This window comes from Cnephaeus nilssonii (assembly GCF_951640355.1).
Source record: "Cnephaeus nilssonii genome assembly, chromosome: 11".
Taxonomy (NCBI): domain Eukaryota; kingdom Metazoa; phylum Chordata; class Mammalia; order Chiroptera; family Vespertilionidae; genus Cnephaeus; species Cnephaeus nilssonii.
Window position 1 is genome coordinate 1,156,095 of NC_137082.1, and position 140,131 is coordinate 1,296,225.

General features: G+C 59.1%; 2 protein-coding genes and 1 long non-coding RNA gene across 8 annotated transcripts; 1 reads left to right on the forward strand and 2 right to left on the reverse strand.

Moving 5' to 3' along the window:
• Positions 1-56,612: 56,612 nt before the first annotated feature.
• PCMTD2 (protein-L-isoaspartate (D-aspartate) O-methyltransferase domain containing 2) lies at positions 56,613-74,067 on the reverse strand. Of its 4 annotated transcripts, none has more exons than XM_079784243.1 (6): positions 73,948-74,067; positions 69,684-70,014; positions 67,390-67,492; positions 65,694-65,865; positions 62,045-62,168; positions 56,613-59,500 (listed from the first exon to the last, which is right to left on the reverse strand). In XM_079784243.1, the coding sequence occupies exons 2-6, from the start codon at positions 69,988-69,990 to the stop codon at positions 59,121-59,123; spliced, it is 1,086 nt and encodes a 361-aa protein (XP_079640369.1). In that variant the 5' UTR covers positions 69,991-70,014; positions 73,948-74,067; the 3' UTR covers positions 56,613-59,120. The 4 variants fall into 4 exon arrangements, with proteins under 4 accessions (XP_079640369.1, XP_079640370.1, XP_079640368.1 ...); XM_079784244.1 differs by having other exon boundaries at positions 65,730-65,865; positions 73,125-74,030; XM_079784242.1 differs by lacking the exon at positions 73,948-74,067 and adding an exon at positions 73,125-73,266.
• A 597-nt stretch (positions 74,068-74,664) lies between these two features.
• LOC307107192 lies at positions 74,665-76,588 on the forward strand. The gene is made up of 3 exons (XR_013814198.1): positions 74,665-74,755; positions 75,054-75,155; positions 75,475-76,588. It is a non-coding gene; the product is annotated as an uncharacterized lncRNA (long non-coding RNA).
• A 10,495-nt stretch (positions 76,589-87,083) lies between these two features.
• Positions 87,084-120,442, reverse strand: MYT1 (myelin transcription factor 1; the record flags this gene model as incomplete). 3 transcript variants are annotated; one of them, XM_079784161.1, is made up of 21 exons in its annotated part: positions 87,084-87,224; positions 87,454-87,597; positions 89,979-90,082; positions 90,657-90,748; positions 91,634-91,852; positions 94,932-95,015; positions 95,231-95,293; positions 99,173-99,241; positions 99,339-99,401; positions 100,090-100,244; positions 102,318-102,575; positions 103,615-103,739; positions 105,088-105,302; positions 106,674-106,787; positions 107,054-107,144; positions 107,665-107,799; positions 109,215-110,063; positions 110,851-111,098; positions 111,516-111,578; positions 119,917-119,947; positions 120,388-120,442. In XM_079784161.1, 21 exons carry the CDS (start codon positions 120,440-120,442, stop codon positions 87,084-87,086), a joined length of 3,318 nt encoding a protein of 1,105 aa, XP_079640287.1. The 3 variants fall into 3 exon arrangements, with proteins under 3 accessions (XP_079640287.1, XP_079640288.1, XP_079640289.1); XM_079784162.1 differs by having other exon boundaries at positions 102,318-102,571; positions 103,611-103,739; XM_079784163.1 differs by lacking the exon at positions 106,674-106,787.
• Between the last annotated feature and the right edge of the window lie 19,689 nt (positions 120,443-140,131).

Consider the following 140,131-nt stretch of genomic DNA (forward strand, 5'->3'; position numbering starts at 1 on the left):
ACCCTCAACTCTGGGCCCACTCTGACTGCCGGGGGCCTGGTCTCGAGCTCCCGGACAAGGTTGGCAAAAAGTTGGACTAGTCCAACTGAGTCTCCATGACCTCCTCACGATCTCCTGCTGGGTGGAGCTCTGACAGGCAAGGCCCGGTGTCCGGGCCATTAGAGAAAACTGCCTGCGTCTCCCTCACCACGGCAGGAAAACCCACCAGAAAGTCCTTTTCCCTCCTCTGGTGGTCCCCAGGGTTGTCCGAATAGACTGCCAGCCACGAAGGAATAAAATGACCCCGCGACGCCTAGGATTTCCGGAGGGTAGGGGAGCTTGGTCCCCAGCACTCACTTGCTCTTGTGCCCCCCATGCCCTCAGATAGGCACTTGAGAGACCCAGCAAACCAGCCCTCCTGCAGTTTCTTCCACTCCAACACACCTCGCACTGGCACTCGCACACGCACACGCCCACACGCGCACGCACGCACGCACGCACACAGGGGCAAGGACGGATGTGATGCCCGCAAGTGCTCCCAGCTGTGGCCTCCCTGGGCTGGGCCAGCGCTAGGCTGTCACAGGTTCCCGGAGGCTCCACACTGCCCAGTGACAGCAGGCCTCAGAAGGGAGACTAGAGCCACCGTCTGCGGTGAGGGAAACAGCTTTGGGTGTGAGCTCTTCCAAAGACGCCCCCTGAGACCATCTGGAGACCAGGGGAGGACACCCTGCTCTCTCCGAGGTCTCCAGCCCAGTGAGGAGATAGGGGCCTGGCTCAGGAATGCGGGAGCCCGGTGACCAGAGTTCTAGGTTCTGTATTGTCCTGCGACTGAGGAAGTGACATCACGTGTGCAAGGTTCCGTGACCTGTATGTTTTCCTTTCGGCAGGCTTACCCGGAGACCCCTCAGGGCTTAGGAGTGACACCCCCCACCCCCCCCATACACAGTCCAAGTTTTCCAACTCAGCTCTCCCCCACGGCTTCCCCTTCCGCGCCACCGGGGTCCCGGCGATCAGGAGAGGCGAGTTAGACCTGTGTCTGCCTGATGGGCTGAGTGTCCCGGCAAAGCCACCGTGTCCTCCTGGGCCTTGCCAGGGACCCTCCCGACACACGAGGGATGATGCAAGAAACCATTTTCTAGAGACGTGGGCAGGTGTCTATGACAGGAAACCCGCCACCCCCGTGGGCAGGGGGCCGCGTGCGGGACGAGATGCAACAACTCAGAGGTGGCCAAAGTCCAAGACGGGCTTGGCTGTGGCCCGAACGGCCGGCCGCTTCCAACAGGCCTGGGTTTCAGCACCGTGACGCTGGTCGAGCCACAGCGCTCTGGGCCCCTTGCAGAGGTCTTCACGGGTACGTGCGTGCGAGGGTGAGAGGAAGGAAAGGAAGGTGTGACCGCCCGCGCCAAGTCACATTGCGCGGCCTCCCGGGACACGTCGCATCAGACCTTGGGCTTGCGGTGGGCCTCCGTGGTGGGCGGCCTCCACCTCGCCTGGCCCTGGACCCTGCCTTGGCACATGCACATATTTTGGTCACAACTAAGCCTTGACCAAATGGCTTCTCCACATCCAGAGGCTGCCTTGGGGATGTGAAGGGGAATCCCTAGGGGAGCCCAGTTGGGGAGGGCGCCCCCTTCCGGCTACCCAGCACATCGCACCCCCACCGCCAGCCGCCCTCCCGCATCTCGCCTCTCCCGGAAGCTCAGAAGGCGGGCGGGCTGCGGGCTGCAGGCTGCGGGCTGTTGGCGGGAGGCGGCTGAGGGCTCAGCAGGGAGAGATGTGGTCCCGGCCAGAGGGCGGGCAGAGGGTGGAGGGGGCTGAGCCCCAGGCCAGCCAGGGGGCCCGGGGCTCCGCGGGCCCGGAAGCCCGGCGCGGGCTCTTGAGGCTCGCGGAGGCCCGCTCCCACGTCTACGGCCATACCACCCTGAACGCGCCCGATCTCGTCTGATCTCGGAAGCTAAGCAGGGTCGGGCCTGGTTAGTACTTGGATGGGAGACCGCCTGGGAATACCGGGTGCTGTAGGCTTTTGCTTTTGCTTTGATTCTCAAGATTTTTTTGAGCCCGCCCCAGCCTCCCTTTGGCGGTGCGGGGAGGTGGGGGGGGGAACCTCCCGACCCGCGGGGCTACTCTCCGAACTCACCCCCACCCCCGTACACCCCCGTAGTGCGCCCCCGCCTGCCCGCTTCCGCCGTCCAACGTTAGGAAAAGGGGTCTCGCGCCTTCCACGCAGCTCCCCGGGATCGGGATCGCAGGGGCGAGTGTGTTCCATTGTCCCCCACAGGTGGAAGCCCCCAGCGCACTTCGGGCGGGGGGGTGGGGGGGGCAACAGGCGCCCCACAACAGGGGGAAAGGATCGAACCCCCGCTGCTGAGGCGGGGAGGTAGCTCCCCAAACTGCTAAGGGAACCCCGCGGTCCCCACCAGAGGCCCGGGCCGCCCCTCGCGTTTTGCCATCCCCAGGGGGCTTCGTCGTCCTACCCATTTGCGGTGGACACCCCCTTCCGCACTGCAGGCGATCGCACCCCCAACGGAAGGCGCCCGCCTGTCCCGCATCTTGGGCAAGCTCAGGAGATGGCATTACCTACCTGCCGGGTGCCCTTGGCTTTTCTCATTGTTCTTTAGTGCTTGCCCAAGCTCGCCCCCCCCCGCACCCCTCCCCACAGGCCAATGCAGGGCCCTGAGGCGCACTTGGACGCCCGCCCCGCTCCCCGCCACGCTGCAGCACTCCCCCTCCCCACCCCCAAACACCCGCCCTGGGCCCAGGAGAGAGGCTGGGCCACTCCCCTTGGCGATGTTGGGGGTGGGGGGCACCCCTGGGTCTACTCTGGGATCCGACCCCCGGAGCCTCCCCACACCCACACCCACCCGCGCCCCCGCCCCCAATCAGGGAAAGGTGTCTCCCGCCTCACAGAGGGCACCCCATGGTTGGAGGCGTGTGTGTCTGTTACCCTGACTAAGGGAACAGGCTCCAGCGGGTTTGGCTCAGTGGACAGAGCGCAGGCCTGTGGATGGAAAGCAGGGTCTCGGGTTCGACTGGGATCAAGGCCACTTACCTCCCTTGCAGACTGGATCCCTCCCTGCCCCCTCAGGGCGCCTGCGGGAGGCAACCAATCCAAGTGTCTCCCTCACATCCATGTTTCCCTCTGCCTCTCCGGGCCTCTTCCACTCGCCCGAAGAATCAATGGAAAAATATCCTGGCAGAGGATTAAGATGGACGGATGGATGGATGGATGGATGGATGGATGAGTGAATGAATGAGTGAATGAATGAATGAATGAAGGTGGGACAGCTGAACACTCTAGTGGCTATCTGAGATCTGGCTCCCCTGGGTCATCTTCATCCCGTGGGCACAGCGCCCTCCGTACCCACCCTCAACTCTGGGCCCACTCTGACTGCCGGGGGCCTGGTCTCGAGCTCCCGGACAAGGTTGGCAAAAAGTTGGACTAGTCCAACTGAGTCTCCATGACCTCCTCACGATCTCCTGCTGGGTGGAGCTCTGACAGGCAAGGCCCGGTGTCCGGGCCATTAGAGAAAACTGCCTGCGTCTCCCTCACCACGGCAGGAAAACCCACCAGAAAGTCCTTTTCCCTCCTCTGGTGGTCCCCAGGGTTGTCCGAATAGACTTCCAGCCACGAAGGAATAAAATGACCCCGCGACGCCTAGGATTTCCGGAGGGTAGGGGAGCTTGGTCCCCAGCACTCACTTGCTCTTGTGCCCCCCATGACCTCAGATAGGCACTTGAGAGACCCAGCAAACCAGCCCTCCTGCAGTTTCTTCCACTCCAACACACCTCGCACTGGCACTCGCACACGCACACGCACACGCCCACACGCGCACGCACGCACGCACGCACGCACGCTCGCACACAGGGGCAAGGACGGATGTGATGCCCGCAAGTGCTCCCAGCTGTGGCCTCCCTGGGCTGGGCCAGCGCTAGGCTGTCACAGGTTCCCGGAGGCTCCACACTGCCCAGTGACAGCAGGCCTCAGAAGGGAGACTAGAGCCACCGTCTGCGGTGAGGGAAACAGCTTTGGGTGTGAGCTCTTCCAAAGACGCCCCCTGAGACCATCTGGAGACCAGGGGAGGACACCCTGCTCTCTCCGAGGTCTCCAGCCCAGTGAGGAGATAGGGGTCTGGCTCAGGAATGCGGGAGCCCGGTGACCAGAGTTCTAGGTTCTGTATTGTCCTGCGACTGAGGAAGTGACATCACGTGTGCAAGGTTCCGTGACCTGTATGTTTTCCTTTCGGCAGGCTTACCCGGAGACCCCTCAGGGCTTAGGAGTGACACCCCCCACCCCCCCCATACACAGTCCAAGTTTTCCAACTCAGCTCTCCCCCACGGCTTCCCCTTCCGCGCCACCGGGGTCCCGGCGATCAGGAGAGGCGAGTTAGACCTGTGTCTGCCTGATGGGCTGAGTGTCCCGGCAAAGCCACCGTGTCCTCCTGGGCCTTGCCAGGGACCCTCCCGACACACGAGGGATGATGCAAGAAACCATTTTCTAGAGACGTGGGCAGGTGTCTATGACAGGAAACCCGCCACCCCCGTGGGCAGGGGGACGCGTGCGGGACGAGATGCAACAACTCAGAGGTGGCCAAAGTCCAAGACGGGCTTGGCTGTGGCCCGAACGGCCGGCCGCTTCCAACAGGCCTGGGTTTCAGCACCGTGACGCTGGTCGAGCCACAGCGCTCTGGGCCCCTTGCAGAGGTCTTCACGGGTACGTGCGTGCGAGGGTGAGAGGAAGGAAAGGAAGGTGTGACCGCCCGCGCCAAGTCACATTGCGCGGCCTCCCGGGACACGTCGCATCAGACCTTGGGCTTGCGGTGGGCCTCCGTGGTGGGCGGCCTCCACCTCGCCTGGCCCTGGACCCTGCCTTGGCACATGCACATATTTTGGTCACAACTAAGCCTTGACCAAATGGCTTCTCCACATCCAGAGGCTGCCTTGGGGATGTGAAGGGGAATCCCTAGGGGAGCCCAGTTGGGGAGGGCGCCCCCTTCCGGCTACCCAGCACATCGCACCCCCACCGCCAGCCGCCCTCCCGCATCTCGCCTCTCCCGGAAGCTCAGAAGGCGGGCGGGCTGCGGGCTGCAGGCTGCGGGCTGTTGGCGGGAGGCGGCTGAGGGCTCAGCAGGGAGAGATGTGGTCCCGGCCAGAGGGCGGACAGAGGGTGGAGGGGGCTGAGCCCCAGGCCAGCCAGGGGGCCCGGGGCTCCGCGGGCCCGGAAGCCCGGCGCGGGCTCTTGAGGCTCGCGGAGGCCCGCTCCCACGTCTACGGCCATACCACCCTGAACGCGCCCGATCTCGTCTGATCTCGGAAGCTAAGCAGGGTCGGGCCTGGTTAGTACTTGGATGGGAGACCGCCTGGGAATACCGGGTGCTGTAGGCTTTTGCTTTTGCTTTGATTCTCAAGATTTTTTTGAGCCCGCCCCAGCCTCCCTTTGGCGGTGCGGGGAGGTGGGGGGGGGAACCTCCCGACCCGCGGGGCTACTCTCCGAACTCACCCCCACCCCCGTACACCCCCGTAGTGCGCCCCCGCCTGCCCGCTTCCGCCGTCCAACGTTAGGAAAAGGGGTCTCGCGCCTTCCACGCAGCTCCCCGGGATCGGGATCGCAGGGGCGAGTGTGTTCCATTGTCCCCCACAGGTGGAAGCCCCCAGCGCACTTCGGGCGGGGGGGTGGGGGGGGGCAACAGGCGCCCCACAACAGGGGGAAAGGATCGAACCCCCGCTGCTGAGGCGGGGAGGTAGCTCCCCAAACTGCTAAGGGAACCCCGCGGTCCCCACCAGAGGCCCGGGCCGCCCCTCGCGTTTTGCCATCCCCAGGGGGCTTCGTCGTCCTACCCATTTGCGGTGGACACCCCCTTCCGCACTGCAGGCGATCGCACCCCCAACGGAAGGCGCCCGCCTGTCCCGCATCTTGGGCAAGCTCAGGAGATGGCATTACCTACCTGCCGGGTGCCCTTGGCTTTTCTCATTGTTCTTTAGTGCTTGCCCAAGCTCGCCCCCCCCCGCACCCCTCCCCACGGGCCAATGCAGGGCCCTGAGGCGCACTTGGACGCCCGCCCCGCTCCCCGCCACGCTGCAGCGCTCCCCCTCCCCACCCCCAAACACCCGCCCTGGGCCCAGGAGAGAGGCTGGGCCACTCCCCTTGGCGATGTTGGGGGTGGGGGGCACCCCTGGGTCTACTCTGGGATCCGACCCCCGGAGCCTCCCCACACCCACACCCACCCGCGCCCCCGCCCCCAATCAGGGAAAGGTGTCTCCCGCCTCACAGAGGGCACCCCATGGTTGGAGGCGTGTGTGTCTGTTACCCTGACTAAGGGAACAGGCTCCAGCGGGTTTGGCTCAGTGGACAGAGCGCAGGCCTGTGGATGGAAAGCAGGGTCTCGGGTTCGACTGGGATCAAGGCCACTTACCTCCCTTGCAGACTGGATCCCTCCCTGCCCCCTCAGGGCGCCTGCGGGAGGCAACCAATCCAAGTGTCTCCCTCACATCCATGTTTCCCTCTGCCTCTCCGGGCCTCTTCCACTCGCCCGAAGAATCAATGGAAAAATATCCTGGCAGAGGATTAAGATGGACGGATGGATGGATGGATGGATGGATGGATGAGTGAATGAATGAGTGAATGAATGAATGAATGAAGGTGGGACAGCTGAACACTCTAGTGGCTATCTGAGATCTGGCTCCCCTGGGTCATCTTCATCCCGTGGGCACAGCGCCCTCCGTACCCACCCTCAACTCTGGGCCCACTCTGACTGCCGGGGGCCTGGTCTCGAGCTCCCGGACAAGGTTGGCAAAAAGTTGGACTAGTCCAACTGAGTCTCCATGACCTCCTCACGATCTCTTGCTGGGTGGAGCTCTGACAGGCAAGGCCCGGTGTCCGGGCCATTAGAGAAAACTGCCTGCGTCTCCCTCACCACGGCAGGAAAACCCACCAGAAAGTCCTTTTCCCTCCTCTGGTGGTCCCCAGGGTTGTCCGAATAGACTTCCAGCCACGAAGGAATAAAATGACCCCGCGACGCCTAGGATTTCCGGAGGGTAGGGGAGCTTGGTCCCCAGCACTCACTTGCTCTTGTGCCCCCCATGACCTCAGATAGGCACTTGAGAGACCCAGCAAACCAGCCCTCCTGCAGTTTCTTCCACTCCAACACACCTCGCACTGGCACTCGCACACGCACACGCACACGCCCACACGCGCACGCACGCACGCACGCACGCACGCTCGCACACAGGGGCAAGGACGGATGTGATGCCCGCAAGTGCTCCCAGCTGTGGCCTCCCTGGGCTGGGCCAGCGCTAGGCTGTCACAGGTTCCCGGAGGCTCCACACTGCCCAGTGACAGCAGGCCTCAGAAGGGAGACTAGAGCCACCGTCTGCGGTGAGGGAAACAGCTTTGGGTGTGAGCTCTTCCAAAGACGCCCCCTGAGACCATCTGGAGACCAGGGGAGGACACCCTGCTCTCTCCGAGGTCTCCAGCCCAGTGAGGAGATAGGGGCCTGGCTCAGGAATGCGGGAGCCCGGTGACCAGAGTTCTAGGTTCTGTATTGTCCTGCGACTGAGGAAGTGACATCACGTGTGCAAGGTTCCGTGACCTGTATGTTTTCCTTTCGGCAGGCTTACCCGGAGACCCCTCAGGGCTTAGGAGTGACACCCCCCACCCCCCCCATACACAGTCCAAGTTTTCCAACTCAGCTCTCCCCCACGGCTTCCCCTTCCGCGCCACCGGGGTCCCGGCGATCAGGAGAGGCGAGTTAGACCTGTGTCTGCCTGATGGGCTGAGTGTCCCGGCAAAGCCACCGTGTCCTCCTGGGCCTTGCCAGGGACCCTCCCGACACACGAGGGATGATGCAAGAAACCATTTTCTAGAGACGTGGGCAGGTGTCTATGACAGGAAACCCGCCACCCCCGTGGGCAGGGGGACGCGTGCGGGACGAGATGCAACAACTCAGAGGTGGCCAAAGTCCAAGACGGGCTTGGCTGTGGCCCGAACGGCCGGCCGCTTCCAACAGGCCTGGGTTTCAGCACCGTGACGCTGGTCGAGCCACAGCGCTCTGGGCCCCTTGCAGAGGTCTTCACGGGTACGTGCGTGCGAGGGTGAGAGGAAGGAAAGGAAGGTGTGACCGCCCGCGCCAAGTCACATTGCGCGGCCTCCCGGGACACGTCGCATCAGACCTTGGGCTTGCGGTGGGCCTCCGTGGTGGGCGGCCTCCACCTCGCCTGGCCCTGGACCCTGCCTTGGCACATGCACATATTTTGGTCACAACTAAGCCTTGACCAAATGGCTTCTCCACATCCAGAGGCTGCCTTGGGGATGTGAAGGGGAATCCCTAGGGGAGCCCAGTTGGGGAGGGCGCCCCCTTCCGGCTACCCAGCACATCGCACCCCCACCGCCAGCCGCCCTCCCGCATCTCGCCTCTCCCGGAAGCTCAGAAGGCGGGCGGGCTGCGGGCTGCAGGCTGCGGGCTGTTGGCGGGAGGCGGCTGAGGGCTCAGCAGGGAGAGATGTGGTCCCGGCCAGAGGGCGGGCAGAGGGTGGAGGGGGCTGAGCCCCAGGCCAGCCAGGGGGCCCGGGGCTCCGCGGGCCCGGAAGCCCGGCGCGGGCTCTTGAGGCTCGCGGAGGCCCACTCCCACGTCTACGGCCATACCACCCTGAACGCGCCCGATCTCGTCTGATCTCGGAAGCTAAGCAGGGTCGGGCCTGGTTAGTACTTGGATGGGAGACCGCCTGGGAATACCGGGTGCTGTAGGCTTTTGCTTTTGCTTTGATTCTCAAGATTTTTTTGAGCCCGCCCCAGCCTCCCTTTGGCGGTGCGGGGAGGTGGGGGGGGGAACCTCCCGACCCGCGGGGCTACTCTCCGAACTCACCCCCACCCCCGTACACCCCCGTAGTGCGCCCCCGCCTGCCCGCTTCCGCCGTCCAACGTTAGGAAAAGGGGTCTCGCGCCTTCCACGCAGCTCCCCGGGATCGGGATCGCAGGGGCGAGTGTGTTCCATTGTCCCCCACAGGTGGAAGCCCCCAGCGCACTTCGGGCGGGGGGGTGGGGGGGGCAACAGGCGCCCCACAACACGGGGAAAGGATCGAACCCCCGCTGCTGAGGCGGGGAGGTAGCTCCCCAAACTGCTAAGGGAACCCCGCGGTCCCCACCAGAGGCCCGGGCCGCCCCTCGCGTTTTGCCATCCCCAGGGGGCTTCGTCGTCCTACCCATTTGCGGTGGACACCCCCTTCCGCACTGCAGGCGATCGCACCCCCAACGGAAGGCGCCCGCCTGTCCCGCATCTTGGGCAAGCTCAGGAGATGGCATTACCTACCTGCCGGGTGCCCTTGGCTTTTCTCATTGTTCTTTTGTGCTTGCCCAAGCTCGCCCCCCCCCCCGCACCCCTCCCCACGGGCCAATGCAGGGCCCTGAGGCGCACTTGGACGCCCGCCCCGCTCCCCGCCACGCTGCAGCGCTCCCCCTCCCCACCCCCAAACACCCGCCCTGGGCCCAGGAGAGAGGCTGGGCCACTCCCAACCTCCCCTTGGCGATGTTGGGGGTGGGGGGCACCCCTGGGTCTACTCTGGGATCCGACCCCCGGAGCCTCCCCACACCCACACCCACCCGCGCCCCCGCCCCCAATCAGGGAAAGGTGTCTCCCGCCTCACAGAGGGCACCCCATGGTTGGAGGCGTGTGTGTCTGTTACCCTGACTAAGGGAACAGGCTCCAGCGGGTTTGGCTCAGTGGACAGAGCGCAGGCCTGTGGATGGAAAGCAGGGTCTCGGGTTCGACTGGGATCAAGGCCACTTACCTCCCTTGCAGACTGGATCCCTCCCTGCCCCCTCAGGGCGCCTGCGGGAGGCAACCAATCCAAGTGTCTCCCTCACATCCATGTTTCCCTCTGCCTCTCCGGGCCTCTTCCACTCGCCGAAGAATCAATGGAAAAATATCCTGGCAGAGGATTAAGATGGATGGATGGATGGATGGATGGATGGATGGATGGATGAGTGAATGAATGAGTGAATGAATGAATGAATGAATGAAGGTGGGACAGCTGAACACTCTAGTGGCAATCTGAGATCTGGCTCCCCTGGGTCATCTTCATCCCGTGGGCACAGCGCCCTCCGTACCCACCCTCAACTCTGGGCCCACTCTGACTGCCGGGGGCCTGGTCTCGAGCTCCCGGACAAGGTTGGCAAAAAGTTGGACTAGTCCAACTGAGTCTCCATGACCTCCTCACGATCTCCTGCTGGGTGGAGCTCTGACAGGCAAGGCCCGGTGTCCGGGCCATTAGAGAAAACTGCCTGCGTCTCCCTCACCACGGCAGGAAAACCCACCAGAAAGTCCTTTTCCCTCCTCTGGTGGTCCCCAGGGTTGTCCGAATAGACTGCCAGCCACGAAGGAATAAAATGACCCCGCGACGCCTAGGATTTCCGGAGGGTAGGGGAGCTTGGTCCCCAGCACTCACTTGCTCTTGTGCCCCCCATGCCCTCAGATAGGCACTTGAGAGACCCAGCAAACCAGCCCTCCTGCAGTTTCTTCCACTCCAACACACCTCGCACTGGCACTCGCACACGCACACGCCCACACGCGCACGCACGCACGCACGCACACAGGGGCAAGGACGGATGTGATGCCCGCAAGTGCTCCCAGCTGTGGCCTCCCTGGGCTGGGCCAGCGCTAGGCTGTCACAGGTTCCCGGAGGCTCCACACTGCCCAGTGACAGCAGGCCTCAGAAGGGAGACTAGAGCCACCGTCTGCGGTGAGGGAAACAGCTTTGGGTGTGAGCTCTTCCAAAGACGCCCCCTGAGACCATCTGGAGACCAGGGGAGGACACCCTGCTCTCTCCGAGGTCTCCAGCCCAGTGAGGAGATAGGGGCCTGGCTCAGGAATGCGGGAGCCCGGTGACCAGAGTTCTAGGTTCTGTATTGTCCTGCGACTGAGGAAGTGACATCACGTGTGCAAGGTTCCGTGACCTGTATGTTTTCCTTTCGGCAGGCTTACCCGGAGACCCCTCAGGGCTTAGGAGTGACACCCCCCACCCCCCCCATACACAGTCCAAGTTTTCCAACTCAGCTCTCCCCCACGGCTTCCCCTTCCGCGCCACCGGGGTCCCGGCGATCAGGAGAGGCGAGTTAGACCTGTGTCTGCCTGATGGGCTGAGTGTCCCGGCAAAGCCACCGTGTCCTCCTGGGCCTTGCCAGGGACCCTCCCGACACACGAGGGATGATGCAAGAAACCATTTTCTAGAGACGTGGGCAGGTGTCTATGACAGGAAACCCGCCACCCCCGTGGGCAGGGGGCCGCGTGCGGGACGAGATGCAACAACTCAGAGGTGGCCAAAGTCCAAGACGGGCTTGGCTGTGGCCCGAACGGCCGGCCGCTTCCAACAGGCCTGGGTTTCAGCACCGTGACGCTGGTCGAGCCACAGCGCTCTGGGCCCCTTGCAGAGGTCTTCACGGGTACGTGCGTGCGAGGGTGAGAGGAAGGAAAGGAAGGTGTGACCGCCCGCGCCAAGTCACATTGCGCGGCCTCCCGGGACACGTCGCATCAGACCTTGGGCTTGCGGTGGGCCTCCGTGGTGGGCGGCCTCCACCTCGCCTGGCCCTGGACCCTGCCTTGGCACATGCACATATTTTGGTCACAACTAAGCCTTGACCAAATGGCTTCTCCACATCCAGAGGCTGCCTTGGGGATGTGAAGGGGAATCCCTAGGGGAGCCCAGTTGGGGAGGGCGCCCCCTTCCGGCTACCCAGCACATCGCACCCCCACCGCCAGCCGCCCTCCCGCATCTCGCCTCTCCCGGAAGCTCAGAAGGCGGGCGGGCTGCGGGCTGCAGGCTGCGGGCTGTTGGCGGGAGGCGGCTGAGGGCTCAGCAGGGAGAGATGTGGTCCCGGCCAGAGGGCGGGCAGAGGGTGGAGGGGGCTGAGCCCCAGGCCAGCCAGGGGGCCCGGGGCTCCGCGGGCCCGGAAGCCCGGCGCGGGCTCTTGAGGCTCGCGGAGGCCCGCTCCCACGTCTACGGCCATACCACCCTGAACGCGCCCGATCTCGTCTGATCTCGGAAGCTAAGCAGGGTCGGGCCTGGTTAGTACTTGGATGGGAGACCGCCTGGGAATACCGGGTGCTGTAGGCTTTTGCTTTTGCTTTGATTCTCAAGATTTTTTTGAGCCCGCCCCAGCCTCCCTTTGGCGGTGCGGGGAGGTGGGGGGGGGAACCTCCCGACCCGCGGGGCTACTCTCCGAACTCACCCCCACCCCCGTACACCCCCGTAGTGCGCCCCCGCCTGCCCGCTTCCGCCGTCCAACGTTAGGAAAAGGGGTCTCGCGCCTTCCACGCAGCTCCCCGGGATCGGGATCGCAGGGGCGAGTGTGTTCCATTGTCCCCCACAGGTGGAAGCCCCCAGCGCACTTCGGGCGGGGGGGTGGGGGGGGGCAACAGGCGCCCCACAACAGGGGGAAAGGATCGAACCCCCGCTGCTGAGGCGGGGAGGTAGCTCCCCAAACTGCTAAGGGAACCCCGCGGTCCCCACCAGAGGCCCGGGCCGCCCCTCGCGTTTTGCCATCCCCAGGGGGCTTCGTCGTCCTACCCATTTGCGGTGGACACCCCCTTCCGCACTGCAGGCGATCGCACCCCCAACGGAAGGCGCCCGCCTGTCCCGCATCTTGGGCAAGCTCAGGAGATGGCATTACCTACCTGCCGGGTGCCCTTGGCTTTTCTCATTGTTCTTTAGTGCTTGCCCAAGCTCGCCCCCCCCCGCACCCCTCCCCACGGGCCAATGCAGGGCCCTGAGGCGCACTTGGACGCCCGCCCCGCTCCCCGCCACGCTGCAGCGCTCCCCCTCCCCACCCCCAAACACCCGCCCTGGGCCCAGGAGAGAGGCTGGGCCACTCCCCTTGGCGATGTTGGGGGTGGGGGGCACCCCTGGGTCTACTCTGGGATCCGACCCCCGGAGCCTCCCCACACCCACACCCACCCGCGCCCCCGCCCCCAATCAGGGAAAGGTGTCTCCCGCCTCACAGAGGGCACCCCATGGTTGGAGGCGTGTGTGTCTGTTACCCTGACTAAGGGAACAGGCTCCAGCGGGTTTGGCTCAGTGGACAGAGCGCAGGCCTGTGGATGGAAAGCAGGGTCTCGGGTTCGACTGGGATCAAGGCCACTTACCTCCCTTGCAGACTGGATCCCTCCCTGCCCCCTCAGGGCGCCTGCGGGAGGCAACCAATCCAAGTGTCTCCCTCACATCCATGTTTCCCTCTGCCTCTCCGGGCCTCTTCCACTCGCCCGAAGAATCAATGGAAAAATATCCTGGCAGAGGATTAAGATGGACGGATGGATGGATGGATGGATGGATGGATGAGTGAATGAATGAGTGAATGAATGAATGAATGAAGGTGGGACAGCTGAACACTCTAGTGGCTATCTGAGATCTGGCTCCCCTGGGTCATCTTCATCCCGTGGGCACAGCGCCCTCCGTACCCACCCTCAACTCTGGGCCCACTCTGACTGCCGGGGGCCTGGTCTCGAGCTCCCGGACAAGGTTGGCAAAAAGTTGGACTAGTCCAACTGAGTCTCCATGACCTCCTCACGATCTCTTGCTGGGTGGAGCTCTGACAGGCAAGGCCCGGTGTCCGGGCCATTAGAGAAAACTGCCTGCGTCTCCCTCACCACGGCAGGAAAACCCACCAGAAAGTCCTTTTCCCTCCTCTGGTGGTCCCCAGGGTTGTCCGAATAGACTTCCAGCCACGAAGGAATAAAATGACCCCGCGACGCCTAGGATTTCCGGAGGGTAGGGGAGCTTGGTCCCCAGCACTCACTTGCTCTTGTGCCCCCCATGACCTCAGATAGGCACTTGAGAGACCCAGCAAACCAGCCCTCCTGCAGTTTCTTCCACTCCAACACACCTCGCACTGGCACTCGCACACGCACACGCACACGCCCACACGCGCACGCACGCACGCACGCACGCACGCTCGCACACAGGGGCAAGGACGGATGTGATGCCCGCAAGTGCTCCCAGCTGTGGCCTCCCTGGGCTGGGCCAGCGCTAGGCTGTCACAGGTTCCCGGAGGCTCCACACTGCCCAGTGACAGCAGGCCTCAGAAGGGAGACTAGAGCCACCGTCTGCGGTGAGGGAAACAGCTTTGGGTGTGAGCTCTTCCAAAGACGCCCCCTGAGACCATCTGGAGACCAGGGGAGGACACCCTGCTCTCTCCGAGGTCTCCAGCCCAGTGAGGAGATAGGGGCCTGGCTCAGGAATGCGGGAGCCCGGTGACCAGAGTTCTAGGTTCTGTATTGTCCTGCGACTGAGGAAGTGACATCACGTGTGCAAGGTTCCGTGACCTGTATGTTTTCCTTTCGGCAGGCTTACCCGGAGACCCCTCAGGGCTTAGGAGTGACACCCCCCACCCCCCCCATACACAGTCCAAGTTTTCCAACTCAGCTCTCCCCCACGGCTTCCCCTTCCGCGCCACCGGGGTCCCGGCGATCAGGAGAGGCGAGTTAGACCTGTGTCTGCCTGATGGGCTGAGTGTCCCGGCAAAGCCACCGTGTCCTCCTGGGCCTTGCCAGGGACCCTCCCGACACACGAGGGATGATGCAAGAAACCATTTTCTAGAGACGTGGGCAGGTGTCTATGACAGGAAACCCGCCACCCCCGTGGGCAGGGGGACGCGTGCGGGACGAGATGCAACAACTCAGAGGTGGCCAAAGTCCAAGACGGGCTTGGCTGTGGCCCGAACGGCCGGCCGCTTCCAACAGGCCTGGGTTTCAGCACCGTGACGCTGGTCGAGCCACAGCGCTCTGGGCCCCTTGCAGAGGTCTTCACGGGTACGTGCGTGCGAGGGTGAGAGGAAGGAAAGGAAGGTGTGACCGCCCGCGCCAAGTCACATTGCGCGGCCTCCCGGGACACGTCGCATCAGACCTTGGGCTTGCGGTGGGCCTCCGTGGTGGGCGGCCTCCACCTCGCCTGGCCCTGGACCCTGCCTTGGCACATGCACATATTTTGGTCACAACTAAGCCTTGACCAAATGGCTTCTCCACATCCAGAGGCTGCCTTGGGGATGTGAAGGGGAATCCCTAGGGGAGCCCAGTTGGGGAGGGCGCCCCCTTCCGGCTACCCAGCACATCGCACCCCCACCGCCAGCCGCCCTCCCGCATCTCGCCTCTCCCGGAAGCTCAGAAGGCGGGCGGGCTGCGGGCTGCAGGCTGCGGGCTGTTGGCGGGAGGCGGCTGAGGGCTCAGCAGGGAGAGATGTGGTCCCGGCCAGAGGGCGGGCAGAGGGTGGAGGGGGCTGAGCCCCAGGCCAGCCAGGGGGCCCGGGGCTCCGCGGGCCCGGAGGCCCGGCGCGGGCTCTTGAGGCTCGCGGAGGCCCGCTCCCACGTCTACGGCCATACCACCCTGAACGCGCCCGATCTCGTCTGATCTCGGAAGCTAAGCAGGGTCGGGCCTGGTTAGTACTTGGATGGGAGACCGCCTGGGAATACCGGGTGCTGTAGGCTTTTGCTTTTGCTTTGATTCTCAAGATTTTTTTGAGCCCGCCCCAGCCTCCCTTTGGCGGTGCGGGGAGGTGGGGGGGGGAACCTCCCGACCCGCGGGGCTACTCTCCGAACTCACCCCCACCCCCGTACACCCCCGTAGTGCGCCCCCGCCTGCCCGCTTCCGCCGTCCAACGTTAGGAAAAGGGGTCTCGCGCCTTCCACGCAGCTCCCCGGGATCGGGATCGCAGGGGCGAGTGTGTTCCATTGTCCCCCACAGGTGGAAGCCCCCAGCGCACTTCGGGCGGGGGGGTGGGGGGGCAACAGGCGCCCCACAACAGGGGGAAAGGATCGAACCCCCGCTGCTGAGGCGGGGAGGTAGCTCCCCAAACTGCTAAGGGAACCCCGCGGTCCCCACCAGAGGCCCGGGCCGCCCCTCGCGTTTTGCCATCCCCAGGGGGCTTCGTCGTCCTACCCATTTGCGGTGGACACCCCCTTCCGCACTGCAGGCGATCGCACCCCCAACGGAAGGCGCCCGCCTGTCCCGCATCTTGGGCAAGCTCAGGAGATGGCATTACCTACCTGCCGGGTGCCCTTGGCTTTTCTCATTGTTCTTTAGTGCTTGCCCAAGCTCGCCCCCCCCCCGCACCCCTCCCCACGGGCCAATGCAGGGCCCTGAGGCACACTTGGACGCCCGCCCCGCTCCCCGCCACGCTGCAGTGCTCCCCCTCCCCACCCCCAAACACCCGCCCTGGGCCCAGGAGAGAGGCTGGGCCACTCCCCTTGGCGATGTTGGGGGTGGGGGGCACCCCTGGGTCTACTCTGGGATCCGACCCCCGGAGCCTCCCCACACCCACACCCACCCGCGCCCCCGCCCCCAATCAGGGAAAGGTGTCTCCCGCCTCACAGAGGGCACCCCATGGTTGGAGGCATGTGTGTCTGTTACCCTGACTAAGGGAACAGGCTCCAGCGGGTTTGGCTCAGTGGACAGAGCGCAGGCCTGTGGATGGAAAGCAGGGTCTCGGGTTCGACTGGGATCAAGGCCACTTACCTCCCTTGCAGACTGGATCCCTCCCTGCCCCCTCAGGGCGCCTGCGGGAGGCAACCAATCCAAGTGTCTCCCTCACATCCATGTTTCCCTCTGCCTCTCCGGGCCTCTTCCACTCGCCCGAAGAATCAATGGAAAAATATCCTGGCAGAGGATTAAGATGGACGGATGGATGGATGGATGGATGGATGGATGAGTGAATGAATGAGTGAATGAATGAATGAATGAAGGTGGGACAGCTGAACACTCTAGTGGCTATCTGAGATCTGGCTCCCCTGGGTCATCTTCATCCCGTGGGCACAGCGCCCTCCGTACCCACCCTCAACTCTGGGCCCACTCTGACTGCCGGGGGCCTGGTCTCGAGCTCCCGGACAAGGTTGGCAAAAAGTTGGACTAGTCCAACTGAGTCTCCATGACCTCCTCACGATCTCTTGCTGGGTGGAGCTCTGACAGGCAAGGCCCGGTGTCCGGGCCATTAGAGAAAACTGCCTGCGTCTCCCTCACCACGGCAGGAAAACCCACCAGAAAGTCCTTTTCCCTCCTCTGGTGGTCCCCAGGGTTGTCCGAATAGACTTCCAGCCACGAAGGAATAAAATGACCCCGCGACGCCTAGGATTTCCGGAGGGTAGGGGAGCTTGGTCCCCAGCACTCACTTGCTCTTGTGCCCCCCATGACCTCAGATAGGCACTTGAGAGACCCAGCAAACCAGCCCTCCTGCAGTTTCTTCCACTCCAACACACCTCGCACTGGCACTCGCACACGCACACGCACACGCCCACACGCGCACGCACGCACGCACGCACGCACGCTCGCACACAGGGGCAAGGACGGATGTGATGCCCGCAAGTGCTCCCAGCTGTGGCCTCCCTGGGCTGGGCCAGCGCTAGGCTGTCACAGGTTCCCGGAGGCTCCACACTGCCCAGTGACAGCAGGCCTCAGAAGGGAGACTAGAGCCACCGTCTGCGGTGAGGGAAACAGCTTTGGGTGTGAGCTCTTCCAAAGACGCCCCCTGAGACCATCTGGAGACCAGGGGAGGACACCCTGCTCTCTCCGAGGTCTCCAGCCCAGTGAGGAGATAGGGGTCTGGCTCAGGAATGCGGGAGCCCGGTGACCAGAGTTCTAGGTTCTGTATTGTCCTGCGACTGAGGAAGTGACATCACGTGTGCAAGGTTCCGTGACCTGTATGTTTTCCTTTCGGCAGGCTTACCCGGAGACCCCTCAGGGCTTAGGAGTGACACCCCCCACCCCCCCCATACACAGTCCAAGTTTTCCAACTCAGCTCTCCCCCACGGCTTCCCCTTCCGCGCCACCGGGGTCCCGGCGATCAGGAGAGGCGAGTTAGACCTGTGTCTGCCTGATGGGCTGAGTGTCCCGGCAAAGCCACCGTGTCCTCCTGGGCCTTGCCAGGGACCCTCCCGACACACGAGGGATGATGCAAGAAACCATTTTCTAGAGACGTGGGCAGGTGTCTATGACAGGAAACCCGCCACCCCCGTGGGCAGGGGGACGCGTGCGGGACGAGATGCAACAACTCAGAGGTGGCCAAAGTCCAAGACGGGCTTGGCTGTGGCCCGAACGGCCGGCCGCTTCCAACAGGCCTGGGTTTCAGCACCGTGACGCTGGTCGAGCCACAGCGCTCTGGGCCCCTTGCAGAGGTCTTCACGGGTACGTGCGTGCGAGGGTGAGAGGAAGGAAAGGAAGGTGTGACCGCCCGCGCCAAGTCACATTGCGCGGCCTCCCGGGACACGTCGCATCAGACCTTGGGCTTGCGGTGGGCCTCCGTGGTGGGCGGCCTCCACCTCGCCTGGCCCTGGACCCTGCCTTGGCACATGCACATATTTTGGTCACAACTAAGCCTTGACCAAATGGCTTCTCCACATCCAGAGGCTGCCTTGGGGATGTGAAGGGGAATCCCTAGGGGAGCCCAGTTGGGGAGGGCGCCCCCTTCCGGCTACCCAGCACATCGCACCCCCACCGCCAGCCGCCCTCCCGCATCTCGCCTCTCCCGGAAGCTCAGAAGGCGGGCGGGCTGCGGGCTGCAGGCTGCGGGCTGTTGGCGGGAGGCGGCTGAGGGCTCAGCAGGGAGAGATGTGGTCCCGGCCAGAGGGCGGGCAGAGGGTGGAGGGGGCTGAGCCCCAGGCCAGCCAGGGGGCCCGGGGCTCCGCGGGCCCGGAAGCCCGGCGCGGGCTCTTGAGGCTCGCGGAGGCCCGCTCCCACGTCTACGGCCATACCACCCTGAACGCGCCCGATCTCGTCTGATCTCGGAAGCTAAGCAGGGTCGGGCCTGGTTAGTACTTGGATGGGAGACCGCCTGGGAATACCGGGTGCTGTAGGCTTTTGCTTTTGCTTTGATTCTCAAGATTTTTTTGAGCCCGCCCCAGCCTCCCTTTGGCGGTGCGGGGAGGTGGGGGGGGGAACCTCCCGACCCGCGGGGCTACTCTCCGAACTCACCCCCACCCCCGTACACCCCCGTAGTGCGCCCCCGCCTGCCCGCTTCCGCCGTCCAACGTTAGGAAAAGGGGTCTCGCGCCTTCCACGCAGCTCCCCGGGATCGGGATCGCAGGGGCGAGTGTGTTCCATTGTCCCCCACAGGTGGAAGCCCCCAGCGCACTTCGGGCGGGGGGGTGGGGGGGGCAACAGGCGCCCCACAACAGGGGGAAAGGATCGAACCCCCGCTGCTGAGGCGGGGAGGTAGCTCCCCAAACTGCTAAGGGAACCCCGCGGTCCCCACCAGAGGCCCGGGCCGCCCCTCGCGTTTTGCCATCCCCAGGGGGCTTCGTCGTCCTACCCATTTGCGGTGGACACCCCCTTCCGCACTGCAGGCGATCGCACCCCCAACGGAAGGCGCCCGCCTGTCCCGCATCTTGGGCAAGCTCAGGAGATGGCATTACCTACCTGCCGGGTGCCCTTGGCTTTTCTCATTGTTCTTTAGTGCTTGCCCAAGCTCGCCCCCCCCCGCACCCCTCCCCACGGGCCAATGCAGGGCCCTGAGGCGCACTTGGACGCCCGCCCCGCTCCCCGCCACGCTGCAGCGCTCCCCCTCCCCACCCCCAAACACCCGCCCTGGGCCCAGGAGAGAGGCTGGGCCACTCCCAACCTCCCCTTGGCGATGTTGGGGGTGGGGGGCACCCCTGGGTCTACTCTGGGATCCGACCCCCGGAGCCTCCCCACACCCACACCCACCCGCGCCCCCGCCCCCAATCAGGGAAAGGTGTCTCCCGCCTCACAGAGGGCACCCCATGGTTGGAGGCGTGTGTGTCTGTTACCCTGACTAAGGGAACAGGCTCCAGCGGGTTTGGCTCAGTGGACAGAGCGCAGGCCTGTGGATGGAAAGCAGGGTCTCGGGTTCGACTGGGATCAAGGCCACTTACCTCCCTTGCAGACTGGATCCCTCCCTGCCCCCTCAGGGCGCCTGCGGGAGGCAACCAATCCAAGTGTCTCCCTCACATCCATGTTTCCCTCTGCCTCTCCGGGCCTCTTCCACTCGCCCGAAGAATCAATGGAAAAATATCCTGGCAGAGGATTAAGATGGACGGATGGATGGATGGATGGATGGATGGATGAGTGAATGAATGAGTGAATGAATGAATGAATGAAGGTGGGACAGCTGAACACTCTAGTGGCTATCTGAGATCTGGCTCCCCTGGGTCATCTTCATCCCGTGGGCACAGCGCCCTCCGTACCCACCCTCAACTCTGGGCCCACTCTGACTGCCGGGGGCCTGGTCTCGAGCTCCCGGACAAGGTTGGCAAAAAGTTGGACTAGTCCAACTGAGTCTCCATGACCTCCTCACGATCTCTTGCTGGGTGGAGCTCTGACAGGCAAGGCCCGGTGTCCGGGCCATTAGAGAAAACTGCCTGCGTCTCCCTCACCACGGCAGGAAAACCCACCAGAAAGTCCTTTTCCCTCCTCTGGTGGTCCCCAGGGTTGTCCGAATAGACTTCCAGCCACGAAGGAATAAAATGACCCCGCGACGCCTAGGATTTCCGGAGGGTAGGGGAGCTTGGTCCCCAGCACTCACTTGCTCTTGTGCCCCCCATGCCCTCAGATAGGCACTTGAGAGACCCAGCAAACCAGCCCTCCTGCAGTTTCTTCCACTCCAACACACCTCGCACTGGCACTCGCACACGCACACGCACACGCCCACACGCGCACGCACGCACGCACGCACGCACGCTCGCACACAGGGGCAAGGACGGATGTGATGCCCGCAAGTGCTCCCAGCTGTGGCCTCCCTGGGCTGGGCCAGCGCTAGGCTGTCACAGGTTCCCGGAGGCTCCACACTGCCCAGTGACAGCAGGCCTCAGAAGGGAGACTAGAGCCACCGTCTGCGGTGAGGGAAACAGCTTTGGGTGTGAGCTCTTCCAAAGACGCCCCCTGAGACCATCTGGAGACCAGGGGAGGACACCCTGCTCTCTCCGAGGTCTCCAGCCCAGTGAGGAGATAGGGGCCTGGCTCAGGAATGCGGGAGCCCGGTGACCAGAGTTCTAGGTTCTGTATTGTCCTGCGACTGAGGAAGTGACATCACGTGTGCAAGGTTCCGTGACCTGTATGTTTTCCTTTCGGCAGGCTTACCCGGAGACCCCTCAGGGCTTAGGAGTGACACCCCCCACCCCCCCCATACACAGTCCAAGTTTTCCAACTCAGCTCTCCCCCACGGCTTCCCCTTCCGCGCCACCGGGGTCCCGGCGATCAGGAGAGGCGAGTTAGACCTGTGTCTGCCTGATGGGCTGAGTGTCCCGGCAAAGCCACCGTGTCCTCCTGGGCCTTGCCAGGGACCCTCCCGACACACGAGGGATGATGCAAGAAACCATTTTCTAGAGACGTGGGCAGGTGTCTATGACAGGAAACCCGCCACCCCCGTGGGCAGGGGGACGCGTGCGGGACGAGATGCAACAACTCAGAGGTGGCCAAAGTCCAAGACGGGCTTGGCTGTGGCCCGAACGGCCGGCCGCTTCCAACAGGCCTGGGTTTCAGCACCGTGACGCTGGTCGAGCCACAGCGCTCTGGGCCCCTTGCAGAGGTCTTCACGGGTACGTGCGTGCGAGGGTGAGAGGAAGGAAAGGAAGGTGTGACCGCCCGCGCCAAGTCACATTGCGCGGCCTCCCGGGACACGTCGCATCAGACCTTGGGCTTGCGGTGGGCCTCCGTGGTGGGCGGCCTCCACCTCGCCTGGCCCTGGACCCTGCCTTGGCACATGCACATATTTTGGTCACAACTAAGCCTTGACCAAATGGCTTCTCCACATCCAGAGGCTGCCTTGGGGATGTGAAGGGGAATCCCTAGGGGAGCCCAGTTGGGGAGGGCGCCCCCTTCCGGCTACCCAGCACATCGCACCCCCACCGCCAGCCGCCCTCCCGCATCTCGCCTCTCCCGGAAGCTCAGAAGGCGGGCGGGCTGCGGGCTGCAGGCTGCGGGCTGTTGGCGGGAGGCGGCTGAGGGCTCAGCAGGGAGAGATGTGGTCCCGGCCAGAGGGCGGGCAGAGGGTGGAGGGGGCTGAGCCCCAGGCCAGCCAGGGGGCCCGGGGCTCCGCGGGCCCGGAGGCCCGGCGCGGGCTCTTGAGGCTCGCGGAGGCCCGCTCCCACGTCTACGGCCATACCACCCTGAACGCGCCCGATCTCGTCTGATCTCGGAAGCTAAGCAGGGTCGGGCCTGGTTAGTACTTGGATGGGAGACCGCCTGGGAATACCGGGTGCTGTAGGCTTTTGCTTTTGCTTTGATTCTCAAGATTTTTTTGAGCCCGCCCCAGCCTCCCTTTGGCGGTGCGGGGAGGTGGGGGGGGGAACCTCCCGACCCGCGGGGCTACTCTCCGAACTCACCCCCACCCCCGTACACCCCCGTAGTGCGCCCCCGCCTGCCCGCTTCCGCCGTCCAACGTTAGGAAAAGGGGTCTCGCGCCTTCCACGCAGCTCCCCGGGATCGGGATCGCAGGGGCGAGTGTGTTCCATTGTCCCCCACAGGTGGAAGCCCCCAGCGCACTTCGGGCGGGGGGGTGGGGGGGCAACAGGCGCCCCACAACAGGGGGAAAGGATCGAACCCCCGCTGCTGAGGCGGGGAGGTAGCTCCCCAAACTGCTAAGGGAACCCCGCGGTCCCCACCAGAGGCCCGGGCCGCCCCTCGCGTTTTGCCATCCCCAGGGGGCTTCGTCGTCCTACCCATTTGCGGTGGACACCCCCTTCCGCACTGCAGGCGATCGCACCCCCAACGGAAGGCGCCCGCCTGTCCCGCATCTTGGGCAAGCTCAGGAGATGGCATTACCTACCTGCCGGGTGCCCTTGGCTTTTCTCATTGTTCTTTAGTGCTTGCCCAAGCTCGCCCCCCCCCCGCACCCCTCCCCACGGGCCAATGCAGGGCCCTGAGGCGCACTTGGACGCCCGCCCCGCTCCCCGCCACGCTGCAGTGCTCCCCCTCCCCACCCCCAAACACCCGCCCTGGGCCCAGGAGAGAGGCTGGGCCACTCCCCTTGGCGATGTTGGGGGTGGGGGGCACCCCTGGGTCTACTCTGGGATCCGACCCCCGGAGCCTCCCCACACCCACACCCACCCGCGCCCCCGCCCCCAATCAGGGAAAGGTGTCTCCCGCCTCACAGAGGGCACCCCATGGTTGGAGGCGTGTGTGTCTGTTACCCTGACTAAGGGAACAGGCTCCAGCGGGTTTGGCTCAGTGGACAGAGCGCAGGCCTGTGGATGGAAAGCAGGGTCTCGGGTTCGACTGGGATCAAGGCCACTTACCTCCCTTGCAGACTGGATCCCTCCCTGCCCCCTCAGGGCGCCTGCGGGAGGCAACCAATCCAAGTGTCTCCCTCACATCCATGTTTCCCTCTGCCTCTCCGGGCCTCTTCCACTCGCCCGAAGAATCAATGGAAAAATATCCTGGCAGAGGATTAAGATGGACGGATGGATGGATGGATGGATGGATGGATGAGTGAATGAATGAGTGAATGAATGAATGAATGAAGGTGGGACAGCTGAACACTCTAGTGGCTATCTGAGATCTGGCTCCCCTGGGTCATCTTCATCCCGTGGGCACAGCGCCCTCCGTACCCACCCTCAACTCTGGGCCCACTCTGACTGCCGGGGGCCTGGTCTCGAGCTCCCGGACAAGGTTGGCAAAAAGTTGGACTAGTCCAACTGAGTCTCCATGACCTCCTCACGATCTCTTGCTGGGTGGAGCTCTGACAGGCAAGGCCCGGTGTCCGGGCCATTAGAGAAAACTGCCTGCGTCTCCCTCACCACGGCAGGAAAACCCACCAGAAAGTCCTTTTCCCTCCTCTGGTGGTCCCCAGGGTTGTCCGAATAGACTTCCAGCCACGAAGGAATAAAATGACCCCGCGACGCCTAGGATTTCCGGAGGGTAGGGGAGCTTGGTCCCCAGCACTCACTTGCTCTTGTGCCCCCCATGACCTCAGATAGGCACTTGAGAGACCCAGCAAACCAGCCCTCCTGCAGTTTCTTCCACTCCAACACACCTCGCACTGGCACTCGCACACGCACACGCACACGCCCACACGCGCACGCACGCACGCACGCACGCACGCTCGCACACAGGGGCAAGGACGGATGTGATGCCCGCAAGTGCTCCCAGCTGTGGCCTCCCTGGGCTGGGCCAGCGCTAGGCTGTCACAGGTTCCCGGAGGCTCCACACTGCCCAGTGACAGCAGGCCTCAGAAGGGAGACTAGAGCCACCGTCTGCGGTGAGGGAAACAGCTTTGGGTGTGAGCTCTTCCAAAGACGCCCCCTGAGACCATCTGGAGACCAGGGGAGGACACCCTGCTCTCTCCGAGGTCTCCAGCCCAGTGAGGAGATAGGGGTCTGGCTCAGGAATGCGGGAGCCCGGTGACCAGAGTTCTAGGTTCTGTATTGTCCTGCGACTGAGGAAGTGACATCACGTGTGCAAGGTTCCGTGACCTGTATGTTTTCCTTTCGGCAGGCTTACCCGGAGACCCCTCAGGGCTTAGGAGTGACACCCCCCACCCCCCCCATACACAGTCCAAGTTTTCCAACTCAGCTCTCCCCCACGGCTTCCCCTTCCGCGCCACCGGGGTCCCGGCGATCAGGAGAGGCGAGTTAGACCTGTGTCTGCCTGATGGGCTGAGTGTCCCGGCAAAGCCACCGTGTCCTCCTGGGCCTTGCCAGGGACCCTCCCGACACACGAGGGATGATGCAAGAAACCATTTTCTAGAGACGTGGGCAGGTGTCTATGACAGGAAACCCGCCACCCCCGTGGGCAGGGGGACGCGTGCGGGACGAGATGCAACAACTCAGAGGTGGCCAAAGTCCAAGACGGGCTTGGCTGTGGCCCGAACGGCCGGCCGCTTCCAACAGGCCTGGGTTTCAGCACCGTGACGCTGGTCGAGCCACAGCGCTCTGGGCCCCTTGCAGAGGTCTTCACGGGTACGTGCGTGCGAGGGTGAGAGGAAGGAAAGGAAGGTGTGACCGCCCGCGCCAAGTCACATTGCGCGGCCTCCCGGGACACGTCGCATCAGACCTTGGGCTTGCGGTGGGCCTCCGTGGTGGGCGGCCTCCACCTCGCCTGGCCCTGGACCCTGCCTTGGCACATGCACATATTTTGGTCACAACTAAGCCTTGACCAAATGGCTTCTCCACATCCAGAGGCTGCCTTGGGGATGTGAAGGGGAATCCCTAGGGGAGCCCAGTTGGGGAGGGCGCCCCCTTCCGGCTACCCAGCACATCGCACCCCCACCGCCAGCCGCCCTCCCGCATCTCGCCTCTCCCGGAAGCTCAGAAGGCGGGCGGGCTGCGGGCTGCAGGCTGCGGGCTGTTGGCGGGAGGCGGCTGAGGGCTCAGCAGGGAGAGATGTGGTCCCGGCCAGAGGGCGGGCAGAGGGTGGAGGGGGCTGAGCCCCAGGCCAGCCAGGGGGCCCGGGGCTCCGCGGGCCCGGAAGCCCGGCGCGGGCTCTTGAGGCTCGCGGAGGCCCGCTCCCACGTCTACGGCCATACCACCCTGAACGCGCCCGATCTCGTCTGATCTCGGAAGCTAAGCAGGGTCGGGCCTGGTTAGTACTTGGATGGGAGACCGCCTGGGAATACCGGGTGCTGTAGGCTTTTGCTTTTGCTTTGATTCTCAAGATTTTTTTGAGCCCGCCCCAGCCTCCCTTTGGCGGTGCGGGGAGGTGGGGGGGGGAACCTCCCGACCCGCGGGGCTACTCTCCGAACTCACCCCCACCCCCGTACACCCCCGTAGTGCGCCCCCGCCTGCCCGCTTCCGCCGTCCAACGTTAGGAAAAGGGGTCTCGCGCCTTCCACGCAGCTCCCCGGGATCGGGATCGCAGGGGCGAGTGTGTTCCATTGTCCCCCACAGGTGGAAGCCCCCAGCGCACTTCGGGCGGGGGGGTGGGGGGGGCAACAGGCGCCCCACAACAGGGGGAAAGGATCGAACCCCCGCTGCTGAGGCGGGGAGGTAGCTCCCCAAACTGCTAAGGGAACCCCGCGGTCCCCACCAGAGGCCCGGGCCGCCCCTCGCGTTTTGCCATCCCCAGGGGGCTTCGTCGTCCTACCCATTTGCGGTGGACACCCCCTTCCGCACTGCAGGCGATCGCACCCCCAACGGAAGGCGCCCGCCTGTCCCGCATCTTGGGCAAGCTCAGGAGATGGCATTACCTACCTGCCGGGTGCCCTTGGCTTTTCTCATTGTTCTTTAGTGCTTGCCCAAGCTCGCCCCCCCCCGCACCCCTCCCCACGGGCCAATGCAGGGCCCTGAGGCGCACTTGGACGCCCGCCCCGCTCCCCGCCACGCTGCAGCGCTCCCCCTCCCCACCCCCAAACACCCGCCCTGGGCCCAGGAGAGAGGCTGGGCCACTCCCAACCTCCCCTTGGCGATGTTGGGGGTGGGGGGCACCCCTGGGTCTACTCTGGGATCCGACCCCCGGAGCCTCCCCACACCCACACCCACCCGCGCCCCCGCCCCCAATCAGGGAAAGGTGTCTCCCGCCTCACAGAGGGCACCCCATGGTTGGAGGCGTGTGTGTCTGTTACCCTGACTAAGGGAACAGGCTCCAGCGGGTTTGGCTCAGTGGACAGAGCGCAGGCCTGTGGATGGAAAGCAGGGTCTCGGGTTCGACTGGGATCAAGGCCACTTACCTCCCTTGCAGACTGGATCCCTCCCTGCCCCCTCAGGGCGCCTGCGGGAGGCAACCAATCCAAGTGTCTCCCTCACATCCATGTTTCCCTCTGCCTCTCCGGGCCTCTTCCACTCGCCCGAAGAATCAATGGAAAAATATCCTGGCAGAGGATTAAGATGGACGGATGGATGGATGGATGGATGGATGGATGAGTGAATGAATGAGTGAATGAATGAATGAATGAAGGTGGGACAGCTGAACACTCTAGTGGCTATCTGAGATCTGGCTCCCCTGGGTCATCTTCATCCCGTGGGCACAGCGCCCTCCGTACCCACCCTCAACTCTGGGCCCACTCTGACTGCCGGGGGCCTGGTCTCGAGCTCCCGGACAAGGTTGGCAAAAAGTTGGACTAGTCCAACTGAGTCTCCATGACCTCCTCACGATCTCTTGCTGGGTGGAGCTCTGACAGGCAAGGCCCGGTGTCCGGGCCATTAGAGAAAACTGCCTGCGTCTCCCTCACCACGGCAGGAAAACCCACCAGAAAGTCCTTTTCCCTCCTCTGGTGGTCCCCAGGGTTGTCCGAATAGACTTCCAGCCACGAAGGAATAAAATGACCCCGTGACGCCTAGGATTTCCGGAGGGTAGGGGAGCTTGGTCCCCAGCACTCACTTGCTCTTGTGCCCCCCATGACCTCAGATAGGCACTTGAGAGACCCAGCAAACCAGCCCTCCTGCAGTTTCTTCCACTCCAACACACCTCGCACTGGCACTCGCACACGCACACGCACACGCCCACACGCGCACGCACGCACGCACGCACGCACGCTCGCACACAGGGGCAAGGACGGATGTGATGCCCGCAAGTGCTCCCAGCTGTGGCCTCCCTGGGCTGGGCCAGCGCTAGGCTGTCACAGGTTCCCGGAGGCTCCACACTGCCCAGTGACAGCAGGCCTCAGAAGGGAGACTAGAGCCACCGTCTGCGGTGAGGGAAACAGCTTTGGGTGTGAGCTCTTCCAAAGACGCCCCCTGAGACCATCTGGAGACCAGGGGAGGACACCCTGCTCTCTCCGAGGTCTCCAGCCCAGTGAGGAGATAGGGGTCTGGCTCAGGAATGCGGGAGCCCGGTGACCAGAGTTCTAGGTTCTGTATTGTCCTGCGACTGAGGAAGTGACATCACGTGTGCAAGGTTCCGTGACCTGTATGTTTTCCTTTCGGCAGGCTTACCCGGAGACCCCTCAGGGCTTAGGAGTGACACCCCCCACCCCCCCCATACACAGTCCAAGTTTTCCAACTCAGCTCTCCCCCACGGCTTCCCCTTCCGCGCCACCGGGGTCCCGGCGATCAGGAGAGGCGAGTTAGACCTGTGTCTGCCTGATGGGCTGAGTGTCCCGGCAAAGCCACCGTGTCCTCCTGGGCCTTGCCAGGGACCCTCCCGACACACGAGGGATGATGCAAGAAACCATTTTCTAGAGACGTGGGCAGGTGTCTATGACAGGAAACCCGCCACCCCCGTGGGCAGGGGGACGCGTGCGGGACGAGATGCAACAACTCAGAGGTGGCCAAAGTCCAAGACGGGCTTGGCTGTGGCCCGAACGGCCGGCCGCTTCCAACAGGCCTGGGTTTCAGCACCGTGACGCTGGTCGAGCCACAGCGCTCTGGGCCCCTTGCAGAGGTCTTCACGGGTACGTGCGTGCGAGGGTGAGAGGAAGGAAAGGAAGGTGTGACCGCCCGCGCCAAGTCACATTGCGCGGCCTCCCGGGACACGTCGCATCAGACCTTGGGCTTGCGGTGGGCCTCCGTGGTGGGCGGCCTCCACCTCGCCTGGCCCTGGACCCTGCCTTGGCACATGCACATATTTTGGTCACAACTAAGCCTTGACCAAATGGCTTCTCCACATCCAGAGGCTGCCTTGGGGATGTGAAGGGGAATCCCTAGGGGAGCCCAGTTGGGGAGGGCGCCCCCTTCCGGCTACCCAGCACATCGCACCCCCACCGCCAGCCGCCCTCCCGCATCTCGCCTCTCCCGGAAGCTCAGAAGGCGGGCGGGCTGCGGGCTGCAGGCTGCGGGCTGTTGGCGGGAGGCGGCTGAGGGCTCAGCAGGGAGAGATGTGGTCCCGGCCAGAGGGCGGGCAGAGGGTGGAGGGGGCTGAGCCCCAGGCCAGCCAGGGGGCCCGGGGCTCCGCGGGCCCGGAAGCCCGGCGCGGGCTCTTGAGGCTCGCGGAGGCCCGCTCCCACGTCTACGGCCATACCACCCTGAACGCGCCCGATCTCGTCTGATCTCGGAAGCTAAGCAGGGTCGGGCCTGGTTAGTACTTGGATGGGAGACCGCCTGGGAATACCGGGTGCTGTAGGCTTTTGCTTTTGCTTTGATTCTCAAGATTTTTTTGAGCCCGCCCCAGCCTCCCTTTGGCGGTGCGGGGAGGTGGGGGGGGGAACCTCCCGACCCGCGGGGCTACTCTCCGAACTCACCCCCACCCCCGTACACCCCCGTAGTGCGCCCCCGCCTGCCCGCTTCCGCCGTCCAACGTTAGGAAAAGGGGTCTCGCGCCTTCCACGCAGCTCCCCGGGATCGGGATCGCAGGGGCGAGTGTGTTCCATTGTCCCCCACAGGTGGAAGCCCCCAGCGCACTTCGGGCGGGGGGGTGGGGGGGGCAACAGGCGCCCCACAACAGGGGGAAAGGATCGAACCCCCGCTGCTGAGGCGGGGAGGTAGCTAGCCAAACTGCTAAGGGAACCCCGCGGTCCCCACCAGAGGCCCGGGCCGCCCCTCGCGTTTTGCCATCCCCAGGGGGCTTCGTCCTACCCATTTGCGGTGGACACCCCCTTCCGCACTGCAGGCGATCGCACCCCCAACGGAAGGCGCCCGCCTGTCCCGCATCTTGGGCAAGCTCAGGAGATGGCATTACCTACCTGCCGGGTGCCCTTGGCTTTTCTCATTGTTCTTTAGTGCTTGCCCAAGCTCGCCCCCCCCCCGCACCCCTCCCCACGGGCCAATGCAGGGCCCTGAGGCGCACTTGGACGCCCGCCCCGCTCCCCGCCACGCTGCAGCGCTCCCCCTCCCCACCCCCAAACACCCGCCCTGGGCCCAGGAGAGAGGCTGGGCCACTCCCCTTGGCGATGTTGGGGGTGGGGGGCACCCCTGGGTATACTCTGGGATCCGACCCCCGGAGCCTCCCCACACCCACACCCACCCGCGCCCCCGCCCCCAATCAGGGAAAGGTGTCTCCCGCCTCACAGAGGGCACCCCATGGTTGGAGGCGTGTGTGTCTGTTACCCTGACTAAGGGAACAGGCTCCAGCGGGTTTGGCTCAGTGGACAGAGCGCAGGCCTGTGGATGGAAAGCAGGGTCTCGGGTTCGACTGGGATCAAGGCCACTTACCTCCCTTGCAGACTGGATCCCTCCCTGCCCCCTCAGGGCGCCTGCGGGAGGCAACCAATCCAAGTGTCTCCCTCACATCCATGTTTCCCTCTGCCTCTCCGGGCCTCTTCCACTCGCCCGAAGAATCAATGGAAAAATATCCTGGCAGAGGATTAAGATGGACGGATGGATGGATGGATGGATGGATGGATGAGTGAATGAATGAGTGAATGAATGAATGAATGAATGAAGGTGGGACAGCTGAACACTCGAGTGGCAATCTGAGATCTGGCTCCCCTGGGTCATCTTCATCCCGTGGGCACAGCGCCCTCCGTACCCACCCTCAACTCTGGGCCCACTCTGACTGCCGGGGGCCTGGTCTCGAGCTCCCGGACAAGGTTGGCAAAAAGTTGGACTAGTCCAACTGTGTCTCCATGACCTCCTCACGATCTCCTGCTGGGTGGAGCTCTGACAGGCAAGGCCCGGTGTCCGGGCCATTAGAGAAAACTGCCTGCGTCTCCCTCACCACGGCAGGAAAACCCACCAGAAAGTCCTTTTCCCTCCTCTGGTGGTGCCCAGGGTTGTCCGAATAGACTTCCAGCCACGAAGGAATAAAATGACCCCGCGACGCCTAGGATTTCCGGAGGGTAGGGGAGCTTGGTCCCCAGCACTCACTTGCTCTTGTGCCCCCCATGACCTCAGATAGGCACTTGAGAGAGAGACCCAGCAAACCAGCCCTCCTGCAGTTTCTTCCACTCCAACACACCTCGCACTGGCACTCGCACACGCACACGCCCACACGCGCACGCACGCACGCACGCACGCACACAGGGGCAAGGACGGATGTGATGCCCGCAAGTGCTCCCAGCTGTGGCCTCCCTGGGCTGGGCCAGCGCTAGGCTGTCACAGGTTCCCGGAGGCTCCACACTGCCCAGTGACAGCAGGCCTCAGAAGGGAGACTAGAGCCACCGTCTGCGGTGAGGGAAACAGCTTTGGGTGTGAGCTCTTCCAAAGACGCCCCCTGAGACCATCTGGAGACCAGGGGAGGACACCCTGCTCTCTCCGAGGTCTCCAGCCCAGTGAGGAGATAGGGGCCTGGCTCAGGAATGCGGGAGCCCGGTGACCAGAGTTCTAGGTTCCGTATTGTCCTGCGACTGAGGAAGTGACATCATGTGTGCAAGGTTCCGTGACCTGTATGTTTTCCTTTCGGCAGGCTTACCCGGAGACCCCTCAGGGCTTAGGAGTGACACCCCCCACCCCCCCCATACACAGTCCAAGTTTTCCAACTCAGCTCTCCCCCACGGCTTCCCCTTCCGCGCCACCGGGGTCCCGGCGATCAGGAGAGGCGAGTTAGACCTGTGTCTGCCTGATGGGCTGAGTGTCCCGGCAAAGCCACCGTGTCCTCCTGGGCCTTGCCAGGGACCCTCCCGACACACGAGGGATGATGCAAGAAACCATTTTCTAGAGACGTGGGCAGGTGTCTATGACAGGAAACCCGCCACCCCCGTGGGCAGGGGGACGCGTGCGGGACGAGATGCAACAACTCAGAGGTGGCCAAAGTCCAAGACGGGCTTGGCTGTGGCCCGAACGGCCGGCCGCTTCCAACAGGCCTGGGTTTCAGCACCGTGACGCTGGTCGAGCCACAGCGCTCTGGGCCCCTTGCAGAGGTCTTCACGGGTACGTGCGTGCGAGGGTGAGAGGAAGGAAAGGAAGGTGTGACCGCCCGCGCCAAGTCACATTGCGCGGCCTCCCGGGACACGTCGCATCAGACCTTGGGCTTCCTGTGGGCCTCCGTGGTGGGCGGCCTCCACCTCGCCTGGCCCTGGACCCTGCCTTGGCACAGGCACATATTTTGGCCACAACTAAGCGTTGACCAATTGTCTTCGGCAAAACAAGAGGCTGCAGGGTTTTGGGAAGTGTAATCCCTAGGGGAGTCCAGTTGGGGAGGGTACCATCTTTTGCTACCCAGCACATCGCACCCCCACCGTGAGCCGCCCTCCAGCATCTCGCATTTCCGGGAAGCTCAGAAGGTGGGTGGTGTGAGGTAGCTGAGAGCTCAGCAGGGATAGATGTAGTCCTGGATAGAGGGCGGAGGCGGGTGGTGGCTGAGCACCAGGTCAGCCAGGGGGCCCAGGGTTTCACCGTGCGGGCCTTGAGGCTCCCGGAGGCCTGCCCCACGTCTATGGCCACACCACCCTGAAGGAGCCCAATCTCCTCTGATCACCAAAGCAAAGCAGTGTCGACATGGTTAGTTCTTGGGTGGGATTTTGCCTGGGAATACCTGGTGCTGTAGGCTTTTTTGTTTTTCTTCTCGCCTAAACCCCGCCCTCTGGCCAATTCAAGGCCCAGTTATGTTAAGGTTAGGGTTAGGAGATAAGTGTTAGGGTCAGGATTATATTAAGGTTAAGTTCAGGGTTATGTTAAGGTTAGGGTTAGGTATTGCTTTAGGGATAGGGTTAGGTATTGCTTAAGGGTAGGGTTAGATTTAGGATTAGCATTTAGTGTTAGGGTTAGGGAAATGTGTAGGCTAGTGTTTGAAACATTTGTAGTTCACGCTGAAAGTGCTAGGATATATGTAAGAAAGTGGTTTACACACAGAATTCTCATTTAAAGAGCTTAGAAAAATGTATCAAAATCCCCCAGCTAAAATTTCACCCTACCTGTATATCTAATCTCCAATCCCCTGCTCCAAGTCCATACATACCTCTCTTCACTGTCTTAACTTAAAAAAAAAAAATGTTTTTCTCTCTGTCCTTTAGTTGTTGTTTGCTTGAATGTTGATTATATCAAATTTTTATGCTTTTTTGAGAGATTGTTTTGCTTACTCTTTTTTTTTGTTTGCTGTGTTTTTGTTTGATTTTTACTTCTGTTTTCCCTTGCCTTGCTTGATATTCGTTGGTATTGTAGGTTGTAGTAATCACCAGGTACTTGTTGCTGGCATTTGCTGTGATCAGTGGTTGTTCTATTGGAGTTTTCTCCCCATATATATAGTTTGTTCCTCTTTTCTCTCTTAGTCTCATTCTAGTCTCTCTTATTCTTTTTTTCTCATTTCCCCAATTTTATTTTCGACACTCCTTTTTTTTTCTTACTTTCTTTTTACTCTTCTTTCTCTCTTATCCCCTAATTTACCTTTTTCTGGTGGTCACCTTTATTGGAGATTATTAATATCGTGAATACATCGCTGTTCAGTCCCTTGTATGTTGTACCTGGTTGTGTTGTATTTTGTGCCTTTAAATCAATGCAGGAGAGAGAGAACTACATAACCAGACATCTGGAGAAGAGAGACCATGGGGAGACAAAGAAACAGACGCATAAGAAAGAAAAGCAGGCATCACCAGAAAAGGAAGTAAACGAATTAGAGGCCAGCAACCTATCAGAGAAAGAATTCAGAGAAATGGTCATAAGGTGGAAGACAAATAATGGTCAAAAGAATGGAAGACAAATTCGACACTATGAGCAAGAACCAAGAGGAAATGAAGAAGAACCAAGAAGAAATGAAAAATGACATCGCTGCTGTAAAGAACTCAATAGAAAGCATTAAGAGTAGACTAGAAGAAGCAGAGGACCGCATCAGTGAGCTAGAATACAAGGAAAAAAAATACCCAAGTAGAGCAGCTTCTAGAAAAGAAGATGAAAAAGCAGGAGGAGAGCCTAAGGGAACTTAGAAATAATGACAGAAAACTTCCCTGATATAGGGAAGAAAAACCCCACACAAATCCAAGAAGCTCACAGAGTCCCAAGCAAAATGAACCCCAAAAGACCGACGCCAATGCACAGTATAATTAAATCAGCAAACACCAACGACAAAGTAAGAATCTTAAAAGCGGCCAGAGAGAGACAGAAAGTTACATACAAAGGAACCCCCATCAGACTAGCAACTGATTTCTCAACAGAAACTCGTCAGGCCAGAAGGGAATGGAATGAAATATACAAAGTCATGCAAGGGAAGGGTCTCAATCCAAGAATACTGTACCCAGCAAGGCTATCAATCAAAATTGAAGGTGAAATCAGAAGCTTCACAGACAAAAAAGGCTAAGGGAATTTATCACCACCAAACCAGCAATGCAAGAAATGCTAAAGGGTCTGCTGTAAAAAAAAAAAAAAAAAAAAGAAAGAAAAGAAAGAAAGAAAGAAAGAAAGAAAGAACTAGAAAGCGAAGAAGAAACACAGGAGTATAGAATAAAAATGGCGGCAAATAAGTACCTATCAATAATAACTTTAAATGTAAATGGATTAAATGCCCCAATCAAAAGACATAGGGTAACAGATTGGATAAGGAAATAAGACCCATATATCTGCTGTCTACAAGAAACCCACCTCAGAAAAAAAGACACACACAGACTGAGGGTGAAGGGATGGAAAAAGGTTTTCCAGGCGAATGGGGTAGCAATACTTATATCTGACAAATTAGATCTCAAAGTGAAGGACATAACAAGAGATAAGGAAGGCCACTTCATAATACTAAAGGGAGCAATCCAACAAGAAGAAATAACTCTGGTAAACATATACACACCCAATACAGGAGCACCCAAATACATAAAAAAAAAAAAACTCCTGGAGGATATCAAGGGAGAGATTAACAGCAATACAATCATAGTAGGAGACTTTAATACACCATTATCACCACTGGACAAATCCTCTAAACAAAAAATCAGCAAAGAAACATCAATCCTAAATGACTCACTAGACCAGATGGAATTAATTGACATCTTCAGAACATTTCACCCCAAAGCCACAGAATATACATTCTTCTCAAGTGCACATGGGTCATTTTCAAAGATAGACCATATGTTAGGACATAGGCAAAGTCTCTCCAAATTCAAGAAGATAGAGATCATATCAAGCATCTTCTCAGATCACTGTGGCATAAAACTGGAAATCAACTACAATAAAAACAATCCAAAGAAATCAAACACATGGAGATTAAACAGCATGCTATTAAACAATGACTGGGTTACCAGAGACATCAAGGAAGAAATAAAAAACTTCATGGCAACAAATGACAATGAAAACACAACAATCCAAAATTTATGGGACACAGCGAAAGCAGTCTTGAGAGGGAAGTTCATAGCTCTACAGGCCTATTGCAAAAAAACAAGAAACAATGGTAATAAATTACCTAACCCAACAACTCAAAGAGTTAGAAAGAGAGCAACAAGAAAAGCCCAGTGTAAGCAGAAGGAAAGAAATAATAAAGATCAGAGCGGAGATAAACGACATAGAGACCAAAGAAACAATACAAAAGATCAACAAAACCAAGAGCTGGTTCTTTGAAAGGATAAACAAGATTGATGGACCTCTAGCCAGGCTCACCAAGAAGCAAAGAGAGCGGACCCAAATAAACAAAATCAGAAATGAAAGAGGTGAAATAACAACAGACCCCGCTGAGATACAAAGGATTGTTACAAAATACTATGAACAACTCTATTCCAACAAAGTGGACAACCTGGAGGAAATGGACATATTCCTAGAAAAATATAACCTTCCAAAACTCAATCAGGAAAAATCTAAACAGCTCAACAGGCCAGTAACTATGGAAGAAATTGAAGCAGTCATCAAAAAGCTTCCGGCAAACAAAAGCCCGGGGTCAGACGGCTTCACAGGAGAGTTTTACCAAACATTCAAGGAAGAACTAAAACCTATCCTCCTCAGACTATTCCAAAAAATTCAAGAGGAAGAAACACTTCCAAGCTCCTTCTATGAAGCCAGCATCACCCTAATACCAAAACCAGATAAAGACAACACAATGAAAGAGAATTACAGGCCAATATCCCTCATGAACATAGATGCCAAAATCTTCAACAAAATTCTAGCAAATCGGCTCCAGCAGTACATCAGAAAGATCATACACCATGACCAAGTAGGATTTATCCCAGGGATTCAAGGATGGTACAATATCCGTAAATCAATAAACGTGATACATCACATCAACAAACTGAGAAACAAAAATCACACAGTCATATCAATTGATGCAGAAAAAGCATTTGACAAAATCCAACACTCTTTCTTGATAAAAACTCTCAACAAGGTGGGAATAGAAGGATCATACCTCAACATAATAAAAGCTATATATGATAAACCCACAGCAAACACCATACTCAATGGACAAAAACTAAAACCATTTCCCCTAAGAACAGGAACAAGACAGGGATGCCCTCTCTCACCACTCCTGTTTGACATAGTACTGGAAATATTAGCCATTGCAATCAGACAAGAAGAAGAAATAAAAGGCATCCAAATTGGAAAAGAAGAAGTAAAGCTATCCTTATTTGCAGATGACATGATACTGTACATAAAAAATCCGAAAGACTCCATCAAAAAATTAATAGACTTAAATGAATTCAGCAATGTAGCAGGATACAAAATTAACGCCAAGAAATCTATGGCCTTTCTATACACCAATAGTGAACTTATAGAAAGAGAGACTAAAAAAGCAATCCCATTTACCATCGCACCAATAAAATTAAAATATCTAGGAATAAACTTAACTAAGGAGGTAAAAGACCTATACGCGGAAAACTACAGGACACTGAAAAAAGAGATAGAGGAAAACGTAAACAGATGGAAGAACATACCATGTTCATGGATTGGTAGAATCAACATCATTAAAATGTCCATACTACCCAAAGCAATCTATAGATTCAATGCACTCCCCATTAAAATACCAACAGCATATTTCACAGATTTAGGAAAAAATCTCCAAAAATTCATCTGGAATAAAGAAAAGACCCCGAATAGCCACAGCAATCCTGAGAAAGAAGAATAAAGTAGGAGGGATCTCAATACCAGACCTCAGGCTGTATTACAAAGACACTGTTCTCAAAACAGCATGGTACTGGCACAAGAACAGACATATAGATCAATGGAATAGAATAGAGAATCCAGATATCGACCCAAACCACTATGCTCAATTAATATTTGACAAAGGAAGCATGAACATACAATGGAGTCAAGACAGTCTCTTCAATAAATGGTGTTGGGAAAATTGGACAGATACATGCAAAAAAATGAAACTAGATCACCAACTTACACCATACACAAAAATAAACTCATAATGGATACAGGACTTAAACATAAGACGGGAAACCATAAAAATACTAGAGGAATCCACAGGCAGAGAAATCTCAGACATATGCCAAAGCAATTTCTTCACCAATACCGTTCCTAGGGCAATGGAAGCTAAAGAGAAAATAAACAAATGGGACTACATCAAAATAAAAACTTCTGCACAGCTAAAGAAACCATCAACAAAACAACAAGAAAGCCCACAGTATGGGAGAACATATTTGCAAATGTTATCACTGATAAAGGTTTAATCTCCAACATCTACAGGCAGCTTATACAACTTAATAAAAGGAAGATAAATGATCCAATAAAAAATGGGCAACGGACCTAAATAGAATCTTTTCCAAAGAAGACAGAAGAAAGGCCAAGAGACACATGAAAACATGCTCAAAGTCACTAATTATCTGAGAGATGCAAATCAAAACAACAATTCGGTACCATCTCACACCTGTCAGAATGGCTATCAGTGTCAGAGGAGAGACACAAGGGGTGATTCCTGTGGTGCACGCGAACCAGTGCCTTCAGGGGCCACTGGGTACTGGTCTGTCTCCTCTTCACTGTCCTGACCAAACCTCAGTACTGAGGCACAGGATTCACCGTAGGGGGATTTTGATAAATCAAACGCTGAGGACATAACACAAGTACCTCATCCCTGGAAATCCCCAAGGGTTAATTTTGGGGTGTGCCCCCATCTGCACACCCCTTGTGGGGGGTTTGCAATTGAAACATTTCTAATGTCTGATGAATTTGAACCAACAGTGGCATTTGCCCCTACCCCAACGTAGTACGGGGTTCTGGGTTTAAACACAACCAACAGTCTCTGGTGGCATTTGGGGAGGTCTGGTTTAGAAAGTTAAAAACGGCATCCAGAGTGTCCAGGACAGGTCTCCGGCCTGGTTTGGTAGTGTGAGTCTTAGGAACAAGGGTCACCGTCACCTCGGTCAGAGGAGTTAACTCAGTATTGTTCCGGGCAGGAGGTGGTGGTGTGGGACGGGCCTCAGTGGCTGTACTGGAGGCAGCCCCTGGTCTAAGGGTCCTAAAGGCCCGATGGGGTTTTTCTTTTGGGTCCGCTGGGTTCTCTGGAGAGTGAAGAGGACCCCGGGATCTCTTCCAGCTACATACAGTCTCAGTCCCCAAGTTTTCCCCGCATCCCAGTAACTCTCCCGCCAGTTTAGGGCCGTGATAACAACGGGACTGCAGTCTCCTATGGTACAGTTATTGGAAGGGGCCCCCGGGCGGACTATTCTCTTGAACCGGATGGCGGGATCTCTGTTAGTCCATGGTGCCATAGTCTCACAACCCTATTGGGCACAGTAACAGTCCCCATCAGTTCCACATTCAGGGCTGCCTTCGGCCGGGCAGACATAATGCTGAGTTCGCCAAAGTCCTTGTTCTAACTGGAAGGTGCCACACCCATAACCTGTCCCTACATGATATGGCCCATATGCTGCTGGGGAAATGTAGGGGGTATTGCTTTCTGGCTTTCTCCAGGTCTCCCCAAATAATCGGCGTAAGTCAGTCTCTATGGAGGGGGGCCCTGGGGTCGTGGTGTGACCTATAACAGTCCCATCCACAGTCCGGGTCAGTTCCCATGTGTAATTAGCCCTCAGGTGGCGATTACTCGCCGTGACGGGCCACAGGCACATCAGGATTAGGAGGACTGCCTTCGGAGCCGGATTGTCAGGGGGTCCTTGGTGCGCAGGATGGTCCATCTCTCTGGCTGGTCCTCTGATTCTGCCTTCTGTATTTGGGTTCGATGTATCCAGTGCTTTTTTCCCCGCAGCCTTCACCGCTGATGGGGTGCTGAGGACAACAGTGAAGGGTCCAGTCCACCTGGCCTCCAGGGATGATGGCTCGTGCTTCCGCACCCACACTAGGTCTCCTGGTTGGAATGCAGGTGGTGCAGGTGTAGTCCCAGGGGATGGGTCTCGGTGAGCCTCTCGGACCAGCCGGTGGTTAAGTCTGGAACTCAACTGTAAGGCCTGTAGGGACTGTGGGAGGTTGTGATTAGAGAGGGATGCCAACACTTCTTCCCTTAGCTTGGGAAGCAGGTGGGGGTCGGCCAAACAGAATGTCAAAGGGGGTAAGGCCCGTTACGTAAGGGGTACAACGGGCCCGGAGAAGGGCAAAAGGAAGGAGGCTTACCCAGTTTCCGCCAGTCTCCAGTTTTAATTTTGTTAAGGTTTCCTTTAGGGTCCGATTCATCCTCTCTACCTGCCCTGAACTCTGAGGTCTATAGATACAGTGTAATTTCCAACTTACGCCTAACATTTTTGCCAATAGTTGAGTGATGTGGGCAATGAATGCCAGGCCATTGTCGGACCCCATCGCAACAGGTAGGCCAAAACTGGGGATAATTTCTGAGACTAATTTCTTAACTACTATCTGTGCTGCTTCAGACTTGGTAGGGTAAGCTTCTGGCCAGCCGGAGAACATGTCAATAAAAACCAGCAGGTATCGCTATCCTCCCCGCCCTGGGGGCAATTCCGTAAAGTCTACTTCCCAATGTTCTCCAGGACTTCTTCCTCTGAGTCTGGTTCCCTGGGCCCAGGGGAGTGTCTCCCAGGGTTTACCTGTGCACAGACGTGGCATCTCCTTGCAATGTCCTTCGAGACCTGGAAGAGCTTAGGAATATAATAGTCTCGTTTAAGCAATCCTACCAGCTTGGTTCCCCCTAGATGGGTGCTCTGATGGACCTGAGAAATGAGCTCCCGTCCCAGGGCCTTCGGAATGAACAGTCTGGTGTCGGGCAATTCTCTCCATCCTCCAGATGCCTCCTTAACCTGAGTCTCTTCCCCAGTTCGTTATCAGTCTCTGAATAGACGGGGGTCTCTTCGAAGACCTTTGTCGGGAGAGCTGGCAGGATATGTAGAGGCCCCACTGGTTTGGGGGCTGCCTCTTTTGCTGTTTTATCTGCAAATGCGTTTCCTCGCGCCTCCGGAGTGTCAGCTGATTGGTGTCCCCTGCAGTGTATGACTGCTACTGCCTTTGGCAGCCAGAGGGCTGCCAGGAGGGCGAGGATCTCTGGGACGTTTTTTATTTCCTCTCCCCCGCGCCCCAACCCATGTCAGTAGTCCCCTTTCCTGATATAGGGCCCCATGGACATGAACTGTAGTAAACGCGTATCAGCTGTCAGTATATATGTGTACTGTTTTTCCTTTTGCCCACCGCAACGCTTGGGTGAGGCAATTAATTCTGCCTTCTGAGCCGATGTCCCGTGCCCCAACGCCTGCGCCCAGATTACCTTATCGGCTGTCACGACCGCTGCTCCCGCGTACCCGGTCCCTCCGTCCACGAAGCTGCTCCCATCTGTGTACAAAGTCTCATCCGGGTCTCGGAGGGGCTGGTCAGTCAGGGCCTCCCGAAGACTTTTCATCGAGGACAGGGTTTCAGCGCAGTTGTGGAGAGGCTGTTCGGGATCATCATCCGGCAGCAGGTTGCAGGGTTCAGAGCTGCTGTCTTAAGAAAGCTCACCCGCGGAGGGTTGAGCAGGAGCACTTGGTACTGGGTAATACGGGCATTTGAAAGCCACCGCTCAGGTGGGCTTCGCAGAAGGGTTTCCACGGCCTGGGGGGCCACCACCTGTAAGTCCTGCCCAAGGGTGAGCTTTGAGGCTTCTCTGACCAGTATGGCTATGGCCGCTACCGCCCTCAGGCAGCCTGGCCACCCTGCAGCTACAGGGTCTAGTCTCTTGGATAAATATGCCACAGGCCTTTCCATGGCCCTAAGAGCTGGGTTAGCACCCCCTTCGCGATTCCCCGGGCCTCTGCCACATGCAGCTGGAATGGCTTAGTGAGGTCTGGCAGCGCCAATGCTGGGGCACTGACTAAGGCTTGTTTAAGGTCCTGAAAAGCCTTAGTCTCATTCTCAGTCCAGTTTAGTTCTTCCATCTTTCCCCCGGTGCAGGTGTAAAGGGGTTTTGACATCTCTGCAAAACCTAGTATCCAAAGGTGATAATACCCTACTGCCCCTAGGAATTCCCGCACCTGCTTCTTTGTTTTGGGGACCGGGATCTTCAAAATAGCCTGCATTCGGCTAGCAGATAAAGTTCTCTTTCCTTCACTGAGTTCATACCCCAGGTAAGTGGCTTTCGGGGTGCAAACTTAGGCTTTCTTAGCGGACACCCGGTACCCCAATTTGTCTAGAGTCCTCAACAGGGTCTCAGTGGCTTCCCGGCACTCACTCTGAGTCGCCGCGGCAAGGAGGAGGTCGTCCACATATTGGAGTAGGGTGACCTCTGGATGTTCTTTCCGGAACATGCCTAAGTCCTGGCTGAGAGCCTCATCCAACAGATTAGGAGAGTTTTTAAATCCCTGGGCCAACCGGGTCCAGGTCAGCTGTCCCGATTCCCCTTCTTCAGGGTCCGTCCACTCAAATGCAAAAATGGGCTGGCTGGATGGGGCCAGCAGCAAGGAGAAAAGGCATCCTTTAAGTCCAGGACTGTATATATTTGATGACTCGGCGGTAACAGGCTCAGGAGGGTATAGGGGTGGGTACTGTGGGGTGTATAGTCTCTACCCTCTTGTTGGCTTCTCTTAAATCCTGAACTGGCCTGAAATCCTCCGTCCCAGGTTTTCGTACAGGGAGCAAAGGGGTATTCCACGGGGAGTGACAGGGCACCAAGATCCCGGTCTGCCTCAGTCTTTTTATATGTACTGCGACGCCCTTCCTGGCCTTCTGGCTTATTGGGTATTGCTTAACCCGTATTGGAACAGCAGTACTAGTGAGCTGTACTACAATCGGGGCCTGTGAGTCGCCAACCCAGGGGGATTGCTTTCAGCCCATACCCCTGGTATCTTTTGCTGTAGTTCTTGGAGCAGTGAGGTGCTTTGGGCCAACATAGTTTCCCCGGGACCCTCAGTGAGGAGGTATTCCTCACTTAATGGACACGTCAGGAGCACGGTGTCAGGTCTGGCATTAAGGACTACTTTTGCTCCCCCCCCCCCCCCCCCCCCCGGAATGAGATGGTGGCTTGTAATTCGCTGAGGAGGGGAAGTAAGGGGTAAGGACATTCTGGCCTCACTAGGAACGAGTGGTCACTGTCCCAGCCCCTAAATTGGTTATTCGGGCCTGAGTCCACGGATATGATTTTGTCTTCCCAGTAGCTCCTTGAATAGGGGTTCGCTCCTTAGACACCAGACCTTCCGCTGGTTGTAGGACTGAGAACGTGGCTCTGGTATCAATAAGGAAATCGACTGGTTTGCCCCCAACTTGCAAAGTGACCCTGGGCTCCTGGGGGCTAGTGAAGACGGAGCCCCGGCCCCTTCAGTCCACTTCTTGGACTAACAGCGGGCCGGGCGCCCCTGAGGGCGCTGGGGGCTTTCATTCTTCCAGGGGCCTTCTCCTTTCCAGCAGGCACACCGGTTCTTCCCCAGCCCCGATCGCCGAGGGCGCTTATCCCCGGGCCGTGCTCCTCTTCCTTTCCGGTTTCCTTTCCTCCCGTCTCCTTTTCCCTGTTCATGGTTAATAAAACCTGTGCCATCTTTTTGGTTAGCTCACCGGGGTCTTCTCTATTGTTGAACGTCTTCTGTGCTACCTCTACCAATTCCGACAGCATCTTTCCCTCAAAGCCTTCTAACTTTTGTAATTTTTTTCTTATGTCTGAGGCCGACTGGGACATGAAAGCGATGTTACCTGCCCGCCTGTTTTCTGGAGCCTCTGGATCTATGGGGGTGTAGAGCCTGTAGGCTTCACACAAGCGCTCTAGAAAAGCGGCCGGGGATTCATTCGGTCCCTGCACCATTTCAGTTACCTTAGACAGATTTGTGGGCTTCCGCACAGCTGCTCGGATTCCCCTCAGCAGAGTCTGGCGATACCGATCGAGAGCCTCCTTACCTTGGTCTGAGTTGGGGTCCCACGGGGGTCAGGAGAGTGGAAAAACGGCCTCCAGCCGTGCCGGGTCTGACACTGACTGGCTATCTGGTCCGAGGAATGTTTTCTCCCTTCTTCTCTCACTCTTTCTCTCTCTTCCAAAGTGAACAGTCTGGAGGAGTTGCTGACAGTCATCCCAAGTGGGCTGATGGGTAAAAAATACAGACTCCAAAAGAGAGATGAGTCCCTGGGGATTCTGAGAGAACGAGGGATTCTGATTCTTCCAGTTATACAGGTCGCTAGTCGTGAAAGGGACATAAACCATAAACGGCCTGCCATCCTCTGCTACCGGAGTTACCTGACGCAGGGGCAGCATCGGGACCCCTGAGGAACCAGGGGAAGGGTCCGAATGATGGGGTCCCGCTGCGGGTGTGGGGCAGAATCATTGGGTCTTCAGGGGGACCTGCCATTGGGGAAGACGGATACGGGGGAGGTTCTGTCAAGAGGAGATCCTCTGGGGGTGATGGAAGGACAGGAGGCTGCTTGTCAGTCCCGGGGCCAGGGAGCGGCTTGGATTTCCCGGCCAGCACGCAGCGGCATTCCTGCATCAGCACTTCCCCGTTCCCTTCCCGCACCTCTCTCTCCTCGCTCGCTCCCTCCTGCCCTCACGGCAGCAGGCGGCTTCCCCTGGGACTCTCTGGGAGGAGGTTTAGTGATGGGAGGTTTAGTGAGGAGGATAGTCCATCTCTGTCTCTGTCCCAATTTTTCCTTTTTCTGGGGAGGTTTCTGGCAGCTCCGGAGCCACTTGGGATTGTCAGTCAAGATATCTATCCAAATTTGGGTATAAGGAATTTGGTCCTGGTGGCCAGGATTGTCGAAAACAGCACGTTGGACATAATATGCCAGCCTTAGATCAGTGGACCCCTCCGGAGGCCACTCACTGGGATATGGGAAAGTTGGCCATTCCCACTCACAAAATTTCTGTAAATCAAAAGCATTGACAGAGACTCCGTAGTCCTCTGCTCGCCGTTTGAATTCCTGAAAAATTTTCAAAAAACATTGCAGGGGAGTACAGACAGAGGAACATGAACTAGACTGACCCATTCTAATGATAGAAACAGTTAGACCACAATTAACACAGAACAAAAGACAAAGACAACCAACAGGATCACCAGGCACCATTGTGCACCGGGAATCTGGTCTCGGAAGTAGCGCTGCGTCCAGCCTTCCAGAGACCTTAGATGGGCGCCCACAGAACAGAACCAAATAAGTTTCTTACCGGTAAGAACCAGATCCAGGTGGCTCCAATCAGAGTCAATCAGGAAATTTAGCAGACAGGGTCTCCGACCTCTACCAGTCCCGGGGCTGAGGAACGTCTCTCAGAGATCTCCCCCTGGGTCAGAGAGTCCAGGGACCCCAGTGGACTCCAGTCACAGGACCAGGAAAAGGCTGGTTATCTCGCTGGGGCCTCCAAATGTTGTGGAGCGAACGCCAGTAAATGACCACTGGAGTCCAGACCAAATTACAATTTAGGGAACCTTTTTTAATTAACTGGCCAGCTGTCTGCTCTCTTCACCCAGCCCCAAGAGCATCCCCGACCCTTTGTGTCCGACCATATTTATACCCATTCACTACCTCCTGTTTTTTTTACAGAGCAAACAATTTGAAACAATTTAAAGCAAAGTAATATTTCTTAGGTAAAGTCAACATGTCATTTTCAGGCTCCCAGAGCCTGGTGGAGTAAGTAACTGCATCCCGTTATCAGGAAAGTTAACAGGTGGTCTATCTTGTAAGGCTTACTGATATCCTGTTCTCAAGAAAACTAACAATTATCTATCCTGCAAGGCCATTTTGTTAGTTGCAGCTGGAATTTAATGGCCAAGTTATCTAGGGGGAAGCATGCTCAAAAATTCTCACTCTCTAACACCCTGATCTTGCAGGTCAGCATGTGGCCCCATTCGTCCACACATCCCCCTTTTGGTCATAAATCAACTCAAAGGATGCATTGATGACCAACTTTTTGGTTGGATAACGGAAATTTAAGCTTAGGATTTAACTGGCACCTGGGCTTTTAAAACAATTTTTCAAATTCCCGGGGAACTATGTGAGTCCCATAAGTGTCTGGCCTGGGCTTCTGCAGCCATTATAGTTGGCCATTGTTTCATAGCCACTTCAGATTCCTTGCATTAGCATAGACAACAGGTCCTGTTGAGTTAGGGCAAAGGCACGTTCCCATTGTTGGGTTTGTGCATGAGTTTTTAGAGTCTGTCGAGTCTGTTCTATCCATGAAACTAAGGCTTTATTGTCTTTCCATGCTGCTTCCCACCCTTTTCCTTCTTCCTGAAACAGCATTCCCTCTATATGACCTATTTGAGATAAAAAAAACCCTTTGTCTAATGAATTATGTTATCCATTTGCTGCAAGTCCAGCTTGTCCCAGGATACCAAGGCCAGCCCCTACTCCTCCAAGAATCCCCCTTTTGATTCTTTTAGGGGGCCAATGTTGTTGGATCCACCAGGAGTGTTGTTGCCATTGGGTAGCTATGGCTTGGGAGCAGTTAGGATATACTGAGTGGACCCAAAAATGTTGAGTTTCCCATGCCATAGTTAAATGGGTAAAGGTGACCCCCAAATGAGCTCGAGTTTGAGTATTCCATAGGGCTTCCCACAAGCATCCAGGACGCAAGGATGGTGGGGTAGTTACAGACATATCTACCCACCTAGTGATGTCAGTAATTTCTGAAATTGGGACCCATTGATTTCTTTCTTGTTTCACAGACATCCAGCTATAAGAACATAGCTGGTGAGTCCGAGGACAAGATTCCTATGTCAGATAGGACAGGCTGCTGCAAGCCTTTGGCCATCATATCCAGGTGTTTTTCTTAGCTTTTCATCACCCATCTCTATAGCTATACAATATTCATCCAGATTAGATCCATATACAATTCTACCATTGGAATTATCAGGGAGGTATTCACTTAAGGTGGGTAATTTATAGTAGATATAGCCAGAAAAAAACAATACCACTACCAAAGCTTATATTGATAGTAGGAGAAGACCAATGTGTGGCCAACAAAGCATTAATTTCACTATCATACCTGATAATCAGAACATCATTGTGTAGTAGGTGGGAAAGATTAGCAGGTATCTAAGTTAAATTTTTCATATCTAATAAGGGAGGAGGTCTGGGGAGGCAGATATTATTTCCACTAGGAAACCCTAAGGAGGATAATAATATTATGAAAATAATTTTATGTACATTCAATCAATAACAATCAGATGATAGAAAAATAAGGTTGAAGCAATATCAGTTTGTGAGCATACAGGCCTTGTTGACGTCGTCTTGGGATAGCTGTCTGCCTCCGTGGTCAGTGACTTCTCATCCTCGAAAAGTGTTTGATCTCCGCTGCAGACGGAGATGGTGTCGGAGATGGGAGTAGACGTCCATTCACAGTCATGTGCCTTTTTAAAATGAGAAATGTGAATCCATGAGCTAACTCCTTTAAGTTTAGCTGCACATGGGTTAGTTAGTAATACCTGGTAAGGTCCCCTCCAGCGAGGTTGGAGAGTATCTTTTATTTGGTGTCTTTTCCAACACACCAAATCTCCCGATTGTAAGCCATGATCTTTGAAATGTTCGACTCCCGGGAGCGCACTGTGAAATGAATCTGTTACCAATTTGTTAGTTCCTACAATGCAGAATGTCTGCTCTTTACTTGTCCTTATATTTGGGAAACAAAAGATTTAAAAGTCAACAATATTTTAAACAGAGTCATAAGAATAATTATCCTCAATTCATTTAGTCCCATAGTTATTTTTGTTTATCCTGATTATTTGCCAGTAGTTTTTTAATTCAGTTATTCCTTGAAGTTCTATAAATCTTCATCCAGTTCAAAAATATGACCTGCTTAGAAGCCTGCAATTTAGAGTAAGTCAGAGTCCTTTTCATGGATTTTTCTAAACATATAATATGCCTACAAATGCATCAGAATAAAGCTGTCCACGAATGACAAAAACTGTTTGACAGAAAAGATGATTTGTTTATTCTCACAATAAACAAGGAAAGAGCAAACCAAAATCCCTAAAAGATAGACAGCCACAATTATATTGCAGACAAACAGACAGAAATCTCACTGGTTGTTTCTGGTGGCTGAACCCTGAGAGGGAGAGCAAGAAGAGCCCCCAAGATTAAGAATTCTCGGCAGATGCTGGGACGTTCTTGCAATCTCTCACGCCTTCAACCCACCACACACAATGAGGCTTCCCCAGAGCGGGACTTGCCTCTTCTTTCAACAAATTAAACAACAACAAAGAGACACAAAACATCAACACTCTTATACAGGCGCGCAGAAAACACACTAAGAATTTACACCAGAGAATGTCTAGCATTAAAAATTACCAAAGCAGTGTCTTTTGTCCCCGGTTCGGGAACTGCCCCTCTCTAGAATTTCAGTACATTCCCAAAGGACTATTCAAAAAAATGGGTTGGTCTTTTCTAGTTGCCTCTGCCTCCCTTTGTCTGGGGGAATCTTCTATGAAGATAAATCAGAGGCATGCTTCCTACGGGGAAAAATGGGGTGTAGACATTTATTAACTTCAGGATAGTTCTGAGACAGTCTCTAAAGTTTTTTTTTTTAATTTCTTTATTGATTAAGGTGTCACATATTTGTCCTCATCCCCCCATTCCCATCCCCCACCCCTCCCCACGGATGCCCCAACCCCCTGTTGAACTTAACCATTGGTTAGGCTCGTATGCATGCACACAAGTCCTTTGGTTGATCTCTCCCCCCTCCCCCCACCCTCCCCTACCCTCCCTCTGAGGCCCGACAGTCTGATCGATGCCTCCTTGTTTCTGGGTCTGTTCTTGATCATCAGTCTATGTTGTTCATCATTTCCCCTAGATGAGTGAGATCATGTGTCACTAGAGATATACTTATAAGAACCGAATGTGAGACGAGCAATAATAGTTATGCTGACACGCAAATGAATCAGTCTGTAGTGAGTTTCTTTCTGGACCAACAGTTCTTTTGAGACCCAATATCAATGTCCACCAGTTCCTTATGAGTACATGTCGGCACTGACTTTTCAGCTCTGGATGGTGGACAAATGGTGGTAATGCAGGTCCGACTCCCTCTGGTTTGGTCTCGCCCGGACCCAGGGGCATGGCTTCACCCGGACTCAGGGGCACGTGGCCTCACCCGGACCCAGGGGCGCGTGGCCTCACCCGGACCCAGGGGCGCACGGCTTCACCCGGGCCCGGGACCCAGCCTCACCCGGATCCAGGGGCGCGTGGCCTCACCAGGACCCAGGGGCGCGTGGCCTCACCCGGACTCAGGGGCGCGTGGCCTCACCCGGACCCAGGGGCGCGTGGCCTCACCCGGACCCAGGGGCGCACGGCTTCACCCGGTCCCAGGATCCAGCCTCACCCAGACCCAGGGGCGCGTGGCCTCACCAGGACCCAGGGGCGCGTGGCCTCTCCTGGACCCAGGGGCACGGCCTCACCCAGACCCGGGACCCAGCCTCACCCGGATCCAGGGGCGCATGGCCTTACCCGGACCCAGGATCCAGCTTCACCCGGACCCGGGACCCAGCCTCACCCGGATCCAGGGACACACGGTCTCACCTGGACCCGGGATCCAGCTTCACCCGGACCCGGGGGCGTGCGGCCTCACCCGGATCCAGGGGTGCACGGCCTAACCTGGACCCGGGATTCAGCTACACCCAGACCCAGGGGCGCGTGGCCTCTCCTGGACCCAGGGGCGCGGCCTCACCTGGACCCGGGACCCAGCCTCACCTGGATCCAGGGGCACACGGCCTCACCCGGACCCGGGATCCAGCTTCACCCGGACCCGGGACCCAGCCTCACCCAGATCCAGGGGCACACGGCCTCACCCGGACCCGGGACCCAGCCTCACCTGGATCCAGGGGCGCACGGCCTCACCCGGACCTGGGATCCAGCTTCACCCGGACCCAGGGGTGCGTGGTCTCTCCCGGACCCAGGGGCACGGCCTCACCCGGACCCAGGACCCAGCCTCTCCCGGATCCAGGGGTGCACGGCCTCACCCGGACCCGGGATTCAGCTATACCCAGACCCAGGGGCGCATAGCCTCACCCGGACCCAGGGCACGTGGCCTCTCCCGGACCCAGGAGCACGGCCTCACCCGGACCCAGGACCCAGCCTCACCCGGATCCAGGGGCGCACGGCCTCACCCGGACCCGGGATCCAGCTACACCCGGACCCAGGGGTGCATGGCCTCACCTGGACCCAGGGCGCGTGGCCTCTCCTGGACCCAGGGGCGCGGCCTCACCCGGACCGGGGACCCAGCCTCTCCCGGATCCAGGGGCACACGAACTCACCCGGACCCGGGATCCAGCTTCACCTGGATCCAGGGGCGCACGGCCTCACCCGGACCTGGGATCCAGCTACACCCGGACCCAGGGGCGCGTAGCCTCTCCCAGACCCAGGGGTGCGGCCTCACCTGGACCCGGGGGCGCATGGCCTTGCCCGGACCTGGGGGCGCGCGGCCTCACCCGGACTCGGGACCCAGCCTCACCCGGACCCCGGGGGCGCGTGGCCTCTCCCGGACCCAGGGGCGCACGGCCTCACCCAGACCCAGGATCCAGCTTCACCCGGACCCAGGGGCGCGCGGCCTCACCCAGACCCAGGACCCAGCCTCACCCGGATCCAGGGGCGCACGGCCTCACACGGACCCAGGATCCAGCTACACCCGGACCCAGGGGCATGTAGCCTCACCCAGACCCAGGGGCACGTGGCCTCGCCCGGACCCAGGGGCACAGCCTCACCCGGACCCGGGACCCAGCCTCACCCGGATCCGGGACCCAGCGGGGTTTCGTCTTCTTGATCCCAATTCCTGTTGGTCAATTCCCTCTCAGCAATTCCTTTGGCCATTTTCTCAAAGCTCCGGGGTGGCTGCCACAGAACTCGCTGGGCGGCGGGCTCGGCGAAGCTCCGGTGTGCCCGGTGCGCGGCGGCGGGCTGGTCCGAGGTCGCTGCGGCGGCACTCGGGTCTGCAGCGGCGACCAGTCACCAGGCGAGCGCACTTGGATCCGGGACCCAGCGGGGCCTCGTCTTCCCGATCCCAACTCCCATCGGTCAATTCCTTCTCAGCCATTCCTCCGGCCATTGTTCTGGATGGTGTCTGCTCTGTTTTCCAGTTGTAGTTTCAAAATTGTTGTGGTAGGCAACAATCAGGCGTCTGCCCTATGCCGCCATCTTGGTCCTCCAGAAGATTCTTAAGTAACCTTATAAATGTGGTTCTGAACACTGTGTCGTCCATTAGCTTACTTTCCTTCATCCCTTATATTCCTGACCTGTTTCGGTGTCTTCCCCTTTTGGCTGCCTCCTTATAGCTCAGCTTCCCCAATCTCCCTAGGTGGTTGCTCTTGGTACCCCCCTTTGTGGGCTGAGTGCAAAGTCTTGGTGTTGTTAAGCCTTGATTGCTGTTGGTACACTGGGAGGATTTGACCTCCAGTCCAATTGGCTGTGAGGATCAGCTGTGTCTACGCCGGGAGACAGCCTTATTCAACTAGACTTGCAAAACTGCAAAAGCCTCTGTGCTCAGCTTGGATGGGGCGGAGATTCAGGGTGGAGCCTACAGCCTTGGCTTCCCGTCAGACCCGCCCTATGAGGTTCCTGTGTCTCAGTGTCCCTCTGTACTCCCTGCAAACACCTCTGAGAAAAAAGCGCCCTGGATCTTCGCCCGCCGCCAAACAGTCTATTCTGTCCCCCAATGAATCTGGATTCCCAGATTCGCGCCCGGAACTGGGTTTCCGTGTAGTCGGCACTGGGGCTCAGCGCAGTCTGGCGTTTTGTCTCCTTCCCACCAGGGCAAGCCAGCGGCACAGTCAACAGACCATCCTCTGTGAGCATTCCCGTGCACGCCTCCGGTGCTCTGCCTTTCGCCGCTTCTCTGCGTTTCCGCCTCCCAGCCCATATTCCCCCAGTATGAGCCTGGCTTCCCAGGGTCTTGCCCGGAACTGGGGTTCAATGCAGTCGGAACTGGGGTTCAGCACGGTCCAGAGCCCCTGTCTCCTCCCCGCCAGGGCAATTCAGTGGCACAGGCAACAGTCCCGTCCTCTGCGCGCATTCACGTGCGCGCCCCCGGAGCTCTGCCTTTTGCCGCTCCTCTGTGCCCCCACCCCACAGCCCAGATTCCCCCAGCATGCGCCTGGCTTCCCAGGGTCTCGCCCGGAACTGGGGTTCAGTGCAGTCGGAGATGGGGTTCAGCGCAATCTGGAGCTTTTATCTCCTTCCCGCTAGAGAACGCCGGCCAGGCCATCAGCCGCCCCATCCTCTCCGGCTCCGTCCTCCCCGCACGCGCGCGTGCTCCTGTCTCCACCCGTGTCTCCATACCTCAGGCTTTTACGGCTCCTCTGATTTTCCTTGTGGTTTTCTCTTTCCTTCTAGTTGTGGGCATTTCAGTCAGCCAGCTTTCCTGTGGTTCTGGATGATGTCCGTTTTGACTTTTAGTTGTATTTTTGAAATTGTTGTGCCCGGCTGTAGGTTAGGTGTTTAACCTATGCCGCCATCTTGGTTTCCCCCCGCCCCTGCGCCTCTCAATGGCCGCTGAGGTGGGCTGCCGCGAACACCTGGCTACCCTGCCGTTGAGAGGCGCAGCTGGGTGTCCGCAGCAGGCCCCCTCTCAACAGCAGGGTAGCCCCCTGTCAGTGGCCTCTAAAGTTTTTTATTAATTTCCATCTTATTGGAAGAAATTTTTCTATGCTTTTCCTTAGAAGCTTCTAATTTCCAAATCAAGATATGCTTCCCATAAACTCATTCAGTTTAATTTCAGAGCCGACATTTTCTAATTTCTGTATGCAAAATATTAACATAGGTATTTCAAACAAACTGCTTTTTTGTGTGGCCATTTCTCAGTTAATATTTTCTAGTTAACTCTTCCCATTTCTGTAAAGTACCTGCAAGTAAAGCTTCCTGTCAGGAGGATTAAATGAGGGCTGGGGTTTGGGAGCTTCTGGCCTTGAGGCACAATGTCCCATGTTAAATTATTTATTTATTTTTTGTATCTGTCGTCTGAGCAAACTTTCTAGACATGTTATGTAGTGGGTCAAGTGTGGCCTCAGTTTCTCTCCCGGCTGTCTAAAACCACAGGAAAGGTTCGGGGCCCAGGCAGACCAAGCCTTATGGTGGCCCCCTAGATGAGCCATTTAGTTAACAGTTGCGTCAGAACTTCCCTATGGGGCTCCTGCATTTCTGACACTTCCACAAAGATTCTTAGTCACCTAAGAACACCCCAGAATTGGACTATTCTAAAAAAAAAAAATGTTGCCCCTTTATCTTCGGAGCTGAATGAGTTCAGCTAATTTATACGGCGAAAGTTATTTTTGCTCAGACTCTCAGCAATTCCAATTAAAAAGCCAAAATCAAAACCAGCCACCCATTTTTTCTCCAGTCCCGTCTTAACCTGGGTTCTGCCAACCCTTAACCAGGGTTCTGTCAACCCTGGTTCCACCTCGAGGATTTTAAAACACAGCTCAAATAAAGTCAGGCCCTCTACCAAAGCAAGGGAAGGCCCTGGATCCAAGAGACAACTCACCCACGTTCACCCAATGGGCGGAGAACCGGTGGGCTCAAGGGGCCCTTTGCTGGATCCTAGCTCCAAGTCCAAGTCCAAGGGATGGCCCTGGGTGAGTTTTCTTTGGAATCCTGCCAACTACGCCAAGTAATGTTAACGAAAACAAAACAAAACAAAAAAACAACAACACATTGAAACCTGTAAAGAATTTTAGTGAGTTTACTTGAGCCAAACTGTCGACATATGCCGGGAAGCAGAACCTCAACAAACTGAGATAAAGCTCCGGAGAATGGCGGGTTACATTGTATTTATACATTGCCATCAGAGGAGGGACATGGGTGGGCTACATGAAATTCATTGGTGATAGATTAAGGAGGTGGGAGAAAGCAAAGCTGGGAAAACCCCTGGGACTGGATAAAAAGTGAAATGATGGACACATACTTAGGTGGGTACAGGAACAATTAACATGATAATGAAGGAATTTGTGGTCTCTGTCCTGGTGCCCACCACATTAGGTTGTGCCCCAAGGGGTCCAGAAAAAGGGAGGTTACGAGTTACCCAGACATTTCAAGCGTATGTTATCATAGATGCAAAAAGACACATAGGCTCAGTTAAGGTAAAGGCTGACCTTGTCAGTGAAGATACCGGCCTAGGAGGTGACTGCCCACCATAACTGCGTTTAGTTAAAGTTTTGTGGTGACTTTAGTTCTCCGAGTTTGCAAGACTGTCATGCAGGCCTCCCCTGAGCTGTCAGGTCAGCATGTGGCCCTTTTCATCCACAAGTCCACCCAGGGTCTTCCTACCCCCCGCCCCCCGACTTCCGTGGTGCTGCCCAGGAGGACAGCCTGTGGAGCCTCAGGGACTGCTGGCTTCTGATGTGTCAGCCAAGCCCACTTGATTGCAATGTCTGGACATCTTACTAAAGTAAAATAAGTTAACTTTAAAAATATATTTTTATTGATTTCAGAGAGGAAGGGAGATGGGAGAAATATCAATGACTAGTGGCCCGGTGCACGAAATTCATTCAGAGTGTGTGTGTGTGTGTGTGTAGTGGGGGTTAGGTTCCCTCAGTCCAGCCTGCACTTTCTCCAATTGGGGACCCCTTGGGAGATGTCCGACAGCCAGTTTAGGCCCGATCCCTAAACTGGCAGTCTGACATCCCTCTCACAATCTGGGACCGCTGGCTCCTAACTGCTCACCTGCCTGCCTGCCTGATCGCCCCTAACTGCCCTCCCCTGCTGGCCTGATCTTGCCCCCAACTGCCTCTGCCAGCCTGATAACCCCTAACTGCCCTCCCCTGCTGGCCTGATCTCACCCCCAACTGCTCTCCCCTGCCGACCTGGTTGCCCCCAACTTCTCTCCCCTGCCGGCCTGATCTTGCCTCCAACAGCCCTCCCCTGCCAGCCTGATCTTGCCCCCAACTGCCTTCCCCTGCCAGCCTGATCTCACCCCCAACTGCCCTCCCCAGCCAGCCTGGTTGCCCCCAACTGCCCTCCCCTGCCTGCCTGATCTCGCCCCTATGGCCCTCCCCTGCCGGCCTGATCTTGCTCCAAACTGCCCTCCCCTGCCGGCCTGATTGCCCCTAACTGCCTCTGCCTTGGCCCCCACCACCATTGCTTTGTCCGGAAGGAAGTCAGAAGTCCGGAAGATGGCCGGTTGACCCAGTTTAATTAGCATATTTCCCTTTTATTAATATAGATTATATAGGATAGGATTGCTTAAATGGGGGGAAAAGACTTTTTCAGCAGGAGGAGATGCTCTTGGCAGACAAAAATACATAATCCCTATATCTGGACTGATAGTGAGCCATATGCACTATATTGCCAAACTGAACAAAACATTGAACTGCTTTCTTACACCTTACACCAAATAGCTGTTGCCCTTAAAACCCCAACTCAGCCCTTACCTTAGGCTCTGCCTTCCCAGTTCACCCAGATTAGTTTCTGATTGGTCGGTTTCTATGCCAGTCAGCGTCAAAAGCTCTGCCTCCTAGGAAGCCATTGGCTCCTCACACTTCACCCATATTTGGTTCTGATTGGTTGGTTTCTATGCCAGTCAGTGTCTCCGGGCCTATCTCTAGTCCTGATCAGAGAGGCAGGGCTGATCAGCAGCCCCCGTGGAGGCCCGGAGAGAAAGAGAGGTGCGGCTGCTGGCCAGGCCTGGAGAGAAAGAGAGAGGCAAGGGCTGATCAACAGCTGCCACGGAAGCTAGGATCAGACCCTGCTTCTCTCTCCAGGCCTGATCCACAGCCCCCTCAGCAGTCAATGCTGGGTCACCATGGCAACCCAGTACTGACTGCAGGACTTCCAGTCAGTTGAGCCTTCGGTTGTTTTGGACGTTATGGACCCTGGGTTTTTATATATTAGGATGAGAGAGAATCATTGACCAGCTGCCTCCTGCACATCCCCCACTGGGGATAGAACCCGCAACCTGGGCAAACTGGGCACATGCCCTTGACTGGAATTGAACCCAGGACCCTTCAGTCCACCAGCTCTATCCACTGAGCCAAACCAGCCAGGGCTAAATAAGTTAATTTTTAACAGCAAAAGTCCATCCTTGCAAGTTTAAGAGTGTGTTTGGACTCGGCAGGTGCAGGTTCTCACTGTCTCACCTGGTCGCTCTCCAGCTCTGCCCTAGCCCAGTGGTCGGCAAACTCATTAGTCAACAGAGCCAAATATCAACAGTACAACGACTGAATTTCTTTTGAGAGCCGAAAACCCGACTTCTGCACATGGGCCACGAAGCTTCAATCGCACTGTATGTGCTCGCCCGCACGTGGTATTTTGTGAAAGAGCCACACTCCAGGGGCCAAAGAGCCGCATGTGGCTTGCGAGCCGCGGTTTGCCGACCACTGTCCTAGAGAAAGGAAACTCGAGGCCTCTCGCCAACAGCTATGGAGGAACTGAGGTCCTCAAGCTGACATCACCTGAGGAATAATCCTCTCAGCAACCACAGGAAGGAGCTTGAAGCACCCTCCTTGCTATGGACTGAATGCCTGTCCTCCCAGTCATATGTTGAAACCTAACGCCATGTGGAGTGTTAGGAAGGGATGCTATTGGGAGGGCATTCGTTCACAAAGGCGGAGCGTCCTGAAGTGAACTCAGTGCCCAGGGAGGCCTGAGAAAGCTCCATCGGGGAGGTTGCTCACCTTGAGTGCGTGCGCAGACGTGAGAGCCAGCCAGCTGGTGAGGATCACAGACAGGCAGCTGCATCTCTGCCAACACGCGGGTCATTCTCTGCCACATGACGCTCGGCAATCCCAGGAGCAGAAGGCGCTTGCTCTGCCCCAGGACAGAACCTGAGGTCGGGGTATGCGTGGCCCTGACCCTGCATCCCTCCCGCCCATCACCACACACAGCAACAACAGCTGTTTTCCAAACAACTTTTATTTTCTCCCCTAACCCTATGGGATAACAACTCCACTGCCCTTCTGTCGTGTGGGGTGGAGGGGAAGGGTCAAGCTGCAATCAGACAGACTCGCCTGGCGCCTTGATCCTGGCCTTCCCACCTCTAGCTGGGGAGGAACACATCCCTGTTGCTGACCAGCCACCACGTCTCTGGCGGCTGCAGCTGCCCACGCTACCGGACACTCCTGCAGGCAGGCCTCGGCATGGCCAGACCCAGCTCACCTTACAGCCTGTGATGGTGTTAGGAGGTGGGGCCTCAGGCCGTGAAGGTGGAGGCGCATGAAGCGTCAGTGCTGTCAGAGACCCAGCCTCTTCCTTCCTCCCTGGGAGGGTGAGCTGGACCCCAGACACCGGAGAGAGGCCCTCCCCTACCAGCTCAGACTTTAGCCTCCAGAATGTGAAAAATAACGTGTTTAGAAGCCACCCAAAATACCAAAATGGTGTTTTATTATAGCAGCCCAGATGGACTAAAATGTACAGGAAAAACTGGAATTTGAAATGAAAAAAATTTTTTTCAATAGCACCTCAAAAATTGAAGTCCTGACCCTAACCCCCGACCCTGCTCTGACCCTGACCATAAACCCCAATCCTAAACCCTGGCCCTGGCCCTAGGCCCTGACCCAAACCAACCCTAAACCCTCACCCTTTGCTGCTGGTAAAATGTATAGCTACCAGTAGTACCCAATTTTCCTTCCATATTTCAGGTTATGGAAAAATTGTGCCAAAAATCTAACCACAGACAGACACTCTTCATATACCAGAATTAGTAATAAAGTGTGAAAGAAAACACACTGTAAGAAAAAATGTATTTTTTTTAAGATTTGGGGGCAAGAATATCTATCCCAGACAAGAAACAGAAGCAATGCTAAGAGGCTAAAATGTCTTAACTGCCTTTATTGATATCTTGTATTTATTCAGGTATATCAGCTTTTAAACCAGTTTCAAATTTCTTACATTAATCCCCTGAAAGTTCCAGACTGGCTAAAGCACTTTCACACACACAGTTGATTTTTACATTACACACTTAATATTAAAACTGATCTTTGTTTTGTACATCTCAATGGCTCTCCTACTTCTAAGACAAACGTCACATATAAAAACACAGACGACTACACAGAAGCCCACGCTGTCAGAGAGTGGTTCCTGCGCGGGCTTGCGGGCAGCACAGACCGGGCAGTCGCAGGCTGCTCACACTACACCGGCGACGCGGCCCACAGGCCGGCTCGCAACTCTCCGTCATGTTTACCAGATAAACACCACGCTAGTTCATATATATTACAGCATCATATTTTTTAACCAAATTCTGGTTTAAAAATCACAACTGAGAACGTGTAAATTAAAACTGCTAGGCAAGTTTAACACATATAGGAAAACATGTGTTATGCATGGCCTTTTTTTTTTTTTTAATCCTCACCTGATGACATTTCTTCCAGTGATTTTAGAGAGTAAAAGGGAGGGAGGAGGGACAGAGGGAGAAACATTAACACAAGAGACGTTGATTGGCGCCTCCCGCACGCACCACGACCAGGGCTGGGGAGCCCACAACCGAGGCACAGGCCCCTGCACTGCCTTTTATAAGGCAACTGTGGCTTAAAAGAAATGAACTCCACATACAATCACAGGGGAAAGCATAATAGAACAGCTTTCACAGATACACTTATTATGTCCAAGAGTGTCCACGAACTGGAGGCCTCTGTGCATCCACAAGACCCTGTCGCTCTGCAGCGTCACCGGGGCGCTCCACCCTGCTCTGAGAGTGGCCGAGGCACAGGCAGGACACCAGGCCATGACGTGCTTCTTCCCAACAGCTTCAGGACACAACACGGTTTCCCAGCGAGGCATGCACACAGCATCCTGTGACAGAAAGGATTCAGCTACTAAAAACAGCAAAAAGGTGAAAAAAAATAACCAGGACTCAGTTAACTGGTTGAAACCAGAGACTAAACCTCAGCAACACCCAAGACTTGAAGCGGTAAAATTAACCCTCAATTCTGGGTGACTGACCAACATCAGCACTGTTCACTGGGCTATTTGTTAACATTTAATACTATTCTTCTGTTTGGGTAAAAAAACACCGAGAAAGAACCAGTGTTTTGGAATAAGCACTGTAGCTTCAAACATTCCGCCGCCAGACCCACAGGACCCTCCTTCCGGACCCAGACCCTGGTTAGACAAAAGCCCCGCCACGCGGCCCCCAGGTCTGTGTCCGAGAGTGAAACTGCTCTAGTGCAATGGAGCTAGCAAAATACATACATTTGTTCTTAAGAAAAATTACAAAACTAACCAATCTTTTTTCTCCAGAATTACAAAAGATAAAATCTGAGCCAGTTCTCTAACGTGATTATGGAGGAATACCGACGGAAGCTCTGAAGGAAAGCGAAAAGCACACGCGGCCAGCGTCTCCGCCCCTCCCGCAGCCCGGGGCCTCCACTGGCTCCGAGGGCCGCGCCCTGGGTCCCGGTCCGAGAGGCCGCCCCTAGCAAGGATCACCAAGATCCTCGTGGTCGTCGTCATCGCAGTCCTCATTGGGGTAAAAGTTGTCATTTATTACCTACACACGACATGCGCTTCCTTCTTCAGGGTATTCTCTCAGGGATTACTAGACATTGGTTCTTTTTCTGATCGATCAATCGATTGACTGATTGTAGAGAAGGGAAGGGAGAGAGAGAAACACTGATTTATTGTTGCTCCACTGCTTTAAACATTCAGTGGCTGATTCTTGTGTGTGCCCTGACAAGGGATCGAGACCGCAACCGTGGTGTATCTGGACGATGCTCCAACCAACCGAGCTACCCAGCCAGGGGGACATTAGTTCTTCTAAAGGTAAGGGAAGGTGTCAGGGAAAACTCCTTGGAATTCTTTTGGAACTCCTAAAAGATATCTGGCAGTTTGATACTTTTATTCCTCCTCCCCCAACACAATTTTTAAAACCCCCACAAACTGACAACTCCCATAAGAGTTTTTACAACTTGACAATAAGGGAGGGCTTGTCAAGAAGGGAGAGCTAGGTTTAGCGAAGGTCAGGGCCACGAATTAAGAAGTTGCTAACGTCAGATTCAAATTTGGACCAAGGTGTGTCACACCCAGAAGGCCCCACTTACAAAGTGCGCTGTCACGCTCCACGCACAGCACGGCACGGCCCCTCGGTCTCACTGCGTGTGCAGGCGGGCCTCCTGGGCCGCCCACGAGCTGGGGGGCCCTTTCTCCAGGGACTCTGTCCCTTTCAAGAAAACATTCTCCCATGCACTCACGTTTGTCAGATTATATTTAAAGAAATCTACCATTTAATGAAAATTCTACAAGATAATCAAGACCAAACTGGAAGAACCGTGCAGACAGGGCACACTCCGCTGGCCACAGTCTCGGCGCCACCTGCATGCGCTCACTTGTCCCTGTAGTAGAGCAGGTAGTACTTCAGGGGGTCAGGCAGGGGCAGGCTCAGGACCTTCTCCCGCAGGAAGTTCACGGGGGGCTCTGGCTTCGTCTCAGCCGGGCTCTGCTCCTCTTCTTCCCGCTGCTCCTCTCCTAAACCCTCACAGCTGTTGTCCTCAGACGGGTTGGAAATCCGACTGGCAAAGACCTCTTTGTCTAAGAAGACAATGGTTTCCATTCGACGGCGACGCACTCTCCTTCGCTTGAACCTGGGAGTGGCCTTCAGTCCGTCCCCATTTCTGCTCACTGCTTCCTGGTGAATGACCTTCTTAATGGCGCCCCGGATGGCAATGCGAGCCAAGTCCTGGAGGCTCCGGACCGCCAGGGGGGCTGCAGCGCAAAGGACATGAGTCAGTGTCTGTGATGACAACACGGGCCTAACCACCTGGAAACTGCATGTGGACAAACAAAGCACAGAACGTGAGCTCTTTTCAGGAAATACCTGACACAGTAACGCGCACGGAGACGAAGGAGGGCAGCACCGCTGCGGAGACAGCAGGAGGAGGCCCGGCGGCTGCGTCCTCCCCCGCCCGGCCGGCCCGCGGGTCCCTGTCTGCCCGTGGGCTCTCTCACCCACCGCCACCCGGCACTCGCCCCCTACTCTAACGTTTTCACTGTGATTTGTAAACTGAGTACTTCTTGTTGTTGTTGTTAAAGTAGAGAAAAGTAGAACCACACATTTTTAAGAACAAAAACTCTACAGCCTAAGAAAAAGTAAAGCTTGGTCACTGAGTTTACTGCAGACTCTGCGACGAGGCCGTGAGGGCTTTTCTCGGAGGGAAAGGAACGAGGGGGTCAAGTGTTTCAATACAGTAAACTCAAAACCAGCATCGCTCTCCCCTCCAGGACCTGAGTGCCCCAAAACATCACCACCCACCATCCGGAGGCCTCGCAGAACCTCAGCAAGTGCCCACTGGACCCCGGGGCCCTGGAAGTTCCCGTGACCCCATTGTCAGCACCAACTCCTCTCTGCTCAACTGTCCTCTTCCTCCAGGAAGGACGCTGGGGCTCACCCTGCCACTCGCGGCTGCTCCTAAGGCAGCTGGAACGGACAGCGCTGGCACGTGGGCCACGTGGGGAGGTAACCTGCTTGCTGGCTGTGTCAGCTCTTCCCCCTCCCCGCCGAGTGCTGCTGCCCAAGGTTCTGACGTCACCCCTTCGCCCCTCTCCTCGGTCTGACCTCTAGTCTGTGGCTGCAATTAACAGCCCGGCCGGCAACCCCCAGGGCTGTCACCCAGTCCTGACCACAAAGCCGCATCCCAGGTCTCTGGCACCCTTCCTCAGAGAGCTCCCTGGGGGCCTGTCCTGGGCCTTCCCTCTCAGGCCAGCGTTCACATCCATCTTCATCTCTAGCCTGGGACATCCCAATCGCCTCCTAACTGGTTCCTGCCTGTGCTCACCGTGGCCCGTCCACTCTGAGGGCTGAGCCTGCCGGCACCTACAGGACCTCACTCGGCACTGACTCCATCAGCGTGACTACTGGTCTACAAAGGGCACGTTCCAAACACGTGGACTGCTGTTCCCTTCATGATCCCTAAACAGCATCACATGATTATTTATCATCCAATATTCACTTTGAACCACGGGCTCAAAACCCACATATCAGGGTGCCCTCCACGTGGTCATGACCGTCAGCCAGGCCCAACCAAGCCTCCTTGACCCCCGACTGTCCCCTCACCTCCAACACGCTGCCGTGGGCAGCGTCAGCTCAGTTACCCTCTGGGAACACGGAACATGGACACGACTGCATCACTCAGGAGGGTGATCCTGAGTGAGACGCTCCACCCCCGAGGAGCTCTGCACAGCCCGTGGGATAAACTGCAGGCCCACGGGCATCCCATCAGGGAGCCCACTTGCCTCCTCTGAGCACCTGGGAACGTACACGTCAGTCACGGCCTTGGCTCCTTTCCCCCCTCTTCTCTCCTTACGGAGTTCCTCTCGGCCTCAAGGACCAACACAAACATCCTCACTCTCCACGCCTAACCTCTCAGTCCCTCTGCAGTCTATGGCTGCTCCTTACCCCAGTTCCTCACACTTCAACGACCATGTCAATGTCATGTGACCTGCACTTAGCAGAGACCAGGAAGAACATCACATTGATAAGTGACTCCTCTCATATATTAAAGGATGATTCTGGAAGGAACTCACCAACATGTATTAGTTATCTTTGGGTGCTGAAATTAAGGGTGATTTTTTTCTTCCTATATTTTTTTTCATTTTCCAAATTTTCTAAATCATCAGAAAGCAGAGTGCATGCTGAACAGTTTTATATTAAATAAAGACACTTGCAGTTTTCCTTGCTGTGTAAATCTCTTGTTGAAATTATAAAACATTTGGCTGAATGCTTAACTCTTTGGTGGGTCTGCACCCTGACGGAGCGAGAGGCACAGGCCTGGCCGAGGAAGGCTCCACTGCAGACCTGGCCCTGCCCACCTGAGCCGAGTGGCGGACACGTGGCCCTGCAGCTGCCCCGGAGCAGAGGGACCGGGGTCTGCAGGAGCCCCGCGGCCAGAGGTGCCGGGACACACTCTCCACAGGGCGCGTTTAATTCCCTTCTAGGTGGCTCTTCTGCTTCCCAGGGCATCACCGTCAGCAGTTCTCTGTGATGTAAAACAAGGCTAAAATCACGTACAATAAGCTGGAAATAGAGTATAATTGTTTAAATGCCTAAAAATCACTTGGAAAAGTTTAAGGTTAAAGTGAGTGGGAAATGCTCTTTAATATTAACCCTTTGCACTCGCTCGCTTTTCTCGATTCCTTTATTCTACTGTTAACCGTGTCGAGTCACACTCGACATCCGAGTGCAAAGGGTTAAAGGTTCCTTCTAATGAAATTCAAAACATCCAAATGATGGGCTAGGGGCTCTGTACTCACGTAACTGGACGAGTCTTGATTTCCCCGACTCTGAGCGGCGCGGCTGGACCAGAGGAGCAAAGGAAACAGCCAGGATCTTTTTGGTTTCCCAAGCAGAAGGTCCCGTGCGCGTTATCTTAGTCAACTATCCCGGAGACAAAACAAGACTTAACTACTGGTAGGTTAGATTAAATATAGTCATTCCTACACACCATCTGAAACCACACACATACACGAATCATGAAACACCCGAGGGCAATGTGGCATGAACAGTGGATACATTTAGTCTGAACACAGCCACGCATCTCACCCTAACTCCTGTTGACAGGAAATGTCTACAACAGAGGAAAAGTTAAAGGACAACAAGAGGACACAATCCAAGGAGTGTAGGGTTCTGATGAGACCACTTTCAATGCTAGGGGATGTGGAGGGCTCTGAAGTGACAGTCATCAGGCACACACAATCTACACCGCACCCTGGCCAGCCAGACCTCCTACAGCAAGGGGGACTCACGCCCAACAGCTGCAACCACAGAGCACAGCTCCTTGCTGGGAGTCTAGCTTCCTGTCCCCTTGGGAGATGCACACTGAAGTGTCCAAGGAGCTTCCCAGTGACGCTGCCCAGGACCCTGGAGTCATGGCTACCTGCGTGCAGTCTCTCCACATTTCCTGTGAATCACCATCCAGGGGCGCAGGACCGATCAGACAACACGACCATCCTGTGTCCTGTGGGCCTGCTCTGGGTCACAGGACTGTTTCTGAGCAGCTCTGTCCTGCTAAGGTTATATGCTCTCTAACTAAAAATACCTACACCAGCAAACCGTCTGAAAACTAAGGTTCCATGCCATGAATCTCAGAAACGAAAGAATTCAGTAGCCATGTATTTGATGAACATCAACAAGTTACTTGCATTCTTGTATACTAGCAGAGACATTCCTTTTTAAAAAACAATTATTAAAGTGATTGGGGTGACACTGGTCAACATGAACATATAGGTTTCAGGTGTGGGTTATAAGATCTGTATCGTACCGTATGCCCACCACCCAAAGTAAAACATTTCTTAAAAGGAGAATTTCTAGTTATAATGAACATCAAATATTTAAATGTAATAAAAAAATGTGTGAGCCCTTAAAACTATAAATGCCTATTTCATGTTCTGTATGAGCAGAATACTGAAAATATGTCTCTAATCCTCAAATTAACCCAGCTGTAGCACAATTCTAATAAAAGGTCCTATGTATTTCTACGAAACCGTGAAGATTCCTACAGTCCTCTGTAAGGAAGGACCCACTCCGCATTCTGAGAATAAAGAGCAGAGACGAGGCCTGGTCCTGTCACCTGTGAAAACAGCAGGACCAACCTGGCAGGACGGCCTACTTGGCACGTCTCCAGTGGAATAAAAAGGCAAAAAGCACACCCCCCAAAAATCTTGAACTAGTTATAGACATCAGATTGTTGGTGATCATGGTGATGCCACGTTGTAGACAGACATCACACTGGGCGATGGGGACGGCGTTCCGCCTGAGAGACCGGTGGCGCTGACACCATTACCATCTCACGGAGGAAAGGACCAGGAGAAGAACACGGGAAAGAGCCCCAGAGATATGCTGCAGGGAACTCGGTGAGACAAATGGCCGAATTTCTTCAAAAACAAAATGCAATGAAAAAGAAAGAATCTACATATTAATGCACTTAGGAGATACTCAGACCAGACTCCACACATAAATCTTACATGGACCTGCCTTCACATAAACAACTCAAAATAACTTTAAGACAATCAGGAAAAATGGAATGCTAGTAGACAGTTGAAGATATTAAGAAATTACTATTGCCCAGCTGGTGTGCTCAGTGGCTGAGCGCTGACCCATGAGCCAGGAGGTCACAGTTCAATACCGTCAGGCCACATGCCCACAGGCTTGACCCCCCGGGGGGAGGAGAGGGTGTGCAGGAAGCAGCCGATCAATGATACCAATTTCTATCCCTCTCACCCTCTCCCTGCCTGTCTCTGAAATCAATAAAAACGTATTTTAAAAAAGAAAAAAAATTATTAATTTTTTAGGTTGATGATGGTTTTATGACTATGTTTTAAAAACAGGATCCTTATCTTACCCAAATACATACTGAAATATTTATGAGTAATTTGGGTAATTCACTGAGTCTTTATGTAACAGTAAAATAACAGTGAGTCACAACACACAGCCTCATGTCCAGTCACAGCAACCGGATCATCACATCAACTAGACCCACACACCAGTGACTGCCAGGCAAGGACTGAAATAGCGATGTGAGCACTGACTGGCTTGAAACTATTCACGAACTCTTCTAAGTAACCCAGTGTAACTTCTAAAACACGTGCTGTCGCCTTTTTCAAAAGGACATCAAACTAGAAACAGGTACAAGGACCACACTCAGCCAGCAGGAAGGCACCTGTGAGCAGTTGTCCCTGGTGTTCCTTCATTTCCTAAAATGAATGATTACTTTTCAAGCAAAATAAGTTAAATGCAAACATTTAACAATTACAGAAAATTTTAAAAAATGCACAATCTCATAATTTTTAGAATTTTGTTTTTCCTAGTTCTTTGTGACAGTGAGTCATCCTTCGCAATGACCAATGCATGTCTGTTTTTCCCACAAACACAGTACTGAAAACATACTAAAACATGCATGACCCAACAGCAGACTTGGGCAAGATGCCCACCAAGCAAGGGATTCCTGTGAACTATCACCATCACAGTGTCTCACAATGAGACTGCCAGCCGGAATAGCCTTACTCTAGTTCTTTTATACAGTAACTACTAGAGGCCTGTTGCACGATATTTGTGCAAGAATAGGCCTTCCTTCCCCTGGCTTCACTCCCAGCCACTCGGGAGCCGGCATGTCCCTGCTCCCCAGCCACCCCCAAACCGCCCGGGAGCCGGCACGTCCTCACTTCTGTCCGAGCACCACTCCAGTAGCTCCCTCAGCCGCCCCCGCTTCCTCTCATAGCAGGCTTCACACCGCTCTGCGCCTGCATATGCAAATTAACCCCATCTTTGTTGGGTTAATTTGCATACTCATTCTGATTGGCTGTGGGCATAGCAGAGTGATGGTTAATTTGCATGTTTCTCTTTTATTAGGTAAGATAGGCCTGGTGCATGAAATTCGTGCGGGGGGGTGGGGGGTGTCCTTCAGCCCGGCCTGCACCCTCTCCAATCTGGGACCCCCTTGGGGGATGTCAGACTGCCGGTTTAGGCCCGATCCCTGTGGATTACCCCCTAACCACTCCCCTGCGGGCCTGATTGATGCCTAACTGCCCCCCAGCTGGCCCAATCGCCCCCAACTGAACTCCCTTGCAGACCTGGTCACCCCCAACTGCCCTCTCCTGCTGGCCATCTTGTGGCGGCCATCTTGTGATGACGTGTGCAAGGGTGTTGCGCTAGGGCATGATGCCACTTAGGCTTTTATTATATAGGATAGGATTCTAGTAACAGAACAAGCACGACAGCACAGCTGTGGGTGGGGAGTGTACAGGGAGACTCTGAGATGCTTATTCGACCCAAGACCTGTCCTTGCCTGCTACCTCATTTGTGAACACAGGGACTTGTTACAAGGAAGAGTATGTGTCAACTACCTGGAACAGACCTTGCCCAACAGTTACATGTGCAAAGATGTCAGTTAGGAAGGGGTCTGACCTTCTCTTCCAGCGGCATGACCAGGATGCCCCCCACCTTGAGAAGACTCTTCATGTAGTCCTCGTGCTCCTTCTGCACACCTGCCCCGCAATACACCCGGTCATACTGAGAGCAATCGGGAGAAAGCTCCAGGCAATTGCCAGGAACAAAGGAAGGTTCACAGAAGTCAAACCTGAAAGGAAGAAATGTGTTCGTCCCACAGCTCCGTAACTGTAACAGGGCTACCAATAAACCGATGCCAACCACGCGTGATAGACTTCCCTTTCAGAACCCTACACCAGGTAACACAGCTTCCTGAGGTGGCACTGGAAGCCAGACTTCAAAAAGGATTGTGCTATTAATAAGTAAACCCTAGAAATTCCAAATAAAGTATCATGAAAGTGAACATCATAAGCATGATCCAAGCTTAAATCATCCAACCTCCAATCATCACTATCTTTGCCCTGCATTTATAATTAATTATCTTATTCAAAGTCACTACACAACAGTGAAATGAGGGTAAGTAAAATACATTTGGTTTTTCTAAAAATTTTAATCCCTAAAATAAGACTATTCATGCCTTGTTTAAAAATGGCAAGAACTAGTTACAAATACTGTTTACTGTTTTAGAAACCATCAATGATAAAACGTCTCTATATGAAACATGTAAACTGCCGAAACCTGTTTGGCTCAGTGGATAGAGCGTCGGCCTGCGGACTGAAAGTTCCCAGGTTTGATTCCGGTCAAGGGCATGTACCTTGGTTTCGGGCACATCCCCAGTAGGGGGTGTGCAGGAGGCGGCTGATCAATGTTTCTAACTCTCTATCTCTCTCTCTTCCTCTCTGTAAAAAATCAATAAAATATATATTTTTTAAAAAAAGAAACATGAAAACTGAGCAAAATGAACATTCTATTTCTTTTATTGGCGAAAAACTACCTTTACCTAGGTATCACAGTGAACAAATCTAAAGCCCTAAAAACCCCAATATATGTTTTAAAACTTTTTAAATTGATTTTCAGAGATACACATAGATTTGTTGTTCCACTTATTTATGCATTCATTGCTTGACTCTTGCCTGTGCCTTCATCGGGGATCGAGCCTGCCACCTGTAACCCTGGAGTACCAGGAAGATGCTCTAACCAACTACCAACTGAGTTACCTGGCCAGGGTGCCAGGGTGCCAGGGAGAGGGGGAGAGAGGGGGAGAGAGGGGGAGAGGGGGGGGAGAGGGGGGGAGGGGGGAGGGAGGGGAGAGGGGGGGAGAGGGGGGGAGAGAGGGAGAGAGAGGGAGAGGGAGAGGGAGAGGGAGAGGGAGAGGGAGAGGGAGAGGGAGAGGGGGAGGGAGAGGGAGAGGGGGAGAGGGAGAGGGGGAGAGAGAGAGAGAGAGGCGTGTGTTAAGACTTTTTTTTTAGAGAGAAACATCAACGTGAGAGTGGAACATCCATTGGCTTTTTCCTGCATGCCCTCCACCAGGGATGGAGCCCACAACCCCGGCACCTGTGCCCTGACTAGGAATCGAACCAGCAATCCTGCAGTGCACAGGATGGCCCAATCAACTGAGCCACTCCACTTTTAAACCATTAGACCACACATCCTGGTCCCCTGCCACACCACAACCATGCCTGCTGGTCCCAGAACACTGCGGATGGATTTCCCCCGTCTCATCAAGTTTACCTTACCACCCAGACCCTGACAGAGGGACAGGGCTTGGCCTTACCTGTCGAAGCTGTCGCTGGTCCTGATGAAGAAGTCTAGTTTCTGCTTTGCGTACTCAATCACGTCTGGATGAAGCTCCACACCATGGTTTACCCCAAAAGGACCTGCAAGGGTTCAGAGCCAGAAAACTCTCAGAACTGGAGCGACAACTCTTACTCTGCATTTCTCCCGTATCGACAGCAACAGGTCTGACTCTGTGTGAGCAGTTACAGAAACTCACACTGCTTTCTGATCTTACATCACCTCGAGCTAATCTTTATATGCAAGGCAGGCTCTGCTCACATCACACTCACTCACTTGTGGTTACTGACTCCACAGCTTTCCAAAGCCTGAGCTTCCCTGCCCTCCAACTTCCAAAGAATTATGTGAAAATGTAAAAAAGCCAAGGTCTGAAACCAAGAGTTCAAGGTCTTGCCACTAACTGAAGAAACGTATTTGCCAATGAAAGGTGACACAGGACTGTTTTCCACAGAAGGTCCCACCAGACACTCAGCTGTGGGCATTAATAATCCTCACAAAACAGGTTTTAATCATCATTGAAAAAACGACAATTCCAAGTCACAGTGAAACATGTTTTACATCAAAGGGAACCGCAAAAGACGTGACGTCCTGTTACTGCTGTCAGTGTGCCCTGCGTGGGAACCTTCCTCCCGGTGAAATCTGGGGGACAACTATGGACACAAACAGCTGAGCCGAGTCTGTGTGGGGCTGTTTACAGGCAGGTCAGAAACAGGCAGCTCCCTCTGTGCTGGTGGAGGGCACAGTGCTCCCCTGAGGGTGTGGTCCTGGGGGGCCTCTGGGTGTGCTTGCAAGGAAGTGGATGCACATGTGCCAATTCTCCAGGCTCCACACTTCACGCTCTCACTCCCTCCTACCCATACCCAACGTGAACTCTCTCACAACGGACCCCTTTCTCCTCCAGAGTCACCGTCATCAAAAGGCCCCGTCAACCTCCGGGCGGGACCGAGTTGCCTTTTCCATCCTGTGAGGCTGCCAGGGTCCAGCCTGGATGCCCAGGGCCTGCTCCCTTCTCTGCCTTGATACATTTTTTCCCCAGAAAAGCTCTGGCCATGATAGTTGTTAAGATGCCTCACCCCCCACCAATCACATTTTACACAAGACAGGAATTAAATGAATCCTCAGTTATCGGATACTGTTCCTAAATGGCTTCAAGAAAGTTAACTTGTGAAATCTCTCTACCCTGGAAATCATCATACCTAATAAAATGGTAATATGTAAATTACCATCACTCCGCTACGCCCACGATTGGGCCGGCTGGAGGCACGGGGGCGGGACTCAGGGTGGCCGATTGGCTGGCGGTAGGAGTGGGGGGCGGGGACTCGCGAGTCCCCGCCCCCCGCTCCTCCCATCGGCTTAAACGGCCGCGGAAGACGCTGGTGGTGGAACTCGGGGTGGCCGATTGCGTGGCTGCTGGCACCAGTTTTCCGCCAGCAGCAGTTTTCCGCCAGCAGCAGTTTTCCTCTGGCCACCCGCCCGATCGGAGCGCCTCCCGATCGGAGTTCCTCTCAGGGTGGCCGATTGTGCTGGCGGGAGGCGCTCTGATCGGCGGGTGGCCAGAGGAAAACTGCTGCTGGCGGAAAACTGGTGCCGGCAGCCAGATGAAGGAAAGTCTATTGCACGAAACTTCGTGCAACGGGCTCCTAGTCTAAAAATAACATTACAGGCATTAATTCTCCCAGTGTTCAAATCACAAAACAAACAAAAACTGTTTGAGAGAACTTTGAATCCCAGGGGACTTGGAAGTTAATTGTTCTGTTTAGAGCAGTGGTTCTCAACCTTTCTAACGCCGCGACCCTTTAATACAGCTAGCAGGGTTGCCTAAGACCATCGGAAAACATAGATATTTACATTACGATTCATAACAGTAGCAAAATTACAGCTATGAAGTAGCAACGAAAATAATGTTATGGTTGGGGGTCACCACAACGTGAGGAACTGTATTAAAGGGTCGCGGCATTAGAAGGCTGAGAACCACTGGTTTAGAGCAAGTGGCAGGGCATGCTGGGCGAGGTCTAGTCAAGAACCAGGGAGACCAGAGTGACGCCGCTGTCCAGGTGCTCCACTGTCGGGGAGGGGGGGGTGTTGACACCTGCTGGAGGCACAGGTGGCAGGGGACAGGGATCGGGAGCGGTGCCCCAGGGCCCTCCCCTCACCAGCCCACCCAGTGACTATGGTGAATGATACCAGATAACGCAGGGAAGGCCAAGGGCGATTAGACAGACCCCTCCAAAGGACACTGCCAGCAGCTGCTTTGGTAGCAAACTCCCCCATTACCTAAAATGAGCCCCACCATGGAGCTGAGGTAGCCGGTGCCACTGCCCAGGTTCAGGAACGAGAGCCCAGGCTGCAGGTCCAGGGCTTCCATCACCTCTGAGTAGATGCACGGAGCCGACAGGTGGATGTTCCCATGCTTCCATGCCAAGTCTTTATACGCATTTTCTTTAAACTCTTCAAGATAATAATCTGCGCGGTCAATCGCTCGGAAAGCCTGCTCCACCAGTTCGGTCCGGATGTACTGTGCTTCCTTCAAATTGTCTATCAGCTCATCGTTGTCCTCACCAGCACTCACCGCACCTCCCATCTTTGAGATCACACTCGGGCAACACTGCAATGAAAGATTTTTTAAAGGTAAGAGCAGAACAATGAAAGTACTAAACGCATACCAATTTCAAATTCTGAATTCTGAAATACAGATGGAATACATTTTGTCAACCCCTGCCTGCCTCAGAGCAAGAATGCCAGCTTCAGAAGGAAATAAACTGGGTGGTACCCATCCAGAAGGAAGTCTATAACTTATAGTATCAACTAAATTAAATCTTTTTTTATTTTATTTTATTGTTTTGTTTTTTTATAGGGAGGAAGGGAGAGGGATAGAGAGTTAGAAACATCGATGAGAGAGAAACATCAATCAGCTGCCTCCTGCACACTCCCCACTGGGTATGTGCCTGCAACCAAGGTACATGCCCTTGACCGGAATCGAACCTGGGACCCTTGAGTCTGCAGGCCGACGCTCTATCCACTGAGCCAAACCGGTCAGGGCTAAATTAAATCTTTTTAATTTGAACTTGAGATACCTACAACATATTTAACTTTAATCCTCAATTAAACTGTGAATCCCAAGCTTTACTTTCATCAACAATCCACAAAGTCAAGATTTTAGGATTGAATCTATCTTGAATACAGATCTGCCTCAAAGGGATATACCCACCCATGGCAAAATCACTGAATGTAATACAACAGGAGGGCAGACAGTCTAAAAACTCATTCTAACAGCAACTGTTCTTTGAATATTTTCAAGTGCTGCAGACCTTTTTTGTAAACCTTTAACACACACACACACACACACACACACACAAAAGGCACTGAAATTCAGGTAAACAACAAGTACTAAAACTTATTGGTCATTTGAAATTCTACTGGACATGGTGTCCTGCATGCTGTCTGGCAACTCTGCACCCTCAGACACATAGATGCCACTTCCGGCAATCCACGCAGTCTGCTCATTTGGATGTTCTGACGTACACAGTTCAGCTGAAAACATCCACAAAACGCTCTTCCCCAACAGAACATAGTGTAACAAACACAAAATCTAGTTTACAGGTAAGCGGAGCTGCTACTCCACCCCCTGCCCCCCTCTGGAGTCTAGCTACACCGCCCTTCCAGCTCTTCAATAGTATAAACTACACCTTCCCACCTGCCTTCAAGAACACAAAGGAAGCATGGCCAGCTGCTCAGTGGTTAGAGCATTAGTCTGAGGACTGAAGGGTCTGGGTTCGATTCTGGTCAAGAGCACGTACCTTCAGTTGCAGGCTTGATCCCTCCCCCTGGTTGGGACGTGTGTGGGAGGCAAGCAATCAATGTGTCTCTCTCACATTGAGGTTTCTCTCTCTCTCTCTCTCCCCCTCTCTAAAAATCAAAGGAAAACATTCTTGGGTGAGGATTAACAGCAACAAGAAGAATACAAAGTAACACCTTGTGTTCCCCTCTGGCTCAACTAAGAGCCTAATGTACCTTCATCTAATTAATAGGGAAAATGCTCTGTAGAGGTCTTACTCTTCCAAAAACTAAAAAAAAATATATTTTCAAATTTTATACTTCGTCCATGTAACTTTTTCAGAATCAGGCCAACTCCTATAACAACGTATTATAATTTTGTTATTACAAAATTTATACTTGCTTTGCCCTCACAATTCTCCAGCTTTCTAACCGAGAGAGAACCCTAAGGAAACACTGGGCAGAGATTCCACACGCACTTCCCGCCCACACAACCGGAAGCTGTGATGGGAGAGGGTTACCCAAGAAAGAAAATACATGAGCACATGGATGAACCTCCCTCTTCTTACAAGGACACAAACGTGCGAGCCTGGGCGTCCATGTCCCAGCGGGGACAGTTCCTCTTCTTCACTGGGGCTCAGAGCTGAGTCTGAGGCTGTACACAGCGCTGGGCCCACTGATTCCATCTCCACCCCGCTCTGCCTCAGAGCCCTTGTGAAGTTTGGGTCCCTGGCCAGTTGAGCTGGTTGGGATACTGTGCTAATGAGGTCGAATTTAATCTTAGATAAGCCACTTAGTTTTGAGGCTAAAGTCTATACCCCTGGTCTAGGACAATCATCTTAAAATGTGGGTCACTGGTTAAAAGTGGAGCTGTGGCCGAAACCGGTTTGGCTCAGTGGATAGAGCGTCGGCCTGCGGACTCAAGGGTCCCAGGTTCGATTCCGGTCAAGGGCATGTACCTTGGTTGCGGGCACATCCCCAGTAGGAGGTGTGCAGGAGGCAGCTGATCGATGTTTCTCTCTCATCGATGTTTCTAACTCTCTAACCCTCTCTCTTCCTCTCTGTAAAAAATCAATAAAAAAATTATTTAAAAAGAAAAAAGAAAAAGTGGAGCTATGTGTGGCTGCTCCCGAGTTTGGGAAAAGACTGGAACCCCCCCCCCGCCCCCCCCCCCCCCCCGCCATGGTCTGAGCCTGCCCAGGGTGTCCACACCGTCATTCCACCCCAAAGGCAAACAGACTGTACGTTGGTAGGTTTTATTTTGTACTAAGTACTATCACTTATCTCCAACTTCGCCTCACTTTGAAAATTTATTCCATATGCGAAGGCTACTTTTTTGGTTTGTTTGGTTAATCCTCACCCAAGGAAATTTTCCCCATTGCTTTTCAGAGTTGGGGGGAGGGTGAAAGAGAGAAACATCAATGTCGCATGCACCCCGGCCAGGGACCAGGCATAGAACCCGAGACCCCTCAGTGCTCTGGTCGACACTCTAACCACTGAGCACACTGGCCAGGGCGCAAAAGCGAGTTTTTTAGTAAATACAGCTACAACCTTTTCACAGGCAGCACCTGCCAGTCACGACCTCATTTTGGCTTCACACCTTATAAGAGGCTTGGCATTCAAACCCAAGACTGGTCAAAAGCCCATGTTCTTTACCCCACAACAAATGCCACTTTCAACCATTCTCAAGGGGGCAACATCCTTTAACACATAGCAAGTGGGTGATCTTTGTCCAAAATGACAGACTAAGTAACTCCGGGGTAACCCTACCCCCTGCCACTGGTGAGATGCAGTGACCATCTGTAGGGTCTGACTATTTATCAACTTGGCAGCAATCTAACTCTCCCTTCCCCCCGGAAACAACCACTGCTTATTACTGACCCCGGATGTGGTCAGGCCTCAGGCCTCCAAACCCGGATCTACCGTCCATTCAAACCCGACCTGTCAAAGGAACGCGGTCCTCGCTCCCCGGCGCGGCAGGGGGTCTCCTACTGGGTGGTGGGGTGCGGGCCTGCAGCCGTGAACGTGGGGTCACGGTCCATCCTGGGTGGTTGTCCACTATACGGGCCGGGTTCCATCGTGAACTCACTTCAGAAAAAGGTGGACCAAGTCTTTCAGGTGGAAATGAGCTGGAAGGGACCCAAACCCGCACCTCCTGCCAGAGGACGGGAAGCCACGGAGACGCCTCTCTTCCCAGCACCGCAGGCTGCCCTGCCGAGCGCGCTCCTGGGCCGAGGCGGGCGGACCCGGCACCGAGGGCAGACCGAGCCCGAGCCGCCCGGACCCCGCTCCCCGGGGCGTCACCGAGTGTGTGGCTCCCCCGGGCTCGGCCACGAGTTGTCAGCGGCTCGTGGGGACCGGGCCGCACTGACCCCGAGGGCGGACTGACGCCGGACGACGCTGCCCCTGCCCCTCCCTCGGCGAGAGGGTCGGGGCGACGGCGCCACCAGCGACGCGGGCCGTCCCACTGCCCGGCCCCCTGGCCCTGACCCTCCGGCCCTGACCCTCCGGCCCTGACCCGCCGGCCCTGACCCTCCGGCCCTGACCCTCCGGCTCTGGCCCGCGGAGACGCCTGACCTGCCCGACCACCGGCCGCGAACGCTTCCCCGTAACTTAGGGGCCAGCGGCGACCGAGGCTGTGACGACGGGGTCGGGGAGACGCGGGGCGTGGGGGCGGGGAGACCCCGGGGTCCGGCGGGCGGACCAGGGAGGGAAAAGGTGGACCTTCGGGCAGGGCCCAGGGCGGCGACGGCAGCGGCTCTACCTCCAGGGCCGGCCGGCCCGCGACCTGCGGCTCCTCGGGCGCCGCTCGCCCGTCCGCGGCCTGTCTGCGGCCCCGACCTCCGCCGCCGTAAACACCCGCCGGCCCACGGCGCCTGCGCGGCCAACGGCCCACTGCGCGTGCGTCCCGGCCGGCGCCGGAAAGGGCCGGCGGGCTCCTTGGCCCCGCCCCTCGCCGGCCCGCCACGAGGTCGCGGCTGCGAGCCGACGCGAGGCGCTGCGGAGCCGGCGGGTCGCCGGGCCGGCCTTGCACCCTGCGGGGACGCGGAGTTCAAAGGGCAGCGGGCCGGGCGGGGGGAGGATTGTCCCCTTCGCGCCCCACCGCGAGCCGGGGCCCCTCAGTGAGCACGAAGGCAGGGCGGCGGCTGCCTGGGCTGGGGTGGCAGGGAGGGACAGAGGACGGGCGGGACCGGGGATCCGCCTGGAGCGGGCCGACGGCTCACAGCCAGGCCGGGCCGCCCCCCCCGCCCCCCGGAGCCCCCGCTGCCGGTCGCCTGCGTCGGGCAGAACCTCCCCTTTCCCGGCCAGCAGAGGAGCCCGCATTGGGACAGGCCGCCAAGCCCCAGCCGCCGTGCTGTCCACAGGGACCGTCGAAGACGCCCCAGAGGACCCTGGGCCCAGCGGTGCCATCTGGACACATGCGCATTAAGGTCACAGCGCTTGGGCTCCTGGGTATTGGCAGCAAACAAAAAGGGTTGGGCGGAGAGGGGTGCGACTCGGGACACGCAGCCACGTGCGGTGTGCGGTGTGCGGGAGAGGAAGGAGCGCCCGAGGAGGGAAGCGGCCTGCGGGTGAGCAGAGGCTTCGGTGGGGCTTTTCCATCCAGGGGCTGAGCGCCCCCTGGCAGGATTCCTGTCCCGGGTGATGTGGGGGAGGGCGAGTTTGGGCTAGAGGGCTGTTGGGTCCTACAAGGCAAAGAGGAGGTGTCTGAATAATTGTGAAAAGGAGTCAAATGCAGGTGTGAGCTGCAAAGCTACCCTGGGGGAGGCAGCAGGAAGCGCGGGGTGGGCGGTGAGCTGCGGTGAGCTGCTAGTGTGCAGGAGTGTGTGCCCCCACACGGAAGGGTGTGTCCGTTTTGTTCCTCTCAAGGTGAGCGGGGCTCCTGGTGAAGCTGACAACCGCCACGGCGGCCTGGCAGATGGACCCTGCACAGGCTGTCTGATACGCGCACTACGGCTTCCTTTGCTTCAGGTAACCCCATTTTTTAGTTGTTGTTTTTAATTGTGAAAATATATAGAAAACGTAAATTTACCACTTTAACCGTTACTAAGTGTCCAGTTCAGTGGCATTAGGAACATTCACATTGTTGTGTAGCCATCACCACTGTCATCTCCAGAACTTCTTTTATCATCTGCAACTAAAACTCTGACCAAGATGCCTGAGACAACCACGAGGTGGACACAGGATGTGAGCCGGCAGTGTTTGGGGAGCTGGGTGTTGTGCAATAGCTCAATGACTCCCGAGAGGTCGGAAGCCAAACCTTACAATCACCTCTTCCTCCTGCTGTCAGTTTCCAGGCCACAGTGCAGAGGGGAGTCCAAGCAGGTCCTGGAGCTGAGGGGAAAAACAGAATGCAGGGAGACCAAGGCAGCTAGCAGCCCAAAGCACGCTGGTCCCGAGGAAGGTCTCCGAGGTCTGCCGGTTCCCACGGTCGCACCAGGCAGGGAGCAGTACCTGACCCACCAGCCCGCTGGGAGCCTTGTGTCCAGTACGTGGAAGATCTTCATCCATAAGGAGTAACCAGCTTCTGACCCCAGCTAACAAACCAAAGAAAGCTTTGGAAAGATCAAACTGTTCCTAGTAACTGTGTCCTAGAAAAAAGCTAAACAATCCTCTCTAATAAAATGGTAATATGCAAATTAACCATCACTCTGCTACATAAGCCATGCCCACCAGCCAAGCCATGCCCACCAGCCAATCAGGGCGAGTATGCAAATTAACCCCAATCCAAGATGGCTACAGCCACAGAGAACAAGATTTCCCAGGTAACAGAGGAAGCCAAGCTTTCCATAGCCATTGCAGGCCTAAGCCTCCACTCAAGCTACAAAGTTTCAATTATAGAAGGTAAACAAATTCAAACAAATGGGGCAGAATGGAGCTTGAGAGAGCAGGCCAGGGTTGCTGCCGGCAACAGGGGAAGCAAAGCTTTCCACACACCCTGGCCAGGCTCACCCGCTTAAGGCTACAAAGTTTCAATTGTAGAAGGTGAATTAACTGCCACAGAAATGGCTGCCGGAGCCCCAGGCTTGGCTCCGCTCCAGGCTACAAAGTTTCAATTGTAGAAGGAAAATAAATTCCAGATACCAGGGCCTCCCCTTGGGTTGCCAGGGGGCGTGGCTGGCCTGCAAACCACCACAGGCCCCTCGCTCAGGCCGCCCCACACCCCAAGGGAACCCCACCCTGATCCGGGACACCCTTCAGGGCAAACCAGCTGGCCCCCACCTGTGCACCAGGCCTCTATCCTATCTAATAAAAGAGTAATATACAGATTGATCATCACTGCAACACACAATATAGCTGCCCCCATGTAGTCAAAGATTCTGCCCCCATGTGAACACAAGATGGCCAGCAGGAGAGGGCAGTTGGGAGGCACCCGGCCTGCAAGGGAGGGCAGTTGTAAGGGACCAGGCCTGCAAGGGAGGGCAGTTGAGAGGGACCAGGCTTGTAAGAGAGGGCAGTTGGAGGTGATCAACCCTGCAGGAGAGGGCAGTTAGGGGTGACCAGGCTGGCAGAGGAGGGAAGTTGGGGGCAAACAGGCTGGCAGGGGAGCAGTTAAGCATCAACCAGACTGGCAGCAGAGTGGTTAGGGGCAATCAGGAAGGCAGGCAGAAGCGGTTAGGGGCAATCAGGAAGGCAGGCAGGCAACCAGTTGGAAGCCAGCAGTCCTGGATTGTGAGAGGGATGTCCGACTGCCCGTTTAGGCCCGATCCTGGTGGGATCGGGCCTAAACGGGCAGTCGGACATCCCTCCAGGAATCCCAGATTGGAGAGGGTACAGGCTGGGCTGAGGGACAACCCCCCGCCGTGCACGAATTTCGTGCACCGGGCTTCTAGTATTTAATATAAGAATACAAAGTTTTCAGCACTCAAGGTAAAATTCAGTGCCTGCCATCCGATCTAAAATTGTCAGGCATACAAAGAAGGAGGAAAATACAACTCACAATGAGAAATATCAGTCCATTGAAAGTGACCCAGAGCCCTCGCTGGTGTGGCTCAGTGGATAGAGCATTGGCCTGCAGACTAAATGGTCCCAAGTTCAATTCTGGTCAAGGGCACATGCCCAGGCTGTGGGCTTGATCCCCAGTAAGGGGTGTATAGGAGGTAGCCAATCAATAATTCTCTCTCATCATTGATGTTTCTATCTCTCCCTCTCTTTTCCTCTCTGAAATCAATAAAAATATTTTTTTAAAAAAGAAAGTGACCCAGAGCTGACATAGATCTTAACATTAGTAGACACAGACATTAAACCTGTACAGCATGTTACCATACTGAATGCTGTAGGCAACCGTAACACAATGGTAAATATTTATGTGCCTAAACATAGAAGAGACACAGTAAAAATATGGCATAAAAGGTAAAAATGGTGCACCTGCACGGGGCGCGGCCAGGAATGGAGTTTGCAGGGCTAGACGTTGCTCTGGATGAGCCAGGGGTGAGTGGGTGATGTGAGGCCTCGCACCGCAGGGCACTTAGGCTACAGGCAACATATTACTTAAAATTCTTACGTCGTAAAGTAATCTTAGCTTTAACTTTTTTACTTCAGAAACTTAACTATTTTATAATAACACTTAGCTTAAAACAAACACATTGTATAGCTGTACAAAAAGATTCTTCATATTACTCTATTTTTAAAATTTTAATTTATTTCTTCATTTTAAACTTTTTTGGTAAAAACTAAGATACAAACACACACACACTAGCCTAGGCCTGCACAGGGTCAGGATCATCACTATCACCGTCTCCCACTCCACGTCCCCTCTGGGGGACTTCGGGGCAGCAACACGCGTGAGCTGTCCTCTCCTGTGACAACACGCCTTCTGCTGGAGCACCTCCAGGGCTCTTCCTGAGGGTCACTCTTCAGAAATCTGTCCCTGGTGGTCAGCTTGGTTTCTTTTTTCCAGCATAGACTTGCTTATAAGCACAGGAGCATGCCTCCCTAGGAATGAAACCTTTCCATGTTGGGGCCCATGTGTTAAGGAGCTGGCTGAGGTCTAAAAGCTGCTGTGAAGCCTTCACTGAGTTTCTTGGTGGTTCTTTTTCTTCCCGTGCAGCGTCCTTTTCTCTTGCCTCTGCCGCTCTGCCCTGCTGTCCCAGGCCCAGCGGCTCCTCAGTGGTCAGTCCTGGAGCTCAGTGCACCCTCCTCCATCGGCTTGGAGGTGCTGGTGTCTCAACCACGGGCTGGTGGTTTCTGCAACCTCCTCATCCTTGGCAAATCCTTTGAAGTCACAGGCTACGATGGCACTAAGTGATAGGGATTTTCAGTTCCATTTTAATCTCATGGGACCATGTTGTACATGTGGCCGTCATTGTCCGAAACATAACTATGTGGTGCGTGACCATAAGCCAGCAATGAACAATTAGAATTTGACATTAAAAACACAATAGCTTTACATTAGCACCAAAAAGGAAATATTTCGGCATAAGTCTAACAAAGTACAAGATCTGTATAAGAAAAACTACAAAATCCTGATGAAAGAAATCAAAGATCTAGTTAAATGCCCAGATATTCCATGTCCACAAATAGGAACATTCAACATAGTTAAAATGTCAATTCTTCCCAATTTGATCTGTAGACTCAATGCAGTCCATCAAAATTCCAGCAAGTTATTTTATGGATATCAACAAAATGATTCTAAAGTAACATGGAGAGGAAAAAGAGTGGCCAACACAACATTGAAGAAGAACAAAGTTGGAAGACTGGCACAACTCAACTTCAAGACTTACCATAAAATTATTGGAGACAACAACAGACAAAAGACCAATAGGGAGAAACCAAGATGGCGGCATAGGTAAGCACCTAAACTGCTGCCTCGCACAACAATTTCAAAACTACAACTAAAAGAACGGACATCATCCAGAACCACAGGAAAGCTGGCTGAGTGGAAATTCCACAACTAGAAGGAAAGAGAAAAGCTCACGAAGAATCAGAGGCGCTGCAAAGGACTGAGGTACGGAGACACACGCGCAGAGAGGAAGGGCAGCTGAGTGCCTGGCTGGCTTTCTCTGCTGGGAGGGAGAAGGAAGCTCCTGACTGCACTGAATCCCAGTTCCGGGTGAAACCCTGTGGACCCAGGCTCATATGGGGGGGGGGGGGGAATCTGACTGCTGAGGTTGCCACTGGCTTTCCCTAGCGGGAAGGAGTCGGAAGCTCCCGATTGCACTGAACCTCAATTCCGGGCGAGCCCCTGGGGACCCACGCTCTCACGGGGGAATCTGGACTGTCAGGCGGATACTCAGGGGAGCCACGGAAGGCAGAGGTTTGGAGGCGCATGTGCAAGTGTATGCAGAGAGGACTGACTGCTGACTGCACCACTGGCTGGAGGGAGCCTGAAGCTCCCGACTGCGCTGAACTCCAGTTCTGGGCGAGAATCTGGGCATCCAGATTCATTGGGGGAGAAACTGGACTGTCTGGCAGCGGGCGAAACTCGAGGGTGGCTTTCTCTCAGAGGTGCTTGCAGCGATTACCGAGGGACACTGAGACCCAGGGGCCTCATAGGGCAGGGCTGACGGGAAGACAAGACTGTCTGCTCAGCCCTGAGACTCTGCCCCATCCAAGCTGAGCACAGAGGCTTTTGCAATTTTGCAAGTCTGGTCTCATAAGGCTGTCTCCAGCACAGAAGTTCTCCCAGGGTAGACACAGCTGATCCTCACAGCCAATTGGCCTGGAGGTCAATTCCTCTCAGTGATACCAACAACAATCAAGACTTAACTACAACAAGGCTGTACACACAGTCCACAAAGGGGTGCACCAGGAGTGTCCACCTCAGGTAACTGGGGAGGCCTACCCACTGGGCCATATAAGACACCTAGCACACAAAGCTACCCTACCAACTCAGTGAAGCAGCAAAAATGCTGAGACAAAGAAACAGATCACAAACGAAAGAAATGGAGGAAAACAAACGACTGAATATAGAGTTCAGTACCACGGTTATAAGGTTTTTCAAGAATTTCCTAGAAAAGGCCGATAAATTTAGCAAGACTCTCGAGGATATGAAAAAGGACCAACTAGAAATTAAACATACACTGACTGAAATAAAAAATATTATACAGAGACCCAACAGCAGACTAGAGGAATTCAAGAATCAAGTCAATGATTTGAAATACAAAGAAGCAAAAACGCTCAACTGGAAAAGAAAAAAGAATCCAAAAATATGAAGATAGTGTAAGAAGCCTCTGGGACAACTTCAAGTGTACCAACATCCGAATTATGGGGGTGCCAGAAGAAGAGAGAGAGCAAGATACTGAAAACCTATTTGAAGAAATAATGACTGAAAACTTCCCCCACCTGGTGAAAGAAATAGATCCCCAAACAAAAGGAATCCAAAGAGGAACACACCAAGACACATCATAATTAAAATGCCAAGAGCAAAAGACAAAGAGAATATTAAAAGCAGCAAGAGAAAAACAGTTAATTACCTACAAGGGAGCACCCATACGATTGTCAGCTGATTTCTCAACAGAAACTATGCAGGCCAGATGGGAGTGGCAAGAAATATTCAAAGTGATGAACAGCAAGAACCTACAACCAAGATTACTCTACCCAGCAAAGTTACCATTCAGAATTGAAGGTCAGATAAAGAACTTCACAGATAAGAAAAAGCTTAAGGAGTTCATCACCACCAAACCAGAATTATATGAAATGCTGAAAGGTATTCTTTAAGAAGAGGAAGAAGAAAAAAGTAAAGACAAAAAATTATGAACAACAAATACATATGTCTCAACAAGTGAACCTAAAAATCAAGTGAATTAAAAATCTGAGGAACAGAATAAACTGGTGAATATAATAGGATCAGGGGCATAGAAAGGGAGTGGAATGATAATTCTCGGGGAAAGGGGTATGGGGGGTGCAGGAAGAGACTGGACAAAAATCATACACCTATGGATGAGGACAATGGGGGAGAGGTAAGGGCGGGGGTGGGGGGACCGGGTGGAGGGGAGCTATGGGGGGAAAAAGGAGAAACAATTGTAATAATCTGAACAATAAAGATTTCTTAAATTTACAAAAAGACCAATAGGACAGAACAGAGAGCCCAGAAATAGACCCAACAAAAGTTAACTGCTCGGTGACAAAGGAGCAAAGGCAACACAATGGAGAAAGGACAGTCGGCGCTCGCACCACTGGACATCCACACGTGCACAAACCTCACAACAGTCACATGCCAGTTCTAGAGAATAACATAGAAGAGAATGTAGCTGGCCTTGGGCGTGGCAATGATATTTTACATACAACACCAAACATAGGATCTATGAAAAAAAAGATGGCCTTTAGTTAGTAATGTGTCCGTCTTGGAACATGAATGATAACAACGTGCCACGCTGACGCACATCGCTAATGATAGGACTGCGCTGTCACTGCAACCTTTCTGCAATCTCAAAGCCTCAGGCTATTCCTTCCTCTTCTTCACCTGAGGGTATTTCCTTCTTTGCTTTTTCAGAAAGTGGAAGGGAGGGTGGGAAGGGGAGAGAGAAGAAGCATCAATGTGAGAGAGACACCAACTGAATGTGCCCTGACGGAAACTGAGACCCTTCCCTGTGTGGCCAGCACTCTAACCGTTGACTAACCCAGCCAGGGCCAGACTATTACTTCTTTGAAATGATAAAATAAAAGCTAGAAGAAGCAGACTCACACAATGTGACATGATAAAGGGAGTTTCCAGGCAGAAAGCAAATGATACCAGATGGAAATGTAGGTCTACACAAAAGTATGACGAGCATTGGCAAGGATAGCCACGTGGGGAATGTACATGTAAGCTATACGTCTGCACAGTAAATGTTTCCCTTCGTGCGCCTGCCCTGGCTGAGGGCACCACTTGTTTTATCTGCCACAGAGCTGCCGCTCCGATGCGGGCAAGCCTGCCCTGGCAGCTCCAGTCCCGGCGGTGTCTGTCAGCTCGGAGCCTCCTGTCTGAGGAGCAGCCGCTCCTTCCCAAACCGCAGCCCGTGACCAGGAAGCTGAGTCAGGGCTGCACATGGAGGCTCCTTTGGCTGGTGGAGCGGAGTTAGGCAGACGGGGGAGGGGGTCTCCTCTGCTCCCATGTCGGCCAGGAAGCGCTGCTAAGGAGGCCACCCTCCGCCTTTGCAGAGGACGTGGGAGGTGGTGGCAGCTGCACCCGCCCCCTTTCCGACATCTCCGTGGAGGAGGAAGGTCTCGTGCCCACGCTCTTGGTGTCCTGGGTCTCTGAGTGAGGTCCTCGCCGGCAGATGCATGAAACACCATTAGGCGGGAAGCGGGCGGGGGGCCGGGGGGGCCTCCCAGTGTGGCCTTGGCCCTGAGCCTCCTCTCCTGCCTCTGCAGGGTCTGCACCTCAGCAGCTTGAGGCCACAGTGATAACAAGATTCCAACTTCACCACAAGGGGTCGCCACAGCACAGCTTTTGTGATGGGAACATCCACACTAGGGTCTCTGAAAAGGGAAAAGTATTTCTTCCTCTTCCTAAGGCGTTTGCAGCCAGAGCGGAGTCTGCGCGGCTGAGTCCTGTCGGGGCCTCTGCCGTGTGCTGCACAGGCAACCGGGCGTGATGTTGACTTGAAAATACTGGTGAACTCTAATCTTTTTGTTTGTACATGTAAAATGACTCATACGATAAAAATAACTTATCTTAAAACAAACCACCTTAATAAAAAGTTCCCATGCACGGGCACAGGGAGGGGGGGGGGGCACTTGGCTAGGCCATGGCGCCCAGGTGGTTGGTCAAACATCAGTCTAGATGTTGCTGTGAAGGCTTTGTTTGATGTTTTTGTGTGTTTTTTAAAAGTGATTAACATGTACGGTAAATCAGTAAACTTTGAGTATGGCAAATTCTTCTCCATCATGTGGTGGGCCTCATCCGAGCAGTTGAGGCTCTAAAGCAAAGACGGAGACCCTCAGGGAAGAATGAATTCCGCCCCAGCCAGCCTTCCGCTGGGAAGCTACAGCATTAGCGCTTCCTGGGTCTCCCGCCTGCTGGCCTGGCCTGCAGAGTTCAGCCTGAGCCCCAACCATCACCTGAGCAATTTGTTAAAGTAAATGTATTATATATCTAATCTATCTCCTATTGGCTCTGTTTTCCTGGAGAAACCTGACTAATGCAGGGTCCTTACAAAGAGGCGCCAGACCCGGGTCCAGAGGTCTGTCTACAGGACACCACACTTAGGAGGACGTAGTCCCAAGGTTAAGGGTCCCCTCCTTCGCCAGCTCCCCGCCACTCGTCATGCTCACGCTCTCTTGTGGCTGAGGAGTGAGCATGTGAGGGGCCAGTTTGGGAAGAGTGGGCTCCGGAACGCCGACTAAAGCTGTTGGTGGCAGGTGGCACTTGGAAGGTGGCGGGAGCAGATGCGGGTGCCAGGTGGGCAGCAGTGAGACTGTGCTGACGGGTGGCCTGCGTGGCAGCTGTGCGCAGACATCTGGTGCTGCCACCCGCTAGGGGCAGAGCTGGTACAGATGGGAAGGGGGCAGGTTCGAGGGTGTCCTCAGGGTGAGTGAGCTGGGGTCTAGGCTCCCCCTCCCCCAGCAGCATGTAGTGGGGGCCCCTTTATTGAGAGGCTGGACACTGGACATGACCTGCAGAAGGTTCGGGGGGGGGGGGGGGGGGACATGGGCCAGATGCAGCCCAGAGCCGTCCCCTGTGCTGCTGCATCGGAAGCCAGAGCCCCCATGACGGACCTCGCCCGCACTCCTGACCCATCCCTCAGGCCTGCGGCTGCCCCGCGGACACACTGCCCCGCCGCCCCTGCCGAGCATACACCCCTGCGGGGCTGTGGCTCCCCCACACACACACTCCAAAGCTCTGTACTGGGCCGAGGAGTGGGAACTAGAGACCCTCTGGGAAGGGTTCGTCTGGGCCGCTCCATGGTGCTGAGCTTCCCAGAGCACACCAGCTCTGACCCTCCATCTCGGCCGGGTCAGGGTCTGTGCAACATCCCACTTAAAGGGTTTAGGGGCTTGAACAATATTCAAAGGCCACAGTCCTGGCTCGTCTCCCACACGCAGGGCGGCAGCAGCAGCTTGTGGGGAGGGTACTGGGCTGCATGCTTTGCCCTGCCCATCTCACCTGCTCACCCACGGTCCCTTAACACCTGCTCCCAGGAGCCATTCTAATGCCCAACCAAACTGGGTGCCTTTGGCCGACACCCACATTCCCAGCTTTACCGACACATCCGCAGGCTCCCCGACTCAGATCTGCTGGTAGGACTCCTCGCATGAGCACCCCACGCAGCACATGCCACAGGTCTGGGGATACAGCCCGTCTCCTGGGTCCTGGGCCCTCCCCCCACTCTGGCCTGACTCTGGGCCCCGCTCAGCTCCACAGGCGGGGGCCGGAGGAGCTCTAGGGGATGGGCCTCTGAGCAGGGCCACCCGCCCGGGAGGGTCGGAGCGTCCTGGCAGGCGATGGCATCTCCCTGGGCCAACTCTTCCAAGAGGGGGGCAACCCTGTTCCTCCACTCCCTGCCGCCCCCCAACTCCTCAGCGAACTCTCAGCCTGCAGAGGGGACACTTCAGAATCAGCCTTGCTCACATCCAAGCACCTGTGTGCTGATGAGCAGGGGCACAGTCCAGGCCACAGGCACCCCCGTCCCCAGTGGAGCTTCAGCAAAGGGACCCCAGGACACAGGCTTGTGGTGTGCCCTCTGCACCCCACGTGCCCGGCCTGTCTGCTCAGACAGGGCTTGAAAATGAAACCCGGGATTTCTAAAGTCGCTCCTTTGTTCACATGGTAAACAGGAGCTCCAGGTCACCCTGCAGGGCCACGTTCCCAGGGAGGTCAAAGTGTGCCCCTAACCTAGCCTGACCCTGGGGAGCTAGAGCCCCGCGCAGGAGCAGGAGGCAGTGAGGTGCTGCCGCAAGGCCAAGGCCGAAGCCAACAAGAGGGAATCTGTTGCTCTGCGGCCTCCTGTAATGGGAATTGCAAGGGTATAGCCTTCAGGTCTGGCTGGATCCAGGAACTCTGAAAAGGTCCTTACAGAGCTCTCTCCTCCCCTCCTCCCTCCTCCACCTCTCTCCCCACTTCTCAGCCCTGCCTCCCTTGAGGTCCAAGCTCTCTCCTTCTGCAGGCTTTCTCCTTGTGGCCGGGAGAGATGGCCGAAGCCGCCACCCACCCCCAGTTACACTCTCAGCAGGAAGACTTCTCCCTGAGCCCACAAGAACACACTGGTTTGCACACGCCTGGGCATGTGGGCAGGAGGGGGCAGCGCCTTAGACCTTCTAGAACCACACCTCGGGAAGTTGCGGTTCCCTGGGTGGCAGCAGGAAGAGGCCTGAGATGAAAGCCCCCCGCCATTCCCCCGCGAGGTGAGCCAGGGCTGCCCACCAAGGTAACGGGCGCAGGCACAGGCAGCGCGCGCACACACACTCCCATCAGTCAGAGTGGGCTTTTATTAGGAAATCCCCGCCAACACCCGAGAAGTACTGTGCTGTGGGTTCCACCGTTTCCTGAGGAAGAGGGTCACAGTATGAGCTCAGAGGGGCTGGGCCAGTGGGCGGCGACTGCTCAGCGCCGCGGCCAGCACCCCCAGCGACAGGACTCGCCATCACGATCTGCACACGGACGCCGCACGACACACAGCTGCGCTACACACATCAACACAAACACAGAGCTGCTGGGCCTGCAACAAAGGAACCGAAGGGAGAGAGAACCATGTCTTCCCGTTGGACCCGGGAGGCCACCCCAAACCACCAGCTCCTCTGCTGCAAACACTTTAAAACTCCATTATTAAAAGAATAAATAACAAAATATATTAAAAATAATTTGATTGCATCAAAATTATAACTAGAAGTTATAGCAAGATTTCCTGTATGTGTGGCCTACCTCATAGTCAAATCATTAATTTTGCTTTGATTTCATTTCTCTCTTGTGGTATCCTGGCATGTGGGGGCTACTTCAAACAGTATAAAATTAATAAATAAAAATGTCAAATAAATAGCAAACGCTAACATAAAAGAGGTTGTGAATATAAATACTTACATCTTGACAAAATTAAATAATTTACAGAATAATTAAACTAACTACTTTTTTTATTTCTTCCAGAAAGAGCAATTTCTCTACTTGTAAATACTAACTTGGAATTGCAGTCACAACTGATTTGGACTCTATTTACATGTAGGAACACTGTGTTTTTAACACATTAAATTAAAATTTACCTTTTTTCACATCTTTAGATCTAACAAGGGGTGAAACCTTGGTGTCTCCGATTAGAATTTGCCCCCTGACCTCGCAGACACTGTCCCGCCTCAGTCGAGCTGAGCTGACCCCTGCAGCGACGGGTCAGGCCTGGGTCAGGCACCGAGTGCGGGCCCAGCCCTGAGCCAGGCCTGTGCAGAGCTGCAGCCCGCGAGGGGCCGCCCGCCGCTCTGCCTGGCAGCGCTGGGCAGCCAGCGCCCAGGCGTGAGGTGCTTGCCGAGTGAGCCAGCGGCCGCCTCTCGGGCGCCCAGGTCAGACACCGTGAGCTGACGGTGGGCTGCAGGCCTGCTCCTAACTTACCCTACAGAGCGGCGCTTTGTCCCGTCTTAACACAAAACTGAGTGAACTGAAAACAGAAAACACACTCGCCACACGCCTCGCAGAGCAGACGCGCCGGCCGGCCCAGGCTTGCCACGGCCGCCCCTCACCAGACACGGGAACCCGTGGTCACAAACGCCAAAACTTCCCTGAGAACCACTGGAGACCTCGAGCTGTACTTCAGATTATTTTCAGAAAACAAAAATAAATCCCTTTGTAATACTTTACACTCTGCCCTTGCTCAGGGAGGCTGCGGCCTCGGCCTGGCCAGCATCGGAGGGAGCCCACCCTCCAGGCACCCCTCTGATCAACCGCGAGGCGGCCGCCACCCAGAAGTCACTGTGACTTGGGAACCTCTGGGCGGGCAGTGCGGGGGAGGTAAACATGGAGCCCAGCTGGGGTCCTGGCACCCCATCCAGGCGGGCCTAGACCTGGATGCCCCTCACGGCCTGCTTGATGCTCTCCAGGAGGGCCCTGTGCTCGGGGTTCTGGTAGCTCTCCCGGCTGGAGCACATGTCGGTGAGGGTGCTCACATAGGCGTCGAAGTTCTGTTCACATATTGGCTCCTGGAGGACAGAACCAGGCTAGCAAGCCCTGCCCGTGGCGGCCCCTGCCCAGGGCGGCCCCGGGGCTCAGGCTGGGGAGCCGAAGGGGACGAGGCCACACCCACCCAGCACTGCCTGCCCTCCGCTCCGTCACCCAGGAGGCTTGGCTGTGGGTCTCCAGCAGCTCGGGGGGCCGGGAGCGGGGGGCGGCAGCCCGCCCCGGGCACCCTCAGCGCCGCCCGCTGCTCACCATGTGTGGAAGGCGGATGTTGGCGAGGCTTTGGATGAGGGCCTGGCTCAGGCCTGACAGCTCCAGAAACAGGGCTTCGTTCTGCTCCTCGATGAGCCTGTTCTCCTGCTCGATGGTCCGCAGGCTCTTCTCCATGGAGGAGATCTGCATCGACAGAGACAGGAGCCGCGTCCCTCCCGACCTCCTGGGCCCATCTCCTGCCTGGGGGGAGGGCCCCGCCCAGGGAGGGGCTGGCAGCACCCTGGTCCCTGGGTGCAGGGCTCACGGTGACTAGCAGGGCGGTGTGGGCCATAGCGTGTGTGTGTCTCCCTCGGGGTGAAGGAAAGGCGCCCCGGCGAGCTCAGTCCTGGGCAGCTGCATAGTCCTCGTCTGGTGGGAATCCGCACCCAGCGGGCGCCTGCCGCCCTTGGGTTTTCTCCCCACAAAGACCAGCGCTGTGTCTAACGCAGCTGCGGGGGGCGGGGGGCGGGGGGGGGGGGGCGGCATCCACTGTCCCCGGCAGCCCATCACCGAGGGGAGCGGCTGATGGCTCCTCCAGGCACCCTGACAGGGCCCCGGGGTTTCCAGCAGGACACCAGAGGGGACTCCCGGGCAGAGCCCAAGGGGCTCCTGGCTCCGCAGTGGAGTGCCAGAGACAGCGGTGCCTGGGCTGGCGGCCACGGGCCGTGCTGTCTGCCCTGGGCGGCTCAGGCCACCTGCGCAGCCGTGCAGAGGCGTGTGGCCAGCACGGGAAGGTGGGAAGCCTGCCTGAGGCCTGCCTGGAGAAGACATGCTTGGGCACCCCCTGCCTGACTGCATTTTGCGGAGCCTGGGCTCAGAAAGCTCGGTGTCGGCGGTGACCGGTTGTGGGCGGAGGGTCGGGATGTTTTCCTCCAGCCAGGGCCCTGTGGCCAGTGGCTGGGAGCACCCTGAGTCGGCACCCGGTGGCAGCACCGGCTGAAACTCCCTGTGGGTGGAGCGTTGGTCCTCAGACTGAGGGGTCCCAGGTTTGATCCAGTCAAGGGCACGCCCCTCAGTGGCAGGCTTCATCCCTGGCCTGGTCGGGGAGTGTTGGGAAGCAACCAATCAATGTGTCTCTCTCACATCAATGTTTCTCCCCCCGCCCCCCCCCCCCCCTAAAAAGAGAGAAAGGAGCCCGGGTGAGCTCAATGGAAAAATATCCTCAGGTGAGGATTACCAACAACAAAAAAAGATGGGCGTTGGCAAATGAAGAGAAATTAGAGGAGCTACCTGCTGGTGGCTGATGCCAGAGGGCCCGTGGTCTTTGAGAAGGCAAGGGCCAGGGCGGGACAGACACGCGCAAAGATGTGTCTTGGAGCCCAGAGAGGGCCTGAGGCCCTCTCTGCTCCCACTGCCCAGGAACCTGGGGAAGATGCCGCTGGCATAGCGAACCCTCCCTGACCTCCGGCTGACGCTGTGTGTGCATGCCCTCTGAGTGACAGGCAGCCCGCAGAGCCCTCTGAGTGACAGGCAGCCCGCAGAGCCCTCTGAGTGACAGGCAGCCCGCAGAGCCCTCTGAGTGACAGGCAGCCCGCAGAGCCCTCTGAGTGACAGGCAGCCCGCAGAGCCCTCTGAGTGACAGGCAGCCCGCAGAGCCCTCTGAGTGACAGGCAGCCCGCAGAGCCCTCTGAGTGACAGGCAGCCCGCAGAGCCCTCTGAGTGACAGGCAGCCCGCAGAGCCCTCTGAGTGACAGGCAGCCCGCAGAGCCCTCTGAGTGACAGGCAGCCCGCAGAGCCCTCTGAGTGACAGGCAGCCCGCAGAGCCCTCTGAGTGACAGGCAGCCCGCAGAGCCCTCTGAGTGACAGGCAGCCCGCAGAGCCCTCTGCCTGGGAGGACGGAGCGGAGTTAGACGTGTCACAGGGCAGCCCCGGTCAGGAGCCCCATCTCTGTGCCGTCCTCGCTGCCTTCAAGTCCGACAGGGCCTGGTCCCCTCCTCGTCCCTTCGACCGTCAGCCACAGGGACACGACTCCGTGTGGGCCCACCTCTGTATGGCCGGCTCTGCTCCAGCCCCTCTCAGCCTCCAGGGCAGGCCATGGCCTCCTTTTCAAGATGAGATCCTCACTGCTTTTTTCTGATCGCAAGCATTCACTTGGGGGAAATCCGAGGGCTGTGGCACGCGCGTGGAGTCCTCGGCAATGGCACCGCTCGCGGCAGCGCCGCTTTCTCGCAGAAGCACGCTCCTCCGACAACCCGCGGAGCTGACTGCACTGCGTCCGCCCCGCAAGGACGGGAAGGCGCGCCCAGCCGGCGTGGCCACGCGGCGTGGGGCCAGCTCTGCCCAGGCTCTTCCAGGCCGCACTGTGCTCCTCCCGACACTGCCTGACGGGCACCAGCCGCCAGTGCCCAGGACCAGCCTGAGCGGCAGAGCGGCCGGAGGCGGCCGTGGGCACGTGCTCATCTGCCCAGCCCAGCAGTGAGCTTGATGGGGGCTCTGCTCTTCCCCCTCAGAGAGGAGGCCAAGGACCAAGGACAAAAGGACTTTGTTGAATTGGGGGCCAGGGGCAGGCGGGCAGAGCCACCCACCTGGGACTGCAGCTGCACCATGGCGGCCTCCATCTCTGAGTTGGACTCGTTCAGGTCTCGAATCTCCTGGTTCAGCTGCTTGATCTCCTCATCGTTCTCCAGCACTGCCCGGAGAGAGAGCCCGGTCGCGGCCTCGGCCTCACACCAGGCCAGCGAGTCGGGGTGTGGCCGAGGTCTGCTCGCCGGATGGAACTGGGGCCCCTTTCCAAGCAGAGCCGCCTGGGCTGCTTTCTGAGCTGCCCTTGGTGAGCGGCTCACCTCCCACAGTTCGTGCTGGGAAGGCTGGTCTGCGGCCACCGGCTGTGTCTGTCGTTTGCCTCCCGGCCCTGGGCCACAGGCATTAATTGCCAAGAACAACACGGAAGTGTTTTCAGAAGATACTGAGTTTCCTCAGCTGCCTTCTCCTTGGAGACTGAGCTCTCTGCGCCATAAGCCCGCAGGGCACAGCCTCCAGGGCGGCCAGCAGGCTGCTCTGATGCCAGGGCTCACCGATGCCCAGGTCGGAGCTGGAGTGCTGGGGCCCAGACACAGGCCCCCCGCCCAAGGTCGGGAGACCCGTTGGCTCAGGTCAAGGGATCTGTCACCACCATGATGGGTTCTGCATGCCTAACCCCTCCCTACGGCAAGGCTCTCTCACCCGGGTGCCAAGGTCCCAAGCTGCCCAAGGGGCATCCTTACCGTCACCAGTCTTAAACTTCGTGCCGAGAACATCATCCCCTGAGAGTTTCCCCTTCTTTCCAACAAAGGCTGCTCTGGGACAGCCGGACAAACTGGAAGCAAGAGTCACACCTCAAAAACCAGCCCAAGGTCACATACCCCAGTGGTGGCCTGGGAGGGTCCTGGATGGAACTTTCTAGCTCATGACCTTTTGCGCCCTCACCCAGGACAGTCCCCCAGCTCCCTCCCTCCTCGTCTAGGACCCTGGTCACTGCCCTGAAGACTTGTCTCCCAGATGTCCTGGGAAGCTGGCACCTCCCTCAGCACCCTCCCAGCTACGCCTCCCCAGCGGGGACACGGCTGACCGCACCGGGCGTTTCACGTGTTTGTTTGCAGCCATCTTCCCGCCCGCCCTGCCCACAGCGCCTCCAGCAGGGCCAGCCGGCAACCTCATCTCCACGGTCTCTCCAGAGCCTAGTGCTCCGTGGACTCCCGGGGAGCTTGTGGGGTGAGTGAGTTCATCGGCCTCATGGTGGACCGACGAGGGCAAATACAAGAAGGCAGACGGGACCCGGTGGTGGCCCTGTGCACCCCTGGCACAGAGGAAGCGGGCTGGTGAGAAAGGTTCACGTGCCCTGGGGCGGGGGTGGGGGGGAGCCCCCAGGACTGCTGACAGGACGAGGAGGGGTCTTATCACCAGGCCTCTTTGCAAGACAGGCAAGGCCTGGCCCCAAACTTCAGAGGCCCAGCAGGAGGGCAGGGCCTGGAGCGTGGCAGCCAACGCTGCTCCTGAGACGCTGGCAGCTGGGGCGGGAGGTACCCGGGCACCTGGAGGGAGGCGGTGGCAGCCACCCCAGGACAGGCCACAGGCACATCACCTGGGCCCCAGGAGCTGCCAATCCTGGCCCTGATCTTCCCTCAAGAAAGTGCCCGTCACCCTGAGCCCTTCGGGCCCCCGGAGCCCCGGAGGCTCCCACCGAGCGCGGAGGGGCAGTTACCTCCGGTGGGTGAGGAAGCCCCCGTTGGCGTGGCCGGAGCCGTCGCAGCCCGGAGTGGGGCAGGCGGGCCCCTCGTTCCTTGGTGACTTCCAGAACGAGGGGCCATTGAGGGAGCCCTCCTTCTGCCTGCGGGCAGCCAGCGGGCAGCCCGACGCGCTTCGGTGGGAGGCGTACTTGCCGCTGACGTGGCCGAGCCCCACGCAGCCTGGAACTGGGCACCTGGCACAAACGTTTCAGGGGTGAGCAAGGGGAGCTGGAGGAAGGGCCCAGAGACCCCCCACACGGGCTGCCGTGCTCGCAGCCCCGGGAGGTGACAGCAGCAGGGATCACGGCCCCGCGCCAGCCTTGGCCTCCGGCCCCCTGCGTGGCCAGAGGGTCCCCAGCAGGCTCTAACGTGACCCCCTGGCCCTGAGGTGGCTCGCAGGGTCTCTGGGTCCACACCTACGAGTAGACCTGCTGCCAATGTCGCCTTGTAACGCGCCAGCGGTGAAGTGCCCGTTGGGACCACCCAGAGACCACCGCCTGGGAGCCGGCACCACGCACAGGCCTGGGTGGCCTAGGAGTCACAGAGGTCAGAAGGGCACCCTGAGCCCAGCAGCCTGGAGACAGCAGGGCCCTGCCACCCCACAGCACCCATAATGAGGCTGGTCATGGCATGATGCCCATGGGTGTCCAGCTTCGCCACATCTGAAATGTGTGCCTGGAAGGACCGATGGAGGCCACAGCTCTGTGGGAGACGGGCTCAGACCCCCCACAGCGACCCAGCCTGCGGCTGGCCTGCCCTTTGTTCAGGTTGTTCAAGGAGAGGAGGGGGTCCCTACAGAAATCACAGCGCCCAGGGACAGGAGAGATGACGTGAGGGGCGCAGAGTGACTGCCCCGCACCCTGCGGTCACAAACAGCAGGGCGAGGCCGAGAGCTCTGGGTGCCTCATGGGGCGAGACCTGGCCGGGCAGCTCCCAGCTGTTCCTTCTGAGCACCGACGGGTCTGGTGTGGGGCCAACAGGGGCAGAGGACAGGCTCCTCCACCTGCAAGTCCTGGTCTTTTCCCTCCGACAAGGAGCCTCCTTCAATGTGATGCTGTCCCCACCCATGTGCTGCAGACCCGCCCGCGCACCGGGCCCGGGAGGGGACACACCGCCAGGTCACAGAGAGGTCCCTGGGCTGAGAAGTCAGGGCAGGAAGCCCGTGGCAGGGCCTGGCCGTCCAGGGCTCCTGCAGCACCGGCGGGGGCGGCGGGGGGGGTGCACTGCTCAGTGACAAGGCCATCTGGGCTCCTGGCCCCGACACCCCGGCCTCGGCCGGAGCAGCCGCCGCACTTTCCCGCCTTGTTTGTCCCCCTCTGCCAGCTCCCTTTCCTCAGTCATCCCACCCACACGGACCTTGGCCTGTGGGGTGTCCACCGACCCCATCCAAGGTCACCTCAGCCCATAGTTCAGAGCAGACACACTGCCAGGGGCTCACAGGGGGGTGGGGAGGTTCCGTTTTACACCCATCCCCACGCCTGGACGCCTCCCAGCTGAGGGCGTCCGGCGGGAGGCCTGGGCCGGGTGCCCATGAAGCCCCGACATGACCAGGTCCGAAGGCCAGGTGAGCGGTGGGGCCTGGAGTCCCCGTCGCTCTCCGTGCCGCCTGCCGCAGGGACTGGGTGCAGTGCGCACTTTCTCCCACCCAGCAGCGCCCACAGCTCCAGAGCTGCCAGGTGACTATGTTAACACGTGTGTGGAGCCGACTCGGGTGGCTTCTGCACTCCCCGGAGCCTGTGCTGGGAGCAGGAGTGAAGAGCCACCGGGACCCCAGATGCCACTGTAGCCGAGGACAGAGGGCATCCAGCTCCTCACCCCGGGAGCCTCCACAGGCCTGGATGGCAGTTACTCAGCTGTGGCCAAAGGGGTTCCCCACAAAGTGCTGACGGGACTTAATCTCAAGCAGAGCAGACACAGGGGCCATAACGGGAGCCCTCTCCTCGCCAGCCCGTCCGGAGGCTCAGCGAGGGCATGTGAGGAAACCCCGTCCTGCAGGGGGGCGGCCTGCAAAGGGAGGCGCTGCGAGGGCAGCCCCCGCCTGGCACGGGGGCCTCAGGAGCCGGCTCCCCTGCAGAGGCTGAGCGTTTCTGAAAGTCACCTTCTCGGCTGGCTGCAGAAATCCTGTGTGTTTGTCCTGTTTTTTTAAACAAAGTTCACAGCCCACGGGGAAGAGGAGCCGATTCCCAGTGAGCCTGCTCGTCCTGTGCTGGTGGGAATCACGGGCCAGGCCAGCACAGTGCGCTCGCGGCCGCCAGCAGCACCAGGCGTCCACCCCTGCGACGGGCAAGCCCCGGACTAGTGAGCAGGCAGCATTCCAACAAAACCTGCTTTGCATTTTTGATTTAGCTTCCGTTACATTGTTACCGTGAGGTGTGAGTGAAGAAAACGGTCACGGCCTGTTACACCACGGGCTATGGGCCCTGTGAAGCCGCGACGCTGACCAGCGGTGGCTCCCCAGCGGGTGCGTATCTGGCTGTTCTTGGCCACCAGGCAACATGGTCAGGTCAGACCTGCTCCCCGCTTGGATCAACCTGGCGATCGGACCACCCGGCGATCTGAGGCCCCGCCCTGCCACGCCGCCCCAGCCACTCCCTCCCACTCCTCAGCTGCCCGGAGGCCCACTCTTGCTTTGCCACATCACCTCTCGAAGTCCTGGGCACACTGCATGGTGACGCACCCTGTTTGTCCCTGTGGCCTTGCCCCCACCTGCTGGTAGAGGTCCAAGTGGGCAAATGGCCTTCTGGGAGGGTGACCGTGCCATGACACCAGCCCTCTGAGAGGGGGACACAGGACCAGGGCACATGCACCCCCAGTGAGAAGGTCGGAAGGGTTTCAGGGACTTGGATCACCAAGGCACCGCTGCCCCCCTCGTCCCACAGCCGCGTCGAGGCCCGGCCCAGGGTGAACTCCCAGGATCTCACTCGGCTCCCGCGAAGGTGTGTGAGCGCGCATGTCTGTGAGTCTCACGCTCACGACCGGCCGCAAGATCTGCCATCTTTCTAGCCATAGCCTCCTCCTCAACCCCTGCACCCACCCTTTCCCACAGACGGGCAGACTGAAGCCCTGCCCCGGGGCCTCCGGTGCAGGGGTAGCAGGGCCCTGTGCCTCTCAGCCCGTGGCTGGGGTCTGTGCGCCCCGGTACAATGTGCAGGGCGTCCACATACCGGGGCGAGAACATCTGCACAAGCGGGTGCTGTCACCGCCTGGCGTGTCGTGGGAAGGGGATCAGGAGGTACAGGGAAGCCCCGCTCTGCAGGCAAGGCCCTGACTTACTTCATCAGCTCGGGGTCTTCCTTGTCGTCCTTCGTCGGCGGCACCTTGGCTCCACTCTTCTTGGCACGCGGGCAGCCTGACAAGCTGGTTTCGAAGAGGAAAACACAGCCGTGGTCCCAGAGCAGCCGCGCTCCCCCGGGGTCAGCAGCCCCGGAAGGCCCGGCAGGACGCGCCCCCCAGAGCCCAGCTGGGTCAGAGGCAGCCCAGCCTGGCTGCCAGCACCATTAACGTCTTACTTGGACCTTTACACCCTCACCTGAGGGAGGCCCGCCCGGCACCCCTGGGCGCGGCAGGCTCACCTGCGGTGCGAAGCGTAGTTCCCTGTGATGTGGCCAGAGCCGTCGCAGCCGGGCGTGGGGCACCTGCGGAGCACAGGGACAGGGAGCTGGGACGGCGCCGGTGAAGACGCCGCCCGGGGGCCTTGCCGTCGGTGGTGCCCAGCCTGGCCAGCCTTCCACCGGGCCTCCGGCCTTCACTGCTTTGCCAGTGAGTCCCCCACGGAGTCCCAGGAAGGCCAAGAGGAGAGCACAACCCCTCAGCAGGGATTCTGGGCTCCGAGCCTGACCTCGTGCAGGGTTTGGGGCTGCAATAGAAGGTTCCCGAACGCACACCGGCCTTCACGCTACACGGCGGTCAGGAAAGCAAGCCTAGCACCTAGCACCTTGCCTCATGGAGTCACTGGGAGGAGAGGGCTCCCTGAAGGAGGCTGTGCCGTGTGAGCTCAGCGTGTTCTCACCGGCGCGGGGCGGGGCGGGGCGGGGCGGGCGGCACCGGGAAAGGGGAGGGACACACAGCCCAGCTCTGCCCGCACAGGGCGTTGCGGACGCATCGCAGAGACGGTGGAAATCCCACTGTAGCGCACGAGCGTGGCTCCCTTAAATGATTTTCCCCAAATGACCTCTGAGCAACGTGAGTGTGCCTGCGGCTGCGGGCCTGGCTCTGCAGGCGTCCCCGTGAGGGCACCCCGGCCGGGGCCAGGGGACCGGCAGGCCTGTGGTGTGGCACGGGGGAGCCGACACTCCCAGGCACTCCCACTGCTCCCCCCTCGCCCTCCCACACAGAACCCCAGCGCCACGTGGCCTGAGGGGCTGGGGGCCAGCACGCTGCAGCAGGACACAGGCCTTTGCCTGCCCACCCCTTCTTCAGCGTCCCCACCGGCATACACAGCGTCTGGCCCTGGGGGCGGGACAGGAAGCCGGTGCTGCCAACGGATGCCCCACGGTCACAGGGGCACCTCCCAGAACCCAGCAGGTGGCACCGCCTGTCCCCATAGGAATCCTCGAGGTGGGCACGCGACATGGGGCTCAATGCCCAGCCTCCTCTGGCCTCTCCTTGCACTTGGGACTTTCGGGGGCCCCTCCTCATCACTGCCCACATCAGGGCCACACATCAAATGCCTCCCTGGCATGGCAGTTGACCAACCAGTCAAATCACCCCCTGACCGGGCTGTGGGGTAACTCAAACCCCATTGAGGTTGTGATGGTTTCTGTCCCAGTCACATGTGGTCACATTTCAACCCACCCACGTCTGCGACAAGGAGGCTTTTGCATTTTAACAGGAGCCGCCCCACAGCCATGCAGGCAGCCGTTACCCTCCCGCAGCAGCCCTGCGCCGCCCATGTCTGCGCTGCCCGAGGCCCAGGCGCCGCCGCTCAGGTCCTTCAGGCACAGGGGCCTCACAGGACTCTGTGCTGAGGCCACCGCCCTGTGACGTCCTGCTGCCTCTTCCTCAGCGAGGGGCCTGCGCGTGCTCCGCAGAGGCAAGTGCAGCGCGGAGCGAGGAGGCGCCGCTCAGGCCTCTGCTTCCCTCAGCCTCCCCCCCCCCCCGAGTGAGACTCAGAGGCTCAGGGTGGGGGTGACCTCGGCCTTGATGGGCTCCTGATGGTGGGGAAGGGCCTGAGTTAGGGCAGGAACACACACGGGGCGGTGCCTGCCAGGCCCAGCGCAGGTGGGACCAGCAACCCCAGGGACCCACTGAGGCACACCTGCCCCGGGCCGCCGAGACGGCCCGCACTCCTGGCTGAGACCCAATTCCACAGCTTTCCCCAGAGCCGTGTCCCAGAGAGGGTGCTGTCCTGCGGTGGAGCAGCCGGCACCAGCCCCTCTCGGGGCCCTGAGGGCCCACAGGGCCGGCTGCAGGCCCCCACTTGCCGGTGAGTGGGCCATCTGGGCAGGAGGAAGCCCTGTGCCTGAGGGCGTGGCGAGGCACAGACTCTCCCCTGAGCCCCATCCCTGTCCCCACCCTGTGCAGAGCCCCCATCACACCTTTGCACCCCACCTCCCCACACAGAGGGCGCTGGGCAGCCAAGTCCCACCCTGACCACACCGGGGCACGTGACCGGGAAGGCAAATGGATTTAATTAAAATACAGAAAACATCGTACGAGACTCCCTGCACCCAGTGTCGCTGGGAGGCCACCGAGAGAGTCTCCTTTGCGAGGGGCTGGCAGAGGTGTCTGCCCCATCCCGGCACAGGGCTGGCGGGGAGCGGCCATGTTGGCCGCCCCCTGGACGGGGGAGGGAGAGGATGCAGGGAGCGTTCGGCACCAGAAAGTGCTGCCCTCCCCCTCCCGGGAGCCCTGAGGAGAGGCTCCGGAGAGCGCCGCCCGGGCTGCGGGGAGCCTGTTTCACCAGAAGGCTTTCCGGGGCTACTTCTAGATATGTTCTGGGTTAAAGTCATTTCCCCATCCTCCCCCGAGGGTATTTTTTCCATTGATTTCTAGAGAGAGTGGAAGGGAGGGAGGATGGGGAGAGGGAGAGAGACATTAATTGGTTGCCTCCCGCCCCTACCAGGGCTGGGGAACTTGCAACCGAGACATTGCCCTTGGCCGGGAACAGAACCGGGACCCTCAGTCTGCAGGCCGATGCTCTAACCACGGAGCCCCAGCCAGGGCTGGGTTAACAGTCTTCACAGGCTTTCAGTCTGAGAAGGATGCAACACTCTCACAGCCACGTTTCTGGTGTTTTCCATCCAGTGGCCCTGAGCACACGTGGTCATGGCTCTGAAGTCACTCAGGCCCTCAAACCGGAAATCCATGAAAACCAGTCACAGGCCAGAAAGGCAGTGGAATTGGAAAAGCAAACAGGAGGAAGGAGCGTGGGCGCGGCTGGGAGGCGAGAGGGGTCCCAGTGGGGCTGGACCCCAGGCGAGAGCGGGGTGAGCCACGCCTTCGGAAACGCTGTCCCCGCCGTCACTCCCAGAAAGACCCCTGGCGGCACACAGGCCAGCACCCCTGGGAACGAGCCCCTGCAGCAAGAGGCCAGGAGGCGCTCCCCGCGGGGGGGCAGAGCGCTCGGGGGGCCTGGAGCTTTCTGCCGTTTCTAACCAGCTCGGGGCCTGGAAGCTTTGACACAGCAGCTCCTCAGCTCGAGTCAGGCCGCCCTGTCTGGCCCCGAGGGGCGTGGCCTGATGGGCGTGGCCCGGGGGCGTGGCCAGGGAAACGTGTCTGGACCCAGGGCCTCCCCACACAGAGGCCTGGAGGGAGGAGCAGGCGCAAAGGGTGACCCGAGGGGCCAGAGGGACACATCGTTCCCCGTCGTGGCTCAGCCAGGACCAGCCTGTCACAGCTCAACTGAAGGCGTGAACACAAAGGCAAGGACAGTCCACGCCACCACGAGGACACGGAGACCTGGAAACCCCTGGGTGCATCGAGCAGGCTGCCGGGCAGGTGCCGGTGCCACGGAGTCTGCCAGGCCGAGCGTCCGGGGCAGGGAGGAGCAGAAGCAGAAAGAGGAGGAGCTCGGCAGACAGAGGGAGGAGCGAGGAGAGGCACATGGGGCACCAGGGCCAAGACCAGCAGCTGGAGGGCTGCGAGAGGGAGGGAAGGAGCGCTCTTTCACCAGCAGCAGCACCTCATTTAGCACACGTGGCACCGCCTGCAGCGCTGCGACGGCCAGACTGGCGGTGGTTCTGGCTGGGCCACCCCAAGTGCGGCGGAGCGGGCCTCCTCAGGGCCCTCAGGACAGGGAGAGCGGGCCCTCAGAGAGGCCGGCAGGGCCCAGGCAGCACAGGAGCCTACAGCAGCCCAGCGGGTGGGGACGGACAGACAGCAGCCTCAGAGCAGGAGACACAAGCACAGCAGCCCCAGCCACAGGAATCGGCTCCTCCTCGGCCTTGCCTCTGCCTCTTCCTGCAGGCGGGCCGGCCCGGCACTGAAGCCTGCGATTTGGGCTGGAGCCTCAGGGAAGGGGACAGCAAAGCTAGGGAGCCACCCGAGAGAGGGCGGCCAGGAGGCAGACATACTTGAGGTCAGCAGAATGGGCAGCCATGAGGTTTCTGAGGCTCTTGTCAGCAAGAGGGCAACCAGAGAGGCTGAAAGAGAAGAGAGGTAAGCCAGAGGGGAGCAGAGCAGGAGAGGAGGAAGACCCGCCACGCAGCACCCGGCCAGGCAGCCCGGGAGGGGACGAACCTGCGGTGGGAAGCATAGTTCCCGGTGATGTGGCCGCTGCCGTCACAGCCCGGGGTGGGACAGCTGGACAAAGAAAAAGAGCGTCAGAAGAGAGCGGGCCGCCTGCCAGGCCTGCCCCGAGCCCGCGGGGACAGCGCGCCGGGCAACGCCTCCCGCTCCGTCCTCAGAGCACAGCCCCGGCCGCGGGCGCAGCTCCCAGAGAACTCAACTCAGAGGGAAAGGGAACCAAGTCAAAGCTCCGCTTGAAGTTAGGGTGTCTCAAGCACACATGTGGGTGCCCGTGAACACACAGGAAGCTCCTCTCCCAAGAGCATGGCCTTCGCTGAGGACAAGGGCCCAGCCAGAGCCCGGGGCTGGCCGGCCGGCCGGGGAGCAGCTACGGAGCAGGGGGTTCAGGACAAGAGGAGCCCGGCACAGACAGCGCTGGCGCGGGCCGGGCGCCGGCGTGGGGCAGGGCCTCGCCCCTGCTCTGCGAGAGCTGGCTCTCACGGGCCGACCCGGAGCTGTGGGTTGCGTTTGTCTATGAACAGCTCCCAGCAGCTTCCCTCAGCCCCGGCCTGGTGCATGGATAGAACAGGGCCTCTTTCTCCTTCTCAGTCGTGTTCGAGGACCACGTGAGAGCCCAGCGCGGTGCGGTGACGACGGACACTGTCCCCGGGGCCTGGCCAAGCCCCCTGCACAGAGGGCAGCGGAGGGCCCAGGCAGAGCGGCCGCACTCCGGTCCAGACTGCGGCCCCCGGGTGAGACTTACGTGAGCAGCTCCTTCTTTATGTCCTTGGAGAGAAACTTCAGCTTAAAGCTGGTCAGGGTGACATCCCCGGGGTACTTCCGCTCCTCAAAATTCTCTTCCGACACTTCCTGGTCATCTGCTTCAGAAGAAGCAAAAGAAGGGGCTGCTGGCTCTGACTGCAAAAGACCAGCAGGGAGAGGTTTTAACCGCTGGCGGGCCAGGAGCCGCCCAGGGCTGCGGCGAGGACCCTCAGAGCAGAGGCCACAGGCGCGTCCTGGAGTCTCCCACCCTCTAGGTAAGGAGGAGAGTGCCCGCATCAGACACAGGAGACAGCACCCCGACGGGTGGCGCCCTCGGCCTCAGCCAGAGCTGCCCGGCAACAGGAGACCCTGACATCCTCTGCGTCCCCGCATGGGGTGGCCTCGTCCAGCCTCCGGCCGCTGAGCCACCTCCTGAACGCACACCTCGCCACCCTTCGGAGGGGCGCCCCGCACAGGGGGCGCCAAATCGTCCTGGTGGAGAGGCGGTGACCATGAGGCGGCACAGGAGTAACCGCACGCGGAGCAAACAGAACAATCACCGTGACCCGCAGCCAGTTGGCCCCCCCTCACCGCCCCCCGCCCCCGCGACGCTGCACCACAGCCCAGCCGGCACTTCCTAAGGTGGCCCACGGCGGCTCACGGCGCACCCCAGCACTGGTCCTCGCTGTGTCCCTGCAACGTTCAGCCTCTTGGGGCTGAGCTGCCCCTTTGGAAAGAGAGCTCAGGGGAGCCCCTCACAGGCCTTCTGGGGGCCGAAGGAGGACCCGCCCTGGAGCACCAGCCGTGGGAGGACTGCTCGAGGTCTCATCGCTGTTATTGACTCACTCGCCTGACTGAGTTGCAAGCTATTGACCACGTCGCCCCAGTAAAGTTAACTTTAGAAAAGCTGCCCGGCGTGAACAGGGCTCCCAGCACGGAGCAGGAGCTCGGGGCCGTGGGTGCGGGCAGTGCGGTCGCGCTGGAAGGAGCGTCTGAGCCGGGAGCCAGGGTCGTGGTACAGGGACGGAGAAGGCCTGGCTCAGGGGTGTCGCATGCCCGGGGCGACAGCTGGGGAGAGGAAGGGACAGGCTGAGCTGAGGCTTCCGCCCGGAGGGGCTGCTGACTGCAGGGTAGAGCGTGGGAACAGGCTTCAGTGGCGGGAACTTCGGGGTGGGGCTTCTGGGCCACCCCATCGGTGACGGTCAGTCCTGGGAGGGGACGAGGATGCTCGGAGAGAAGGGGACCGCCCAGGGATGGGGTCAGCCTGAGGAGGGCTGAGGGGGGCCGGGGAAGGGGACAAAGGGGCCACGAGGGACAAAGTCCCCGGCGGGGGGGGGCAGCTATGTCCTGGGGACAAGACAGGAACGAGGACGACACAGACTCAGAGGCCCCACCGGCACTGCAGCCCCCACAGGGCGGTCCCACCACAGACGGGTCTGCCCGTCAGGGAGGAAGCGGGAGCACAGCTCCAGGTGGGCGGGTCTTGGCCAGCCTCCCTCCACTGGGCTATCTCAGAGGCACCCTCCCCGGTGCCAGACACCAAATGACAGCCACGTGCCTCAGCCTGGGGCCTCCTCTGCTCTTCCGTGAAGTGGGGGTGCATGTGACACATGTAGAGGGAGCCTGGCTCCCCAGCAAGACGGGATCACGGAGGGGACAGTGCTCAGACGGGAGGTCTCCCCGCCACCTCCTCCTGCACAGGGACCTGCCCTGCCCTCCGGGGTGAGGGGCTGGCGGGGAGAAAGGGGCGAGGGGGCCTGGCCACACTGAGGAGCTGCCAGGGCGCCGCCCGCAGAGCTGGGCTTTGTTGTCCAGGACGCACGCTCTTCGGGAAAGCCCTCCATCAGCCAGATCTCAGCTGGGACTGCCCACCCCGCCCAGACCACGGCCCAGCACAGGCGCCCAGCTTTTTGCTCTCCACCAGGCGGTGCTTGTCTTGGGACCAGGCCCCTGCCCAGCACGGAGGCTCTGAGGCCAGGAGTTCTCTCCCGCCTCTGTCCACGGAGCCAGGCGGCCTGGAGAGCCCAGGGCTGCGCGGGGCTCTGTGCCTGTTTAGGCAGCAGGTTGGCGGGAAGCCCCTCTTCCCCGGGCTCGCCAAGGCCCCGCCGTGTCTTAGAGCCAAGGAGACGGCTCACACTGGCAGAGGCCCCGCCCAGAGGCGGCGGAGTGCTACTGCCCGAGGGTGCAGAACCGGTGCAAAGGGACGGACCCCTCAGGCCGCGCACCCACCTCCTCGGGCTCCTCGTCTCGCTGGCGGCTGGGCTTGGTGTAGTCCAGAGGCCGGTCCCATTCCTCCTGGTGGGCGGCCTGGCTGGACTGGGGTGTCATGGAGCTGCCGGGGGCACTGGTGCTGCTCTGGTGCTGGGAGGCCTCGGGAGCCTTCACGCCGGGGCCGGGGCCGCCGCCAGGGAACGCGCCCTCCCGCCTGCGGTGCCTGCGCATACTCAGGTCCAGTGTCCCGTGCTCATCCACCTCGATGGCCACTGCCTACAACGCAAAGGGGCGTCTGCGTCCTGACCCCACCCCCTCCCACATGGGCCCCGAGGTCCCGAAGGCGGCGCTGCCGAGCGCCCAGGCCTGCTTCCCTCGGAAGGAAATAGCCAGACAGAGAGAAGCGCCTCCGAGAGACGAGACCCGAGGCCCAGAGGGAGGACATGTGACCGCCCTCCTCAGTCTCCCTGGACCACAGACCAGGCCCTGAGGCCATGAGCACGGTCAGCTGAGAACATGTGCATGACCCTCGGTCTCAGGGAGGCACGAGGGAACATATGTGTGCATGATGGTCTCCGGGAGATATGAGAGAACACATGTGTGCGTGACCCTCAGTCTCAGGGAGGCACGAGGGAACATATGTGTGCATGATGGTCTCCGGGAGATATGAGAGAACACATGTGTGCGTGACCCTCAGTCTCAGGGAGGCACGAGGGAACATATGTGTGCATGATGGTCTCCGGGAGATATGAGAGAACACATGTGTGCGTGACCCTCAGTCTCAGGGAGGCACGAGGGAACATAGTGTGCATGATGGTCTCCGGGAGATATGAGAGAACACATGTGTGCGTGACCCTCAGTCTCAGGGAGGCACGAGGGAACATATGTGTGCATGATGGTCTCCGGGAGATATGAGAGAACACATGTGTGCGTGACCCTCAGTCTCAGGGAGGCACGAGGGAACATATGTGTGCATGATGGTCTCCGGGAGATATGAGAGAACACATGTGTGCGTGACCCTCAGTCTCAGGGAGACACGAGGGAACATAGTGTGCATGATGGTCTCCGGGAGATATGAGAGAACACATGTGTGCGTGACTCTCAGTCTCAGGGAGGCACGTCGGGATGGCCGTGAGGGCCCTCCTCAGGCTCGGCACACAGAGCTCTCAGAGGGCACCCGTCCAAGCTCTGCTCACCAGGAGCCACAGCGGAGGGAGAGGGAGAAAACAGCACCCGCCCCGATGGACGGGTGGCCCTGACTGCAATTCCTCCAAACGGGTCTGCCTCCGAAGGGGCCCGCAGGGGGCACACCGACCTTGCCGGGCGCTTCCTGTGGCTTCGCGCTGAGGTTCTCGGGCCTTTCCCAGCAGCGTGTGGAGAGGTTGAGGATGGCGGTGGCGGCCATGTGCGCGGCCTCTGCGTCGTGCGCGTAGTCGAAGCCTGCAGGGAGGGTGGAGAGCAGGAGCTGTGCTGGGGGAAGGCCTTTGGGGAGGTTTGGCTGCAGAGTGAACAGCGCCACGCTGTGTGCAGCTTGGACAGCAGGGCACAGATGCACACGGGACGGGAGGGTGGGGTGCACAGGGCAGAGCTGCAGGGGAAGGGTCGGGGCAGGGCCGTTCAGGCTGCTCACAGGTGCCCACACCCAGCTCCCGCTCCCCCTCCTGTTTGGGGCTGAGGAGGCTGTGTCTGGCTTGACCAAAATGTGTGCAGAAAGGGTGAAACCCTCAAAGACATTCCAGCATCCCCGATATTTTAAAAAAACACAAGTTGCCCGTTGGTGAGTGGCTCTCACAAAACAAGAGTTCTGCCAAGAGGACGGCTGTCTGGAGTGCCACCCAGGCAGGACAATTTTGTGTCCCCATAGAGTCCCCGCTTTAGTAAAGCAGCGTTAACGTTCACACAAACATCAGGCATAAAACGGTGTCTTTCCTAGTAACTGTGCTCTCAGGGCTGAGACTTCTGAGCAATCACAGCTTCCGACTGGCGGAGCGCGTGGGCGCTGGGTCGGGGTGCCGTGCGGGGAGGCGGGCGGCCCTGACCTAGCAGGCGGGCGAGGCGCCATGCTCCAGGACGCCGTCTCGATCGGCATCTTTGCTGCTAACTAGCAGGCGGGAGAGCCGTCACTGCTGCGCTCAGGGCCAGCTCCTCCCGCAGATGCCAGCTCCATCCCAGGCGCCGTGGGCGCGTCTCCATTTCACAAGCATCCCCGGGCTCAGGGCTGGCAAGCAGTGGAGTGCGTGACAAAAGGGCAGCAAGGGCGTTCCCGAAGGCCCGTGTCTATTGTACCAACACCCAGGAACTGCGCTGCTCGCTCTCACAAATAGCACCTCGCGTCCACCGGGCTGCCCCCAGCAGGAAGGGAAATGGCTCCTGTCAGGCACCAGGCTCAACACAGCAGTTGTCTGACCCGCCCCGGACACACACACACATGCATGCGCACTGATGCACCCATACATGTGCGCGCACACACACACACACGTGCACTCACATGCGCACACACCCTGCCTCGATCTGAGAATAAACAGGCTGGGAGTAGGTGGCCAGAAGAGGGGGACCTCTCAGGGTGGCCACAGCAGTGACGTCATTCTCAAGCCTTTCGACACCCCCCGCCCCCAAAGGGCTTGGTTTGGTTTCAGGAGCAGCGAGTCTGATGGTGAATGAGGAGGGTGGACGCTGGGACAGCTGAGCCCTGGGTCTGCCCCATCGGCCCCGGGCAGACGCCCTCCGGCCGGGGTCCCTGCACTGCTCCTCACTGCACACCTCCCAGGAGCAGTGCTCCCCAACTTACATTTAAAGGCTTTAGGTGAGGTTTCGCTGGTCTGAATCTTTGGGGCAAGCATGCGTTTGCCAAAAACCTGAGCATCAAAACTTGCGTAGTCAAAGGTGACCTTGGAGAACTTCTCCAGCTCCTTGGCCAGGCTGGCCCTGGGCGTGGGCGGGGCCACACTGGGCCGGTAGCTTCCATATGGAGGGACCTCGAGCTGCTTCACGAAGCACATGGGTCTGGGGTGCAGGACAGATGCAGAACCGTGAGGGCAGGACCCAGGACCCCAGTGCGACTCACCCCCAGCCTGCTCAGGGACCCTCAGAGCCAGCGGCCAGAGCCCTGGGAGACCCCCCCCCCATGCGCACCACGAACAGCTGCCCGGGGCCGGGTCTGTGTGGGGAGAATGGCCTGACCCCTTGCGGACAGCATCGGCCAGAGGAGGCGGGGCCGCGGCCTCAGGAGAGCAGGTTTCAGGCGGCTCAGCAACAGCGCGCGGGAGCCCTTGGCTGCGGGCCGCCCCGGGCAGCCTCCAGGGGGTGGTGTGGGCCCAGGGAGGAAGCTCGGCAGCAGACGTCCGAGACCCCTCAAGGAGAACCCTCAAGACTGGCCCGATGCAGCTCTTCACGGGCAGGGACGGTTGAGATGGCCCTTGAAGGGCTGGGCAGGGACGGGGCAGGCGTGGGCAGGCCACTGCAGGCACGCCGCTCTTCGTTATTGAAGCTCTTGGAAGAGTTCGGACGTTTAAATGCATAAGAGGCGGCATGAAGACCAGCCCAGGGGGCTCAGGAGCCGGGCAGGAAGACCGCCAGGAGGAGACTGTCAACCACTCAGGACGAAGGAGCCTGCCCCCTCCCGCCCCCGCCTCTGCAGCAGACCAGAGAGTGCTGTGCGCCCTGAAACTGCCCTCCAGCTCCATGCTGGCAGGCCCGCGCTACGTGAGGCACACGCCCACACCCACACCCGCAGGCACACGCCCACACCCACACCCGCAGGCACACGCCCACACCCACACCCACAGGCACACGCCCACACCCACACCCGCAGGCACACGCCCACACCCACACCCACACCCGCAGGCACACGCCCACACCCACACCCACACCCGCAGGCACACGCCCACACCCACACCCGCACCCGCAGGCACACGCCCACACCCACACCCGCGCCCGCAGGCACATGCCCACACCACACCCGCAGGCACACGCCCATACCCACACCCGCAGGCACACGCCCACACCCACACCCACACCCACACCCGCAGGCACACGCCCACACCACACCCGCACCCGCAGGCACACGCCCACACCACACCCGCAGGCACACGCCCACACCCACACCCACACCCACATCCACACCCGCAGGCACACGCCCACACCCACACCCACACCCACATCCACACCCGCAGGCACATGCCCACACCCACACCCACACCCGCAGGCACACACCCACACCCGCACCCGCAGGCACACGCCCACACCCACACCCACACCCGCAGGCACACACCCACGCCCACACCCGCAGGCACACGCCCACACCCGCACCCGCAGGCACACGCCCACACCCACACCCGCAGGCAGCCCCTCCGGGGCCGTGGCGCTGGCACTCGCCTGAGGATCCGCTCTGAGCTGGAGTCAGTCTTGGAAGGATCTCCTGTCTGCGGCTGTTGCTTCTCGTGAGATTTGGCTAACTTCTCTGCAGCAGCAATGGGACACCCAGACAAACTGGAGAAGGACAAGGGGACAGCTGAGCCTCTCCTCTGGGCCCTGTCCGCTGGGCCGGGGACACGGCAGGAGCCTGCGGGGCCTGCGAAGCTGTCACTCCTCAGAGCTGGCCTTTTCTTCTGCTCTGGGCTCGAGCGTCCAAGCACCCCCTGCTCAGGTGTTTGTCCGGGGAGATTCTAACCCAGTGACACAGAGGGCTGCCCCGAGGGGCCACGGCAAGCCCTGCGCACCCACGCCGCCCTCGCCACGCCCAGCTTGGCAAGTACCTTCTGTGTGTGTTCCGGTTGCTGTTCACGTGGCCCTGACCCGTGCAGCCGGGGGTGGGGCACTTGAGCACGTTCTCGTGCATGGCCAAGACTGCAAGAGAAGGGGTGTGAGCACAGCCCGGAGGCAGGAGTCCGCCAGGAGGCGGCAGCTTCCCAGCACAGGAACACTGCACCTTGAGCCGTGGTCCGGGGCAGTTCCAGTCCCCAAGTCTCGGCCCAGTCAGGGCATGCCCCCCACCCCACCCGCCCCGCCTCCCTGGGGCAGAAACAAACTCAGCTTAGCAACCCCCAGCTGTGCAGTGTGACTGGCTCCTGTCAAGCTCCGGTTCAGTTACTGCCTCCAGCCTGGGGCCAGGACAGGCTTGCCCTGCCCGGGGGTGGGGAAGTGGGGGTGGCTTCGTCTCCCTCAGCTGTGCCTCCCATGCCCATCTTCAGGGGGCCCTGACCCAAGCTGCCTTCTCACGGTGCATGACTGGGCACGCTCCCTGTCCCCAGCCTCATAGGGCTCACGTATGGGCATCTGGACGGTGCCAATCCAAGGGACAGGGCCCAAGTGGCCACTTGGACACCGTCCAAAACCAGCCGTGTCCTGAGCTCTGCGGAGTACTCACTCTCTGGAGGGATCCTGTCCTTGTGGGGGCACCCTGACAGGCTGCGGTGGTGCGGGTACAGCCCCGTCACGTGCCCGGTGCCGTCACAGCCCGGGGTTGGGCACTTGATCTCACGTTTCTCTGCTCTTGAGGAATCTAAACACACAACACACCAGTCGGAAGGTGCCCAGGAAGCTGCGAGCTGGGTGGCGAGGACAGCTGGTCCTTCTCTCCGGCGAGCAGAGAGGAGAGTGGCCGCCTGCCCCACAGCCCGAGAGGCACCAGGGCTGCACAGCGAGGCGACTCCAGAGAAACTGGTCCCCCCCCCCCACACACACACACACACGTATCTGCCCGGAGACGGGCCGGCACCGAGAGCAGCTGTGCGGGGCTGAGGGACACCGGGGGCAGCCAGCCCGGTCCCCCTGCACTGGCTTCAGAGTGAGGGCACACCCCCGGAGCCCCGCCTCGGGGTCGGCCTCTGCAGGACTGGCCATTGGTTGTGACAAATGAGGAGGACGGAGAAGTTAAGAAACTCACCCAAATCACATGCCTACTAAATGCTGGGGCGGAAATTTAAGCTCAAGTCTCAGTAACCGGCCTCACCTGCTCTCTGCAAGGCTGCAGAGTCACTCATGCGTGCGGACCCGAAGGGGACACCTGTCAGGACTCTGGTGATCTCCGGAGCCCGGCCTGTGCCCTCGAGAAGCTCCTGGGCGGAGCGGCCCCTCTGGGGGAACCCAGAGGCCATAGCAAAGCTTGCAGGGAGGCCTCCAAAGCCTGGCTCCAGCCTTATGGGTCTGTCCCCTGGGTCCCTGCCCTCAGCTTTAGCCCTGAAAGCAGGGCCCTGCATCTGGGTCCCCCAACGCCCGTCCCACCGGTGTGAGTCCCTGAACACCGGGGCCTGGGCTGTCGCTTGTCTGTATCCCCCTCCAACAGCGTCCCACTGAACTGTGGACCCCAAGTCCGCCCTCGGACTGACACCCTACACCACCCCTAAGTCCATGTCACCTTCACTCGGGCCTCCTCGTGTCCACGTCCCCTCAAGGCCCGTGCAGGAGTCTGTGCTGGCCTGACTAGGAGCCCCAAACTGCTGTCCCTCAGTCTGCCACCCCCAAAGGGTCTCCCCTGACAGCTCTCCCCGGGTTGAAATAACGTCCCCATCTGTGTGCCCCCCGCTGTGCCCCTGGATATCTGACCCTGCGCCAGTCCCACAGGCGTGATTATCTCCAGAAAGCATGGCCCTGTGTCTCCACAAGCGAGGCGGCCCCATGACCTACAGCTCACAAAAGTCCCTCCCACCCCGGTGGCTCCCAGTCTGAGGCTGAGCCACTGAGTTGGGTCACTGTCCCTCCCCCTCTGCTCAGCTGGTGCCTCTGCTCAGCGCTGCTCTCTGGTGGCCCTGTGTGCGCAGCGTGAGCCATCCTCAGACTCCATGCCTCGCTCTGTGGCCTGTGACCTTTGCCCCTTGGCTACACTGCATCGGGCCGGGTCTCTTCTGGTGGCACCTGCACACCTGGTGTCCCCGGGGGAGGGACGGGGTGGGCATGTAGGGCCCGCGCCAGCCCTACCTTTGCTGCAGTAGGACTTCCGCATGGCATCCGGGGGCCTGGCCACCTTCGCCGGCTCGCCCGGGCCCGGCTCCGCGGGCTCGCACGCCGCCCGCACCTGCTCGGCTTTCAGGGCGATGGCCTGCTCCAGGAGGCCCAGGTTCCCCCGTGTCATCACGTCGTGCATCTCGGACTCGTCCGTGACCGCGGACTTCTGGGAGTTTGAGTCCTCGTCCTTGCCGTCATCAGACCGCAGCTCCACCAGGACCGAGTACTCGGGCTTGTGGCAGGGGGGCTCAGGGGCCTGTTCTGGGGGGGAACGAGGGGTGCCCTCCCGGCAGGTCACATCAGGAGTGACCTCTTCCTCGTCCTCTTCATCCTCCTCCTCCTCGGTCTCCTCCTCCTCCTCCTCCTCCTCCTCCTCCTCCTCCTCCTCCTCCTCTTCCTCCTCCTCCTCTTCAGCGTCCTCCTCCTCCTCCTTCTCCTCATGGCCCTCAGAGCCTGTCTGCTGGCGGAGCTCCCTGCTGGCCACGCCCTCCGGGAACTGGGGGCCGGGCCCCTGAGTGCACTCACTGGTGACCTCAATGACCTCCTCGATGTCCTCCGGCTGGATAAAAACCTCCTTCTCCCCGCCGGCGCCGGCGGCCCCTCCTTCCGCTTCCTCCTGCACCAGGTGCAGGACACCGGGGCCCGGCGTGGCCTGCTGGCTGGGGCCCTCCCTGGCCAGGGGCTCCTCGGAGACGGAGACGTGGCCCAGGTCTAGGAGGGAAGTGGCAATGGCCTCCTGGAAGCGGCTGTAGCTGCCTTTGGAGGAGCCCGCGGGGGTGCCGCTGGGGTTGGAGCCGAACTGAGACTGGACGGGGCTCCTTCCTGCGCGAGATCAGAAAAGCCACATGAAGGGGCCCCGGGGGGCGGCCAGGCCTGTCCCCGCCCAGAGGGGGCGCCAGTGAGGTCATTTGCGTCACTGCCGCGGCCGGACCTGGGGGCCGGTGAGCTCTCTCCGGCCGACGGGAGCGCCGTGTGGCTTGTCTCACCTCACACGATGGAGCTCACAGAGTACATCAGAAATTTAAAAATTGTTTCAAATTGAGAAGTAGTAGACAAATGTATACTTTTTAAAGGACCCAAATGTAAATGTTTCCGGGCAATGACTAAGATGTGGGGTGCTCCCCGCGCCGGCCCTGCAGTCCGTGCTCCAAGGGAAGGAGCGCCCTCAGGCGCAGCCCGAGCTGGGCGGAGGCAGGCGTGGGCCCGGCAGGACTGGCAACAGGTTAGCCGACCACCTCAGACCGAGAAGCGAGGGGGCGCGAGGGGGCTTGGACCTTGGTCCGGCACACCAGCACTGGCCCACGGCGGGGTGCCCCAGGCGAAGCCGGTGCAAACAGGGCCCCCTCAATCCTCCTCCATCTCACCAAGTGCCCAGCAGCCCAGGCCTCACTTCCCAAGGGCCACACAGCCGTGTCCGTGTGTCGGCCGCTCACGTGCACACCCCCCGTCACACAGCGGTCACACAGCGCAGCGGCCTCGCAGGAAGCCCGCGCCCGCGGACAGGGCGCCCTTGTTCTCAGGAAGGCTTTCTTGGCAGGGCGCTCCCGGCCCAGCCGCGGCTCTCCGGCACACACTGGGCGCCTTGATTCGGGGAGAAAGAACAAGGCACCTTCAGCTGGCGGGGGGCGCCGAGCCTCCTCCGGTCCCGACATCTCGGCCTCGGCCTCCTCCAGAGGTCCTTCCGATTCCTCCGAGACAGAGGCGTCCTTCACCTCGGCGTCCTCGCTGCCGTCGCTGTCCACGCCGTAGCCCTCGTCCAGAGCCAGCTTCAGGGGGGGCGACTTCCGTGTGGACACCAGGTGCTGGGCCTCGGGGCCCTCCAGCTTCCTCTTCTTGGCCAGCGGGCAGCTCTGCAAACTGGGGGAAGGGGGCCAGGCTGTGGCCGCCCACAACGCCTCCCTGCCCCCCTGCCCTCCACCCTGTTTCTCTTGGCATCACATCCCCTCCCGCTGCTAGAAGCCCCAGATTCGCTGGCGGGGTCGCATGGAGCCCCCGGATGACTTGAGCCACCCCAGTGTGCCCCGGGTCTGCCCCAGGCTCTCCTGCACAGAGTCCTGCGGCCTCCCAGCAGCCCAACTGGGAGGCCCAGCGCTTTGCCTCGGCTGGGACAGCCCCTCCGTCACAGGTGGCGTGGGAGGACACCGGCTCAGCAGCCGTGGACGGACATGGAAGGTTCTAGATCCACAAAAGACTCAGAGCGGTGGATGGGCTACAGCATCCCAGCAGCCCACCCTCCTTCCCAGGAACCAAGGTGAGGCCCACAGGCCTCCTTACCTCCGGTGCCTGGAGTACTTGCCACGGATGTGCCCTGAGCCCGAGCATCCCGGCGTGGGGCAGCTGGGGAGGCAAGCAGAGCGGTCACTGGGGGCGGGCCCAGCCCAGACCTCACCGGGGGCAGAGGACTGCGTCCAAGCTGTTCGTCTCAGAACAGCCGCTTACAGTTGGCAAAACCCAACGAACTCTCTCCCCACGGAAGGAACGGTCGGGAGTGTCCGCGCGGAGGCCAGGCTCCCAGTGTGCACTCGGAAGGCTCTCCCTCTCCGCGGAGGAGGCTTTCCACGGCAGCCGAGCCGCCCGGGGCTGGGCGGGCTCTGAGCACCCCCAGGACGGGCCTGAGGCGGCCCAGGAAGCACAGACTCTGGGGTTCTCTGGCCCCACAGGGCCCCGCAGCCTCGCCCAGCGCTGAGCCCGTGCCCGCAGGAAGGACGGTGGCGGCCACACCCGGTGTGGTGAAGCCAGGAGGACGGGTGACCCAGGAGCTGCCATGAGACCTTGGAGGGGGTGATGGTGGGCCTCTCCCAGCCTCCCTCAGGACTGGTGAACGAACGTGAATAGAGGCGAGACCCCAGGAGTTCCTCACCCCTCACCATCATGTCTCCCCACAGAACCAAACCGTGGGAAGCGCCGGAAACTTCTGGTCATGCACGTGGCCATGCCACCCAACCCACTGCTCGGGAGCGCCTCTCCAGTGCCCTGGGGGGGCCTGGTGGGTGTGGAGTGAGCGTCCTGTGGGCTGTTGGACACCTCACAGACGAAGGATTTTAAAGAGCTGTTATCACCCCATTTTACAGAGCAGCACACTGACACCCAGCAAGATGGAGAGGTCACTTAAAGGAGGGGCCCGAGCTCCCCCTAGAAGGGGGTCACCCCAAGGTGCCCTGCCCAAGGGGAGAAGACCTCCTTTTTAGCAGGAGCAGCGCCATGAGGCCTGAGCTCCACCTGGAACAGACTCCCCAGAGCCGAGCAGGAAAGAACATTCTGGCCCGACATGTGCAGGCTCCGAGGGTCTGTCCCGACACCCGCAATGATTTCTAACCTGATTGGCCACTGGCCTGAGTGCAGACAGCTGTGGGGCCCGACTGGCCAGAGGGCCACACCTGGGCCAGGTCAGGGAGAAACAGGCCCGAGTGTGGAGGCAAAGCACCGCCCACACGGCGGCCTTGGGGAGCAGCTGGTGGGAGCGCTGCCTGCAGGCTGCTCTCAGCGCTGATTTTCATTGATTTAGAAAGAAGACGAAGGAGCGGGGGGGGGGGGGGGGGGGGCAGGGGAGAGAGGGCAGGGGAGGGGGCGGGGAGGGGGGAGACATGCATGTCACTGTGGGTCTCCTTTGCAGGCGCAGAGCGGCGGCCTGCCTGGGCTGGCGGTGGCAGGCTGTGCCCCACCCTCTGAGACTTTCCACAAAAGCTCCTTGTTACGGAGACTGGAAGCTGAGGTCCCAATTAGTCGATTAATCGCTGAGTTAATCAGGCAATTAGGTGGCAGCTGCCGGTGAGGCCTGCGGGCACTGGCGCTGCCCCCACACCTCACCTGCCCGGAGACACACCCGCCCACCGACTCAGGAGAGGCCTGGCCTCCGGCCGTGCGCGCCGGCGAGGGCCGCGCGGAGGGCCTGGCCGCTCCCCAGGTCTAAGCACGAACAGTGTGTGTGGCAGCACATGGGCCTGGACTGAACCGCAGGAAAGTGTGTCACCTCTCGCGGCGTGAAGGGAAAGGCCGCCGGACGGCATGTTCTCACCGACACTTAGACCGGCCCCGGCTGTCCCAGCCTCCCGGCAGCTCAGCTCCTCACACCCTGTGCTGCCACCCGGACGCCAGGGCCACACTTGAGCTGGTGAAGGGCCAGCTGGGGTGCCGGCGACGCGGAGCTCTGGGGCGATGGGCCCCACCCTCACCCAGAGTGAGCCCTGAGCTCCTCTAGCCTCAGTGCTGCTCGACACCACGCCCTCCCTGTGCCGGCACCACAGTGGGCGTCCCGCCAGGATGGCGCCTGTCTGCTTGTGTGTGTGTGGGGGGGGGGGGGGGGTCCTAGCTTGCTCCCGTCAGCCCGTCAGCCCGCGGTGCGAACGTGCCGCTGTGGGCGACGTCACAGAGCGCCGTTTGTGGCCGTCGGTCCCATCCCCGCGGGCAGCTCACGGCCACGGCAGCCGTGGCGCCTCGGTGCAGTCCGCTCCGCTTCGCTAACGTCGGTTCTCGGGAACCTGCAGAGCAGCTGGAGACACTGTTGCTAGAACGCTGGGCGCCCAGCCTCCCTGCTTCTCCGCAGGAAACTGGACGGGTGTCTCGACCGAGCCCACGGCACCCGTCTGACGAGGCGGGAGAGCCCGGCGCCCAGAGCCTCGCTCACCTGGCCGGGTCTCCTCTTAGGGTGCTTCAGAGCACATCTGTCTGAGTCGTTTTCTCTTCAAGAGAATGTCCAGCCCTTTGTGTGCGCTTTTCTAACTTCTTCACAGCTTCTCCATCGGCAGAAGGAACGCCGTTACCAAAGCGGAAGCCAGGATGTCCCAGGCCAGCGTCACACGGCCGGCCAGGACGGGCCCTCCTCTCGGGGCCTCGGGGCCCGCGGCCTCTCTCAGGGCGCCTGATCCGCCTGCCGCCCACCCTCACCCTCTCACCCTTGACCCCGGACGGTGCTGTGAGCTGCAGAGCGTGTGGTGCTGCTCTTTGGGCTGGAAAGCTGAACCCTCTCACGCTCCGTTCCCACTCACAAGGACCAGCAGCACAGCTTCCGAGCGGCCCCTGACGGGCACACGGCACAGGCAGCAGCGCGGCGCTGCCCACGCCCGGCTCTGAGCCCCCGCCTCCCGCCCACGCCCCTTCCCTTCCCAAACCGAGTCAGATCCCAGAGCGCGGGGACTCCCATTCTCCCACCGGCTCGGCAGCCACCAGAGAAGAATACAGTGGTCCTGGCCCATTGTTCCTCCCTCGGGTGAGAGTGCCCGGAGGGCCCGGAGGTGGGGCCGGCATCCTGTGGACAGGCAGCAGCCTCAGGAAGGCAGGTTCTGCCCCAGCCGGGAGTCTGGAAGCTCACAGAGGCCTCCATCGGGCGTGCCGGTCGCCCCGGCTCCTCAGCATGGCATCTCGAGGCGTGGCACACCCACCGGCGCCCGCGGCCGGGCACCGTGCTGCCCCCGCACAGAGCTGCTGGGCAGAGGCCCTCCGCCCTCCAAGGCTGCCGCACAGGGGATTTGTGGAGAGCAAATGGGGCACCCAATGCCCACACGGCATATTGGGGACCCTCGGCAAGCAGCGCCTCCCCTTCTTCCCTTGTATTCCCAGACACAACGCGTCGGCACTGCCCTCCTCGGAGAAGCAGGGCCTGGGGCCGGTTTCTTTGCCGGTCACTAGACACCACCCCCTGGGGCTGTCTGAGACCAGGGTCCCAGACCCCGGGAAGAGACGTCTGCAGGCAGTGAGGGGAGGGGGCTGGGCAGGCAGTGTGGGGAGGGGGCTGGGCAGGCAGTGTGGGGAGGGGGCTGGGCAGACAGTGTGGGGAGGGGGCTGGGCAGGCAGTGAGGGGAGGGGGCTGGGCAGGCAGTGTGGGGAGGGGGCTGGGCAGGCAGTGTGGGGAGGGGGCTGGGCAGGCAGTGAGGGGAGGGGGCTGGGCAGGCAGTGTGGGGAGGGGGCTGAGCAGGCAGTGAGGGGAGGGGGCTGGGCAGGCAGTGAGGGGAGGGGGCTGGGCAGACAGTGTGGGGAGGGGGCTGGGCAGGCAGTGAGGGGAGGGGGCTGGGCAGGCAGTGTGGGGAGGGGGCTGGGCAGGCAGTGTGGGGAGGGGGCTGGGCAGGCAGTGAGGGGAGGGGGCTGGGCAGGCAGTGTGGGGAGGGGGCTGAGCAGGCAGTGAGGGGAGGGGGCTGGGCAGGCAGTGAGGGGAGGGGGCTGGGCAGGCAGTGAGGGGAGGGGGCTGGGCAGACAGTGAGGGGAGGGGGCTGGGCAGGCAGTGTGGGGAGGGGGCTGGGCAGGCAGTGAGGGGAGGGGGCTGGGCCGGCAGTGAGGGGAGGGGGCTGGGCAGGCAGTGAGGGGAGGGGGCTGGGCCGGCAGTGAGGGGAGGGGGCTGGGCAGGCAGTGAGGGGAGGGGGCTGGGCAGGCAGTGAGGGGAGGGGGCTGGGCTGGCAGTGAGGGGAGGGGGCTGGGCAGGCAGTGAGGGGAGGGGGCTGGGCCGGCAGTGAGGGGAGGGGGCTGGGCCGGCAGTGAGGGGAGGGGGCTGGGCAGGCAGTGAGGGGAGGGGGCTGGGCCGGCAGTGTGGGGAGGGGGCTGGGCCGGCAGTGAGGGGAGGGGGCTGGGCAGGCAGTGAGGGGAGGGGGCTGGGCAGACAGTGAGGGGAGGGGGCTGGGCAGGCAGTGAGGGGAGGGGGCTGGGCAGGCAGTGAGGGGAGGGGGCTGGGCAGGCAGTGAGGGGAGGGGGCTGGGCAGGCAGTGAGGGGAGGGGGCTGGGCAGACAGTGAGGGGAGGGGGCTGGGCAGGCAGTGAGGGGAGGGGGCTGGGCAGGCAGTGAGGGGAGGGGGCTGGGCAGGCAGTGAGGGGAGGGGGCTGGGCAGACAGTGTGGGGAGGGGGCTGGGCAGGCAGTATGGGGAGGGGGCTGGGCAGACAGTGAGGGGAGGGGGCTGGGCAGGCAGTGAGGGGAGGGGGCTGGGCAGGCAGTATGGGGAGGGGGCTGGGCAGGCAGTGAGGGGAGGGGGCTGGGCAGGCAGTGAGGGGAGGGGGCTGGGCAGGCAGTATGGGGAGGGGGCTGGGCAGGCAGTGAGGGGAGGGGGCTGGGCAGGCAGTGAGGGGAGGGGGCTGGGCAGGCAGTATGGGGAGGGGGCTGGGCAGGCAGTGAGGGGAGGGGGCTGGGCAGGCAGTATGGGGAGGGGGCTGGGCAGGCAGTGAGGGGAGGGGGCTGGGCAGGCAGTATGGGGAGGGGGCTGGGCAGGCAGTGAGGGGAGGGGGCTGGGCAGGCAGTGAGGGGAGGGGGCTGGGCAGGCAGTGAGGGGGGGGCTGGGCAGACAGTGTGGGGAGGGGGCTGGGCAGACAGTGAGGGGAGGGGGCTGGGCAGACAGTGTGGGGAGGGGGCTGGGCAGGCAGTGAGGGGAGGGGGCTGGGCAGGCAGTGTGGGGAGGGGGCTGGGCAGGCAGTGAGGGGAGGGGGCTGGGCAGGCAGTATGGGGAGGGGGCTGGGCAGGCAGTGAGGGGAGGGGGCTGGGCAGGCAGTGAGGGGAGGGGGCTGGGCAGGCAGTATGGGGAGGGGGCTGGGCAGACAGTGAGGGGAGGGGGCTGGGCAGGCAGTGAGGGGGGGGCTGGGCAGGCAGTGAGGGGGGGGCTGGGCAGGCAGTGTGGGGAGGGGGCTGGGCAGGCAGTGAGGGGAGGGGGCTGGGCAGGCAGTGTGGGGAGGGGGCTGGGCAGGCAGTGAGGGGGGGGCTGGGCAGGCAGTGAGGGGAGGGGGCTGGGCAGGCAGTGAGGGGAGGGGGCTGGGCAGGCAGTGAGGGGAGGGGGCTGGGCAGACAGTGAGGGGGGGGCTGGGCAGGCAGTGAGGGGAGGGGGCTGGGCAGGCAGTGAGGGGAGGGGGCTGGGCAGGCAGTGAGGGGAGGGGGCTGGGCAGGCAGTGAGGGAAGGGCTGGGCAGGCAGTGTGGGGAGGGGGCTGGGCAGACAGTGAGGGGAGGGGGCTGGGCAGGCAGTGAGGGGAGGGGGCTGGGCAGTCAGTGAGGGGGGGGCTGGGCAGGCAGTATGGGGAGGGGGCTGGGCAGGCAGTGAGGGGGGGGCTGGGCAGGCAGTATTGGGAGGGGGCTGGGCAGGCAGTGTGGGGAGGGGGCTGGGCAGGCAGTGAGGGGAGGGGGCTGGGCAGACAGTGTGGGGAGGGGGCTGGGCAGGCAGTGTGGGGAGGGGGCTGGGCAGGCAGTGAGGGGGGGCTGGGCCGGCAGTGTGGGGAGGGGGCTGGGCAGGCAGTGAGGGGAGGGGGCTGGGCAGGCAGTGAGGGGGGGGCTGGGCCGGCAGTGAGGGGAGGGGGCTGGGCAGGCAGTGTGGGGAGGGGGCTGGGCAGGCAGTGAGGGGGGGGCTGGGCAGGCAGTGAGGGGAGGGGGCTGGGCAGGCAGTGAGGGGAGGGGGCTGGGCAGGCAGTGAGGGGGGGGCTGGGCAGGCAGTGAGGGGAGGGGGCTGGGCAGGCAGTGAGGGGAGGGGGCTGGGCAGGCAGTGAGGGGAGGGTGCTGGGCAGGCAGTGAGGGGAGGGGGCTGGGCAGGCAGTGAGGGGGGGGCTGGGCAGGCAGTGAGGGGAGGGGGCTGGGCAGGCAGTGAGGGGAGGGTGCTGGGCAGGCAGTGAGGGGAGGGGGCTGGGCAGGCAGTGAGGGGGGGGCTGGGCAGGCAGTGAGGGGAGGGTGCTGGGCAGGCAGTGAGGGGGGGGCTGGGCAGGCAGTGAGGAGGGGGCTGGGCAGGCAGTGAGGGGAGGGGGCTGGGCAGGCAGTGAGGGGGGGGGGCTGGGCAGGCAGTGAGGGGAGGGGGCTGGGCAGGCAGTGAGGGGAGGGGGCTGGGCAGGCAGTGAGGGGGGGGCTGGGCAGACAGTGAGGGGGGGGCTGGGCAGGCAGTGAGGAGGGGGCTGGGCAGGCAGTGAGGAGGGGGCTGGGCAGGCAGTGAGGGGAGGGGGCTGGGCAGGCAGTGAGGGGGGGGGGCTGGGCAGGCAGTGAGGGGAGGGGGCTGGGCAGACAGTGAGGGGGGGGCTGGGCAGGCAGTGAGGAGGGGGCTGGGCAGGCAGTGAGGAGGGGGCTGGGCAGGCAGTGAGGGGGGGGCTGGGCAGGCAGTGAGGGGGGGCTGGGCAGACAGTGAGGGGGGGCTGGGCAGGCAGTGAGGGGGGGCTGGGCAGACAGTGAGGGGAGGGGGCTGGGCAGGCAGTGAGGGGGGGCTGGGCAGACAGTGAGGGGGGGCTGGGCAGGCAGTGAGGGGAGGGGGCTGGGCAGGCAGTGAGGAGGGGGCTGGGCAGGCAGTGAGGGGGGGCTGGGCAGACAGTGAGGGGAGGGGGCTGGGCAGGCAGTGAGGGGGGGCTGGGCAGACAGTGAGGGGAGGGGGCTGGGCAGGCAGTGAGGGGGGGCTGGGCAGACAGTGAGGGGAGGGGGCTGGGCAGGCAGTGAGGGGGGGGCTGGGCAGGCAGTGAGGGGAGGGTGCTGGGCAGGCAGTGAGGGGGGGGCTGGGCAGGCAGTGAGGAGGGGGCTGGGCAGGCAGTGAGGGGAGGGGGCTGGGCAGGCAGTGAGGGGGGGGGGCTGGGCAGGCAGTGAGGGGAGGGGGCTGGGCAGGCAGTGAGGGGAGGGGGCTGGGCAGGCAGTGAGGAGGGGGCTGGGCAGGCAGTGAGGGGGGGGCTGGGCAGGCAGTGAGGGGGGGCTGGGCAGACAGTGAGGAGGGGGCTGGGCAGGCAGTGAGGGGGGGGCTGGGCAGGCAGTGAGGGGGGGGCTGGGCAGGCAGTGAGGAGGGGGCTGGGCAGGCAGTGAGGGGGGGGCTGGGCAGGCAGTGAGGGGGGGCTGGGCAGACAGTGAGGGGGGGCTGGGCAGGCAGTGAGGGGGGGCTGGGCAGACAGTGAGGGGAGGGGGCTGGGCAGGCAGTGAGGGGGGGCTGGGCAGACAGTGAGGGGGGGCTGGGCAGGCAGTGAGGGGAGGGGGCTGGGCAGGCAGTGAGGGGAGGGGGCTGGGCAGGCAGTGAGGGGAGGGGGCTGGGCAGGCAGTGAGGGGGGGGCTGGGCAGGCAGTGAGGGGAGGGGGCTGGGCAGGCAGTGAGGGGAGGGGGCTGGGCAGGCAGTGAGGGGGGGGCTGGGCAGACAGTGAGGGGGGGGCTGGGCAGACAGTGAGGGGGGGGCTGGGCAGACAGGCACATCGGCGTTGGGGTGAGTTTCCTTCTGGCCATCCCCACCCCAAAGGCTTTGGCCACACCCAGGACAGAAGCCAGCAGGTGCGGGCACCTCAGCCTTCAGCCTCCGGGGCCTGGCCCTCGGCTCGCACTCGCACTCGCTGCAGAGGGCTGTCCTCCCGCCTCCTCAGGGCTCGGCCCTGGCCGTGTGGCCTGGATCCGCAGCCGCAGACTCTGCCACGCGAGACCCCAACACACCGCCCGCGTTTCCCAGTCAGTGGCAGCCTTGGGCCCGGAAGCCTGTCCCATCTCCGGCCAAAGGGGCCTCAGACAGTCCGACACAGCGCCCTTGTGACCCCACCCAGACGGCCCTGGACTGCGGAGACCGTGGCCGCCCCGCCGGCGGTGGCCATGAGGCGGCTGTGTGGTGGGGCCAGGGCAGAGGTGGGGGCGGGGGACAGCCTACACGTGCCAAGGAGAGAGGGGCCTCGTCAGGGAACGGGGCCAGAGGTGCGGTTGGTCAATCCCAGGAGCCCGGTGGGGACATTAGGACGTGCAGTCACAGGCGTGACAGGCTCAGCACCAGCGGGGCGTCCTCTTACCTGAGCTCGGCACCTGTGGGCTCCGGGGGTGCTGGAGAGACAGGAAGCACACGGAGTCAGCATCAAACGGGCACGACGGGGGCGTGGCGGCCACCCTGTGGCACCTCCTGACCTGCTAGTGCGCCTTAAGTCCAACCTAGGAAGGCTGGTGGCTTTGGAGGGACAAGCGCCCCCTCCCCACACAGGCTCCTGGGCCCTCAGAGCAGTGGGCACGTCCTCCTAACCGCGCCGGGAACGCCCCGTGGAGCTGTGTCTGCCTGGCACCTCGCCCGGCGCTCTGTCCGGGAGAGCTCCACGGCGCCCACAGCCCGAGGCCACCAGAGGCCTTAGACCCAGGCCCCGCCAGGGAGGAGCGGGCGGGCGGGCATCGCCGTGGGCCGTTCTCCTGCGGGGAAGTGGCATCCACAGCCTTGGCCTGGGACTCGGACAGAGCCAGCTGTGGTGCCAGGACGACGGGGAGGCGGCACTCACCTCGCAGGGCCTTGGATCTGGTGCGAGCACGCATCTCCTCGTTCTCGAAGCTCATCTGCAAGGAGAAGCAGCTGTCACGTTCAGGGAAGACAGGGCTGCCGCCCACCTGCGTGCTTTCCAGCCCCAGCTTTGCTGGTGAAGGCGGGTCTGTGCCACGGAATCCAAGGAATGGCTCCCAGGGCGGGAAAGACCTGGGACCTGGAGCAGCAGCAGACCCCCCCGCCCCCCCCCCATCCCCCATCCCCCGGTCCTCCCATCCCCTCGCCTGCCCCACCCCAACCGCAGGTTCACACCTGAGAAGGGCGGGGCCTGCTCCACCCACTCTCCCGGGACCAGGGGCTCAGGCACCAGGGCAGTTCACGGCGCAGACTCCACCCCTCTGTGCCCCACGCCCAGCTTCCTGCGGGAGCTAACGTGAGGGTCGTCCGGTCAGAAACAGGTGGCCAGGACCGGATGGGCCGTCCAGGAAGCGTCCAGAGTGGACAGCTTTGAGCTTCACTGTGTGCTGTCCCAGGAGCAGTCCAAGGACAGGTGGCCTGAGCTCAGGAACCGTCCCTGACGTGGGGCAGGTCACCCTGCGTGTGTTCCTAGAGGCTGCTCGGCACACCCCACCCTGGGGACCACAGCGGGGACCAGAGACACATCTCTGTGCGCGTTCTCATAGCCACATCGACAATGTGAAAAAAACAGCTGAAACTAATGCTAATACTAAACTGAGCCCAATCTGCCCAGAACACTGTCATTTCAACAATGGTTGATATGGAGATTGTGAATGAGACGCTATTCTGTGGTAACTCTGAGAAACCTGCGTGTCTCCAGGTCTCAGAGCACATCTGCGTGAGCAGCCACTGCCACATGCCCACGGCCACCAGGCTGTGTGGCCTGCCCAGAGGCGGCGGCCGTGTCCGTGAGAGCCAGGCTGGGGCGTGAATAAAGGCCAACAGGTCAGCTCGCCAGACCCACCGGCCCTACCCGATGCCACTTCTCCCAGGAGAGGGGACGAGACACAGTCTAGACCAGCGGTCGCCAACCTTTCGGACCTCACAGACCACCAGTGATCCGAGGACACCGGTTGGCGACCGCTGGTCTAGACCCCACCGGAGCCCATTAGTGATGCCCCCCAGGCCCCAACCCTGATCCACTTCGGTGGGGGCACGCCCACACTGTCCTCCAAGGAGTCCCGGGAGAGCCCAGGGGCTACAGGTCGTCAGACGGATCCTTGGCCTGTGTCACTCCTGACACATCTGGGCAGCAGGCGACGACGAGGTAGGAGGTGGGCATTGGGCAGGAGGCTCGACATGCTGTGTGTCTCCGAGAGAGCGCGGCCTCTGCCCGTACCCACACCCGGAGGCCCCGGGAGAGCGGGGTCAGGGAAAGGAGGCAGCCCCACCTGTCTCAGCCGCCACGCGGCTGCCGGGGGGCAGTGGACAGGGGGGCGGACGGTCAGGAGAGGGAGCCAAGGCCGTGGGAGCAGTGTCTGGGGTAGCCCCTGGGAGGACAGGAGGGATCCCCCACGTAGTGAGATGAATTTTGCAGAGGGACGCTCCCCCCAAGCGGCACTACTACGTGGTGATGTCTGTGATTTGTTAAGGAGGAAAACCCAAAACCTGGGGTGACTGCGGGGCGTCCCGCAGCAGGAGCGGGGGCTGCACTTTCCACGCGGCCGGCTCCCTGCGGACCAGGGCTCCCAGTGGGAGTGAAAGGAGGAGCAGGTGTCCAGGGGCTTCATTACCCTCCGAGCCCTCAAACGCACCGCGGGCTGCAGCGCCCGCCAGGCAGGACGCGGGACGCTGACGCCTGGCTGCCGGGCGCCTGCTTGCAGCTGAAATGCAATCTACCGCTCTTTTTTGTGATGTTTCCCAGGAAGCTGGCAAGCGCCCTGCCGGTTACAGTGCCTGGTGATCTGGGCTCCCTGCAGACAAGTTACTCAGAGCAGAGAGCAGAGAAGGTGGCAGGGTGGGTCGTGGACGCCGCCTCAAACGGCAAGCCCTTTGCCGAGCTCACAGCTATGGCCCCCGAACCGGATGGTCGATCCCTGAGGTCTCCTGGGGCGCGTGGCTTTGGTTGTAAAGGGAACAAACTGAATCACGTGGAAAGGTGGGCTGGCTCTTCAGTGTGGGAGTGCCTGGGGCCACGGTGGCCACAGCGCTTTCCGAGCTGCTGGGAAGTGGCCCTGGCTCCTCGGAAGCTCCGGGCAAGGCTGCGATGACCCCGGGAGCCCCGGGGCTCCCTTCCCAGGTGGAGCCAGCACACCCGGCAGCCCCCACTCCGCAAAGGCAAGGAGACACAGCCCCATTTTTCATTCATTTATTATTTAAAAACCCTTCCCTTGTTCCAAGCACAGATCCATCACGTTTCTGTTTTGGAGCTGCCCACAGATGACTGACAGCCTCTCCCCTAAGGGGGAAGGCCCCTGGCCCAGCCCCGCCTCCTCGGCCACTCTCCCGGCTCAGGAGCCCTCCGGCCGCCTGCGTCTGTAACTCCAGCTGGCTCTGCCACCGGAGCCTCCCACTTCCCTGCTCCTTAAACGGCTCTCAGAGCTCATCAATATTTCACTAGTTCTGCCTTCAAAAGGAAAACTGGGGGGGGGGGGGGGGGGGGTAACTTACAGATGCAGACGCACCGGCGTTGCCACGTCTGCAAACCAGAGAAGGTGTCCTGTCCTGCGTCGCCCACGTCATCATGTGGCTCTCCCTGCTGCCCACCGGCGTGTGACCAAAGCACCGGCGGCTCTCGCGGCCACGTGCCACAGAGACCAGCCCTCGTCCCACCGCCTGCACGTTGCCGGGGCCCAAACTGGGTTCCCTGGGTTGAGTATTTACAAACTGGGAACCAAACAAGCCCATGTGGTCGGCAGCCTCCAAACCTCATCTGGGCTCTGGGGCCACGGAGGTGAGCAAGGCGCTCGGGCCCAGCCAGTGACAGCGGACAGCGAAGGGCACTCTGTATCCAGGAGGGTCCCGTCCGCATGGCCCACAGGCTTTGTGCATCTCCGCTTTCATCCCAGAGGCCAGGCCTGTCCACCCCCAAGTTCAGGGACTCCAGGGTGGTCTCTGGAAGTGCCCTTCCCCCGAGCCCCCAGCCCCACCCCGTCTATTGTCTCTCTCCCTCTCTCACTCCTTTCTTCTCCCCTCTTCCCAGGCCTTCACAGCTGAGGGGCCTCCCTGCCCTTCTGCACAGACAGCTGAGGCCCAGCCCCGAGGAGCCTCAGACAACCTGCCTGCCAGCCCGAGGGTCCTTCACGCCAGGGAAGGGGTGTCAGGGGAGAGAGTGCTCAGGGGCTGCTCAGACTCGGGACCTTGATGGGGAGGGAGGCTCAGTGAGTCAATGAAAACCTGAGGACATGTAGGCTGCCTCAGGGTGGGAGGTGCTCAGAGCTGGGGAGCAAGGAGCACCCATAGGTGTCAGATCCTCTCAACAGTCAGGCCTTGCTCCCGCCCCCTCCGCCCTCACAGCCCTCGGTTCCCTCTGAGATAAGCTCCTTCATTCCTGTTTCCAGGTCACTGTGTCCTGCAGAGCAAGGTGCTGTGGCCCCGCCCTGCTCAGAACCTATTGTGTAAGGACGGACGGACGGACGGACAGACAACTGGGGAAGGCGGCTGAGCACACACCCGGGCCTCAGGGATGTTCACTGGCCCTGGGATGCAGCAGGAGGCAGGTGAGTGTTTCATTTTATTTGGAATTCGCTCCAACAGCTGCAAAGCTTAGGACAGTTTTTGAAGCCACACGATCATATGCATTCGGGTGTCTCTGGCACAGACCCAGAGGGAGAGGGGCGCACCCACTGACTCCCAGAGACCGTAGGCAGCCCCGCCTGAAAGACGGGGTGACACGGAGTGGGGAGGGCAGAGGGACATACGGAGGTGGCCGGGACTGGCCATCCCCTGCCTATGGGCTCCAAGGGAACTGCCAGTGCCCCTCTCTCCGGGGAGGTGGGGGTCTGGGCTGGCTCTGGGCTCGGCCGAGGGCCGCGCCTGCGGGAGCAAGCACCGTGGCTGGCCCCACACCCACCGGCAGCCGCTCCACCTCGGGACTAAGGGCAGCCTTCAGGTGCGGTCCTTGCTCCTCTCCCCGGAGCCCTTCAGAGCCCCCTCCCCCCCCCCCACCTGCACTCCTCCCAGCTCCCCTGTTCTCTGAGCGGGCACTGGCGGGGACGGGCGGCCGAGCAGCCTCTGCTTCACAGATGGGCAGGCCCTGCGCCTCCGAAGCCCTCGGCCCACACCCAGCTCCCCATCCTCTGACCTCTGACCTCTGAGGCTACACCCCTCACCACACCCCTCACCCCGGATGGCTGGCGTCACAGCTCCCCTGGGGAGTCCCACTGCATGTCTGACATTCTCCTGACACTCCACCCATTGTCCGACCTCCTGGCAGCTAAAGACACCCGCCTGTTTGGGGTTGCAAAAAAGACACCCATGGAGTATTATTGAACACGTGTCTTGGGAAGGTTTCTCCTGACACCTCTAAGCCCCAAGTTAAAATGTATAGCTACATAATGCACACTGATAAAGCAGCCATGTCTGAGTCTCTCTCTTTAAAACTCCACCATAAGTGGAATTTGTACCTGTCCAGAGGTAGAGATCAGGTACCTCCCTCCCTCGTCAGGAGCCCCAGGCAGGGTGGCAGGGAGAAAGCCTTGCTGGGTGTCATGCAATCCACCTTCTCCATAGCATATCTCTAGTCATCCGCTGAATAGCACTGTTTCATCCTTCGAGGTCAAGAGGAGGTATAAGGACCTACAATCAATGCCTGCACCTTTTCTCCTTAGGTTTAAACACACACACACACACACACACACACACACACACACACACACACAGCCCTGGCCGGTTTGCCTCAGTGGATAGAGCGTTGGCCTGCAGACTGAAGGGTCCCGGGTTCAATTCCAGTCAAGGGCACATGCCTGGGTTGTGGGCACAATCCCTAGTAGGGGGCGTACAGGAGGCAGCTGATCAATAATTCTCTCTCATCATTGATGTTTCTATCTCTCTCGCCTTTCCTCTCTGAAATCAATAAAAATATTTTTTAAATAATAATAAATTAAATTAAATAAGCAAGTGCTCACACACACACACACACACACACACACACACACACACACACCAGCCAGCACTTCCCCTAAACGCACAACCACCTAATCTTGTCGAAGGGCCCCGGCCCAGCCCACCTGGGAGCTGTCCACACGCCTGGTGCTGAAGCCGGGTCAGACGTGCACACCTCCCACAGAGGGTTCCGCGGCCCTCCAGGCACTGAGCTGTTCCTCGCCTCACCCACCTCCTGCCTGAGGCCGATCCTGCTTTGCCACTTGGTGCTCAGCTGTTCCGAGGCCAGCACATCTGTGCTGCGGCCTCCTCAGCCCACAGTGCTGGAAACCGACCCTTTCACTGCACATCCTCGGATCAGAACAGCAATTCAGGCCCTACCTGCCGAGGCAGAGGGACAAGTCTCTCTTGTAACAGCCGATGCTGCCAGAGAACCGAGCGTGGCCCACAGACCAGTGCACGGCAGGTCCCACACCATGAGCTCCTCAGGTCAGAGCCACAGTGGCAGCAGCTTCCTGCCGTCCCTCACAGCTCCAACGCCCGCAGGACACGTCCCCAGGCCCTCGGCCTCAGATCAAGTCCAGGCGGGCCTCCTTCTATGGCGCCTCACAGACCCTGTTCCCACAGTGGAAGGCCTGGGCGCCCACAGGGGAAAGTCTGTCGGCGCCATCTTCCCCACGGTGTTTGCTCACTGCATGTCTCTGGGGCACGTTTCAGCGGTTCTCACGACGTTTCAAACTTTTCCACTATTGACATATTTGTTATGGTGATCTGTGATTAATGATTTTTGATGTTATTATTGTAATTGTCTTATATGGGCCATGAGCCATGCCTATATAAGACAGCGAACTTAATCAATAAATGTGTGCATTCTGACCAAAAAAAAAGAAAAATGTGTATGACTCACTGTCTTTTGATATCTGTTTTATTGTGGATGCCTGGACCCGCAATGGCTCTGAGACTGCTGTCACTTTTCTGGTCACGTGATCTCTGTTTAGCTGCTCAGGGCTGGGATGGGGTGATGCAAGTAAGGACATCACCCGGGTGCAAATTTAAGGGGGAAACAAAAACTCAGTGATCACGATTAAACAATATTTTAATGCAGTATTTTAACACATTGAAATCAATGCAGGAAATCCATGATCAAAATTTAAATAAAGGCAGGGTTGTTGTTACTGTCTCTTCTTTTGGCCTCAGGCTCCAGGCGGCACCTGTCACCCACAGGAAGGAAGGTGTGGATGGAGGTGCGGGGACAGACCCATGACAGTGTCAGGCCAGTCACCAGATTGGAAAGAAGAGGTTGGGCTTTGAGAGCGAACTACCAGCACCCTCAGAGGAGGTTGTCACCCAAACGTTGTAGCCCTGGCCGCCTACACTCTGGGCAGTCGCATCCTGGTGGCCGAACCTCGGGTCATGGTTTGGAGCCTTGTCAGACAGAGAGTGTCTTTGTGTCAGGACAATGAGGTCAGAATCTGAGATCTGGGAAGGGAGGCCCACCAAGCTGCTGTCGCCTGTACTTCCATCCCTGAGGGTCACCTGACCCTGGGGACCCTGCTTTACCTGGAGAACATCGTGGGAAGTTCTAGAATTAGAGGGTGGCGTGGCTGCCAGCACACGGGATGTCCTGGGCTAGGAAGCAGTACCATGGAGGGCACCTGAGCCACCGCCACCCATCTGCCTCCACCTGGGGAGATGGAAATAAACGAGGAAGCACACCTCACGAGCCCCTAGGGACTCTCAGCCTGCCCAGGGCACAGAGGGGAGAATGGCAGCAGTGAGGACATCAGGGCACCCGATGCAATGGGGCCTCGGAACAGGGACCTGACCCAAGTGAGGCTACTGTCGCCTGTGGGCTTGTTCTGTTCGCCACTCTTCTCCCTTCGTTTAAAGTGCCCCGAGCCCCACCGGTCCTCTGCCGAATCCAGACTGACGACTGGACAAACGTCACCTGTGCCGCCCCAGGCCTGGAGGGAAGAGCTTCGTCTGCCCAGACCCAGGGCAGGGCAGGTGGCCCTCTGAGTGCCTCACCTTGCCGCGTCCGTCCAGAAGCCTCGAGGTCCTGCAGTTGCTGGCCTTGTCTCCGTGTGTCCACCTCTGGCTCAGCAGCTCACCCCGGAACTCATTTTCTGAGGGCCAGAAAAAGGACACATGAATGCGGCTGTGCGTCCCGCGGACAGAAGCCGAGCAATGTGGGTCATGTCTGCCCGGCCATCGACAGCCCCTTCCCAGACCCACTGAAAGGCAGCCAGGCGCGTGGAGGACAGCACTGCTGACGGGGGCCCCCTGCACCGCTCCGGGGTCACAGGACACACGGGCTCCAGCGGGGCTGGCCCTCACTGCGGGGCCTGCTCCCCTCGGCCTGGCTCCCCGCACCGGCACCTTTCCTCTGCGAGGCGCCCAGTGAGGTTTGATTCCTGGACAGGACAAAGGACGGCCTTGTGTGCCTATTCCCTGCGGCACTGTTTCCATGACAACTCGCTTTCCACACCGGCAGCCGCGTTTCAAAGAAAGGCCATCAGTGCCCAACAATAAAAACAGGAAATGAAAATGCCTGGTTCCGCTCTCTGCTGCTCCCTGAAGGCAGCTGGGACTCAGCCGGAAGTGGGGCCGCAGCTCCGACACCATCGGAGGGCAGGCATCCCCACGCGGTCTGTCCTGAAGCCCGCCGCTCCCGCCCCGGCACCCTGTGGCTCCTTCCCACGGCGTCCACGTGTCTGGAAACGCCTCCAGACCCTCCAAGGGCCTCCTGTGACCTCCAGGAGCACGACGCTGAGCGACCAGACTGGTTGTCAAGGCGACGCCTAACGCAAGGTCTTCACGGGACTGGTTTGGTACCTCCCACGTGCCTGCTCCCTGAGCCAGGAGTCACCTGCAGGGGACCCCGTGAGGACTGGCCTCGACCAGAGAGGTGTGGGCCGTGACTCCTGGCTCCCAGGTCCTCGCCAGTCACCAGCGCACCCAAAACGGGGACGGGCCCCCCCCCCCCCCCCGCCGGCATTCAGATTTCCAAACCGGCGGCAGGTGTGTGGGAGCCGCACCCGCCCTGGATGAACAGGCGGAGGCTGCAAAGTGGGCGCAGACAGACTCACCCCCGGAAGGGCTGAAGGACACGCGGTGAGTCGGCCGGTCATAGGACGTGTCTGACACCTGAGGGCAGAGGTGCGCGCGCACGGGGTTCGTTCTCCACACACACCTCCCAGGGGGAGACGCCACAGCCACCGGGCACTGGCTGACGGCCAGGCTCCAGCGGCAATTGCTCGTCTCCGTGACACGTGTAAACGTGCGAGGTGACGGGGGCGTGTGTCGTGGCAGCTGGAGGGACCGCATGAGAGCCTGAGTAAGGTCGGTGCTGCGGGCAGGACTGTTTCCCCTCTTGGCACCCAGCGGGGCCCTAGGCGTGCCCCACCCCTGTGCGACCCCTCGAGGTCCCTCCTGCTTCCCAGAGGAGCCCAGCCCGTGAGCAGAGCAAACCTCGCGGAGGGAACTCTGTTTTTCTGTTTGATGGGAAGCAACCAGCTCACAGGCGCTCCCCCACCACCTGGCCTCGCTCCCTGCGCGCCCCACGCCTGCGCAGGGGAAGCACGGGGTAGGGAGCGTCTGGGCACAGGAGCAGGGCGGCTCCTCACAACCTGGAGCTCACACCCCGGGACTCGGCGTCAACAGGGCACAGCCCCGGGACCAGACCCTCATCGTGAACCAGTTCTCCCTGATGTGAGTCCTTCCTCTTCCTGGGAAGATTTGGGCAGCAAACCATCGTCACTGCTGGGAGACAGCACTCCTCCTGGGCTAGGCCCCCAGGACCTGCCCGTGGCCCGGCCACACGGCAGACCGGACGCCTCCTGTCTGACACACGGAGGCAGCACACAAAGCCCCCACCCGCCCAACCCGGAGTCCTCGGGCTGGAGGGCGGCCCTGCTGGGGCCCCAGCCGGCTGTGCCTTGCAGGGGTCACCTGCTCTGGACACACAGAGCTGCTTCCACCCCTGACCTGCATGTCCCCTTCCCCACCCACCACGTGACGGGGAGGGAGGTCTGGGGGTTGAGAGCTCGTGTGGAACATGCCCTCCCGGGGTCGGTGCACAGCAGACACGTGAGGATGGCACAGCCTGTTATGGGGAATCTGAAGGGAAGAGCAGGCTGTCCTCGGGACGAGCTGCCTGTGAGCTCTTAGGTGTCTAATCAGCTCATCCGTATCCCTGCGCATGGACTCAAACAGCGATCAGGCCGCTTGGGGCAGGTGGTAAGGAGGGGGCGCTGGCCGTGACCCCTCTGGGACCGGGCACCACGTGCCCCGTCTGTTCACACTGCCCAGTGTCTGTCCCCACAGCGGCCCCAAACTCACTTCTACCACGAGACTCTGGCCGGCAGACAAGCTCAGAGCAGCGACCAGGGTCTGCTGCCAGGGTGGTGGTCTGTGAGCAGGGCGACTTCCTGCCCGAGCCCAGCCAGCCCTCTCTGAGAGCAGCCACCGCCCAGCTCTGCAGCCCCAGGGCAGCCCGCCAGGCCCAGGACAGCTCCTGACAAACAGCAGCACAGCCCTGGGCCCCGAGCCTCTCCCCCACTGCCTGCAGGTCCTTCTGGCCACTGGCCGTCCCATCGACCCCTCTTCCGACTCTGGTCCCTGCTCTTAGAATCCGCTCTTCATAGGACTGAGCTTTCCTCTCCTCGCTCCTCAAGCAGGGCACCGGCATTGTCTTGGGCCCCAAATCCTGCCACAGTTACATCCTGAGTCTCACCACAATCTGGCGACTTCTGTCTCTCCAGATGTTTTGTTCGCGAAAATTGACTGATTCTAAAATGTACATGGCAATTCGAGGAGCACAGATCGTCAGCAATGAAGCTGGACGCTCTCATATCACACGCAAAAGGAACTCGCAGTGGATCACAGCTCTCGATGCAGGAGGTAAAGTCTTAGAAAGCACAGGGCACGCCTTCCTGACTCTGACTCAGACAATGGTCTCTCAGATATGACACCAATAGGACAAGTAATGAAAGGAAAAAGTGAATAAATTGGACTGCATCAAAGTTTAAAACTTTTGCACATCAAACACCATCAATAAGATGAAAAGACAACCCATAAACTGGGGGGGAAATATTTGCAAATCATCTATCTGATAAGGGACTGTATTCAGAACACATAAAGAAGGCTTACAATGCCATAATTACTAGACCACCCAGTTTGAATAGACACTTGTCCAAAGACAACATATGAATGCCAATATACACATGAAAAGAAGCTCAGCACCTAGTCGTTAAGGAAATGCCAATTAAAACCACCAACTCACTACAGTGGCTCTAATTCTTTAAAAACTCACACAATAACAAGTGCTGGAGAGAACACGGAGAAGCCGGAACACAGACACGTTGCTGGCGGGAACGACAAGGGCACAGCCCAGCCAGCGCGTCTCAGGGGTTGAGCGACGTCCCCTGCGCCAAGAAGTCACAGTTTGATTCCCGGCCAGAGCACATGCTCAGGTGGCAGGCTCAATCCCCAGTAGGAGGCGTGCAGGAGGCAGCTGATGGATGGTTCTCTCCCATCGATGTTTCTAACTCTAGCCCTCTCCCTTCCTCTCTGTAAAAAATCAATAAAATATATTTAAAAATTATATATATATCTATCTATCTCAAGCATAGAGTCACTGTATGACCCAGCAATCCCACCCCTAGGTAAAGACCCCAGAGAAATGCACACACACACCCCCACAAAGCCTTGGACACAACGATTCTTTCCATCGTCGTTCAGACCAGCCAAAAAGCGGCAACAGCCCCAGTGCCCGCCAACTGCTGAATGGATGAAACGAAATACCACGGCCTCGCCTCGTTGGTTAGCATGTCGTCCCAACACACCGAGGTGTGGCTGCCAGGGCACATGCAATGAGCACATAAACAAGTGGAGCAGCAAATCGATGTCTCTCTCCTTCCTGCATCTCTAAAATCCATCAGTCAGTTATTTTTTAAGATGCCACTGCGCTGCGCTTGGCGACGAGAAGGAATGCAGTGCTGCTAGTGGCAGGGTGTGTGAGCCTCAGACCGAGCGGGGCCCGGCGCTGGGCTCCGTGTGCACGGCCATCCAGAAACGGTGACCCGCAGAAGCGTCGGGGCTCGGGGCCGTGGGAGGACCGCGGGTGGCACGGCTTTCCTTCTGGAGGATGCAATGCGGTGGTCCGTGCGGTGATGGGCGAGGCCCTGGATGTGCCGAGACCCCCGAAGCACTCACTCCGGCGGGGACGCAGCAGAGGGCCCAGGCCCGCGCCGGTGGCTTCCGCTGGTCAGCAGGGACAATGTGCACATCGACTTAATGAGTCTAACCCGCTGGGTAAAACCAGTCTCATCTACTCAGAGATCAATAAAATGAATAAATTGGTAGTTAAGTGAGGAACGAGACATCTCCATAGTTTCAAAGTACCTTCCTGCCAAGTACTTATCAGGTGCAAAGAAAAAGACTGTCCCTGCGTCAGGAGCTGTAGGACGGCACCATCTGACCAAAGCAGAGGCACCAGGGCCGGCACAGAGCCCCAGGCCAGGGGCTCCAGTCTTGGGGACAGCCAGGAAGTTTACCAAAGCTGGCCAGCACTCTTCAGGAGGGGGAGGGTCATTGAAAGGTTAACGTGGTGGCCCATGGGTGGGCTACAGAGCACCTCGGGTGGTGGATAAGGAAAATGGAATTTATTTAAGGAAAGGCCCGGGGGCTGGGATGCCCAAAGGGAAGGGCTGCAGCCTGAGCCAAGGGCGCCCGGGGCGATGCTGGCCGCCCGGGGCGATGCTGGCCGCCCGGGGCGATGCTGGCCGCCCGGGGCGATGCTGGCCGCCCCAGGGGCTGGAGCGCCACCTCCTAGGCAGCCCCTGGCGGAAGGCCTGTCGTCAGTGGGTGGGCCGAGCTGGTGGGCTGGGGATCAGATGGAGCGCAGGTGTGCGCCCGGGTGCCTCCAGGACAGGCGCCCTTCCTTATGCTCCGACACCTGGTTCCAGCCAGTCCCTCCGGTCTGTGCTCTCCTCAGGCGGGAAGCGTGGACATCTTCCTGGTCTTCGTCTCCTGTGGCGGGAAGCTTACAAATGGCCTTTAAGGATCATGTTGCCCTACGGTCCTAACATTTTCCTCTTCTCTATGTTAGAAATTATTCTTATGGAATCGGGGCGAAGGTCTCTATCTTCTGGAACCACCTCCTGCCGACTGGGGGTGTAGAGATGTCCCTGACCCATGTTCGCATGTTGGGGACCTGGAGAGTGATGGTAGGGTGTCCTGTAGGCCATGGTCGGGGTTGGCTGTGTGTCTGGAATAGTTTGTAGACAGTTTGGAGCAAGGGGAGGAGGCCACGGCCGATGCGAGGTCTGAGAGAAGGAGACTCACTGAGGTGAGTGGACCCAAATAGGTAGAAGCCACATCCTATTGGGCGCCAGGAAGAGAGGGATTGCCCAATATCTTGGTTTTGTCAGTTATATATGTGTAACCATTCTGCCTGTTCATAGATTTTCTTTATGTTAGTTCCAACGAGACCGGAAGTGTTGATGGAGGGACAGGAAGTCTGTGAATACCTGCACAGACCCCTCCCTGCCCTTTGAGGGTGGCACCAAGGTTACAGGTGTCAGGGACTAATCGGCGAGGGAGCCCAGGGGCCTGGGAAGTCGGCTGAGCGTCCGCAGGGCACAGAGACGCCCTCCCGTTGGGTTGGTGAGTTCTGTTAGAGTGTGTTCACGGCAGGTGAGCCCTCCGTGGAGCTACAGCTGAGGTCCCGATGACCCTGCCAGGACTAGGCTAAAGGCCCTTTTTGTCCTGCGTGGGGCTGTGCTTTGGTTGGGTTGCGCTGAGGATAGGGATGCCTGTTGGGAGTGAGCGATAGCCTCAGGGGTTCTGAATGGAGAGTTAAGTTGTTGGGAGTTCTGCCTGGACAAAGGAGTCCTAGGGGTGCCGGTAGAAGAGAAGGGTTAGAGGAGTTATACTTGTTGAGAAGATGGGAGCTGGGTAGAGAGAGACAGTTGCGGATGGACCGAGCTTGGCGGTATTGTGTGGCTTCCGTGCTGGGTCTTTGAAAAGGGGGCAATGTGTTGTAGCTTTCCTAGCCGCCAGCTGCTGTGCTGAGCAGGGTTTGTGTCAGCTGTTCCTGAAGTAATGGCAGAGTGGCTTGTGTTTGGAGTGCAATTGTCGTCCTAGTTTGGCCTCCAAAGAGGCTCAGGGGGTGAGCCGGGACAAGCTGCCTGCCGCTGCCCATTGCTCCCCTGGTTGCAAGTCTCATGGGTCCCTTAGAGGTTAGGGGCTTCGTGCCTGTGAGGGGCGGGGGAGGGAAATGGCCGGGTGTTCCTGGAAGGGAGCAGACACACGGGGTCCCTGTCCTGAGTGTATTTCTCTCTCCTGCAGGTGGGAATCTGAGGGGCGGCCTCAGGGGAGTGTCCTAATAGAATATCCATCCGCTTTCCAGGTGAGCTCTTTCCGGTCATGGTCTCCACTGGCTGGTCGGTGCCAGGGCAGGGGTCGTTATGCAGTGCAGCTCACTTGTCTGGTCTTGCTGTTTTCTGGGCCTGGAGCTGAAATACAGCTGAGGCCTCAGTTATCTTTAGAGGAAAAGGTCAGGGGCCTAAACCCTGATATGAAAGATCAGGGTCCAAACTGTGTGTCCAGTGACGTGCCGGGGAGAGGAGGTCACCCTGGGGACAGGTTCTTGTTCTCCCAGTTTTGCCCCTTGCTAGGCACCCACGGCTTTCTGCCCTGCGAGTGTCTGTCCCAGGCCGTCGTCCCGGCTCTGCTCATGTGTCAAGACTGATGAAGACCAGTGAGAGCAGCCGCCAGGCGCTGCGGCCGAGCCCGCCGTGAACCGCCCACGCAGGGTGTTCTGGGTGACGGCGTGGCCACGGTAAACATGCTCTCCAGGGGTCAGGAAAAGCAGCTCTGTCCTGCATTTGAAATGTTCCTGTGAGCTGGAGGTTGCTTCAGAAATATTTTGGAAAATAACAGGACATGAGGCCGTGGTTCAGTGAGGGGCAGTCGGTAGAGGTCTGTGAGGAGAGGGGCAGGGTCCCTCTCGGCTGCAGGGCTGTCCCGGAGCCCAGGAGGCTGGCTCCCACCTGCCCTGCTGGGCCTGATCTGGGACACACTACTCTGCGCAGCCTCCTGGGTGGTGCTGTCCCTCGGGAGTCTGGCGGCCACAACATGAAAAAGGAAGTGGCATTGGTGCCCTGGACACATGGGCCCCAGGCAAAGGGACCCTATATTTGCCTCCTCCCACTCCGACCCCTATCCCCCCACCCCCCACCCTGGCTTTTCCTGCAGCCCTTGCCTCTCAGACAGGGAGCCCTCGTACCCCGGCCTCCGGGCCCCTCTCGGCCCCACACCTGGGTTCACAGCTGCGGGGTCCGGGGCAGCGCTGGCATCCCACCCACGCGCCAGCTTTTGGCAGGAAACACAAGCAGGGCCCAGGGGTGAATGAGGCAAGTTTTGCTCTTTTTCTTTCCTTTTTTCTTAAGCTTGGACTTCGTGAGAATAAAATGAAGACTTGCTGAGTCGAGCAAAGACAGACCTGCTTTTGCTGAGTTTCGGTGGAAAGGGGGGGGGGGGCCTTCCCTTCGCTCTGCGAGGTTCTCTCATTCTTTTGCTTCTAAATCAGCCTCCCTGGAACTTTCTCTATTCAATAAAAGCCACAAGCAGGCCTGTCCCTTAATCGCAGCAGCAGCAGCTCTCTGCTGAGAAAACAATACAGACGTAACTTCAGCCTCACACTTTTCCATTTATATGCAAATAGAGACCTTTCACCCAGGCTGTCTCAAAGAAGTGGTTCCTTAAAAATGCAAATAGCACATTGCTGTCAGTTACTGTGGCTGAATCTTTGTTACGTTATTATTATTATTTCTTTTAACCTCACCAAGGCTGTAAAAACAACAGTGAAGTGCCCAGCAGTAATAATGACTTTCTAAACCAAATCACAGGCTGCTCTCCAGGCATCTGCCACAGAGCCCGCCAGCGGGGAGGGTGGGTCCCAGGTGGTGGGCGGAGCTGCAGCCCCTGAGGCCGGCGCCCGTCCCGGGAGAGGCCGCGGTGCAGAGCGGCTCCAGCCTGAGTCGCCCAGGCCAGGCCTCCAACCCGGCCAGGTCCCCGACACAGGAGCTCCACGCGGATGCTCACGGACTTCACAGGGAACCTTCTACCCCAAGTGGAGTTCCACTATGACCCCAACCCCACGACATCTGGGCTGATGGGACCCCCGGACGCTCTCGGAAGCTCCCCCCAGAAAAGGAGCGGGGGTGGGGGTGGGGGTGGGGAGGGGAGACAGGAGTAAGAAAGGCTGGAAGAACAGGCTAGGAGAACCAGGGGAGCCCAAGGGAAGTGGCAGAAGGCATTGGGGTGGGGGCTCCCCGCGATTCCCTCGACCCACCCCACTAACCAAGCCAGGCGGCAGGCCAGGCAGGAGCTGGGAAGACGTGTGTTATGCCCCCTGCATCGCCCCCAGAGCTCAGGGCCCCATCAGTGCCACCCACTCATCCTCTCTGTCTGTGGCTGCTGCTCCTCAAGCTCAGAGCTTGGGCCACCCCGGGCTTAGGAAAGGAGGGTGTGGCCAGCCAGGCTGAGCCGACCTCAGAAACCTCCAGAGCAATCGCGTCAGATTGCCTGTCTCAATCCAGCGGTACACAGAGGAGAAGGCAGCATGGTGGCCTGGCATGGCACAGCCTCACCCACAGTGGGGAGCCCAGAGGGCTGGCTCAGGGCCCTCCTCACAGGTCTCTGTCAACTCCAGAGGACACATGGCCCCGTTTCCCTTCTTCACCCCCAGGGCCTGTTAGGGGAGACCAGAGCCAGCTCCAGGGCTCAGTGGCCCCGAGGGGCGGACTGCCGACCAGCCTCCAAGCAATGCCAGGGAACTCTGCTGCTGTCTGGTCAGTCCGGGGTGGCCTCAGAGGGACCCTGGACAGGAAGGGGCCTGGCAGGAGAGGTTGGGCGGGGCCAGAGAGTGACCCTGTAGCAGAAGAAGAGTTGGGAGTCCAGCTCCCCTAACAGAGCCTGCAGGTGCAGCAGCAGGTTCTGAACCAGAAGCCGAGGGTCGGCCTGCAGCTGGACGGCAGGCCAGGGCCCAGAGCCAGCAGCCTGTGAGGGGCCACACCAGACCCACCCCTCGCTCCTGACGCTGTGAGGAGGCGGGGGCTGGTGGCGGCTCTCTGGCTTCCCTGGCGGCTCTCTGGCATTTCCAAGGCAGGCGCAGCAGACCTTGCCCGAGCAGAGGCAGGGCGCTCACCGCTCTCACGAGAGGGGCGGAGCCACACCGCTAACCTGCTCTAGGGGCCTCAGCAAACCCCACAGCGAGGGCGGGACTGAAACGAGGTCACACAGAAAGCTGACCTCGCCGAAATCAGACCGTACGCAGGAGCAGCGGATGGCACACTCACAGGACGCGGCAGAACCAACCTCAGGAAGGAGCAGAGAGGACGGAACATTCAAAACCGAAGCTCCTCGCAGGGCGTGTCAGTAGCTTTTCTTCTGACTCCATTTCCTTCCCACCTGAAACCGCCATTGGGAAGCATCCCTGGTGTGGCCAGCCCAGGGCCGTCCACGGGAACCTGGGCAGCTGCACCGGCCGCGGCCAGGGGGCGGGCCCGGGCCTGCAGCGGCTCAGAGGGAGCGGGACACGTGCGAGGGGGTCAGTGTCCTACGGAGCTGCCGAGCCAGCAGGTCCAGGAGGAGACACTGAAGAAGCTGCAGAGGTCCCCCCCGGGGGGCCTCGAAGGAGAAGGAAACTCAGCTGCAGGGAGAGGGAGGAAGTGCCACTGGGAGGCAGGCCGGGGACCTTCACTTGGGGATGGAGACCGAGGTCGGAGGAAGCCGGACACAGACCACGGGCTCTCCCAGGAGGGCTGTGCGGGAAGGCAGCCTGAGCGCATCCCAGCAGAGCGCTGTGTCTGACCCGCCGGGGCCGGGCGGCCGGCACCGCCAGCACCACAGGAGCCCCTGCCGTCCTCAGGGGACAGGGCCGAAGCCAGCTGCTCTCAGGGCTCAGCAAACCCTGCAGGTGCCAAGGCTGAAGGGCTGCCACACGTCAGCCCGGTAAGACGACAGGGACGCGGGAGCATCCGGGCCCTCAGAACTGTGGGTCTGGCTCCCCAGGACCCGGAGCCTCCCCAAGCCACGGCTGACGTGGGTTTAAGGTCTGGGAGCCCAAGGGCCCCCCGTGGGCCTTGTCAAGCAGGTCCCGCACATAAGGGAGTGTCTGAGCCACCACAGCAGAGAGAATGTGCGCCGGCGACCCTGGGTCCGAGGAGAAGCCTGCGGGGGGGGGGGGGGGGGTCTCGGAGCTCAGGCTGCTCCCTAATGTGCAGCTTTTAGGCAACAAAATGGGAAAACAGGAGAGGCCCCAGATGGCTTCTGCCGGAGCCTTCAGACCGCCGTCCAACACCATCAAGGTGTGAAGCCAGGCGTGCGTGTGGGTGGGAGCCCGCAGCGGGTCCATCAGCAGCTTGGGCCATATGGCGCGTGTGCCTACATCTAGGTCACCGCCACCACCACCCAGAATGCCAGTCCTTCAAGGACCTGCCACTGCCCGCCCACTCCGTGCACGGCCCCAAATCAACCGCAGCACGGCGCACACACAGGCCAACAAGCCCCCGCAGTTATCCAGTTATCGGGACACCCTGAAGGTGGGGCTGCAGAGGCAGCGCTCCGGTGACAGGAGGGGCCTGAGACCAGTTGCCCCCCCGGCCCCCCCCCCTCCGACGGCTGACAGGGCCTGCTCACAGCCATCCCCCGGATACTTTCATCGTCTGATTAAAATAACATTGCACTTTTGTGGGTAAATTTAAAAACGGAAAAGGGATGAAGCGAAGGGTAAAGCCTCTCTTGGCACAAGAAAAGCGCACGTGTTCCTGCCGGTGGGAGCCGGGAGGGCGGGACGGCGCCGGAGGGAAGCGCTCCCCTGCGGGGTCCTGTCTCTGTCCGAGAGCAAGAGCATTTCCAGTGAAAAACGTTCCTCTCTCATTTCGTTTTGTGTTTTTAAAGCAGCGTCTGGAGAAGTGAAACTCAGCATTCATGAAAGACAGAACGTCCTCTGAGGGCTTCGAACCCCAGCCCCGCGGCCCTCCGGCTGGGCTGCCCGGCGGGTCCCCAGAGAAGGGCCGTGGGGGCTGAGGGGCAGAAGGCGGGGCTGCTCTCACCCTCCAGGAAATGGCATTTGGGGGCTGACTAACCTCCTAATGATGCCAGCTCCCAAAGACCATTTTCCTATAAACTCTCACCACAAAATTCCCGTCAAAGTGGACGCTCAGCTGCTCCGCTGTTCGTGAGGGCGTTCGCAGGAAAGCCGCGGGAGGCTGCCTGGGAGCTGGGACGGGAGCGAGGCCCTCCCCACAGCGAAAAGCCGACCAGAGGACCCGGCCGGTCCCCCAGGGCCGGGGCAGGCGCAGTGTTGGGCAGGCGCAGTGTTGGTCTTCCCAGCGAGCCTGGTTGGCTGACTGCGTCCCCCTGGCTGCCCAGCGCCCCGCGGGCCCCATCAGGTGACAGCGCACCCCGCCCCGGGCAGTCCCTGCCTCCTGGCGCTCCTTCGCTCTGGGCCACGTGCTGACCGAGGCAGTCACCCGGGTGGGCACGGAGCTTTCCCCGGGGCACATGGCACATGGCACATGGCACGCCCAGCCCACCCAGGAGGAGCTCGGCCCCACCAGTGTACCCACTGCCGTCGGGAGGCCGGGGCCGTGCTGGCGCTCCGCACAGTGTCCGTCTGCAGACACTGGGTCCTGCTGTGAGCCCAGTGGGGGCCATGCAAACCAGCACTCCCAACGGTGTGGCCCTCGCCAGGCCCCATGCGGAGGGAGGTCAGCTTAGCTGTGCTGCCTACACACTCCAGCCCCCATCCCCACCCCTGCCATCACGCTCACAGAGTCACCCTGTCCTGGTGGGCACCCTGGGTGACTCCAGGCCAAAGAAGGCAGTAGGAAAAGGAGGGTCCAGGCTCTGGGTAGACCAGGGAGAGTGCCCAGCACAGCCGGACCCAGCTCCAGCCAGAGCCAGCTCCTGTGAGCCGGGGGCCGCATGCCCCGCAGGCCTGTCTGACACCTCTGAGCACCGACAGGGCTTTTCGGTAAAAGCTGCTGTGACAACCGGGACAGAGCAAACGTTCAGCCCCAAAGTCTCTGCGCCCACATGGGCACCTCTATCCAGGTTCCCCGCCGTCTGGCACCAGAACTCTGCCTTTGCCAGAACCTTCCAAGAAGGTATATTGTCTCAAGTACTTGGGGCTGCCTCTAGACCAGGGCCATCCTGAGGGTCCCCCAGGCCCCCAGGTCACAAGCGCCCTCCTTGACCCGCATGAGCTCCCAGGCCCACATCTGGGCCCTGCGGTCCAAGGGAACTCCGCCCAGGGGGTTCCAAATGGAAAGGCCTCTCCCCGCTCTCGTGGCCCCGGGAGGGCCAGTGCTGCGCAGGGCCCGTCTCCAGCTCCAAGGGCCGAGGGTTCCTGCAACCGCCGCCTCTTTGCAAGCAAGCTGCGGCCTGCGCCTGGCTGGCCTGCTCTGCGGCGAACCACTCTGGGAAGCCGGCAGGTCCTGCCCGGCGGGGACGCCCTCCCTGCTGCGCCACAAACACCAGTCCCTGCTCTCCCCCTCTTTTGTTTGTCGTTCGGTGACGGGTCACGGAAGGAGGTGATCATCGCGGCCCAGGACCGATGGGAGGGGCCCGGAGGCAAGGACCGGAGTACGCCCACCCGTCACCCCTCGCCAGGGGCTCACCTCCTCGGA

Coding starts and splice junctions, on each gene's coding strand:
- PCMTD2 (XM_079784243.1), bottom strand. CDS start 69,990: ATGGGAGGTGCGGTGAGTGCTGGTGAGGACAACGATGAGCTGATAGAC. Junction 65,866..67,389: donor ACCAGCGACAGCTTCGACAG/GTAAGGCCAAGC, acceptor TCTTCCTTTCAG/GTTTGACTTCTGTGAACCTT. Junction 59,501..62,044: donor ATCAAGACTCGTCCAGTTAC/GTGAGTACAGAG, acceptor TTTGCGCTGCAG/CCCCCCTGGCGGTCCGGAGC.